The 106,033-nt window shown below is 38.3% G+C and overlaps 2 protein-coding genes across 3 annotated transcripts; both read left to right on the top strand.

Annotated features, from left to right (window-relative positions):
• Nucleotides 1-649: 649 nt before the first annotated feature.
• Nucleotides 650-62,397, top strand: LOC132121482 (outer dynein arm-docking complex subunit 2-like). The gene is made up of 20 exons (XM_059530915.1): nucleotides 650-778; nucleotides 971-1,213; nucleotides 1,387-1,544; nucleotides 4,441-4,567; nucleotides 4,770-4,861; nucleotides 7,475-7,614; nucleotides 9,693-9,809; nucleotides 15,876-16,084; nucleotides 17,643-17,762; nucleotides 19,042-19,186; nucleotides 31,431-31,577; nucleotides 32,432-32,641; nucleotides 33,463-33,696; nucleotides 35,110-35,220; nucleotides 35,398-35,552; nucleotides 47,370-47,612; nucleotides 50,526-50,640; nucleotides 54,159-54,347; nucleotides 54,514-54,735; nucleotides 62,129-62,397. Exons 2-20 carry the CDS (start codon nucleotides 996-998, stop codon nucleotides 62,240-62,242), a joined length of 3,066 nt encoding a protein of 1,021 aa, XP_059386898.1. The 5' UTR covers nucleotides 650-778; nucleotides 971-995; the 3' UTR covers nucleotides 62,243-62,397.
• A 6,149-nt stretch (nucleotides 62,398-68,546) lies between these two features.
• On the top strand, nucleotides 68,547-93,887 carry LOC132121476 (homeobox protein Mohawk-like). Of its 2 annotated transcripts, none has more exons than XM_059530891.1 (7): nucleotides 68,547-68,728; nucleotides 69,304-69,578; nucleotides 72,184-72,343; nucleotides 73,509-73,662; nucleotides 77,976-78,305; nucleotides 93,098-93,131; nucleotides 93,298-93,887. In XM_059530891.1, exons 2-7 carry the CDS (start codon nucleotides 69,403-69,405, stop codon nucleotides 93,485-93,487), a joined length of 1,044 nt encoding a protein of 347 aa, XP_059386874.1. In that variant the 5' UTR covers nucleotides 68,547-68,728; nucleotides 69,304-69,402; the 3' UTR covers nucleotides 93,488-93,887. The 2 variants fall into 2 exon arrangements, with proteins under 2 accessions (XP_059386874.1, XP_059386872.1); XM_059530889.1 differs by having other exon boundaries at nucleotides 68,551-68,728; nucleotides 93,295-93,887.
• The last annotated feature ends 12,146 nt before the right edge of the window (nucleotides 93,888-106,033 follow it).

Here is a 106,033-nt window from a genome sequence, read left to right as displayed (position 1 = left end):
AGTGTGGTTCTGTGGCACACAACCCAAGAGAGAAAACAAACAGCTGACATAATGAAAAAGTCTTCAATTCGGACAGGTCTCGTTTTGGACCTCACGCAAAAACTTCCTAAAGTGAACGACAATGATTCATATAGTAGCCTACTATGGAAGCCAGTTTCCGCACCAGTTGAGAAAAATATGATTCTGATAAGTGATAATAATAAACTCTCTCATAATAATGACTGAACATTTCGAGAAAGTTTTTCATTTTTACGAGATGTTAATTCATTATTATGAGAAAGTTTCTCATTATTACGAGAATCTACAGTAAGTCAATATTACGAGAAATGTTCTCATTATTACTAGAAAGTTTCTCAATATAATGAGATACTAAGTCATTATCACGAGAAGGTTTCTCATTATTATGAGAAACTAGTCAATATTACGAGAAAGTTTCTCAATATAACCACATACTAATTCATTATTGTGAGAAAGTTCCTCATTATTATGACTTACAGAATCATATTTTTTCTCAACTGTGGCGGAAACGGGCTTCCATACAATACAGTGTTTCCTGCAAACACAAAAGAAAAGGAAAAGAGGATCTTATGTAAAGTCAAACGCTTTTCCTACACTACATTTTGAACCCTCTTCGCTCTACGTTGTTTAACCGTTTCCTAGCAACTCTAGTTCGTTTCTGTTTACTTAGTGACTGAAGGGAACGACAACAAAAACAAAACGTATTTGAAGAGAAAAAACTTTTATAAACTTCGTACAGACTTGTTTATTCAGTTTGTTGGTGAGTAATAAACTGCCTTTTAAATCGTCCTTTTTTCTGCGTCTTTAAAGTTCAATAATAATAACCTGTTAGATATGTTTCAAATACCACATATCAGTTCACGCGCTTTAACGCAAGCGTTGATAGTTTTATACTTGCCGTGTTATATAGTGTTAGCTATACTGTTTTAACTCTTGCTTGAATTTTATGAAGGTTATAGACTCATCTGGTGTCCGTCATGGGGGTGACGCTCTCGAGGGCAGTTCAGTGGAGCTCTGGTGGAGTTCAACTAGAGAACAGCCCTCTGAATAATGACATGCTGACTGAAATCCTGCTCTTCACTGAGGACTTCGAAATCAGACACCCAGAGGAGGCCAGGATTCAATTCAGCGAGCCTTTACAATGGAAAACATCTCTAGAGGCAGCTGATTTCACATTAGATATATATGACATCAGGTAATACTAACAACTGGAGATGATGTTATATGTGCATTTTGAGTAAGAATAGCATGACATTTGCTTTAGAGAAAGGAGGAAGATTAACGTTACATCTAGTGTAGATAGCTACTGCAGGTTTTCAGATAACTTATGATTTTTCAGCCCACCCTTTGCTGTTTCTCTTTTTTTAGAGAAGAATCAGCTGTGTCCCTGGAATGTGATGATAAGGGACGTCCTCTTCTTCAGCTGAGTCCACCTGACATCACAGTGCACTCATTTTACCACCTCTCCAACCTTTTGAAACTTAACAAAGATAAAAAGATGAAGGAGGTCAGGGCCTGTTTGGAAGGTGAGCTGCATGCAGCTTTACTTTGAGTACTTTGTCTGAAATGACGTATTCTGTTAATCCTTATTTCTTGTAGCCATTGTCATGTACATAAAAGTACAAATATTGACACTTTTGCAGCCTTCATCATTCCAGGGCCATTATTAATTTATGATGAAATATATGGGATCCCAAAATCTGAGAACACATTGAGAATCTGGAGTTATTTAAACCTGGAACTGAAAACATAAAATCTGTACGATTTAAGATTTTGCACTATTTATAGAACCCCAAACAAATAAAATGTCATCGGTCATGTGTCCTCTGTTAAACAGTCGGTCAGATGTTCTTCCACTGATGATCATTCCTAGATCAGATAGGAAAGGCATGAGCATCAGGACAAACTTGTGTATTTATGTGCCTCTTGAATGCAGCTGTCATTAAAGAAAGAAGACGAATAAGCATACTTAAATCTGAAATGCGTTATTTTTTTTCAATTCAATTTTAATTGATATAACATAATAAAATAAATAACAATTTGAAAAAGAAACATTTTCACTAGTGGTCTTTGGCTCTTAGACTGCAATTTTTAGAGCAAATTTTTCATCTAAAGATTAATTTCAGACATGCTTCCTGCTAGGGCTGGATGATTAATCGAAAAGTAATCAAAACCGAAATTCAGAACCTCTAACCGACTTAATTTTCCCATGTCGGTTATTTCGTTTTTTTTTTATCCTGTCAATACTTCCCCCTTAAAGGGTTAGTTCACCCAGATAGCAAAATTATGTAATTAATAACTTACCCTCATGTTGTTCAAAACCCGTAAGACCTCCGTTTATCTTTGGAACACAGTTTAAGATATTTAAGATTTATTTTGAGAGCTCTCAGTCCCTCCATTGAAACTGTGTGTACGGTATACTGTCCATGTCCAGAAAGGTAAGACAAACATCATCAAAGTAGTCCATGTGACATCAGAGGGTCAGTTAGAATTTTTTGAAGCATCGAAAATACATTTTGGTCCAAAAATAGCAAAAACGACGACTTTATTCAGCATCGTCTTCTCTTCCGTGTCTGTTGTGTGAGAGAGTTCAAAACAAAGCAGTCTGGATTCATTCGCGAACCGGATATCCAGACTGCTTTGTTTTGAACTCTCTCAAGTTATTAATTACATAATTTTGCTATCTGGGTGAACTAACCCTTTAAAAGCATACTAACGCGTGTGTGTACGTGTGTGCCACATGACTCTGCCCCGTCCAGTCGGTGCAAAACACGGAGCTGAACGCCGGTTCAACACATACTGATGGCGCGCGAAGTGTGAGCCTTGAGTCTTCACTAAACTTGGTCAGTTGTATTTGTTTTATGGTTTGGACATTCAAGTGATTAGATGATCGGATGTGTATTATTATTTCGAGCTCCCATGTTCGCGCAGCTGCATTGTGGCACGAACACTCATATAAACAGTAGCTGTGAAGATCACGCGCACAGAGGAACACAGAAACTAGTTGTCAGCGCTGTCCTGTGATTTATCACTAAAGTAGCTTAGAATCTCAAAACTTATTAAAGCATATTTTTCTACTTTTGAATTAAATATGCTATTAACAACCCACAGCTTCACAATAATATAGAGACAGTATGACTAATTCACACACGCAATCACTCATACTGGTACTGTGCTAATTTATCTTTATCTGATCTTAATTTATCTCTTACACCGAGAAATAATCTATAAGAAATGTTATGAACATGGATAAAATAGCTGCTGATAGTGAGCTATGATGTCAGATCGCACTTTCAATAGGAAAAAATATCCCACCTTTACTAGTCGATCTCAACCGTCTGGCTGAGGTCAGTCTAAAAAGACGCTCAGGACAGTTGACAGAACGCTGCTGCGTGTCGTCACGAAAGCGTATCATTTTCACATGTTATTAAGCCTTGCCACTTGCCAATTTAACCATTCAAAAAACTTTAAAGCACTCAAACACAAGACGCAGAACAGCTGAACTGAGCAGCTGGTTACTCGCGCTGTGCTCGGTGCGCACGTGAAGAGAGAGCCGCGTCTCACAGACAGTAACACTGAACCGACCTCTCGTTTGCGGAATTGCTAATGCAACCTTTTCACACCACAGACTGAACACAATTAATCATTGCTTGGTACTTGGCCAACAAAGTATTGACTGAAGTTTTGTTTGATTGTAATCCATTACATATCTTTCTATCAAAGTTATCTGATATTATCAAGATTAATTTGTTCTGACTGTTTAACTCTTGAGTTCTTATCATATTTTATTATCATTTTCTAAACTATAGCAAATAAACCGATAATGTGAGAAATGTTGAAGGTGTCTGAATAAATTTTGGTTTGACTGTATGTTTAATTTTTACAGTGCTATTTTACATTTAATTATTCGGTTTCTTTACCTGGACACTTACAAACTTGAAAAAACTTAAACACTGTGTGAATAGCACAAACAAATAAACAGAACGAACATACTATTTAAACACTTTCAAACAGGGCCCACTGATACAATCTGCACTGGGGCCCCGCAAACCCCAACTATGGCCCTGTTTACAGTACAAACCTTGTCTGTGAACTATGAGGGCAAAAAAACAAAACAGAAACAAAATAATCGTTCATTAATCGTAATCGAGGTAAAATGTTCAATTAATCGAGGTTTTGATTTTAGGCCATAATCGTCCAGCCCTACTTCCTGCAGCTTTTGGCTAACATTTAAATGTGTATGCAGTCTCAGTAGGTTTTTGCTAACACTTAGTGTTTGTGGACTCTATACTGACACCTATCTTCCTGGTTCCAAAAGTCTTAAAATGCAACCTGCAATGGGGCATGATGGAAAAACAAAGATGAGTTGATTAGTTTTTGTATGACAAAAAAGTGTAAATAAAATGCGTTAATGGCCAACAGTTAACAGGGAGCCAATAAAGAAGATATTTGGGCCCATCTCTCCAACAATACACGAAGGCAAGCTATTCAATATCCTACATCAGCTGGACGAGAAGTTGTTAAGCATTGCTGTCAGACCAATCGTGAGGTAAACTCTTTCTGTATGCATATACACTGCCTTCAATCAAACCAGTTACTTCAGATACTTCTTAATCTACAGCACTTGACAAGTAAATGTTTTCACTTTAAAGTTTGTGCATGCATGCATTGCTATATTATATTATAGCAATATACTATACTAGTTAATGAGCTGTATTTTTGTTCTGTGTTGTGTGTTTGTTTTTGCCCAGAGAGGGCAGGCTAAGCCCAGCAGCTGTTAATACAGAGGTAGATCTGTTGAAGAGAGAAAACCGGGTGCTGAAGTCACTGCGCTACACATCAGGTTTGCATTATCCTCACTTTCCCTCCTCTCCATCACTTCTGCTCACTTTATCTCTTTCTGTCACTCACTCACTCACTTCCAGACTTATTTTCACCCTCATTCTGATTAATCTTGTTTCTGTCTTACATATTTCTTTCTCAGTCTCTCTTTTTGATGTGGGGAGTGAGTGATTGTAGTTTTCCAGCACTTGAAAAGTATCTTGACAAGCAAAATTATATAAGATTTTAAGCCTTATTTTCATATATGTATTCAAATAAAGTGTGTTTATGTTCAAAAGGTGAAAAAATATCTGCCAAGGGGGTAATAAAACTAAACTTGTTTTCCTTTTAAATACCAAAAAAAAAAAACATTTTTATTGTTCTAATCATACATAAAATAAATAAAATCTCAGAAAGCAAGACTTTTCTGTTATGTCGTTTTCCTTTCTGACTAGAGAGGAATTGCACCAGTATTTGTAATTTTGTCTGTTTTATTAGTTCAGAATAGATGCATTTTTTTGGTGTGTGTTAATTATGAACACATAAGGCAGACCTTCTATAACAAAAATGAGATGTACGCCACTAATGTGGCTGTTAGTGATGATGTGCAGAGCTGTGACAGGAAGAGTGGTGCTGAGTTAAATGTGGCCACTGAACCATCACAGTTTCTGCAGGCCAACGAGAAATCGAATCAAAAGAGGTTGGTGTCCGATAACTCAAAAGATGGATCTGTAGAGACAGCTGAGGTGACTGCCGGCCCCAGTGAAATGCTTACAGTCCTTCAGAGTTGAACCTCATGCAGGTGCGCAGGGCCAACCTCCATGCTGATCTAAAACAAACAGTCTGGCATAACTTAAATCAAAACCAGCTGATATTACTAAACTCAGATATGAGTTCAGTAAACAGTTTTTCTCAAGGCTTTAGAGGATTCAGAAAATGAATTTTAAGACTTTAAGAGTGTTCTAGGTGAAAATCATGTGAGGTACTCAAACAAGTAGGCAAAGCAGACCTTCAGAAGTGGGACTGAACTATATCAAAGACTATAGAATACCCAAGACATGTCACTTGTATAGTTTTGAATGGGGAAAAATGCAATGCTCAATATGGCCGCTCAATCGCAGGAAGCCCCGCCTCCTGAATGAAAGAGCCAATCACTTATCTGTACAGTCATCGCGTTACTGCAGCGTTAGGAGTCCCGGTTGCTAAAGAAACCGTCAGCATTCTGAAACATGCTCTTAGGACTGAGCGTGTGCACTGGCTGACCTAGCCTGGAAAATAAGCTTTTTATAATGCTATTTGAGCAAAATTAACAACATTTGTGACAGTTGTTATCAGATTTCTTTGGTGATTTTAAATATGAAATATAATTGTAAGCTTTGTGAACAGTTTTGGAGAATTTGATATTTCCTCATTCAAAGAGAAAGGAGTTGCACTTGCATGCCCGAGAGGCATTTCAAAGATGGCCACAGAGTGACATGACTTTTCCTAAAAGGACTTTGATTATATTCAGTTAAATGGATGCATTATGACCTTGACAGTACCAGAAGACTATAAGCCTAAAGCTGGTAAAATTTCTGTAAAAATGTCTACATTCAATATCTGTGAAATTGTGTGGCCAATACATTCAATGTGCGTGGGGAATTTTTTTTCCCAAATTATGCAGATTCCTACACAAATAACTTGATTTCAACCAAACTACTAAATTCAGTAAATGTCACCTCACATTCAGAAATCTCAATAGGAATCGGGTATTTGGGAATTTTGCTTGAGGTATAAAGAATTCCCAAAGCTGAATTTTAACGGACTCACCACGTTGACCAACAGAAAGCTGTTTTGTTTAGCATTGCAACGCTGTTGCCTGCAAATTTTTGCTAGTGTGACCACACCTTTAAGATTGAAACATCTTTCTGTGGAAGTTTTCCTAAAAGAAACTCACAAAATGTAGTAGTGTTCCGATCATTTTAATACTTATTGGGATTTGTCAATAAGTCAAAAACATTTTTCTCTTTGCCTCACTCTCACTCTTCAAGCCTTCACTATTAGTGGCAATTCTTTATATCCTTTAAATATAACATGTCTGTATTCAAGTCTCCACAACATGGAAACCATTACATATGTCAGTTTTCAGTTTACAAAGCGGTTCATCACTTCTTCCTTTCTCCCTGAGGAGAACTGGCTGATTTGCTGTGCCATAACAATCAACTCTTTTTGCAAATTTGGAATGATGGATGTGGCTTCTTTTAAAAAATGTGTCCCCATATGTTGAGTAAAATTTGGAAGCTGCAAATAAAGGGTGGAGGGGGGGATACACCATGAGGATGAGCAGGGCAGTTTGGAGCATGTGGAGTATCAGCAGGGGTGTTTGCTGAGAGTGATTTATCTTAGGGTTAGGTCTGTAGCATCTCAGTCCTGAAGAACAATCAGTCATCTTCACTGGCAGGGCTGCTGGGAGAGAGTCCCCATCTGCCCCTGTGGGAGCCAGCACTGTATGAACCTTCCAAAACTGAAGTTTTATAGCAAATATTTACTGTTGATGGGTGACAACAGTGATTTAATTGAGTTAATTTAACATTTGACACATTATTCATGTAACAAAATATATAAGATCTCTAAAGCATAAATCTTGCCTCCACAGATTACGTGTTCTCCAATGGTTGTCGTTCTCCACCGTGGAGACAGATGGATGGAGAGATCTGCTCCCTAATAATTGAGACCTGTGACACAGAGCCCACCTTGTTCATCACTTGCAACACTAGTGGAGTTTTCCTTAATGAGGTGAGAAAACTGGAAAGATGTCAAAGGAAGTCCACTTCCAGAACAAACTTTTCCTGATTATTTACTCACCCTCATGTCATCCAAGATTTTCATGTCTGTCTGTCTTTGGTCGAAAAGAAATGAAGGTTTTTGAGGAAAACATTCCAGGATGTTTCTCCATATAGTGGACTTCAGTGGCAATCAAGGGGTTGAAGGTCCAAATTGCAGTTTCAGTGCAGCTTCAAAGGGCTCTACACGATCCCAGCCAATGAATAAACCATATCATAAAAAAAAAAGCGAAACATTAGCATATTGCCCACCCACTTGTTGGTCTTTTCACGTTGGTCTGAATGAATGCTTGCTTCGGATGGTTTGTTGCAGTGGTAGAAAACAGCACGCATGTTCTTTTTTGCTTGAATGGTAAAAAAAAAATTAATGGGTAAATTGGCAAGACAAAACACATGCAAACGATAAACTTTGACTCTATAATGGTTAAATTTAATTTAATCCACGAATCGCATGTGTCCCGAACCATGGTGTCTGATCCGTTCGGATCACGGATCATCTACGATCTGTTGCACCCCTACTCATTTTCTCCTCCAACTTCAAAATTGTTCAAAATTGTTGTTTTCCTTTTTTTTTTTGTAAATGGCATTTGACTTTCTTTGCATGTTCGCTTTGTAAACAATGGGTCGGGCTAGTGCAAGACGAGCATATGTGGTTAAAAATTATATACATTTTTATCTATTTATTTTAGAATATGACCTATCGTTTCGTTAGACAAGACCCTTTTTCCTCAGCTGAGATCATGTAGAGCTCTTTGAAGCTGCATAGAAACTGCAAATTTGGACCTTCAACCCATTGGTCACCACTGATGTACACTATATGGAGAAAAATCCTGGAATGTTTTCATCAAAAACCTTTATTTCTTTTTGATTGGAGAAAAAGAAAGACATGAACATCTTGGATGAGTAAACTATCAGGAAAATTTTGTTCTGGAAGTGGAATCCTTTAATAAAAGTAATTTAGTTTGTCAGTTTTAGATTGCTCTTGGAGCCAAGTTCTCTCATATCTCAAAGGAAAACACAGTTATGCTACATTGGTGTCAAAAATGATGGAACTACATTACATAACGTATCATCTGCCTTGAAAAATCAGTTTCAGAAGTATGGACATTCTCAGTGTTGACAGTTAATAAATTATATTTTTATCATGAAACCAGTTAAAGAGGAGGTTGATAATCTAAACAGGGCATATCCCAACAAGCCTGACCTGAGCACCTAGAAGATGGAAATTAATGCATCCCGTCGGAATGCCAAAGGATGCAATATGAGTCTGCTGAATCCGAAATGTGTCAGGCAGTCAAGAGAGCAAATAGTAGACAGTTTGAATGTACACAATGTGCACTTAATGTGTTTGAAAGGTACGGTATACACTACAGACACTTTTCCAAAACATGAGGTAAGTGAAACTGAAGAGTTTAGACATGACAGTCATATGATTCTGTTCCAGATCTGCTTCTGTGTTTTGAGCCGCCCCATAGAACTAAATGTGTGTGCAATTAATCAAAAGCAACATTTCACACACCACAATATTTTTCATTTAGAATGCCACTTAATCAAGCTGATATCTGCCTGTTTTTATCTTTGTATTTCTTTCTTCAGTCTGATTTCTCTCCCTCTCCACCTCTCTCCTTAAATATTGGTTGTTTTTGGAGTCTCTTGTCCTTGTCTGTGTTCTGTTCAATGCTTTCTGACACTCATCTGTTCATTGTGCATTAGAGGTCAGTTTGAATCTACTGCAAATGACAGTAATGCTTATTGTATAGATTAGACATTTAATCAGAACAATTCACCTCTAAACCTCAGAGATTAAGAGTTCAAAATACAGTTATGCCTGTGCATATGTGTAAAGCTGATGGATTTTTTAGGTGTGTGTGTTTACCTTTTCTCTTGCACTTTTACTTGTCTTTTTCAAATATGACTTTATGTTTGAGATATCTATTGTAACCCGGCTTAAATCCCAGCCAAAAATACTGATACACCATTGGGAATGTTTTCTAGCTCTGTTTAAACTTGCATTATGATTTGATTTTTCAGAGAATCAACGGAGAAGGAGGTGAAAACTCCTATATGACAGAAAGTGAAGTCTGCAAAGACATTGTCACACTGCTGAAAAACACGTCTCCCCATTTTGCTGCAGCTGCTGATGAACAGGTATTGCTTAACACCACAAAAATACAACAGTTTGGTCTCTTTGAACATATTAGTCATGCCTTGTGTCCTTATATGTCGATTTAATACCAGCGCTTGGCATTGTTGGGTTTCCATTTCTCTGATCGTTTTAGTTATCCTCTACTCTTCCACTGCATTTGGTCTTAAAATGCTCCAGATGGCAATTTCTAAACACATGACAGTGATTTCATTTTAGTGTCTGCTGCACACCACAGGGCTTTGCATATCCTAACCATGCTCTGGGCAATCCTAACATGTAAATGACATAATTCATAGTTATGCACTAGTCAAACAAAATTTGACAACACAATTGTGACAAACTTGTATAATCCATCTCCTGATGTTAAAAAAAAGACATAAGTGCTCATTAATTGCACATCTCAGATACTAGATGGGTTTCTTCGTCTGCCTCAAAGTATTTGAAGGCTGGTGAATTTTTTGAATTTTGAAAAAGCTTGGAGCTCAATAGCGGTTGTCTGGAGAGCCTGACATTTCAGACATCAGAGACAGATGACATCATCATGCGAACATGCTGTATTCTTGATAGACTTGTGCAGCCTAGTAGAAGTCTGCTGTTAGTGAAATGGAGTTGATGTTATTGATCGTACCTTGGCCCGAGTAGAATATTGTGTTAAACTGTTATGTGCGAATTGGCCATCCTTGATGAGATCATTTTCTTTTTCATGATGTGGATGTGGACTGCAAGTGCCCAAATAGCTTTGTTTTGATATAGTTATTGTCATAAGGTACACTACCTTTCAGAGGTTTGACGTCAGTAACAAACGATTTCAGTTTCAAATAAATGTTAAACTCTCTATTCATCAAAGAATCATTACAGCACATTTCAACAGCACAGCTGTTTTCTACATTGATAATAATAAATGATTTTTGACCTTCAAATCAGCATATTAAAATGATTTTTGGAAGATCATGTGACACCAAAGAGAAGAGTAAGATAGAGCAGGAATAAATCAAAATTTCAAGTCAATTTTATTTGTATAGCGCTTTTCACAATATTACATTACATTAATATCATGATTTTCTGTAAAGATGCTTTGAAACAACAAAGCATCTTTACAGAAAATCATGATATTAATGTTTATAATATCTGAAAATATTTTATGTCTTGATAACATTTAATAGATCAGAGCTGGGCACTAATGTAGTTTACATTTCGCAAAACAATATATACAATCATATTTGCTATATAGTATGTATCGCTTTAGCTAAATAGACTTTATGTATGCAGGTAAAGTTGTATATATTTATTTTCAAGATATTACTGTTTTTACTGTGTTTTTAATCAAATAAATGCAGCCTTGGTGAGCATAAGAGACATCAAAAAATTAGAAAATTTTATCAAGTGTATATGCATCTCTTTAATGTTTTAATATTTATTTTTAATGTCTGAAAAAATTTACCACGGACATGTGAGCAGTGCTGTGATGTGTTGAGAACCTCTCCTCAAGTCTGAGCCTGATCTCGTCTATCCTGTCTTTCCTACATTTGTACTAATTTGTCTAATAAAGGCAAAATGGTAAATAATAATCATTGAAAAAAGGAAAACATATTAAACCCGTAGACTACTGATTCAGTTATTCATTCTGAATTCCAAATATTTGCAAACAGACTCAAGGAAAGAGGCCAAGACTTCAAACATAGACACACAAACAGCAGAGCTGTGCTTCAACTGGCAGCAATGTACTCCTGCTCGCCCCTCAGCCTGTGGTGTGAGGTATGCAGTCGACGATTAATCACAGCTGAGGAGAAGAGTGCAAAGGGAAAGAGGGTACAACCTAATGTCTGCACTTCTCTCTTTACATCTGCTTGTCACAATAACCAGGAGAAAGACTGAGCAAGAGAGAGTGGGAGTTCTCTTCTCTGTCACTTTGCTATTTTCACATCACTACAGTGTGAAAGAATGTGAGAACAGGGCAGTTAGCCAGAGCCTTGTGAATTGAGTAAAAAATAAATTAACAAATTGGGTCTCTGATAATGGCCTCAAGATGTGGTAAAAAGGGTGTTTATTGTTTGAGAAATGAATATCCTGTTTTTCCACAATGATAGAGTGTATTTGTTTGGGGAAAAATGGGTTTTACAGTACCAAATATTTAGTCCTTTCTACACGAGATTTTAAAAACAAAACTTATTTTTATTTCTTTTTAAATATACAACATCTTTAAGAAATTACCATTTTCTTTTCCTTTTATGTGTGTGTGTGTGTGTGTGCGTGCGCATGCATGTGTATTTTCTTTTGACTGACTCAGTGTTGTCCAGATCTGTCTTCAGCTTCATCAGTAGCAGAGCTCAGTAAATGCCTTTTTGTTGATGCAGACAAAAGATTTCCTCTTACTTGTGCATTTCTTTTCTTAAAGCAAAGTCCTTAGATCCACACTAATGTTTTATGCCGACCATTGGCAGTTTTATAACCAACATAATTCTGTCCTTGAGCAATATAAAAGGAAACTCCATCATCGAGACGGATTTCTCTTTATGCTCGTTGTTTAATGATGGTGATGTTATCTCTCGCCAATATAGTTTGCAGATGGAAAGTGAAGGCAGACAGAAAGATTACTGCTGTACCATATAGTAATGGTTATTGTCTAGCACTGCTCTGCTGGTGTAAAAACTTTTGTCTGGTGCTCCCGTCAATTCCCTTGAGGACAAAAAATATCAAATGTTCTTTTCATCTATTAATTCTGCATTCAGAGCCAGTTTTCAGACACAAACTAAGCCTGCTGCAGAATTTTACCTTTACTCTCAGCAGAGATGTCCAAGTTAAACTCTGTCAGGTCCAGGGCAGGCTTCATCTTCCTCAGTTGAGGAACAGTTCCCATGAGTCTGTGCTCAGTAGCTCTGCTCACCTTCCATAACTCTTGCCTCTGATGAATGTTCGGTCTAAGAGTTCTATCATTCTAAAAATCTGTGAGAAAAATACTGGAGAAGCTGAAGCAGAGCAATATGCCTTAGGTGTTTATTTGATATAATGTCATTTGCACATGGCTCTGGATCGACATACTTTATAGGTCCTAGAACAACATCCTCAGCAACCAATCAAGGCCCTAAACACTCTAAAATCATAAGGCAATGATTGAATAATCGGAATGTTGTTTCAGGAGCAGCAAAGGATGTTGATACAGGAACATTTCCTACTTGTGTAAATCACATCAGGCTGTTTATTTGGTACATAACAGTCACAACCATACTTGCAATTGCTGAAAGGTGTCTGAATATTGTTGCCAACATTCTTTTTGATATTAGACAGGAAATGCCACTTCAAATTTAAGACCTGATTCAAAGTGCCCACGGTTAACCTACTGAACATATATTGCACTACTGGTGTGATTTTTTTGGACTCATTTTTTCCTTGCCATGTTACCTTTGGCTTGCTCACTGTGGTATTAAGACACAATTTTCTGCAAAGCTGCTTTGAAACAATATGTATTGCGAGGGGAATAAAGTCTGATTATTGGTGGCGGTGAGGAGAAAGACTTTATTATTCTTTGAAACAATGATGCCAGCCAGGCGGTTCAGCGTGTGAGCATTAGTGTATGTAAAAATGCCCACCAGACTTTCATGTTTTATTATGCCAGCGGGCGGGAGCTCAGCCATGACGGGTGATGGACAAGAGGCTGTAAAGAGAGAGCCATAAAAGTAGTCTGCTTAGACACAAATCAAACCCCTCTTTGTTCTCCATATTTTGCATTGGTTCCTTGTTTTCTAAATTTCATGAGTTTGCTTTTCTATGTCTTTCTTTACATGCCTTTATAAGGTCTTCCAAACATATTTCTGCATAGTTCTCCTTTTTGCTCAAGGCTTTCATCGCCTTCTACAAATATAGGTTTATCCACCTGAAATGAACCCGTTACGTTAGGGTGTATGTTGATGAGACTGCAGATAATGCTTTTAGGTGCACTGTGGGACTCAGAGAATAGGCTCTGGATTGCAGCCTGAGTTTGTTGTAATAAGTCTCAGACATGCTCTGGTCCTTCAGCCATCAGTCAAGCACCGGACCGTGATTACTGAGCCCAGACACGCTCAGAGCCGACCATCTCTCAGCCAAAGACAACAGGCTATATCTTCTGAAATATCAGCTGTGTGAGGAACCGATGCGTTTTTGAACTTTTATCAGATCAGACACTTTTAATCTAACATGCACAGCCAGGACTGAGCAGAAGGTGACGTTCATCAGGGAAAAAATATCATACTCTAATGCTTTGTCAGACTGGGACAGGAAGACTGTCGCTCTGTTTCAAAACCCTGTAAGCTTCCTCCGAAGAAGGCAGCTTTTCAATGCATCATAGATCCACTCAGAACGTGAAAGCTGATTCAAAAGGTGACTTATGAATGCTGCCTAAAGAAACCTAGTTTTTGCTCATTTTCGTGCAGAATTCTTTGTATCATTTGAAAAGCAATAACAGAATGCACTGCAATGAGAAACATCCGATATAACAAATTCAGTGAGAAAAATATCTAGGAATACCTTTAAATCATTAGATAGTGAAGAACGTTGATATGATAAACTTTCGTTCAAAAGTTTGGGCTTTTTTACATTGATGAAGTGACAGTAAAGACATTTATAACGTCAAATAAATCAAATAATCAAATAAACTTTTTTTCATCAAAGAGTCCTGGAAAGATGCGTCAGTGTCAACTGTTTTCAACATTCATCATAAGAAATGTTTCGTGAGCACCAAATCAGCATGTTAGATAGATTTCTGAAGAAGCATGTGACAATGCTGACTGGAGTAAGGGCTGCTAAAAAATAAATAAACTTTACATCACAGGAATAAATTACATTTTAAACATTTTACATTTGTATTAAATAAGATAATATGTTCAAAAACATTTAATTTCTTACAGACCCCTTACGTTTTATAATCTTTCATTACACCTTACATTTTAGACACACACACATATAGAAAGAGAGTATAATCGAATCATTTTAAAAATAAAAGTTCACTAGGTTTTGGAACATTCTTTTGTCTTCTTTCTTCATAGTTGGCTGTTGCAGTAGTTGGAGGTTTACTATACTGAGTACTGTACTAAGTACTGAGTACCTTTTGAGGTTTTCTTTTTCTTTATATTCAGGCTTCTGTTTGGGATGCTGTACTGGAGAGTTCATTCTCCCTAATTGTTCTTGGACAGGGTTTTTGCAGGTTTATTACTTCAATTATAATATTGAAGGTGGGTGGAGTGGAAATGGATATAACTTTGGCGGTTCTTAACTTTAGCCTTCTTTAGGCCAGAAATGCTCAATGAAGGCACTATGTTTGCTTAGCTCAGCTGGATCCACACCATGGTTCCTTGTGCCATATTAAAAGCTTTTTCCCTTTTCTGAACTCGTCCTCTCTCGTACTATTCTCTTTTTTTCTTGCACTTTCTTTTACACACACTCTCTCTCTAAAAAGATGGAACCAATGAAGAACTGATGTCAGGGCATAGCAGGTGCCTGTGACTAAAATCTTTCCTGCCTCTTAACCATTCATATGTCTACTGTTGAGCTTCTCACAGAATGAATTATTTTAAATCATTGTTGCATTACTTTGCCACAAAAACTCCACTGACTGTGTGCCAAACTGCCAGCTTGCAGTTCAAGAATGCACAGAAACATTAAACCTCTCATACTGTATAGGCAATTAACAGAAGAAATTTTGGAAATGTGTTTTTTTTTTCTAATTTATTCTAATAGCTCAAAGACAGGCTTGTTTTTCTGGCAGTGGACTGTGGAGAAAGGCTGTATTATATAAATGTTCAGGGATACAAATTCATAAGTGGGACTTCATTTTTATACGTCTCTTTCTTAGAATGAAAAGTCTGAGCTTGCTCGAATATGAGTGTGTGATTTCCCTCCCCAGTAAAGAGACAATATGTCAGATGCAAAATGAAAAATATGTTGCTATGAGTGCATTCGTGTAAAACTTTGTTAAATGAAAAATGCTTTAAAGGAAGAACTCTTAACTACCCAAGTCTTTGTTTTTGGTACAAATTTAGACACGTCCTTTTCCTGACTATCTTGTTTCTTTTTTATTCACTTTCATTCGACAGGACTTTGCCATTCAAGATGTGCCATCGGCTAAAAAGATCTTACATGTGGAAACGGTTGATGTGGAGGAAACAGGCCGAACCCTGAAGTCTTACGACCATGAGGATAAGAATGTGCCTGAAAAGCTTGCGCGGAACAAGCCGGGCAGTAGGGATAAGAAATTAGAACCATCTTTGAAATGGAAGAAACTTGGCCTCACATCGTCTTATGAGTGAGTGATAATTCCAAATCCCAGTGGACTCTCAAAAAAGCATCACAGCATGAACATCAGAGGCCACTGACACTGATGTTTACACTCTACATACTGTTTGTCTACATACTGTATAGATACACAGTTCAATAGACAGCCACACTTGGTTATATGGCTTATATAGCAGTGGCTGTTCTCTAGTGAGTGTCAGTTGCTAAAGTCAAGGCATAGCTATCCATAGAAATGGTCAGCTGATAAAGGCAGAGTTGAACACTCAGACATGTGTTCTCCTCATTGGATTGATCTAGCAGACAAATCACCCCTTTGGCCATTTCAACACTTGTTACTGGTAAACCTTCTCTGACCAGTCATCTAGGATTTCCAAAACAAGAATCCTTTGTTTTGGAGAAATAAGAATTTACCAGATGTGAAAACTTACACTGTTGTGCCAAAAACAAACTTGCATTCAAATGATGTAAGGGTTTTCTGTAAGGTGTCACAGAACTAGACACACTCTAGAGAGCTACAGAAGGCTGAAACTAACATATAACCTGATGGGAGGGAGAAAAAAACAACAATTGAACAAAAAATTGAAGGGAAATTCAGGGAAATTCAACAAAGGCACCAGTTAAACTGAAAATTGAAGTGGCTTTTTAAAACATTGTATATAGAACATCCACAAATAGAAGTCATAGGTGATCCTTAGGTGGTACAAATAAAATATCAGACTAGACACACAAAGCATACAAGACATTATGTAATATCATAACTGGTGAATTTAAAATTGGAAAAAATTACCGGTCCTTTTTTGTACCCCAAAAACAATTTCAAACAACAAAAAGTCATTAAGGGGGAAAAAAGAAGATTTGAAACTAAAGTCGACTTGAAATTGAGATTTGTCTTTTTTTCGTATACAAGTGAAATAACTTCTCGAACAAGAAAAAACAAGTAGGCTGTATTGTTTTGTAATTGATTGGTTTGTTTTTATTTGCTAATTGCTGCAATCATTTTATGTAAATGACAGGTTCAACAATTATGACTGTTTTTTTTTTTGTTGTTTTGTAAAAAAAAATTAAAGATGTGCACTGATAAATCAGTAATAATACATGAGGTGACCATACGTGCTATTTTTCCTGGGCACTTATTGGCCAGAATTTCTGTATTGCCTAAAATATCCAGGTTTTGGCTTTTTGATACTTGCTGAATGTAGTGATCAAAAATTTGTTTGACGAATAACATGCAGGCATTGTACAGAATCAGCCAGTCGTGGTATGTGAGAAGGTGGGATCTATAGAGAATAAAGCGATACAAATACGGGTACATAATAGGTGTGTTTGACTTGAAGCGGCGCTGCACAGACTGATCATTATATGACATCAAAGTACTGTGAGAGTGATGCGAAAGTGTACACTGATCATTCTGTGCAGCGCAAACAAAGCCAAAACTCTTTCAGAAAAAGGACATATATGGTCACCCTAATTAACAACAAGCAGTATTTCATTAAAATAAGTTAATTGTTGATTTTGATTTCATGGTGACTTTTTAAAAATGTGTAAATGTGTTAAATATTTTTTTCCAGTGAGGTAGAGGAGAAGACCAGAAGGAGCAGAGAAAGTAAGAAGTCACCCAAAGCCGAGAACCAAAAAAAAGCTACTTTTTCTGAATCGTCTCTACCAGGCTGCCAGTCCTCTGAAAAAACGTATGCCACCATAATCTTAATCCACAGAAATGGCTTTTTCAATGTGCATATGGTATTTTCTCTGAGGTAAAAACCTAACAATTGAAACAGGATCTGAAAAACCCTCTCCCAGGATCACGCATAATTGAATAACCCTTTATTCTCCCGGCCAAACATAAAAAAACAATCACTGAATTGGAAATAATGATTCACTTTCAGGGCAAATTATTTCAGCTGTGGATAAGTATTCATTTTATAGCCTTTAATAAGACACGTATGACTCAGCCGTTCAGGTTGGTCTGCTCATGGAACAGTCCTCTGGTGCTGCTAGGAGTAGCGGTCTGTAATAACTGGCCTATGCCTTCGCTGCTGATAACTCTGTGCCATCTCCTGACTCCTCTCTGTCTGTTTGGTGAGGAAAACCCCTGCTGTCCCCATAAAATTGACTGGCAGGGTACACAGTCCTGCCTGTAAGGAGCTCCGGGTGTAGCCCAAGTCTTACTGCTAAGCATTTTAAATCAGTGATGCACACGAAAGCCAATGTAGTTTATACACAACAACATCAGTAATGTAATGGATAATTCATTAAGCCAGCACACTTACAGTCATTCGCATTGCAGCAGTAAGTGACTAGCACTGATTTTGCTGTTTATCATTGTGTGAATTTTCCCCTGGAAAAAATATCTGAGTCCCTCTGGCCTCTTCTCCGTGTGTACCGGGTTTCATGACTCGTTTGATGATACATTCATTTTAGTAGCCTGATCTGCTTTAACAGCCATCTGCATTTGTGCGTGCGTGTTTAAGCTTGCGATGAAAGAGTTCAGAAGCCCACTGATGACCACTCCAGCCTTCCTCTCTCTCTCTCTGTTGCTCTTTCTCTGTTCTCTCCATCCCCTGCAGTTTAATTCGATGCCATGGTTTAAGATGACGCTTCAAATACACCCCTGAGTTTGATGGCCGTTGTGTCCAAGGGTTTGAGCATGAAGGCCTTTCAGAGAGCAATAATTCATTCCACATTGGTTTCAGAGAGATTTTACCAGAGCTTTTAGAGAATGTGCCGTGTGGTTTAACTTGCACCTGCTCCAAATCTCCTCTAATTTGATGTATTAAGCTCTATTTATTGTAGAAAGGTCTTTTTCTATAATGTCCTGTTATGTATGGATAGTTCTCATTTCTACCCTGAGAAAATTCTGTGGGAGAGTACTTCTCCCAGTGTGTGTCTGAGAGACCTAAAATTGTGGGCCAGCTTGAATATTAATATGTCTAATAGGTGCATATATATGTGTGTGTGTATGCGCAGTAAAAGCCCAGGAGGAGCTGACGACTTCAGTGAGAGTTCATCAGAGGATGATGAAGATGAGGAACAGCCTGAAAGACGTGCCGAGATCCCCACCGACCTGCCCTCTGAATACTGGCAGATCCAAAAACTAGTCAAATACTTAAAGGTAAAAAACACATTGGCTTTTATATGCACACACCAACATGCGCCAATTCTAGGGCTGTCATAATACCAGGTTTTCAGTACACAATTATTGTGGCCAAAATAATTTACTAGAATGATATTATTACAATATATATAAAAATATATAGTCAATTTCCTCAACATCCATAAACAAAATGATGCTGTCAGTTAAAATTAATAGCAACTGAAATAGCAACTGAAGAAAATATTTTGGAAATCCAACATATTTTGAATGTTTGGAAATCCTGCACCTGTCAACTGTGATTGGATGGTGGGGAAATTAGGTAGACTTTTGGCTGAAAAATTTTCTGGGACATGCCCAGACTGGGGTGTCTAATAATCCAGTCTTTTTCCCAAAACACGTCCACTCTGGCAAGCTAACTTTTTTCTTTTGTTGAGTGCAGGCACAGTGTCTCACTTTCATCCTTTATCTTCTCTTACATGATTTTGTGCAGAAGTACTAGCTACACAGCTTACTCAGTCATGGTTATCATCAATACTGGTATTTTGCAACTATCCCTAGTCAACAGATTAAAAAGGTGTTTACAAAGAACTAAATTTGCAAAACCGGTCCCTCGCATTATCATGTGAGAATAAAATAAGGTGAATGAAAGGCATATCACCTCCTTATAATATAGTAAATAGTATCATAGAAGGCATAGGCCTTACTCTAGATAAAAAGGGTACTGATATTAAACACAGCGCGTACACATTTTTTAAAAGCATCTTCTTTAGTTTAGTGAGCAATAAATCATGTAAAGAAAAACATCCAAGCAAAGTTCAGCCACGGGTAGATATTTTTAGCCTATTAAAACACAAGATAACGAATGTGATTTTCCCAAAGGGAGGTGATCATTCTCTACCAAACGCCAGAGAAAAAAAAAAATCCTGTTTGATTCTCACCAACTGATCATTTGGTGAGCGGATTTGAAAGTTTGTATTTTTTTGTGATTTGTGTGAGGTGTTTGGGGATGCGTTTGTTACAGTGCTGTGTTCAACTCTAGACAGGATGTGTTTGTAACGTGCCCTTCCCAGCATTCTATCTGTCTGGAAACCACAGTTTTTATTTATGAGGGTTTGTTCAGTAGCGCTCTTATAATGTCATTACCATCAGAAGCTGAACCACAGTCTGTGCCAAACTAAATATCTGTTTTATTTTTGGAGTGAAGGTTCAGTTTTTCTCCTCCCCTCTGTCTTTTCTTCTGCTCTTTTCCAGGGTATAGACATGCGTTTGTATTTCTGGGAGATTACGTTTCTATAAGGTGATGCATGAATGATCGGACTTGTGCTTTAAAGACTGTTTATCTAGGGATATTTTTGCAGTGTACATTACCTGAACTTTACATTTACATGTCTTAATGTTTGCTTTTCTGTACATATGTGCGGATTGCAGTTTGTGCTAGTGACTATATCCTTTCATGATGTTCACGGCAGTATTAGTGTTATATTAAGAAATCGGGCATGTCTTCAGACCGCAAAACATATTACACACACCAAATCCATTCAGTCGTTGCCTGGATGTGTCAAAGAACAAGCTTTGAGTATAATTGCACGTTCACACATTCACAGACGCACTTTGTAACTGCGTCCGTGTGTAGAGGAGGTGGCTCAACAGATTCAGCACAACTGCCTCATTAGCTTGAATTAGAGAAACATGGCAGCCAAATAAAGTTACATAGAAACATTTTCTCATACACTCCCAATTACCCCGTTTTGCTTCTCGTTAATCGCTTTTACAGGTATGTATGTGAATTGCTAGTGCCGTAATGCTCTTATATGCTGAAAAAGTGTTTGCAATTTTCGCAAATGTGATTAGCTACATTTTTTATTACTGACTCAATTTGACTGAAAGGTTGCAGAGTGTCTCTGTCTGCTCAGGAAATGTCTAAATCTGGATCTCTCTCACTGCAGTAGCTCATGCCTCACTTACTCCTCTGCCACTATGCGGATGGAAAAGTGTAGCAGTTTTAAACCATCTAAAGTTTTTTATTTGTGCACAATTTTTTTTGTTTTGTAGTCTGCGAGAAACAGTGAACACTATTTCTCGCAGACTACAAAACAAAAAAAATTGTGCACAAATAAAAAACTTTAGATGGTTTAAAACTGCTACACTTTTCCATCCGCGTAGTGGCAGAGGTTGAAATTCTTGTCAGAACAGAAAGTTGTTATTTGTAACCAGAGTAATGTCCACATCTTATCTCACATGGCCGTTATGATGTCTTGCTCCCTCTAATGGACAAAGTGAGTAATAGAATAAACTTGTCAGACCAAGCTGCTGGTGCATCACAACTCAGTCCTGTGTGATGCTGTGGAGTCAAACATATTGCTATTCTTCATTTTAAAAGGCTTTACCTCTATATAAATGAATATTGTTTTATTTTTGTATGTTTTTTTGAAGATTTAAAAAGTTGCAATCTTACAGTATTATCTACAGAAGTACACCCATTCCATCCTTTTTCACACAAATGGTTTGAGTGTGTGTGTGTACACGTGCAAGTGAAGGTGCTCGTAAATGCACTGTGGATGTGCTGTTTTGCATCATGTTAATACTGTCCATTAAATCTGATACCTCTCTGCTTTAAATCTAGAGGAGACGGCTCTGCTCTGTGGCTCTATTTCTCCTTTATGTGTAAATCATTTATACAGCTGTCTTTATCTTGCTCTAGAGAGCTTGCTGCTTAATTGAGGATAAATGATAATGACCAGACCTCAGTCAGCTTCTCTATAAATTAACTCTAATGTGTGTATCAAGCACAACACTCGTGCCAGAATGAACATTCACATTTTCTTTTCCTAATACCTCCTTGTTCTCCTGATCACTCTGCCATTTTTTTTTCTTTCGGTCATCTAAGTTTTCTCCAGAGCATCAGCATCAGCCTTTTCTTCTTCTTAAGTTGTATTTATATATCCATTCTTTCTGTTTGTCTTTTCCTACTTTCCTTTTTGCCCCCCCCCCCCCTTTTTTAAATTCAATTTAATTTTTTTGCTCTTCAGGAGAATTTGTTCATTTTGTGAGCTCTGCCTGCAATGGACAGGTTTTATGAATGCTAAGATATTTCTATAAAATAAATTGCTAAATATTTCAAGTATTCTTTCCTCATGATAGATTTTTTTATGGTGACACAGCTTGTGCTGTCACTGGGACCTGCTTCTCTGCTCTCAAACAGAACGCCTCTACACTGCTGCCAACAGGAACAGTATCTGAAGCACGTGTGAAACAACTCCAATCCTATTGGCCTAATAAGACCTATAAGAGGGCGTCTGCCCAACACAATCACCAACTTGGGGGTGAAGACTCAAGAAGTGTTAGAATCAGACCGTGGTTTAGAACTGGAACACTTCTCATCCAACACCTTCCTGAGATCTGCTCTCTTCCTCTCAGCGCTCACATCTGCACCCAATTCCTAGAGGGAGGAGGGGCACGATTGCACATTAGTCTTCTGATCCTGCCAATCTATGATCCAAATATTGAGACGGACCAGCATCCTCAGAACTTTTAGAGGAAGACTTGGGATGGCAGGGGAATGAGCTTCCTGAAAGCAGTGGTCTGCACCTTCGTCGCCCTGAACTTCTCGACCATCACCTTAGAGGAGGTGCCGAAAAGCCCAGGCAGCGACAGTGGAGCATCAAGAAGAAAGGCAGATATTTGTGATATTTAACCACAAATGCCTCTCTGTAGTCACCGTTGCTGCCATCACACACCCAATGGCAGCAGCAGTCTGCTTAGAGGTGTAAAGAGCCAAGTCTGTGATGCGGTGCAGTAACACAGCCATTGTGTGCAAGGCTCCGCCAGCTTGGCCTGCTGCCTCACAAGGTGGTCTGGATGGCAGCGAAGGGGTCCTTAAAGAAGATGACTCACCCTGGGAGAGAAAGCTTGTGAGAGTCTACTCTACAGGGGGCATCTTTGCATATCCATTATTAGCCACACCCTCAACATTAGTGTAATCTGTATGCTGAAAAAGCAGTCGAGCCGAATATGGACTGTCCCATGATCTCACTTACTCCATTTGGAGATCGGGGAGAAAGTGGAGACTCCTGGGGGAGAGGAGGACACATAATGCGTAGACCGAGCGTGTCCTCAGGTGACAGAAACCTAGGGCATGGAGGCACACACTTTCTAAAACACTCACTTGCCATGGTTTCTTCATAACACGTTTACATACACTGTCAAGCAAACAGCTACAGAAGACTACAAAAGTTTGTGACGTGTTTACCAGGTGCCCATTTATACTTCTGGGACATCAAGGACTATGTGTGTCAATTGGATTGGGATTGTTTCACACATGCTTCACTGCTGGCATCAGTTCACATAGTGTCCACTAGAAACACAGAAACAATCTATCACAGCATGCGAGTACTGCAATGAGATCCCTTTCGTGCCGTCTTGTGCTCGAATGGCTTAAAATCACTTTAATGTTTGATCTGATAAGACTTAAAATGTGGAAAAATAATGAACTATCTTAGGGAAGCGGCACTTGCACGATCATTCAGCTACATTTGGAGGGCTGAAACGACCGGTAGGGGGGCTAAAGCCCATCTAAAAAGCCCACCCCTGGTATAGCGTGCATAATTATACTGAAACATAAATATATAACCAGCTTTCCTGATTCAGTGTGATGGCTGACCCTTTTTCTGAGAGCACAACATGCCAGTCCAGTGATTGGATTACCGACACATCTAACTGTAAACACACCTGTCAACCTTCCTGTTTTTCCTGGGATTCTTTCATGTTTTGCCATTTTATCCCGATATCATCCTCATTTAAATATTTTCCCATATTTCTCCAGCATTTTTAAACTTTCTATATAAAAAAATCCAACTGGGCGTATTTTATATGTTTGCTACATTAGTTTTCGGTAAAACTCCTGTAATTTGAATGGGCCAAACTTCATTACATGAATAATCAATACAACAAATTCCGAGGTTGAACAGTTGCCAGATCTTGTATGAAATGCATCTTTCTCACACGAACGACCCATACAAATTTCAACCCATTTGTCCCCACAACTTGGCAACCTACAGCCCAGTGATGCTGGTATCTGTGCAGCGAAAACCGTGGGAAGGAAACAAGGATCGCTGGTAGAAATGGGAGGAACATACTCAGGTGGTGCTCCAGTGAAAAAACCGGCCACTTTATTAGGTACACCTGTTCAATTTCTTGGTAGCACAAATTGCTAATCAGCCAATCACATGGCAGCAACTCAATGCATTTAGGCATCTAGATGTGGTGAAGTTCAAACCGAGAATGGGGAAGAAAAGGGATTTAAGAGATTTTGAACGTGGAATGGTTGTTGGTGCCAGATGGGCTGGTCTGAGTATTTCAAAAACTGCTGATCTTCATGAACAATCATCTCTAGGGTTTACGGAGAATGGTCCGAAAAAGAGAAAATATCCAGTGAGTGGAAGTTGTGTGGAAAAAATGCCTTGATGTCAGAGGAGAATGGGCAGACTGGTTAGAGATGATAGAAAGACAACAGTAACTCAAATAACCACTCGTTACAACCAAGGTATGGAACACATCAAACCCTGAAGATGGGCTACAGCAGCAGAAGACCACAACGGGTGCTGCTCCTGTCACCTAAGAACAGGATACGTAGGCTACAATTCGCACAAGCTCACCAAAATTGGACAATAAAAGATTGGAAAAACGTTGCCTGGTCTGATGAGTCTCGATTTCTGCTGCAACATTTAGATGGTAGTGTCAGAATTTGGCGTAAGGAACATGAAAGCATGGATCCATCCTGCCTTGTCTCAATGGTTCAGGCTGGGGGTGGTGATGTAATGGTGTGGGCATATTTTCTTGGCACACTTTGGGCCCCTTAGTACCAGTTGAGCATTGTTAAATGTCACAGCCTACCTAAATATTGTTGTTGACGTTGTCCATCCTTTTATGACTACAGTGTACCCATCTCCTGATAGCTACTTCCAGCAGGATAAAGCAACATGTCACAAAGCTCAAATCATCTCAGACTGGTTTCTTTAACATGTCAACGAGTTCATTTGGCCTCCACACTCAAATGGCCTCCACAGTCACCAGTAGGGCTGGGCGATATATCTAACAATATGATCATGCACTTGTAGTCAGTAAATCTGGTTCCGTGATTACCGCTAAATCGCCATCACCTGCTTTTAAATGGAGCAGCATTTAATAGACAGAGCCGTAGATCGCTGACAAGCTACGCAATATCGCATTCATTATCGAAGGCGATTCATCTGGGATAATGAATGCGATATTGCGTAGCTTGTCAGCGATCTACGGGTCTGGCTATTAAATGCAACTCCATTTATAAGCAGGTGATGGTGATTTAGCGATAATCATGGAAGCAGCTTTACTGATTAGATGCGCATGATCATATCGTTAGATATATCGCCCAGCCCTAGTCACCAGATCTCAATAAAATAGAGCAGCTTTGGGATGTGTTGGAACAGGAGATTTGCATCATGGATGTGCAGCCGACAAATCTGCAGCAACTGTGTGGTGCTATCATGTCAATATGGACCAAAATCTCTGAGGAATGTTTCCAGCACCTTGTTGAATCTATGCCACAAAGAATTAAGGCAGTTCTGAAGGCAACCCAGTTCTGAAGTCCAACCCAGTACTAGCAAGGTGTACCTAATAAAGTGGCCAGTGACTGTATATTTACATTTATAATGAGATATAGCTTGCACTTTAAAAGGCTATTTAATTTATAAAAAAATGAGCGCTGCAAGTTTCAAAGTCATGTGCTGCACTGCTTTTTTTATTGTGGTTATGAAGGACACTGCTAAATTCCTGCCAAAAAGATCCACCTGCTGGCAGAGATTGAATTTGCATTTTTCAGTAAGCCCTTCTGTTTTTTTTTCTTTTTAGACCAAAGCCAAAAATGACCCTTATTTTTATGCAAAAAAAAAAAATGCAGTTGTAAATGTGAACTGGTGGATCGACAAGAAAATACTGAATTATAAAACTCTAAAGATATAGCTTACAAATAGATATGTGTTACTAAATGAATATGATTGTTCGATAATAATTGTTTAAATTAAAATAAAAATAATATAATATAATTAATATAATATAAAAATGGTTAAATTTGTCTCTGCCCCCCCCCCCATTTTTCATATTTTGGTACCCAAATGTTGACAAGTATGACCGTAAATCATCTTCCATTGTCAATAAGTGTGAGCAATAGCCCTGCTCAATATCAGAACTTGATCTAGCCAACTCTGCTCTGTTGACTGGTTAGCAGTGGGTCTAATCAGATTGCCCCCTAGTGGAATGGTAAAGATTTGCGAGCTTGTATTCATAATTACTTGTGTATGCCTCTGAATGAACAGGTTCTTGTGCCTATAGATGATAGTATCGTGTATCAACGATATTCAGAGATATTGACATAAGTAAATGTCTCTGTCAATAGTCAAGACGATATTAGGCTCATTCTCCTATTAATGTATTAAATAATAATAATAATAATTATTATTATTATTTTTATTTTTATTAGAGAGCCTATTATAATTCGGCTATCAAACTGCCCAGCTATTTCACTTCAGCACCGCATTTCACACGCACATACATTGTCTGCAGATATAAGGTATTTCATTGCATTTTAACAAGTAATCTGAACGGCCTATATATGTGCACTATTTTAAACGAGCCCTCACTAACTGAGTTTAATGGCACAGTTATGTTAGAATGCATCTCATTTTTTTTTTCTGTGGCGGTGCGTCGGGCTCGTCATGGGGCGCATGGTCCGGAGCGCTGTATGACTGATGCATCAGTTCAATTGAACTTTTCTACAAACCTGATTCCAAAAAAGTTGGGACTGTACAAATTGTGAATAAAAACAATGCAATGATGTGGAAGTTTCAAATTTCAATATTCTATTCAGAATACAACATAGATGACATATCAAATGTTTAAACTGAGGAAATGTATAATTTTAAGGGAAAAATAAGATGATTTTTTATTTCATGGCATCAACACATCTCAAAAAAGTTGGGACAAGTCCATGTTTACCAATGTCTGGCATCCCCTCTTCTTTTTGTAACAGTCTGTAAATGTCTGGGGACTGAGGAGACAAGTTGCTCAAGTTTAGGAATAGGAATGTTGTTCCATTCTTGTCTAATACAGGCTTCTAGTTGCTCAACTGTCTTAGGTCTTCTTTGTCGCATCTTCCGCTTTATGATGCGCCAAATGTTTTCTATGGGTGAAAGATCTGAACTGCAGGCTGGCCATTTCAGTACCCGGATCCTTCTTCTACACAGCCATGATGTTGTAATTCAGGGGTTCCAAAACTTTTCCATTCCACGACCCACCTAGACAAGTGTAATCTATTTCACGACCCACCAAAATATTTGAGAAAAAAAAAAACGGTTGACATTACTTTAAGCCTAATCTTACTTAAAAGTTTGATGACAGAAATTAAGTATTTAAGAAAAATAACCATTTTATTTTAGAGTACAACTGAAAAATTTCACTACTGATATTTAAGTTTAAATTTTTGTTTACTGACGTTAAAATATGTAGTGTCCATAAAAACGTGAAACAGGCTCACTCCAGTGAACTGTAATCTGCGCTGCTCTGTTTTGTTGCAGTAAATGCATTCATGATCCTTCTGTGTGTGTCAGCGAGAATGGAGCACAATCCAACACTTTTTTTAGAAGCAAAACAGAGCAATCTTAAACAGTTTGGAGATTAAAATAATTGTGAAATAGGTAAAAAATTATAATAAACAGATGTGTCTCGTTTAAAAAAAAAACAAAAATAAAACTGGATGACATTTAGTTCAGGCAGAAATGTATTTTTGCAATGGTTAAATGTTCAGCAATATCTTCAAAAGATTTCTGAACTTTGGCAATTTTTTCTCTAAACAGAGATGTCAATGAAATATTGCTCTGAGACCTTCACTGTTATTACAACTCGTGCGCGCCCGCGCTTCAAAACACGCAACGCACGCGGACTTAATTGGAATTCAAAAATCACACTAAGAATATTGCAGTTCGTAATTAATGTTGGTAGGCTATATCGTTGAGACAAGTGGGGCGGGGCCGAGAGCCGTGGGAACGGTGGAGTGACTTGACTTGAGCGGTCTCAAGTCCCACGGAGGAGATTGGAAGGATACAAAAGAGGAGCGATGACAGAAGACCAGGCCTGGGATTTATTTTCTGTTTGGTTTTTGTTTGTGCGCGGCAGTCGTCCGTGAGGGGCTGTCACGCTGTTTTGTGTTTATTTGGTTATTAAAACTTCGTTTGATTGTCCGCCGGTTCCCGCCTCACTTTCAACATTTGATATATCATCTATATTCTATTGTGAATAAAATATAAGTTTATGAGATTTGTAAATTATTCCATTCCTTTTTTACTCACAATTTGTACAGTGTCCCAACTTTTTTGGAATTGGGTTTGTATATGAACTTACTGTTCATATACAAACTGTTGTATATGAACTGTTTTGAATACTTTATATTTAACGTCTTCATTTATGTCCAATATTAGTGTTAAACTGTTGGACTATAAATGAAATCTACTATCGTTTTCCATCATTGACTAATTTTGCAGAACATTTAGACTGATAACTTCCGTGTGCAGATGCAGCAATTTTGTCACAGGACGTGCGTCCAGGTGCGTCCGATCATATATGAACTAGCTCTTTTAAATACAGTATGTTTATATTTATCGTTAGTTTGTTCGAAAGCTTTTTTTTAGATTATTGGTGATTCCATAGGCTCTCTCTCATACACCTGCGCTGTTTAAAACACCAAATAGTTATGCTATGACAAGAACAAAGAGTTTCTCTCTTGCTCCACCCATGCATGATGATATCGTGTATTGTCGATCTCAAGGGCTGACGATATGACAATTTGATAAATGACCATATGGCCCAACACTAATCTCGAAGTAAGTTTGCAAACGCCTTCAGTCACATGTGAGAGGTGAGATGGCACATACTGTAACATTAATGTGATTAAAGGTGTACAGTGATTTCAAATGATAATCCTGTCAGTCATCCATGTTTACAGCTTTTATCTGTATGTGCATCTGTCCTGAACGTGTCTTCACACCACAGACTGAGAGTCTGTTAGATTCGAGACAGAGACATTATAAAAGACCTTCAGATGTTTTCTGATTTGTAAAGAATGTCTACAGCCATTGAGACCAAAGCTGCTAGAAAATGAAAGCATATGAATGTTGGATCTCTTTTTCCCTGTTATCTATACTAAATATAGTTTCATGTTTTTACAAGGTTCAGTGCTAACCCATCAGATGCTTTGGAGACTGAGAGAATGGCTAGACAAAGAGTGCAGTGGATTCACTATCTAGCTAGTCTGGACAACACATGTGCCTTTTTCTCTCACTTTCGCTTCTTCTTCTGTGTCTTTCTGTCTCTGCCTCTCTATGCCTATTTTTCTCACTTCTTATCACTTTGTCTCCTTCATCGCTTTTATTAGTCTCTTCATATTTCCCCACCCCTTTCTTTCAGCTCTACCCTTCATTCTTCTATTCCTATCATGTGCTTCCTCTCTTTGATCTGAAGTTCTCCTCTTCTCACATCCACATTCCTTGTTTTGTCTTCTTTAAGAACATGTTCAACCAAGTGCTACTGTTTATTTTGGAGATGTGCAATACATATTCACCATATCTGTTATCAATTATCAATATACATAATTTAGATTTACCTTTGCTATCATCTAAAACTTAAATTTATTCTAAGAAAACACTAATAATTCAATAACACTGATCAATGTAACCTTTAGCAAATCTCAAATTGTTGTTTTGATGCCTAAATTCACTTAGCATTCATATAGCATTTAAGATGATTGATTTTATGCGTTTTATTTATTTATTTACATTTATTTAGATAAAATTGTATATATTTTAATATTAGCCATTTATTACTTATTGGCCATCATTATGAAAACAATTGCTTGTCTTTTTTTCTGTCCTCTTAGCCATTCTTTAATTCCATTCTGTTTTGCGTCATTCTTTAATTGCAAATAACTTGCAATTTTTCTGCACGAAATCTTTACATTTAGTTCCCACTTAAGTATATTATTTCCTTTATGCTAAAGTGTACTACTTTTTAAGGGACCACTTGCTCTGCTTATACTACGAAAAAAAAAAAAAAGAATAAAAGAATTAAAAAAAAGAATAAAATGGGTGCAAACTGGAATGTACCATGTGTCTAATAAAAAAAGCGTGTTTATTCAATTTTGGACTTGAGTGTCAAATTTCAAAGGTCTGCTGCACGAGCAGCATTACAGCAGCTTACATGCTTCTTTGGGACCTAATGCATTGAGCACAATGCCAGCCTTGGAGAAAAGAGCCTGTCTTTGTTCACATTCAGCTGCTCCATTAAAAAAAAAAAGGAGAATACAAGGCATCACATTAAAAACACAAGTGGAAGTTGAGTTTCTTGTGTTTTCTCTGGGGAAAGCTGATCTTAGATCTGTGGTTTTGACCTAAACAAACAGCAATCACTAAAGAAGCCATCATTTCTTCATTAAAGATTATTAATAGTGTAGTATTTTTGCTGGATCCTATGCTTATTTATCTGTTCACCCTTCTGTTATTTCATTCCAGCGATAAAGGACATGCTGTGAATGATATCAAAACCGCAGTTGTCTGCGATACATATCTGTTAAGGAGCTTGGCCCAAATGCCACATGTTTGGTTTGTTGTAATCATGGTGTAGGCAACTTCTGAGGAACGACCAGCCTAAAACAGTGTGTATATAGCAACTGTCAAAACAGAGCTTTTTCCAAGGCCAATCCATTATCATCTCCAACATTTCAGAGCTTGTTTTCTTTTAATTGCTAACTTAGGTCATTGTCTATGGTTTCACGCCGCTTCACAGCAGTAGTCTGTATCAAAGGATCTCTCCCCACCCCTGTTTATAGTCACAATACCAAACACTTATACACAACATGTGGACAACAAAATAAGACTTGAAGTAAAGATGATTTTGGGGTGTGGGTCAAATGGGTCGGAAAAAAGGGGTTCATGGAGAAATTAAGCCATTGATGAAAAAAAAGAGAATTTTATGGTTCAAATGTGGCTGCGTACATCAGCCTTCACACCCATGCCTTCACACTGTATAAAATAACAAGGGCATTTTGTAATGTCAGTGTGTCATTTCACATGCTTTAGGTGAATGAAGTGTATAAAGCAACAGCTGTTTTTGTTCATCATTCTGTGGCTTGTGATGGAGCAGCTAATGCAACTGCTGTATGTGTGTTTGTGTGTGTGAACAGGGGGCTAATCAGACAGCCACAGTGATTGTGTTGTGCGCTTTGAGAGACTTTAACCTGGTCCAGGAGACGTGTCAGCTAGCAATCAGAGACGTGGGGGGGCTGGAGGTTCTCATCAACCTGCTTGACACAGATGACATCAGATGTAAAGTAAGTGCATCCAGACTCAATTATTTGGGTCAGAGGTCAACATTTGAGTCTGAGGAATGTTTACATTTCTTTTTGAAAGTTTCTTATGCTCACAATGGTTGCATTTATTTGATAATAAAATAAAGTAAATTCAGCAGTATTGTGAAATGTTTCTAGCATATTCCTGTAATGGCAGCACTGAATTTTCAGTCTTCAGTGTCACATGATCCTTCAGAAGTCCTTGATACATGCTGATTTGCTGCTCGAAACATTTCTTATGAAAACAGTGCTGCTTAATGTTTTTGTGGAAAGGCTTTTTTGATGAACAGAACGTTTAAAAGAACAGCTTTTTTATATGAATTTGTAATTTTATTAAAAACTTTGCTGACACTTTTTAGCAATTTAATGCATCCTTGCTGTAAATAACTATTCAGCAATAATATAATTTTAAAAAAAATGTTGTTTTGCTTTTATATTTTAGTATCTACATTAGTCACAAATTAATAGCTTTTATCTGCTATTTATGCACACATGATAATACAATATACTAAGACACTGTGTTGATTTCTACATTTATATTGTGTTAAAATATAAATTTTTACAAGTGACAAATTCTTTAAGAAAATAGTGTTACTTGAAATGTGCACCAAGTAAAATATACAATTATAAAGGCATATCAAACTGAAATGTGTTGAGACCACTGCCAATTTTGCTCTTTTTACATGACAACAGTCAGGCAAAGAGAAGAATAAAATTCCAACAAGTTCATAAATGTATACAATAAAAACACATTTCAGTCAATTCACCATGAAACAGCATTCGATATGTGAAGTAGTTATTTTAAAATTGGATACTTTACTCTCCCTTGCTGTTAGATTGGTTCTCTGAAGATCTTGAGGGAGATCAGTTGTAACTCTCTGATTCGACAAACCATCGCTGATCTGGGTGGTTTACAGACCATGGTGTCCATTCTGCACGCTCCTGTCAAAGAGCTGAAATGCCTGGCTGCAGAGACCATCGCCAATGTGGCCAAATTCAGACGGGCCCGCAGGACGGTCCGACAGTATGGTGGCATCAAGAGACTGGTAAGAAATGTGAAGTCTGTGCTTGTGTGTGTTTGTCAAAACAGGTGACCATAATTAAAAACTTGCATATGTTGAAGGAACATACGTATACAGTACCACAGTCTATGTCTCCCCTCTCTCGCTTTCTCTCTCTCTCAAGACTGTTTCTCCCAATCATTTTTTTATGCCAGCATCAAAGGGAGCACATTGCAGGTAAAAACAGATTGGATGTCGTGCTCCCCCCTCATCCTGGCATGCGTGTTTATTGACAGAGTAACGCTTGGTATGATTAGGGCTTGCGTGTTACTCTGCTCTGTATATTTACTCGGGGGCAGACTCGGACGTTCTCAATGTAGCTACCATAGATTAGTTACATTTAAAACCCAGACCACCTCTGAACAGCATGCGCAAGTAATGCTGTGTTAGAGCGGCCTTCTGGTTTGACGGCAGGGGAAACATGAAATGTACTCTTTGAAGGATGTGGTCATTTGTAGGTTTTGATGTGAAATTGTCTGAATTTTAAGCCCTCTTAAGTAACAGCCAATCGTTGGCTGATGATGAATGTTTAGATGAATGTTGGCAGCTTAAGGGCAGCAGATTGTGAAGTGCACTGAAGATGTCATAAAGTACACCATGACCCTATTAATAAAACATGAATGTGTGTTTTCACGACACGACTCTCCTACCTTAATGCGGAGCGAAATGAAAACAAAAAAAGCACAATAATGAATAGTAACGTAATAATAATAATATCATGTGAAGCAGAGTGACAAATCTATTGCAGTATTTCAAAATTCAAGCGCAGGAAATTGTGTTTGAAAAGCTGAAGTTGTTTCTGGCAGGTGGAGTTGTTGGACTGCGTGCCTGACAGTGTGTCTCTGAGTGCGGAGCAGGAGAGGGATGCGGATGTGGCGCGCTGTGGGGCTCTGGCTCTTTGGAGCTGTAGCAAGAGCACCAGGAACAAGGAATCCATCCGTCAGGCCGGGGGAATCCCCCTGCTCGCCCGGTTGCTCAAGTCATCACAGAAGAACATGCTCATCCCTGTGGTGGGAACCTTGCAGGAGTGCGCTTCTGAGGTTTGCTTCATCTATTAGATTGAGCCACTTTTAGAATATGAATGTAGACCCCAATTGTAAGTAGCTTTGGATAAAAGCAACTGCAAAATGACCACATGTAAATGTGGACCTTTTTTAAATACCCTTTCACAAACAAATAGTACTACTTTATGTACTGAACCAAAAGCAGATGCTTAAAATATTTATTTGAAATTTCGTTCGTAGCTACACTGAAAATGTTTAGTGTAGAATTTACTTTGAAGCAATTTTTTCCTCATAAATTTCCATAAATCCAACCCGATCTCATGAAGGTGAGTATCAATAGCACGAGTTTATGTTTTGATTTGATGTAATATTTATACACTTATGCACGCCAACAAATTGCGTATCATTTGCACGCAAAAACTGCGTATATTATATGCACGTCAAATATGTGAGAATTATAAGTATGCCAAAGTCAATTTCTGTGCATCAATAGCATGAATTTATTTTTGTATTTAGCATACTATTTATATGCGTTTTCATTAGACCGTGTTCATAATTTTTATAAATAATTACAAATAAAAGGCAAGAAACACAGTGAATTAAATATGAAATTTTGAAGTCGAAGGTCTAAGGTACTGTGTTTCACTGTAAAACGTAGAAAGAAATTAAGCAACAGTAGAGATTTATAATGTTAAAAATGTTTCAAATAAATTCTGTTCTTTTGAACTTTCTATTCATCAAAGAATCCCAGAACAATTTCATGATTTCCCCACAAAGCTATTAAGCAGCACAAACTGTTAGAAATAATAAAAAAATATAATTATAAAAATAAAATAAGAAATGTTTCTTGAGCGCAAAAACAAGCATATTCAATTTGTTTTTGGAGGTTCATGGAAGTTCTTCAGCTGAAAATTCAGCTTTGCCATCAAAAGAATAAATGACTTAAAATCGAAATGTTATTTTAAATTGAAATAATATTTTTCAATATTTCTGTTTTTGATCAAATAATTCTTAGTGTGGTTAAAGTAAAAAATCTCACAGACCTCTAACTTTTGAATGGTATGTTTAATTTTAATTCTAAATTTATTGTTATAACAATTATCTATATGGCATGGCATTATAAATAGCATTAAATACTATAAAGTATATTTACATGTACAAGTATTGTGAAGCGCAATGCAAGCTGCAAATGCTACATGTAAAGCCACTCCATACCAGGACACTTGACTGAAAATAGCACGCTGTTCAAGAAACCTTACTTATGACTGGCAGATTGTTTCTATTAAAGGACCAGTTTGAAGATGTGAATGACTGTATGAAGCCAGAAGCAAGATTCCCAAGGATGAAATGAGCACTATGCCTCTGCAACCAATGTTGTTTGGCAAGGCAGAGTGGTTTTTACAGTAGGTGTTCAGCGTAGAGACTCATTCTGCATGTTTGTGTTGGCAGAAGAGCTACAGAATTGCTATACAGACTGAGGGCATGATTGAGGATCTGGTGAAGAACCTCAGCTGTGACAACCAGGAGCTCCAAATGCACTGTGCCAGCGCTATCTTTAAGGTAAGGCCATACACACTCAAATACACTTTTCTTTGGCACTGTATAAAAGGTGTGAGGTTGAGGTAAAAATGAAATGAAAATACTAATATAGTCCTGGCTCTGATCATCAGTGCGGTGCACATCTCAATGCGGTCTAAATCTGTGTACTGTATGTGTGTGGCTTCATTCCTTTCTTAGTGTGCAGAAGATAAACATACCCGTGATTTGGTGCGGCAGTACGACGGACTGAAGCCACTGGTCATGTTGCTCAACAAAGCTGAAAACAAGCAGTTACTAGCTGCCACGACTGGAGCCATCTGGAAATGTTCCATCAGCTTGGAAAATGTAGCTAAGTATGTGCATGTAACTACAGAGCTTCTGCACAAACATTTCTTTAATTTTTCAGAAAAATTATGACAGTTTTCCTCTCAGAACAAGCATAATTACTCATATGTCGAAGAAATATTTTAAACAGTATATTAATTCACATAATTGATCACAGATAGAAATAAATTAGAAGTTTGACATTTCTGTCATTAGTTTCATTAGGTTTATGGGTTTTATCTAGCAGAATACAGGTTTACCGGTAGTTTATCTTAATTACATTCCTAAAAATCTAAATTTCATTGTGTAGTCAATAGAACTCTTGATCTCAGTGTGGCATATTTAGACTAGGAGGAGTCAAATCAATGTGAGATGCATAATTGGCTCCAGATTTGCTCAAATTGTCCACTGCTCGTAAGAACGGGTCTGGTAAGGTGAAGGACAGAGGATGTGCAATCAAACGCAGCCTTCGTTTTTATGAGATGTCTCATTTGTTCACTTCTAACACTCAGATTTTCCATGGCTTAAAGCTGTCAACCATTGTCCATCCGAGTCTGAACTGAGTGCAGCTACAGAAGTGATCATTTGAAGAGAGCGCAAAAGTTTTTATAAACTGTGTGAATGAGCTCTGATCTTTTATGATGACTTTTTGCTAGAGGAATGCAAATTGTTCTTTCACCCATACCACTAACAAAAGATGAAGTAAAGTGTTGATTTTATAGACACCCGTGATGTGTTAGTCCAGGCCGTTGCTCCATTAGTGGCAAGTGGGATGTGGGACATGTGGAATGCTTCTCTGAAACAGTCGTGCTGTAATAATCAGGAGTGTAAGTTGAAATACTCTTATACCATTTGTCATGTAAAGCACGCTTGTCTTTATTCCAATTTCATTTAGATGATGACCATCCTGGAAGCTTTCCTGGTGTAATTTTTCTGGCGGCTGATGTCTTTTAAGCCAGTAATTTTCCCCCATAAATACAAAAAAAAAGCTTGGAATCATCATCTGGCTTGCCCATTATGTCACACAAGCACTCTCATACAAAAGTGATTTACACATATTACTTTGCAGTGTGCGTTTGGGGACATGTACTCTTAAAGGGCTCAAAAAAGCATTCTTTAATTCTTCCATTACCTGTCTAAAAATTATCAGGTGTTATTTTCACAGCTTTAAAGCCAAGGAGCTGATAAATCTACATCTTTAGTTTATGATAAGAACATTTTTTATTTTATTTTATGGGATTGTTTTAGAGTAGGCTGTGTAGAAGGGTCTACTGTCTGGCCCCACACCAGCCGCAAATAGAATAGAATTGAAAGAGGAATTAAGAGGGAGGCTTCTGTCTGAAATGGCCCAGTAGCAGCATGTCCACTATCTCTCCACCTCATAAGTCAAAACTGACAAATACTCATCCTGAACATTACTGAAGTATAATCTCCTGTTCACACCGAAAAAATTAATTCTAGAGAATAGTGTACTCCACATCACAACTATATATATATATATATATATATATATATATATATATATATATATATATATATATATATATATAAACAGCACAGAGGAACAATATTGTTTTCAGATCACGACCGAACTAAAATATCCAGATAGAAATGTGTTACCCATTCTCAATGGAAAAGTGCCCAAGCAACATTGCTCAAAAAAGTTTCCCTGTAAAATTGCTCAAATTGCCCCTTGTATCATCAGCCTTCGTGTGGTTTTGAAGCATTAACTTTGAGGGTCCCATCAACTTGCATTTTATGGACTTTATGGAGAGGTGTAATTTTTCCCTAAAAATCTATTTTGATTATTGCAAAGGTGTGCCTTAGACTGGACACTATATAAGGCAACTCTAAAATGTGCAGTTTCACTGTATTGGGTGGTCCGGTATCTGGTCAGTATCTGGTGTGACCACCATTTGCCTCACGCAGTGCAACATATCTCCTTCGCATAGAGTTGTTGAGGTTGTTGATTGTGGCCTGTGGAATGTTGGTCCACTCCTCTTCATTGGCTGTCCGAAGTTGCTGGATATTGGCAGGAACTGGAACGCGCTGTCGTATGCACCGATCCAGAGCATCCCAAACATGCTCAGTGGGTGAAATGTCTGGTGAGTATGCTGGCCATGTCAGAACTGGGATGTTTTCAGCTTCCAGGAATTGTGTACAGATCCTTGCAACAAGGGGCCATGCATTATCATGCTGCAACATGAGGTGATGGTCGTGGATGTATGGCACAACAATGGGCCTCAGGATGTCATCACAGTGTCTCTGTGCATTCAAAATGCCATCAATAAAATGCACGTGTGTTAGTTGTCCATAACATATGCCTGCCCATATCATAACCCCACTGCCACCATGGGCCACTCGATTCACAATGTTGACATCAGCAAACTGCTCACCCACACGACGCCATACACGCTGTCTGCCATCTGCCCTGTACAGTGAAAACCGGGATTCATCCATAAAGAAAACACCTCACCAAAGTTTCAGACGCCATAGAATGTGAGCATTTGCCCACTCAAGTCGGTTATGACAACAAACTGCTGTCAGGTCGAGACCCCGATGAGGACAACGAGTATGTAGATGAGCTTCCCTGAGATGGTTTCTGACAGTTCGTGCAGAAATTCTTTGCTTATGCAAACCGATTGCTGCAGCAGCTGTCCGGCTGGCTGGTCTCAGATGATCTTGGAGGTGAAGATGCTGGATGTGTAGGTCCTGGGCTGGTGTGGTTACACATGGTCGATGTTGTGAGGCCGGTTGGTTGTACTGCCAAATTCTCTGAAACACCTTTGGAAACGACTTATGGTAGAGAAATAAACATTCACTTCAGCTCTGGTGGACATTCCTGCAGTCAGCATGCCAATTGCAGACTCCCTCAAAACTTGCAACATCTGTGGCATTGTGCTGTGTGATAAAATTGCACATTTTAGAGTGGTCTTTTTTTGTGGCCAGCCTAAGGCACACCCATGCAATAATCATGCTGTCTAATCATTATTTTGATATGCCACACCTGTGAGGTGGATGGATTATCTCTGCAAAGGAGAAGTGCTCACTACAACAGATTTAGACAGATTTGTGAACAATATTTGAGAGAAATAGGCCTTTTGTGTACATAGAAAAAGTCTTAGATCTTTGAGTTCAGCTCATGAAAAATGGGGGTAAAAACAAAAAGTTTTAGAATTTTGGTCAGTGTAAATGTTGCATATTCACAAAATGGGCATAGTGAAAGTGAAGTGACGTGTACCATACTCGGAATTTGTGCTCTGCATTTAACCCATCCAAGTGCACCCACACAGTAGTGAACACACACACCGTGAAAACACACCCGGTGCAGTGGGCAGCCATATTGCTTCAGCGCCCTGGGAGCAGTTGGGGGTTCGGTGCCTTGCTCAAGGGTCTCCCCTCAGTTGTGGTATTGAAGGTGGAAGAGAACGCTGGTTATTCATTCCCACAACCGATAATTCCTGCTGGACCTGAGCATCGAACCTGCAACTTTCAGGTTACAAGTCCGACTCTCTAACCATAAGGCCACGAATGAATGCCCCCAAAGAAATGTACGTACTGTATGCAATTTTCCATGCACATATCAGGATTTATAAAAAGTAAACTAGGCGTAAATATGTGGGCACCCTACAGACATCCATTAAGACTGCAATATTTAATCGAAATGTGTATTTCAAACAGGAAACAGAGTTTAAAATCATTCTGTTTACTTCATCACTTCGCTAACTCCCGTAAAATAGTTCACATGCAAGGTCTAGAGCAGGGATCCTCAAACCCTGGACCTTGAGATCCACTTTCCTGGAATGTTTAGCTCCAACCCTAATCAAACACACCTGAACAAGCTATTCAAGGTCTTTGGGATTGCTACAAAGTTTAGGTAGATAGGTATGTTTAACCCAGGTTGGAGCTAATCTCTGCAGGAAAGTATATTTCATGGTCCAGAGTTGAGGAACCTTCTCTAGACCTTGCCTCTGAACAATTTTACTGGAGTGAACGAAGTGATGAAGTAAACAGAATGATTTTAAACTCTGTTTTCTGTTTGATACACACATTTAGATTAAATATTGCCATCTTAATGGAGTTAAGTGCTTAAATTACATTTCAAATTACATACAAAAATTAATATACAGAAGTTAAACAAAAATTATATCAATTTAGATTTGTATTGGATGTATCACTTTTGAACACTTTACTGTGGCATGCTATGTCTTAATGTTTTAACTACAACGAGGATTGCTTGGCACATGGTAATTCAACTATAATTTGTTCTAAATAGCAGAACTCGTGTTCTGAGAAAATATTTTTGTGCGAATAATGATCATTGAGGCGCACTTGACATAGTTTAAGCAGATGGCTTAGCAACATAAGTGGTATAATGACAGACACTGAAAGACTCGCTTCGTGACCGAACAATCCATTGGCTGATTTGAATAGGTCCGATGACACAGCCTCTGCTGCACGCAGGTGTCATGTACAGGCATACAATACCCTAATGACAACCCCTTTGATTGTCTTTTCAGTATTTTGAAAAAATAATAATCGTATTTGAAATATAGAATTTGAAGGAAACTGTATAATACGCATGTTTTATTTTTTTTATGTATATTTTTCAGTGAAATTTTATTGACTACACAATGAAATTTAGTTTTTGAGGAATGTAAGATAAACAGAATCATTGTAATACAGTTTTTTAAATCTGTATTCTGCCAGATAAAACCCATCAAACCTAAAGAGATGCACAAACAAACAAAAAATATATTTTCTTTTTGTCTTTTATATTGTTAAACATGGTATTGCATGGATTGGGATATGCATATGGAAATGTTATGCAGATTATATTATGCATAGTAAAACTACTTTTATAAAGACACACACTTGTGTGTATAAATGAGGCCTCAGGTCTTTTAATCAGTGTATTAGTTCTCATCAACACTTTATCTTTATCCAGAACATAATAAAGATTAATTTTGTGCTAGAAGTGCCAAACTATATAGAGCTACATTATTCTCCCTTCACTTGCACAGGTGGCTGGTTTAAAGTTTGAGATGTCAATTGTACAGAAAACCACTGTGTTACTGGCAGAATATTTAATGCATTCTTGGACATGAAAAAATAACTGGTTTTACTACATTTTTTTTTTGTACAACATATAAAGCAACAAGGTCAAACACAGCATTTGGAATAAAACAACCAACCATTTATGTCAAATGAAATCTGCCAAGGGAGGGGAGTGCTAGGTCAGTGATCATTTACCAGGGAATGTTTTCCCGATCCATCTGGTCTCAGTGTAAGTGCAGTGTGCCATTTCAGAAACATTCCTGGCCTGGCATTGTAAGGCAAAAATCATTTCAGAATGTATTTTACAGTGGTCATAATTTTGAGGTGCTTTTCCTCCTTATTATTCTCCGCTGAAAGCGCACATGCTGAGAGTTCTGGTGTTGCCAGCAGCAGACAGCATGTCTTTGTGTGGATGATGAGAGGGCTGGTCACTTGAGTCCAGTAAAAAGAGGGGTTCAGGGCTGGGTCGAGGGGCTTTTAGAAGGTGGTGGTGACAGGATGTGAGACCTCCACAAATGTGCTGGGAAAGGCATATGTTAACCATTTACCTGATTAATGATGCATAAAATTCAAATTGTTATATTATAACTAGAAAAATATTGTAATGATTATGCTCATAACCTTAATTTAATGATACACAAAGGGTGATATTCACTGGAGTATTTAGTTGTATAGGGCTTTTAATTCAATATCACAGTTATCTAGGATCTTTCAGCTAAGAATTCACTAAAGGCTTAATTACGTACTAATTTCTAATGATGAATATTCTAAATAGGGCAAAGTAGTTTTGGTGGGCTGAAATCACTGACCGAAACAGTGACTTTTAATTAATGCTATCCAGTGAGGTGTTTTGACCATCTATCTATCTATCTATCTATCTATCTATCTATCTATCTATCTATCTATCTATCTATCTATCTATCTATCTATCTATCTATCTATCTATCTATCTATCTATCTATCTATCTATCTATCTATCTACTTATCTACCTATCTATGTAAAACAAACTTTGTTTTAGTGTTAAATAAATAATTTTGGTGCATCCCTTCTAAATTCCCCTCTCTTCCCACGGTAGTGCCATCCAAATTATCCATAATTCATTTTGAAATGACTTACCTTTGTTGTATATCCCATAGAAATAAATGAAGATTTATCTAATGTTTTCTTCAAAGAAACTGCTAAATTAAATAAGACTGAAAACTAAAAAGAATGGTGGCAAACAATTCTCGACGTACACTAAAAAGAGAAAACTATCATTTTAACTGTTTCAGGACTGAAAACGTTAGTTTAGAATTGCATTTAAAACGTACTCGGTTACTAACGTAACCTCGGTTCTCTCTAGAAGAGGGAATGAGTACTGCGTCTTAGCTAAGACGCTACGGGAAAAGGGGGGGGGACCCTTCGTCCCATATCTAGCAGCGCCCGTAGACGCGGCAATATGACATCACACAGTCAAGGCAAGGCCTGACCAATGCAGTAATGCGGGTCTTACGCAATACTGCCCATATAACAGTCGGCAGCGCATAACGCTCGCGATCTCAGAGCTCCAATCAGGGCCCTGATTCGACTATACCGACAGCAACCTTGCCTGCAAGGCAGGAACCTCCAGGTTCTAAAACCTGATAAATGTAGACGGCGAGGCCCAACCTGCCGCCATACATATATCCTGCAAGGAGATCCCAGTAGACCACGCCCACAACGAGGCGACGCCTCTTGTGGAGTGTGCTCTGAAGACCCCTGGAAGCATAAGCTAACGCTATGGCGTCAACTATCCATCTGGATAGGCTCTGTCTCGAAACAGCCATTCCTTTGGAACGTCCACTGAACGAGACAAACAGCTGCTCAGTCCGTCTAAAGACAGCGGAGCGAGACACATAAGCTCTTAAAGCCCTAACAGGGCAAAGAAGACTCGAGTCTCCATCCTCTCCTGACACCGACAGAGCAGACAGGGCAATAACCTGAGCCCGAAACGGCGTGTTGAGGGATTTCGGCACATAACCGTGCCTAGGTTTGAGTATGACCCTTGAGTCATTAGGCCCAAACTCCAAGCACGACGGGCTCACCGAGAGCGCGTGCAGGTCACCCACACGCTTCACTGAAGCGAGAGCCAACAAGAACACTGTCTTGAACGACAGATGCTTGAACGACAGATCGTTAGGATAGGCTCGAAAGGGGAACCTTTCATGGCCTCCAAAACCGTTGCGAGGTCCCATACAGGGACTGACGGAGGCCTGGGAGGATTCAGCCTCCTAGCTCCTCTAAGGAAGCGGATGACCAAATCGTTCCTTCCTATTGACTGAACGAGCGCTGTCTCAGAAAACGCTGCGATAGTCGCCACGTACACGTTGAGCGTGGAGGGGGCTCTGCCCTTATCCAACAGCTCCTGTAGGAAGGAGAGAACCTCCGTCACCTCACAACTAAGGGGTGAACATCCCCGAGCTGTGCAATGGCTGGAGAACACCGACCACTTCGAGGCATACAGCCGTCGTGTCGACGGAGCTCTAGCCTGAGTGATGGTATTTAGCACTCCCACTGACAGATCAGCGGGTAACCGTTGAGCGCCCACACATGGAGGGACCACAACTCCGGTTGAGGGTGCCAAATCGAGCCCCGGCCTGCGAGAGGAGATCCCTCCTCAACGGCACTGGCCCCGGGGGAGCGTCTGCTAACTGCATCAAATCTGGAAACCATGGTTGGTTCTTCCAAAATGGTGCTACAAGCAGTATTGAGCATCTCGTTTCCCTCACCCGTTCTATCACCTGCGGAAGGAGGGAGACGGGGGGAAAAGCATAAAGCGGGCAGCACGGCCATCTCTGTGACAGCGCGCTTTCGTTCTTGGAAAAGAACGCGGGGCAGTGAGCGTTTTCGTGGGACGCGAAGAGGTCCACTTCCGCCCTGCCAAATCTCTTCCACAACAGCTGGACTGTTTGCGGGTGTAGAGACCATTCGCCCGTGGGAATGTTGTTTCTGAACAGCCTGTCTGGACCCAGATTCTGTAGCCCAGGCACATGAACTGCCCTCAGCGAGCGCAAGTTGCGATGAGCCCAAACCAGGAGGCGCTCCGCCAACCTGTACAGGTTTCAGGACCCGAGACCGCCCTGGCGATGTATATAGGACACCACAGACATGTTGTCTGAACGGACTAAGACGTGGTGGCCTTTGATTCGGGGACAAAAACGCGTCAGCGCGTTCTCCACTGCCAGCATTTCCAGACAGTTGATATGTTGGAGCTTTTCCCGTTCTGACCACAGGCCAAAGGACGGTCTGCCCTCGAGCAGCGCTCCCCATCCCGAAGTGGAGGCGTCCGTCGACACCATCTTCACTTTCGAGGAAGTCCCCAGGCTTACACCTGATTGGTACCAGTCGTTCGCTGTCCAGGGTTCCAGGGCCGTAACGCAGCTCTGATTGACCCTGAGACGCAGCCGACCAGATATCCACGCTCCGCGCGGTACTCGCGCTCTCAGCCAGAACTGCAGGGGGTGCATGCGGAGCAGGCCCAACCGAAGAACTGGAGATGCTGAGGCCATGAGACCCAGCATCTTCTGAAAACCTCTGAGCGAGAAGGTCGCGCCGCAGCGGACAGAGCTCGCTGCGCGCTGAATGCCCAACGCGCTGTGGTGACAGCCGCGCCGTCATGGAACGTGAGTCCAGAGCTATACCCAAGAACAGTATCGTCTGACTGGGGATCAGCGAACTCTTCGTCCAATTGACACTGAGACCGAGTTTCTCAAGGTGATCGAGTAAAATGGACCCGTGTTCCACGAGCTCTGATCGTGATTGAGCCAGAATCAGCCAGTCGTCCAAATAGTTCAGCACTCGCATGCCTCTGAGTCTGAGAGGAGTGAGCGCTGCGTCCATGCACCTCGTAAACGTACGAGGAGCCACGGACAAGCCGATCGGCAGGACTGTAAACTGGTATGTCTGGCCCTCGAAGGCGAATCTCAAGTATCGCCTGTGACGTGACGCTATCTGTATTTTAAAATACGCGTCCTTCAGATCTATTGACATGAACCAGTCTCCTCTGCGAATATGCGTGAGGAGCTTCGTGGTTGTAAGCATTCTGAAACTGTGTTTCACCAATGCCTTGTTCAGCTGTCTTAGATCTGGGTAGCCGTGATAACGGCTTTTGTGTGCAGGCAAGCGGGCAACTGTGCCGGTTTGCGCACTGCAGAAAACGCTGAGACAGTCACAATTCCTGGAACTGCAACAGCGGCGCGCTTGGGTGAGAGCTCGGCCACAGCGGAACTCGTACACCGGCGCTTTCCTAGAAGTACTAGGTTGACTTCGGGGCTTCCGGCTTCACCGTAATCCTCTGCCGTGACTCCCGCAGCACGGGGCGACGGCTGGTAGAGCGAGAACGGGGTCCCGAGCTGTGTTGTTGACGCTGTCGCGATGCATCAGCTGGAGGCGGGGGGCGTGACTGAGAGTTTTGCGGGGCCGGTCTAGCGCGACTCGCTGCAGAACCAGAGCGCTTCGGTAGGAAGTGCTTAAAGGCCTGTGATGCTTTCTGGTCCTCGACGAATCTCTCGACAAACTCGTTGACAGACGATCCGAAGAGGCCAGCAGGAGTCAGCGGGGCGTCGAGGAACGCAGCGCGCTCAGAATCCGCCATGTCCGAAAGCGTTAGCCACAAATGTCTCTCAGCCACCGTAGCGGAAGCCATAACACGTCCCATGGCCTGTGCAGTGGACTTAGTAGCGCGGAGGGAAAGATCCGAAGCACTCCTCAGATCCGCGAGGCAGATAGCTTCAGGCCCCATCTCATCCAGCTTGCGGAGGAGATCGCCATGGAAAATCTGCAGCGTGGCCATGGTGTGTAGTGCAGACGCAGCCTGCCCAGCAGCAGAAAAGATCCGTGCGAGCAGTGATGACGCCATGTGGCAGGCTTTCGATGGCAACGCCGCTTTCGTCCGCCGTCCAGCAGAGGGCGGGCAAAGGTGCGATGCTATAGCCTGTTCCACCGGCAGAAGTAAGGATAATAAAGGATATAGGCGCCGGAGAGCGCAGCAGGAACGGCAGTGGAAGGCGGCAAAGGCCAGCGGCTTCAGAAGTGGCTCGTCCCGCTGAGATGCTTATCAGACGGCGCTTGCTTCCTTCGTGATCCAACGATGCGTGAGCTTCGCTGAAGAGATGAAATATCAGGTGTGTCAGCCTTTTCGAGCTCCTTTTATAGGGTTGGGCCACACCCGTTTCGGCGGGAAGTGGCAAGAAGGGCGCGAAGCGTCCTTATTGGTCTGATGTTGCATCAGCCTACGCTCGATAGGCTTGTGCAGTTGCCGCAGAGCAGCCAATTAGCGAGCGAGCCGTCTCGCCTTTGGCTGTGTGCTGCTGCAAATGCGCTTTACAACAATTCAAAATTAAGGATAATTTTTTGCTTCAGTATTTCGTGAAAAGAGACTTTTCCCGTAGCGTCTAAGCTAAGACGCAGTACGAGAGAACTCTCGTAAGAGAACTATATCTCCAATAACCTACATTAGAAAAGTATAAAAGCTTGTATGAGAAAATGAGAGAAGGCAACAGTTTGTTTTGAAGGCAAAAGTCAGGAATGTTTTAACTGCGGATCTTAGCAAAAGGGTCAAATGTTTTGGTGAATCAGTGAATTTTTATTTACAACTATAACAATGTTCTTCAATAATCTTAATCAAAGAGTCAATGGGAGCATTTAGGATGCTGTTATGAGCTCTAAAATGGTGCATGCTTACTCTTTAAACTTATTTTTGTGGAAGCAACTGATCTGTGCTGTTTTTATGTTGTTTCTCTTGGCATGATTATTTGGCAGGTTGGTGGTTGGCTTTACAAAAATTGACAACACCCACAGTCCGTTTATCCACAACTTTAATGTAGCATACTGATAACACTTTGTTGATGGAATCTCTGTTTTACTCTGTTGTGTAGGCCTGGCCTTTTTTCCAACTTTTTATGCTGAGCTAATTTTGGCAGATTACACCTCTCCTTTTCATTTCTGTTTTATTTGCACGAAAATGTTTGGTTGACTTTGACCAGAGCCAAGTGGACACTCAATGGTCTTCAGGGCTGCTTAGCCAGAAACCGTAACTGTGAATAAAAACAGCCATATAGCTTAACCATACATCAGAGATTTGTTGAGGCTCTGCGACCACATTATATGCCTTTTAAATGTTTATTGTAGTTTAGCACTACTTGGAAAACAAAGCCAGAATCGCACCAAAAGCTCTTGTTGTCTTGCTCCAAACCAAAAATGTGGTCATTGAGCATAAATGCATATTGAGCACAGCGTGGGAAATGTTGCGGTAATAAAGGATCACCAGATTTATTCTCCTCCTAGATATCCACAACCCTTATGAATACTTCCTGTTGCTATTTAGGGTTTTGAGTCTTAATGTTCTTACAATCTGTTAAATGATGAAAAAAAAATGTTTTATCTAATTATAAACAAACCATTTCATGTTTTTGTATCCATTGACGAAAGGTCCTTCAGAGCAATATTGACACAACTTGCTCTCTTTCATTGAATTCCCATGGATTTCCAGTTATCCCATCAGATACCACATTTTGAACCCAAACTTTTAAACATACAGGGGAAAAACTCACTATTACAAAACTTTATACAGCATTCAGTGGCTGTGTTTTTATTTATTTTTTATTACAAGCAAGAGGGAGTTTTACAGAGGAAATGTGCCCAAGAAAAAAAAAAGTGCACCATAAATGCTTGTGTGAAAGCAGATAAAAAATTGATTCCTAGTATTTTTTTCATTGACTTGCATATGAGTAATAATTTCTTGCTCTGTCTCTTTCATTCTCTCTGACAGGTTTCAGGAGTATAGGGCACTAGAAATTCTGGTAGGTCTGCTCAAAGACCAACCTGAAGAAGTGCTTGTTAATGTAGTGGGAGCTTTGGGAGAATGTGCCCAAATATCGGAGAATCTTGCCACCATCCGCAAGAGCGGTGGTATTCAGCCTTTGGTCCACTTACTCAGCGGCACAAACCAGGCCCTTCTGGTAAACGTCACAAGGGCCGTGGGAGCCTGTGCCACTGATCCTGAGAACATGCCGTAAGTCTTCCCTGAGTTTTATTGAAATTTTACAGCAAATTTGTCTTTTGCAAGCCAAATAATAACACTCTGTACTGTATTAGTATTAGTAAAACATTTTCTCTGTGCTCATAAAAGACTGTTTTTACTGATTTTGTATTACCTAAGTAACCTGGATCCAAAACAGTTGTCCAGAAACAATCCAGCAGCTGACAATGCTCACAGTGTCCAACCTTGGCCCTGTAATCCCTCTCACTGTTGCCATTGGCTTAGTTTAGGATGACAAGGCACTGTTTTTGTTTTCTGTAAAATATTCCATGTTCACCGCTTCTGTGGCGGATCCAACGGGGCCTGGGATCTGCAGCTTGACCAGTCTCCATGCTCCACACATGCAGGACAAGAGCCCTCAGCCCTGGTACTGTAATTACAGGGCTCAGAGACCTGTGTTTACTCTACCTGCTGTGAGACTCATAGTTGCGGCCAGGGTGGAGGCCTTTTATTGTCTCATTGCGGTCAGTTTGAATAAACTGCAAAGCACTTCAGACAACTGCCATTTGGACTTGCTAAAGAGAAAAAGGCAGGCGAACATAAGCACAGATGTGTTCACGGAATGTCTTTTTCAGCTTTTCACCTCATTTACTTTACTGTACTGTACCAGATTATAGTCTGTATTGAGTGTCACAGGCTGTGTGCAAAAACAAATGAACAACACAACCAGTGTAGTCTAATTTATTAACAAATAACTAATAATTTGAATAATTTGTGGTGAATAAAAAACATACATTGTGACCAGTGTAGTCTGATTACTGAAACAAATGACTCTCATGAGTTAGTTCTTTTAATGAATAGTTCAAAAAGACGAGTTACTAGAATTAATCAGTCTGAAACACGGCCCTTTATAATTTACGACATAACCAGAGGGAGAATTTCTTTCATATGTAAGCAAAATGGACTTTATAACTGAAATGACCCAAATCAATCTGTCAAATCGGAATTTAATCTTGTTTAATCGACTCAAACATAATTGAATAAAATTGGATGAAAATCAAAAACAAAGAGCTTGTGAATAGGAACAGAGTCAGGAAATCTGTATCAAACCCAGCCCTAGTGGGGACATAAACAGAAAAACAAGTACCATTGTCTTTAATATATGCAGAGCACAAAACTGTCATGTAATTCGCACATTCATAGGGTTTTGACTATAATTTTTTCTGTATATTTAACACATCTGACTCTCATTGCTTTTATAAAGACTGTTATAGACTATAGTCCTTCTTAATTAATGCTGGACACAAATGAAGAGCATTTTGTTCCCTTCTCTTCAGCACCCAAGCTCACACAGCCTTTGTCTGAAAGATTAATACGTTCAGGGATGTGAGCAACCACAGTGGTTTAGTAAAAGTCCATAAAGCTTGTTTTTGAAGAAATAAGGTCAGTCATTTCATTTGACTCATTGAGTGACCAAGAATTTCAATCCTGTAGTTCTATGTAACAGCTCTTTAACATGTTTTTCTTGTTTTCTCAGGGAATCTATATTTAGTACCTGTATTTTTGTTCCCAGTTCCTTATAACAGGGTGTATTTTTTATGCTTTTTCATTCCTTTTCGTTCTGTTGATGGTTTATTTTGAGAATTAAACCGTAGTCTATACAAACAAATTAGCATAGCTCATATTTGATGATTGTTTTCTTACATAGAACAGCCTGTTCAGGCCTGTTTCTGAAATTAAAAGTAGTAAAAGGAAGTCATGACGGTCTGCCCTCCACACAGTAAAAAAAATATCTGGAACTCAAAAATACTGGTCAATTTGAAAACATTCTAATTACCTTTTCAAAATGATTTATTGAAATAGATCTTTATACATCTAATAGCTATTAAACAATTGCAACTAAATTTTCCATTGCTGTTGTCGAACACACAAACTTCCACAGTTAAACCAGTACAGAGATTGATTTCTAGACACATCCTACAACTAGTGCTGAGTGCATCTTACCTGTTCAAGTACAGGATTATGCTCCTGAAGGATTTAGTGGCCTCTTGGGGTAGCATGAGTCTCTCCCTGTTATCATGCTTCTCAAACTGATTTATTATCAGGATGGGGTTGGGGGGTACGCTTGGCGTTAAGATGACTCTGATCAGTGCTCGGCCCGGCCTCCATTCACTGGTTCCCCCCTTTGCAGCATGGTTTAGCAATGAAGACAGCATTGAGTGTCGGCCTTGTCGCTTGATCCACACATGGGAAACAGTTTACATGTTATTTATAATGTACTTGACAAACGGACTGCACTGAAGAGTCATTTTCCTGGACTTCCCAGAGCCTGACTACATCATATAGAATCATATCCACACCATGAAATACAGCCTGTTCTTAAGTAAACCTCACTCAGAAGCAGTGAAATATAGAAAGACTTGTCTCTGAGAATGTTTGACTTGGAAAATGTACTTTCTCTGGGTTTTTTCCTCCTCCGACTCGCCGACAGGAACTGAGTTAAACGGTGTGCTTTGTGCAAGTGTGTGTGAATGTAAGTGTTTGTCCACGGTCTGCTATAAATATCTGCATGGATCTCCAAAAAGGATTGTATGGGTCAGGCCTCGGACAGACTGATGCGAACATGTTTTAATGGAGTTGTTGGAAGATGAGTAGGGGGTAATGGCGAAAGGAACTGAGCAGGTGGGATCAGATGGGAAAGCCATGCTGAGCAACTGCCTGATCTGCTACTGGAATGTTTTCATCATCACACCATGAGGGATAGTCTGCTGCAAAAGCCAAACTGAATCCTGGGAAAAACAGACATATAAACATGTTTGAAAAACAAGTAATGAGTTTACAATGTACATTGCATTGTATACTATGTAATGGGGGGGTGATAAATCAGGTTGATGTAACATCTCACTCAGTATCCAGAGGTTACAAGTTGTTAATCTTCTCTCTCAGGATAATCGATCGTCTTGATGGTGTACGTCTTCTTTGGTCTTTGCTGAAGAACCCCAATCCAGATGTTCAGGCCAGTGCTGCTTGGGCCATCTGCCCCTGCATTGAAAATGCAAAGGTATGTTTAATTATGCCCAGTTTCAAAACAGGTCCATCTGTATCTCGCCATGTTAAAAATGACGTGACCCATGGTGTTTCAATAAACAAAGCAGTGAATGAATATTGACTGCTGCCGTTGCAGATATGCAGAGATGCCCAAGTAGGCCAATTCTAATGCCATTGTGGAATCAGTATTTTAAAAAAACATGAAGAACAGAAATGCTAACACTAACAAAAGAACTACTAAATGCATTTTTAAGAGTGCTGCCCTCTAAATCGTCCACAAAGTAAACCGAAATCACGTGTTCAGAATTACAGTATCCATAATATGGACAAAGCAGTTGGTCTCATCTATATATAGGATATAAATCTCATAGCTGGCACAGAGCAAGTCTGTTTTCCTGAGCCTCTTGTGTAACACATTAAAACAATTACATGATTGTTCCTGTAGATTATCAGCACAGTTACAAATAAAAGAACATTGTTGTATAAAGTATCTTTATTTTTTTTGTCTAAACCAACAATTTTCTGCTTCTCTCAGGGGAACATTTTCTTATCTTTTGTTTCTCTGTGTACTCCCATGGCTATGATGTTTGGCTAAAATAAAGCAGGTTCACTTCATGGACTGCAATGGGTCAGCAGCCCTTAGCATGCGCATTCTTAGAGAGGAGAGTGAGGGTTGGTGGCAAGGGCTATGTGAAATTACATACCTATCCAGACCAAGAACCTGATCGGCCCATGTGGATTGAGTTAGCAGCTCCAGGGACAGATTTATGAGAATCATGCTTGAGGTACTGCATCTGGGGACTTTAAAATCCCTACCAGCGCACAAACACACACTCACAGCTGGTACTTATGAATTTTCTAGTGATTATTAGCTACTGTGAGGTCATGCAATGCATCCAACGTTATCTGAGGACCATTCTTAATTAGTCCAGTTAGTCCAAAGAATCTAGGTGTTGTACATTAGTGATTTTCTACTAATTTTTATTTGCAAAAAAAGGCACAATAGTGTAATGAAATCACTTTCAAACCAAACACTTTTTTGCTGGTTAACATGGTGAATCTACTTGAGCCCACTGTGAAATCTGTATGGGGAAATCTTTTGCCCTCCACATAATTCCTGATCCCGTGTATTCCTACTGAAATTACTGTATTTGGTCTGTGAAAATTTTTCGAACAATGGTAAATGTGGCCGCATTTTCTCAATGCACAATTTATTATATTTTCTTTTGTTTGTGGTGCATATCGAGAATTTGGAAATGTTTTTCATGTACTGATCAATTGTACATTTTAATAATGATCAACTGTACATTTTAATAATTTAATAATGCAGTGTAAGGGCTTCACTTCGTTCTTCATTTAGGTATAGAAAGAAAGTCAAAACAGCTGAGCAGCAAACATATAGCTGTGGATGACATTTTTGGACCAATGGTAGTAAGTAGTTGTTAACAACTAGTACAAAGACTTTCTGAAAGTTGCCACTGCTGGACTGCATTGAATCAAAAACTCTTAAAACACCTTTTTGGGCAGATTTTCTCATTCTTTCCTTGTTTTGCAGTAGAAATACATTGGCTTCTTAAAAAGAATGGCATGCTGAGCTGTCCGTCCTCCCGCAGCAGTGAAACTAGTCGAGCATCATTGGCAAAGCCTGTTGGTGAAAGAAATCACCCTGATTTGCTGTTCAGCTTAGCGAACCAATGCACAAAAAAATGGAAGTGATGAAAAGCATGTAAAAGATGAAGCTAAGAGGGCACATAAATAACTAATCAGACATATTCAAAGAAGATATGTCGCGAATCTGTCTGTGGTGAGCAAGATATTAAGGCAAGCACTGCTTTGTTAACAGTTTGTATATTCACAGTCCTGGGTATTCTGGTGTCTCTTTTTGAATTATGAATACAGGCTACTGCCACCTGCTGGTATGGAGAGTTATTTCCTCTCATGCAGGTACAGAATGTGCATGCTAGTTGGTCGTGGATGTAGTATTTGCGGTGTGTTCAAGCACAACCAGACGCAGGTGATGTGAGGTGACACAACAGTCTGCTTTCGTTGACGCTGGTTAGTTTATGTGCACGTTAAGTTAAAACATCTTCAAGAAGCATTTATGTAAATGTTATACCTCACACTCAATTCCCTTAATGCTATAATGTTTTTTGAGTGCAGTTTCCTCATTTCATTCCTTGTCTTTCATATTCCCACTCTCAGCAGCTTGTTCTTTCCTTTTTATCCCTCGGGCATTTTCCTATCCTTCTTTCAGCTTGGCTTACATTGGTTTTTGTACACTGTTTGTGTTTCATCCGTTCTCCCTCACTCTTCCTCGCTCTCTGCACATCTCACTTCGTGCTGTGTTTGCTGATGTGGAACTTAGTTGGGGATGTTTTTGTGGGCCCTGGGTTGAAAGGGTTCCTCAGTGACCCTCCGCAGCTGGTGGCTTTGCCATACTTCCTCTTCTGCTCCCGCTTTTCTCTCTCACTCTCTCTTTCCCAGTGTTCATCAGTATTCCTGTACTGCCATTTCCTGTGTGAGACACGCTGCAAAGTCCTCCCCTCTCCTCCCTAATCGCTGCCCAGAGACACTAAACACAGAGCTCATCCTTTGGCTTCACTTTAGAGGCTCACCCTGCTCTGCACGCTTGACCTGCTCTGGCTTTCCTCTTCTCTTTTTGGGTCTGCAGGGTGGTAGGCAGACTTTTACTGTGCTGTGTACAAGGGTTTATTAGGGTTAAGCTGTGTTGTGAAATACAGGGTTATAGAAGGACAGACTTTATTATTATCAGGAGAACCCCAGAGGACTGCACTTACAAGAGGGTCAGGGACTTTAGACTTTCTGTAGACTTTCTTTGTAGACAGAAGGAAACTCAAAGACGTAGTTGTGTCTTTATTCAGTAAAAATAGCAGGTGGGAATACAAGAATGGTTTATTAACTGAATGTTCAGCTTCACTTGATTCCAAAACCATAATCATATGCCTCTGTACAATCAATAAAGATATAACTGTATTATTTTATAATCGTTCTGAACAGCCTTGTGCCATGCTGACATTCCACATACCCTCTGGCACAACTGGACTGGACTGAATACAAAAGAGTGACTAAAGTTGCCATTTCTGGGCAATATGTGTGGCCATGTGTGTTTTTGAGTTTTGAGAAAAAACGTCCTCCAGCATGGTGGCACCAAGACTATACCCAGCTCTGCTTTATACACACAGCACACACACACACACACACAAAGACAAAGGGAAAAATAACAAAACGCTATTTTTTCAGCCAGATTTCCTCTGTGAGGTGAGTATATTCTCTAGGTAGTGTGGACTGATTGAGTTTGACATGTACAGGTTTCATAGTGACAAAATGAGTACAGACTTGCTGAATCTCACAGTCTTTGTCTCATCCCAAAGCACGCTGGAGTGTGTCTCCAAGTATCATAAGAGAAATTTGGCTATTCTCAGTAGTTCAGTGAATGATTTTACACATGATAAAACACAAAAATTTATATTTTCACATTTCATGATATTTTCTTGTTTTCCCTGTGTTTAGGATGCTGGGGAAATGGTGCGTTCCTTTGTGGGTGGTTTGGAGCTCATTATTAACTTGCTAAAATCACAGAATAAAGATGTGCTGGCCAGTGTTTGTGCAGTCATCGCCAAAATTGCCAAAGATGTGGAGAACCTGGCAGTTATTACAGACCATGGTGTGGTTCCCATGCTGGCCAATCTCACCAACACCGTGAGTGCTGATCTAGCCATGTTTCATATCGACAAATTCACTTTTCTGAGATTGTCCTTTTATTAATTTCACAGTAGGCATCTTAGTAACCATACTAAAATGTGTAACCATCAGTACTCTTTTCAATAAGGTTTTCTCTGTCCCCTCTCTCTGTGTGATTGTACAGGGGGATGATAAGTTGCGGCGGTACTTGGCAGAAGCCATTGCCTGCAGCTGTATGTGGGGGAGTAATTGTGCATCATTTGGGGAAGCTGGAGCTGTAGCCCCACTGGTGCACTATCTTCGCTCAAAAGACCCTTTGGTGCACCAAGCGACAGCCCGGGCTCTGTTTGAGCTGTCTAAAGACCCTAACAACTGCATCACAATGCACGAAAACGGAGTGGTCAAGGTACTGATCGGACTGCATGTTAGTTTTATATATTTTCATACCAGTCATCTGCTTATATCTTATCATATATATATATATATATATATATATATATATATATATATATATATATATAAATATATATATATAAATATATATATATATACTTTTTTTTTTTTTTCTTTGCATTGCTAGCTGATTGTTGGCACACCACAGCTTGCAGCATGTGAAAACATCGCTAATAACCTTTGAATTTATGTATTTCAAACTATTTTTGAGAAATGAGTGCAGTAAAACAAGGCATGCTTTCTTTGTTTTTTTTTTTGCTTTTTGCTTTTTTTAAAGAGGTGAGGGGTTGGTAGTTTGGGGGACGGAAGTTCGAGCATTTTCTTATTGTCATGGGAATTCAGTAGAGCAAACAGCAGTGTATACTGAGCTTCACTCCGCCACCCCCCAGTTATCCCCTGTCCCATAGCATGCCAGGGCTGCTGAGCATTGAAAGGCTGTTGCGCAGGGAACAGTTGCTCAGCAAGCTGCTGGGAAGAAGGAGCAGAATGTGACTGTGGCATGACTTTGGTCTGGGGTGACGGAATACTGCTGGGATACTTTCTGAGAAGCAGGTTCTGGAATCCACTCAATATGCTGCTCAAATCAAAATGTTAGACAACATGGTCTTTAAAACTTTCCGTAATAATGGCTCAATTTATAAGTAACTAAACAGATTTACATGTAAGGTGTGATGTAGGTTTTTATTGTAGCTCTTGCAGGGTTATTTAAGGAAAACTGCTCTCCGCTAATGCCAAAAATCAAGTATTTCAAGATGTGGCTGTTAAGAGTGACAGGTCTAGACTACAGAAGCTCAAAAGAAACCTAATGCATTTTATTATTGAACTCTATAATGTCACCAAGTAATTAGCATAACCCTTAAACTAAAATACTATTCCATTCTCAGAAAAATGAAAAATAAAGAGACATATTTTACCTTATTTTCAATTAAAGATTCTTAGTAGTAACTTAAGGGTATTTATAACTACTCTAAGGTACAAATGTGCACCTTTTAGGGGTGCATAAGGTCAAAAGTTGTCTTTTTAAAGGTATTGCCCCAGTGACAAGGTGTTGCAACTATAAATGTGCTATTTTTGGACACTGAAAGTCTAAGAAGTTTTTCATAGACTAAACCAGCATCCTACATTTACTAAGACTGCGCTAAATATAGACTCAGGATACTCTACCTGATGACTGTTCTTGCAGGTAACACTATGAACTATGTATTGTTCAAAAAACATTTATGACATTTTATTTCTGCCATGTACACTTTAATTCCATTTGGGAAGAAGAAAAACTTGTTTTGCCAGTATTCAAATTTAACCACATTTTACTTTCCCAATGAGATTTTCACATGAGAAAACAGTTTGAGAGCTTGTACATACAGTTAAAAAGCTTCCCCCACACCCCCAATAACAACTGGATATAAATTATGAGAGTGGTTGTCGTGTTGAAGCCAAATATTTTTTCCCATGTTCCTTTAATGGTGTGCTGTAGTATGATGTGCTGGTGCAGTGAATGTGGTTCAACTCAGCCCATAATTGGTGGCTGGACTGAACTTTTGGTGTTCCAAAAGAGTCATGTCCGATTTGCAAAAGTCGTTAAGGCAAATGTTTTTTCTTTTCTTTTGGCCTGGTTTAAGCAATGATAAAAAACTGGACAGATGTGTGTTGTGTCTGTGTGAATGCTTGTTGCGCTGTCCAGCCTTCTACTGCACCCTCATTGCATCTGCAACTTGTTTTCACGGACAAATTTGTTGCATCCACCTGAAAAACCACAAGTACAACTGTCATTTAAAATGATATATTGGCTATTGTGACAGTAGATGTGTTAAACCAATATTTTATTTCCTACCATTGTAAATGGGTTTCGATAGACCTTTATCAGGGAACGATATCTGCGCTGCAGTCTAATTTATGAAGGGGTGTAAAACTCAAGTCTGCCTCTTGCTATTATTGTAATCGTATTTCAGAGTCAGAAGCTCTTTTACACCCAACAGCTTAGAGCTGTAATGATTTCCTCCACTCTCTCACCCTTTCCCGCTTTGCATGCTGTGTCCTCTCAGACTTATGTTCTGTCTGTAACTGCAGCTCGATGTTCTTAATGGTGTAGGACTCAGTCCCCCAAGCTCTAGCAGAGGAAATTAAGCATTAGAAGAAAAGTGAGAAGAAGAGAAGAAAGTATTTTACACTGGAAAATACATTAAAGATCGTCTCTTCACCCTAGACTCTACAAATTCTGCCTTTTTAAACAATTTATTTAAACTCATAAAACAACTTTTAGCATTCCATTTGAATATTTCATATTGCATTTTAAATTGGTTCTGAAACAAAAGCCTTTTATGATTTTACAAGTGTGCTACACGAGACATATGAAAGTTCAGCCCACTTGGGAACTACTATGGCTGGGTTGCTGATCTCTGAAATACACAGACACCGTTGTCTATGAAAACCATTCAACATGCTGTCCATATGAGCGTCCTGTAGCCTGAGGTAATTAAACACACACTCCGTTTGGTTTGACATGTACGCTCAGTATCTTACAGCTTTCATTCGGATGTGCCTCGTTGTGTCTGATGCTCAGAAATCTCCTTTCATCCAGTCTCTCTTTCCCTCCAGCAAACCGCCACAGCTTTGCAGATTGTTTGTTGAAACCATAAATCCTTGCAGACAGCTTTAGCCAGATTTTTCTATTAAAGAACTCCTTTCATAGTCAAAAATACCTTTGCCAGACAAATTACAAAATACGAACTGTAATTATCAGCCATTTCCATCTGAGAGGATTCCAGCTGGTGCGAGTTGCCAGATCCTGGTATGTTTTGTGCAGCTTACACTGTATTTTTTTTTTGGACTGTGGGTCTGCGCTTGTCATGTGTGAAAGTCCTCTGATGTTGCTTCTGTTTTCCCTCCTGTCCTGTTTATTTGTTCAAAACAAACCAGCATGCGTTCAGATGTACTTATATAAGCAAAATATGAAGGAGAGATGAAGAAAGAGCATGATTTAGCCTTGACCTGTAGAAGTATTCCATACGTTTCATTTTAGTCATGGTCTGTGTGTAGCAGGTTGAAGCTGCTTGTGGATATGGCAAGCAGATGACGTCCTTATACACCCAGGCTATTCAGTCTTCCTCCAGTCTCTCTTTCTCTCTCTTTCGCTGAGCTCTCTGATCTGGCTACTGTAGCATGTGTCTGAAGTTTGGAGTGTTTTATGTCTTGAAACAGCATGTTTCATCTAAGGTGAGGAATGCAGGGTATCTCAGGTGTGAGAGTAGAAAAAGGTTTGATAGATGTGTGTGGATTACATATAATCTCTCTCTTTTGTTTTTTCTTAGCATGTTTATTGAGGCATAAGAATGAAAAAACAGGAGGCAGAGCCTGAAAAAGAATAAAACAAAGATTAAGCGAATAGACTTATAGAATAATTTTAACCCAAAACTCATAAAACAGCTATACTAAAAAACTAACAATAAATAAAACAAAAACACTGAACATAATTACTATTGCACTAATAAACTAATATAACAATAAATACAGTGAAATAAATTGAATTCAAAATATTAAATATAATATAATAGTATACTATAATAGTATATAAATGATACTAGTTTAACACTTTTTCAGACTGATTCAAACAGGTAGCTTGTCTTTTAGAAATGTAAAAGAAACTGCTGATTAGAGAAGTAAGACTAAACTGGACACTTTTTAATTTAAAAAAAACAAGAGACATTTTTTCAGGACTGTATGTTTTTGATCCACTAAAAATCACCAGTTCATACAAAGTAATTTGCCGTGAATCTGACAAATAAACAGTGTTAATAGGCCATTTAGAATCAGAATCAGAAACAAAATTAGCTTTATTGCCAGGTATATTTACACATACACGAGGAATTTGTTTTAGTGACAGAAGCTCCACAGTGCAACAGAATGACAGTGACAAGACAGGATGCAGATTATAAAAAGAATAATATAAAAATAGACAAAATAGACAATGTACAAAATAGCAAAACTACAATATATAATCTAGACAATTTGTACAGGTATGATATGTGCAAATTTGAAATGTAAATAAGTATGCATGGTAAATAATGTATAATAGTGTTGCGTGTTCCACGTTTACTGTCAAATGTTCATGAGATGGATTGCCTTAGGGAAGAAACTTCCTAAGTCTGGCCATTCTGGTACACAGTGCTCTGTAGTGTCGACCAGATGGCAACAGTTCAAAGAGGGAGTGAGCTGAGTGTGAGGGGTCCAGAGGGATTTTGCCAGCCATTTTGCTCACTCTGGATGAGTATAGTTCTTGAAGTGTAGGGAGGGTTGTATCAGTGATTCGCTCAGCAGTCCGGACTATCCTCTGTAGTCTTCTGAGGTCAGATTTGGTAGCTGAGCTGAACCAGACCGTTATAGAAGTGCAGAGAACAGATTCAATGATGGCGGAATAGAACTGTTTCAGCAGCTCCTATGGCTTGAACTTCCTCAGCTGGTGAAAGAAAATACAATCTCTGCTGGGCCTTTTTAACAATGGACTCAATGTGATTGTCCCACTTCACGTCCTGAGAGATTGTGGTGGCCAGGAACCTGATTGACTCCACTGTCGTTACAGTGCTGTCCATGATCGTGAATGGGGGGAGAGCAGGGGGTTTCTCCTGAAGTCCAGTGACCTGTTGAAGATCTGTGTGAAGATGGGGGCAAGCTGGTCAGCACAGGTTTTCAGTCAAGCTGGTGTCACACCGTCTGGACCTGGTGCCTTTCTAGTAGATCAATGAATGGAGATGGAAACTGGTGTATGTAGTAAAGAGGTAAAGAAAAGTGAGGTTTGGAGGATGAGAACAAGGTGAGGTGCGTGGATGGGGGCTTTTACTGAGATTTAAACCCACTCCTCAGGAAACGGCAGCTTACCACTGCTGCACTTAACACCACAACACCTACATGCGTGACATGGCATGTGTGCGTACATGTGTGAGAATTTATGTACATGTGCTTGTGCTGAAAGAGAAGCCTGGGAAAACATGTTTTCACTCTACTTTCCGCGGAGGTCAAGATCCTCCCGCTGTTGCGGTGTATAAGACAGAAGAAAGTCTTAGTGGCTCTCATTCATTTTCCAAACATAAGGCAAGTTATCATGTTACTGAGGTTTGGGAGTATTTAACAAGTGGGCTATTATAGTCTGTTCAGGAACCAGCTGGGAGAGTTGAGAGAGGCAGGGGTAGACAGAGAGCAATGCTTATCTGAGGCTTCGCTCCAGGCCCTAGGAGCCCCTGTTTGGCCACGGCTGAATAACACTCTATGAGCTCTGGCAAACGGAGGCTGACCCTTTCGCAGGCATCCTCTGACTGCTCACAAAAGCAGCTTGTCTGATCGTGCTGGCATGTTGCTGCAGCCTCGTGTTTGCATCCGTTCACCTCTTCAAGGTGTTTTGGGATCTATTTAAAAAAAATGGCAAATCCAGCTGAATTTGATAACGGATTCATTCATGAGCTGGAGATAGACTGCTAAAATCATGTGAAAAACTTGAAAGCAGTTTTAACAAATAAAGACTCTAGAAGAGGAGATTTGCTATTGAAGCTGTTGATTTCTCAATTTTTGTGCATGTCAGTTCAGTTCAGGAATCCGGTGGAGCTTAGAGTGAGGACATTAGTCTTTCCATCTGTTTATTCTTATTATTTAACTTTTAGCAGGGAATTTGGGGAATGTCTTGCCTCTCTGTACCTTGGCTTAATGATGTCTACAAACTTGGTGCATGTGTGTATAACATGAAAAGAGTTCAAACTTCTCCTTACAGTAACACACTTTATACTTAGTTACATTTTAGCCATGAATAGATCTCAAATCCGCAAGCACTGACACAGTTTTAAACAGGATTTTTTAAGGTTGTACATTATATTGGTACAATGCATTACCAGCCAATATTAGAGATATGATTTTTTAATTTGTTAACATTGGGTTATTTTCATCTAATGCTCTCCCAATGAAAATTCTTTACTCACCCCCATGTCATTCCAAACACTGATCTTCAGAAAACAAAGAAATATATTTTCTCATCATTTTTGTCCATCCATTAAAAGTCTGTGCAACCAAAATGTCTTTTAAAAGTACAAAAAGACATTATGGATTAGACATAATCTAAATAAATCAAGCAGTTTAATCCGAGACACATTCACCTTGTATGAATAACCGATTTAATTTAGTATTTTATTCACATAAACATTTACCACATATAGAGCATATCAAATATGGTGAACATTTTGAGTTGATTTTTTAATGTAGTTATAAATGTGAGTATATTTGTGACAATATACTCCTATCCTGCCTTTAAGCATTCAGAGTCAAAAAGATCCATGGTTCTTGAGAGTTTGACCATGGCCTTCATGGTAAAGTAAAACTTCTAGCTTAAATGTGCTGGCATAAACTGGATGAAGCTCAATGAATGAACTCCGATTGGTACTGCAATGAGGGACACACACTGTCCAAACAGATTTCGACTGCCCATTGTGTCGTCTGCTCATTGTGTGTTTGCCAGCGGTTTATTTAGATTTAAGAACACAACTCACCACTAATCTTTCTGTCTATCTGTCTTTCTCTCCCTCCCTCAACAGAAAGATAACTGTATTATACTATGTTGTATAACTTAACCAAAGTGTGGCATTGGCACAAACTCTACCCCTTAGGTTCACTTTGTGTGACACTATAATAAGTAACTCTCATTGTACAAAGTTTTTAATATATAGTCAGAATGTTTCAGAAAGTGGTCTTTTTTAGAGTCAGAGAGCCTGTTGTTGAGAGAATGGATCAAAAGAAGCGGGATACACAAAGCTGAAGTGGAGGGATCTGATATGACCTTTGATCTGATGGAGGGCGCTGCCAAATTGTGGTTTAGTACATTGCCAAATGTTCAGGGCTCTACAGCAGTCAGTGCTTTATGGACAAGAGGAGAATTTAGAAACAATTACTCAATCTGTTTATTACAGTAACAAACATAATTCCGCTAATATACCTACTCACACACACAAACTTTATGCCATATTCTCACGTTCTACCTCTTATCTTGCTCTCTCAATGCAACTAAACACACTGATATGTGAGTTAATGTGCCGACGCAGTGCTGCTGCCATCCAGTAGGCATTGGGCCTTGGCAGCCCCAGGAGCTGTAAACTCCTCTGGCAAAGATCTGCAGTGTGCAGATGCATTTATGGCTTAATAACCGATTAGATGTCTCCTTCAAGCCCCGGGAAAGAAATGCTGTAAGAGCCCTTCGTGAATGACTGTTATTGTAGCTGTGTGTTTATTGTTCTACCTTATGAAAGGCAAATGTTGGCCAGCGTTATCATTTCATGTTGTGATGGCTGTTTCTGACATGTTCCTCCCCTTTGCAGCTCCTGCTCATCATGGTCGGATCCACAGATGAGATTCTACAGGAGGCGGCAGCCAGCTGTGTGGCCAACATTCGATGCTTGGCGCTGGCCAATGACAAAGCTAAGAATGTTTAAAAGTGACCACATCTTCCTTTCAGTCTCACCCGCAGCGGGCAACAAATGAGATACTTTACCCACTCAATGAGTATAAGTGGATCAGCTGTAATGACTGATGTGTGTTTATTTAATAAAAGGAAGCATTTAGCCAAAGCTAAACTTGTCATTAATTAATTTGTTGGAGTCTACAGTCCTGGCTCACGCTTGTCTCAGCTTTTTCCCTCAATTTGCAGCATCTAATTTAGCAATAACAATAAACGCTTTCTTCTCCTATGTGTGTACACGCCAAATGTTCCACAGTTTGCATTATCTGAAGTTGTTTAGAGCATGAATACAATACATTCATGAATGCAACAGGTACTGTCGTCCATACGTCTGAGTAACAGGCACATCTGGTGATGTGACTTTTGTTGAAAAAGTTCATGCAACCCTGTAATTGAAGAATGCGTACTGATTAAAACAGAAGCACTCACCATAATTTCTTTTTTTTTTTTCAGATGGCCTCACATGCACATGGACACAATAGTTATACAGACATTGTGAAGAGCACATACACAAACATTTAAAGAAAACACACTCTCACACATGGTTTCAACCAGACAAAGACAGTCCCATAAATGTGAAAATATTGCTCGTTAATGTCAATGGTAATGTTGAATGCTTGGAGAACTTGGGACAATGCAGTAGCAGGTCCCTTCTGCGCTACGAAGAAATATGATGTTCCCTTTGAACAGCTCCCTGTTAAGATGGAGTATTTTTCATTATTATTTGTTTTTGAAAAAATATGGTGATGGCTCCTCTCAATTTCCTAATTAATTTTGCCTGTTAAAAGTAAGAGTGTGTATAAGGAAAATTAGACCACCTCAACAATACAGCAGCAGCGTGCCTTTTGCTCAGACAGCCCCATAAAATTCAATCGTTAAAAATCATAATATTTTATATTATCGGCATCAATCCAATGTCCAGTACTTTCACTACCAGATACAATGAATGCAAAACAATAAAATAAGCAAAAATATAATTACGCAAACTTGTGGAACAAACAGTGGAAATTTGTCATTATAGTGACTCAAATGTCAATGCTGCAGTGTGAAATGTGAAAATATGCAGTTATTATCTTAAGGAGATTATTAATTTTAATAAATTCCCTAATATTTTAATTATTAGAGAACTATAGAGAAGAGCGACTGGTGCGCAAACTGTCAAACACAGAGAAATGGTGCCGTTTTAGCCTTCTGATGTCCAGTGCTTATGTTAAAAATTAATTTGTTTCTATGAGCTACAGAAAATGTGGAAATAATTTCAAATATGTTTTAAATTCATGTAATTGGATCTGAAGGCACTGAAGTAATTATTACATTGAAAGCTTAAGTGGGGTTTTATTATACCCGCCTAAGACATTTGTGATGATAACCAACTACCCAGTGCAATATCTCTGCTCACACCAAGAAAGAAATCACATTTGCAGTTTTCTACATTATTTAAATATGCGAAGTAGGAGACAAATACTTGAATGTTGAATCAATATCGCACTTGATTACAGCTGATTTCCTGTGGCTCCACATTTGTCATACTTGATTCTCCTGTGTTGAGTCTATCATGTATGGCTAAGTGCAATTTACTTCAACAGACTATAAACCAAGAGACTCTAAATCAGAATCATTGTCTAAGGAGTATGCGACTCTGATCAGCAAAAATAAATAAGGCCTTTCTAAACCCAAGCAGTGCAGATGTTACAACCGCTTCCCTTCTTTTTTACTTCCCCTCTTCATCCATCTTTGTCTCTCTCTCTCTCTGAGGTTGATGACTAGTAGGACATGCCTAACTAACATCATTAAACAAATGTTGCATGTTTGACTGAAGGACAGGAATTTATGGGATGGTGAGTTGAGGACAGAAGACATGTTTAAGTCATTGGGATGAGAATTAGTGCTCTAGCGTCTGTCTTCCTGCCCTGTCAGCTCAAAAGTGCAGACCGTTCTCAACCGCACCACCTCAGCCTGTTTAAACCTCAGTTCACTTCTTATCCAGCCATACTTTTGTTTTTAAAATGATTATAGCTACCTGAGATCTTAAATGAGAGCTGTTGTTTCTTCACTTAAGCAAACGTCTTGTGGATCTGTTATTTGATTTTTCAAAGCTAATGAGGGGTTTTGTCACCACACACACACACACACACACACACACACACACACACATATCAGCTGAGCTCTTAATACCTGGAGGTAAGTGGGGAGGGAAATACGCTGAGAAATGTTGTGATCATGCTTCACCTTAACCTCCATCATGCCCTCACCGAGAAATCTGACCTCATCACAACAACCATGAACCATTTCCTTATTAGATTGTGATTGAATTACATTGAATGCGGTCTCATTTCTATAAAATCATAATTCAGTGTGTTTACTTAAGGTCGTGGTGGGATGGAGAGATGTAATGCAAGTGGGTGCACTTGCTGTTTTTGTGAAAATGAAACACGTCTGTTTGAAGTGGAAGGTTCCCGCAGCTCCCTAGGCAGTGGGTTATAATATTTCATAAAGAAACTAATGACTGGTAAAATTTTCTTCCAAATATCAGAAGTGGCTTTGCCTTCCTTTAAGAGGGAAAGAGGGGTATGCTTTAATATAAAGTGAAATCAGAAGCAGAGCATCATGGCAGTTAGAATACTCGGGAAGTGCATGCTTACTTGATGCACAGACCAAAGTTCTCCAATGTCAATTCACTAGTTTGTTTTTTTAAATATTTTTTTTTACACATACTAGTTTGCTTAGTAATTCGCTAGGTTTCCATTCTTTTGTGGTCACAAACCCTCAATATGTAATACGCTCTCAAAGGTTAAATATGTCTTGTAATGCCTTTGCATAACTAGATGGTTTTGGTTTGCTCACTCACTCACTTCCCTCCATCTGTCTTTTTTTTTTCTTCTTAAATGGTTTAACTGCCTCAAATGAATTCTGATGTACCCATCCATAAAGTGTAAATAACTAGCTGGCCTAACAATAAATAAACAGAGAAATGAGTGTTCAAATACCACAGTGTCTGAGTCGGCTTTCAGACCTGTCCCCTATAAAGAGCTCAGCGACTTAAAGACTGCATTGGTGCTGACACGCTATGACTAAGACTTACAGTAATATACTTTATGGAGAACACAGATTGATTATAAAAGGAAAACTCACCTGTAGTATGCTATCAACCAGCAGCATAGGAACTTCATTATTATTCAAGCATTTTAATGAACTTTAACAATTAGAACTACAGTAAAAAGTGTGGTTGCGCACAAAAATGAGACTTATTTTTGTTGTCTTATCTCAGCTCATTTGCATATTGTCAATTGCTTGTCTTGCCTTGCTAATGCCAGGAGGCTGTTGGGATTATGAATATCACTCACCTGTATTTGCTCAAACTGAATGATTCAGTTACTCATAAAGACAGTGTCTGCATCTGAATGAATGAATGATTCTGATAAGACAATATGATCGCAACCTGATATATATACTAGGTATACCTTACCTACCTCCCACACACACATCAAACACAGACATACTGTATATAAGGTCTAGAGAAGCACAGACGTTTGCCTTCCTCGGTTCTTAACCTGCCTGGGAAGCTTTTGGCTTTGGACCAAGAATGATATTATCCTTAACTTTTCATCAGGATGTGTTCATCAAGCTCTCGGCACCCATCATGGGTGAGAGAAAGAGAGAAGAGGTTGAGACCGAGAGGGAAGATACAGACAGAGGGAGTACAGTATCAGGCCAACTGCTGATGATTATCAGATTGTTTTTTTCCTGCTCATATGTGTTCGAGACTGTGTAATGGGAGCTTTTTGCTTTGGATTTTTACACAGCAGGAGAAGGTGGTGGTAACTGGTCGGACCAGATATATCAGACTGCTGCCAATCATCCTTATGTGCCACAATCTTTTATGGTTTGTATGCATTTGATATATTGCTGCTAGTTGCTTATAATGCTATCTGTAAATCACATAATGGCAGCATGTCTAAATGTGCTCCATGTAATGTTATATTGAAGATTCTTTGTTCTCCTGAAATCTAAAATAAACCCTGCGCTGTCAGCATGCACAAAAAGATTCTTAATATGAGGTCACGAATGGTCCAACCTCAATACACCAACCGCACGAATAAGCAGCCACTTCAAAAAAGGAACCGTATTACCTCTGAAAACAATGCAAACTGAAAAGATAACAGCGTGCCAAAACACAGAGCCAGGCGACCCAGTAGATTACTAAACAAAACACGGCAGGCATACTTCACCGGCATTGATGTATTTTAGGAAACCGTCTTTAACAGAAAAATGCTGCTTGAGATAGAAAGGCGAGGTGGGAAAAAAATTAACCAGCAGCTCACCACACAATTATTCTTCAAGACATTGTGTTTGCCAGCTTGAAAGACACTAGTGCCATTCAGACTGGACACCATAATGGCCTTAAGTATGTGTGGAAAAGCTGCTGAGAGTACTGTGGCTGGTGCTTTAAAGGTAATTTGAAAAACACTGATTGAATCACTTTTAACAATCTCTAATGGGTGTAATTGTTCTACAGTTTATATTTTCCACAAGGCCCAATGATTTTAACAAATCTTGTCGGTGGCTTTTTTTAAGTGGCCCCAACCTTCAGTGGCTACTCAACTGCTATTTAAGGCTCATGGCTGGTGTGAAAATGCTGGTTTAAATGAGGGACAGACTGTATTAATGATACCACAAAAGTGATCTGAGATGTTAATGAGAATACATGTTGACACCGAGGTAATGTCAGGAAATTACAACGACGGCAAAAGAACTACCTGCGTTTAATTTAGAGCATTTCCATTACTCTTCGGTTCGCCATGTTGGAAAATGTGAGAAACATGGTTGGATTTCGTCTAGCCCTAACACATCCTGAAAGCTCCAGCGGTGTGGTATTAAGTTGAATCAAACATCTTGGTTTGCCATCAGACGTGTCTATGCTGCAAGTGTGGTTGGGTTTGTTCTTCATAAACACTTAATTGTTGTTTTATGCAGATGCTGTTGCGGCAACTCTGCGGATAAAACACAAATATGTTGCTCCAGCAGAAAAGGAAATAAAATAGTAATGAAGAACACTTGGGTTTATTGCTCACAGGTTTAGTGAAAGTTTTTCTGTCAGATTTTCTCTTTGCAAGCCAACCTGCCACATTAACTTTAAAATGAAGGTTCCAAAAAAGGGTTTTGCATTGATTCCAGAATAGAGCAATTTTGGCTTCTGCTAAGAACTGTACAATGAAGCACCATTTAGTGTGAACAACGTTTTAATCCAGAACTTATTTTCTATAAATAGAATGTTTTGTGCAAAGGAAAGATTCCATGGATGTTAAAGGATGGGTGTTCAAAGAATCATTAAAGCTAATAAAGAACCTTCATTTTTAAGAGTGTACTGTCAGAGTATACTGTAGGTAGTTAGAGATACCATCAGAAAGTCTTTTCCAAGGACAAACACACAAGCTCTTCGGTTCTCTCCCGAGTTTTTCCTTGCCCACTGATGACCCACGGAGCTCCCTTGCAACAACTTGGTAACAAAATAAACCTGACTAGATCTTAAATAAGGCACTTGGTCTGGCAGACAGCCAAAGCACCAGGGCAGTTTACTGGTGAAGTGCATTTAAGGGTCATTACACTTTCAGCAAGGCATCAGTTTAGTCACTTCACCTCCAAACACTACCCTGGATAAACCCGAAAGACAGTCAATGGCATTTAATGCAACTCGATAAGTCGTGTAATTTTGGAAAATGAGAGGGTACTAGATGGGGTAGGCTATATGATGTAACAGGATGTTACTTGACATTAATTTACCTATTTTATGTAGTGGATATAGCCTATAAAGTATTTTGTAGACTAGCAGGCTATGGAACCAGTATAATATAGCCTATGTTTCAAAATAATACTGAGTTACAGAAAAAAAAATAATAAATCCGTTACAACACTTCTATGCTTATTTTATGGCATTGTGCTTCTGAACATAGCCTACAAGTATCTTCTCCCACGCCTAAATCTAAATTACTTATTTCACCACTTGACTGCAATTTATCCATTCATTTGTCTCAAGTCAAAATTGTTCACATCAGACTCTGTGAATCTGCTTCTGATAAACTGCGTCCAGTGACAAGAATTCTGGCTAATTTGAGTAACTGTACGCCTCTCGTGCAGTCGGGTGATGGACGCGTTCCAGACGTGCACCCACACAAGGGAATAAATACACTGTTGCACTGGATGTGTCCGGTAGCCTCCCCCTGCAGGCCGACGGAACCGGCATAAAACAATCACTGTATGTTCGTCGTCTGAGCCGCTTAGCTGGGAAACACGAGACGAGTCGTGTATTCATGTTCCCGGGCGCGTCTGAATAAAGCGGAGAGGCGAAAGCGGCTCGTGTGGTTTGCGCACAGGATCTTACAGCGGAGAACATGTGAGAGGGAATGGGAAACTGGAAACTGGATTACACTTTACAGAAAGACGCAAAAGGGGTTACGTTCAGGTGCGTTCATTCAGCCTACATTTTACAACTATTTTCAGTTATGACTTTTAAATATTTTCCCTCAGTCGTGTCGCGTCACTTTCATTGAACTATATGACAGGGATGTCATACAGTTTTTGGTTCATTTCCTCCTCCCCCCATAAATCTTTATTTCTCTCTCCATTAGAATGTGGGCAATAAAATAATAGGTTACGTAAAACTCGATAACTAGCCTATACGGTTATTAAAAGTGTCACCTAAAATGAAATAAAGGATAACAGTTTTTTTCTACAAGTAAAATCTGTACACGCTTTATTTGTGTGTTACTGTCCGGGGTTATAGACCTCCCTCAAGCATCATTCATTCTGAATACTTGATGTTTTTCAAGTTTGCATGAATAGCTAACCTGTAGAAGTTTCAAACAAACCAGAGATCATCAGTTCCGTCAAATATTCTGACTCACGCGCTTAATGAGTTCCCAGGGCTTTGTTTTGACGGAAATGAACGAATTTTTACACTGACATTAAAACAGTCTTTACCTACTGAAAATGAAGGTTTTGTGAAATGTATGCCTATCATCTATTTATTTTTCACAGGATTTTGACAAAGCGCAGAGGCTCGGTCGAGTAGGACATCCCCACGGCGGTCAAAGCGCTTTACGCGGACACGGGAAAATAAGGACTAATATACCAAAGATGAACACAATTGTGTTTAATAAGTTAAGCAGCCAGGTTTTATTCGAGGAGAAGGCGAATGAAGTGGAAAGAAGTAGTCGAAATTATTTAGAGGTGATAGATGGACAGCATCCGGACCTGCTCGCCAGCAGCCCAATCATCAAAGACAGCTCCGCTATCCGACACAGGAGACCCGGGTATGTCCGACACTTCAGGGGCTTTTGTAAAATGTACTGCAGGTTCATGGACATGTTTCTTACATACATTTTTTTAAAATGCAAAAATAAAGCAGATGCACTGTAAAATATGTTCAACATATTTCGAGTGAAATATTTGTTTCCATCAATTTAACTCTATTTTCTTAATCCGTAATCTCTAAAAATAGAACGTATTTATCACTGCAGGTTGCCACATTTTTAAGTTTTAAAGGTTGCATTTTTTTCACAGTTGATGACAACCGCTTTGCAAATAATTTATTTTTCATGACGGAATAATTATTCTGATTAGATACATTGCAGAACAAAACCGAATCCGCATATATAATGACAGCCTGTTTAAATCACCTGTGTTCATTTTAACGCTGTAAATGCTTTCACCTTATTTAAGATAAACATCAAGTTGTTCAGTTTCAGAGCCAACGCTGAAAAGCAGTGGCACGTCCAACTGTTTGACTTTTTTAGTCTTTGTGTTTTCTTTCCATATATTTGCGCTCAGTTGTGGTTAGAGAGCATATGGTTTGAATTTACAGCCTGTTCGCCTTCTTATCTGGGAGACGTTGAGGTTTCAAAAAGAGAATTGCAGGAAATTAATATTCACAATTCAATTAAGTCGCTGTCGATGGTGCTGAATTAGCGGTGGCATGTCGTTCGGGTGCACGAGTTCATTCGTGTTCGGTAGCAAAGTTAAAACACGTCCAGGTCTGTTTCGAACAAATAAACATTTCCTTCAAGTGTATGTGTGGTCCAGTCAATCACGAATATTTTTGTAGTGAGGGCGCAAGAAGAAACCATGTCATCCCTTGTTTGCCCTCCGAACCCAGCGCGTTCAGTCTCGCCGCCCCAAGCTGTTTACCCCAACCTGTTTTTTATTTGCAGACAACACAGAGCTTCATTATATGACTGCGATACACAGCATCACCGAACCTAAAAGTGATGTCTTGTGAAAAACCTGTGCAAACATCCTCCGCTGCGGGTGCGTCTGGCTCGCGCTTACTGAAGGTCCGTTTGCGCGTGTAAGCGGAGCCATTAGGATAACAATACAGCCGCGCAGCTCGCCTCAAGGGGAATATCACTGCTAATGAAATTTATTAATATAAATTCAGAGGTGTGTGTCGCCGACATCGAGAACAGGGAGAAAAAAAAAACTTATTTAGGTTGTTAATAGAGTTCTGGGTTACAAGGAAAATATTTGCTGAACATGAATCTTGGAGCGTTGGGGAAAATATGTTAAATGTGCAGTCAGGTTTTTGGAAGATAACAGCGCCATACTGACATCTACAGGTTTAAATAACCAGCTTCTGTCCTCTCTTGAAAATAAAGGTTCTAATTAGAAGAAAGGTTGACTTGCGGAATGATGCTAATGCTATAAAGGAGAAATTTTTTTATACTTTAGTTCTTTGGAGAACCACCTGCTGAAACCCATACGCTGATCTGAATAACCTAACTATATTTAAACAGAGGTCTTGATAAAACAGGAACCATTGAATAACCTTTCTTTTTAAGTGTGATAGCCTACTTAACATGAATTGAGAATAAAAATTTCTACACAATTTGTTGTGCAAACCATCTTTACTCTCTGTACCTATAAAGTCTAGATATTTATCTTTTTCAATCTTTTCAGTGGACATAGCATATAGCACATGTGTCATTGTGCAGATGTTGGATCGCATGCAATTATTTCAGTCTTGCAACTGGACTGTGAACTTTTGAATGAAAAAACCCTCAGTGGGAGAGTTAATAAAAGCATGATGCTGGTTTTCTCATGTAAGAATATTTAACCCTTACAGTATCTCTTAAAGTTAAACATGACACTTTTACGTGTTTTTCTCTAAATGTCACTTGTATTTTCAGTTTCAGTTTTCAATGTGTAAAAGTTGTAAACATTTACCTCAAGGTCACTGGTCTGCTCATTGCATGTCACTTTCAGATAAAGGTGGTTGTTTTATATTGATGATGATGATAACACTACTAATTTAACAATTTTAATTTATTCAGTTATTTTTTCTGTTACTAATTTACATTGCTATTTACTGTAGATTATTTGGTAACACTTAAGAATAATGGTCCATTAGTTAATGTTAAGTAATTCAATAATTACCACATGAACAAACAATGAACAATACGTTTATTACTGTATTTATTCATCTTTGTTAATGTTAGTTAATGAAAATACAGTCATTCATTGTTAGTTCGTGCTAATTCACAGGTGAATTAACTAATGTTAACACGCACAACTTTTGATTTGAATAATGCATTAGTAAATGATGAAATTAACATCAACTAAGATAAATAAATGCTGTAGAAGGATTGTTCTTGCTTAGATCATGTTAACTAAAGTAGTTAACTAACATTAACTAATGTACCATTATTCTAAAGTGTTACCGATCATTTTCCTGACATTTACTAGCAGTAAAACAGAAGGCAACAAGAATAAACCCTAAAAGAATTAAAAATACTTTTCTCTCTGTGGAAAATATGTAATAAATCAATGCTATGGAATTTCTCAACATGAATGCCCATTCATAAGTCTTGTGTACTTGTCATGAGATTTATGTGGCTTGTGTCGGCTTGTTTTTCTCCACAGGTCTCGTCAGAACCCAGGAAAGATACGGCATAAACGGCAAGCTCTGCAAGACATGGCCCGGCCTTTGAAACAGTGGCTCTACAAACATCGGGACAATCCGTACCCCACTAAAACAGAGAAAATCCTTCTTGCGCTTGGCTCACAAATGACACTTGTGCAGGTACAGTGCGTTCATTTTCCACAACTTTTCCATACACGTCTTACCAAGAGCTCCTAGTAGCTCCCTGTTCATTCCAAACACAAGTTGCGACCAACTCACATTTGCTCTAGTGAACGTTTTCTTTTTTTAATGTTTAGCCAATATATCTAAAAATTCAGAGACATTCTAGCCTGTGTTTAACTTTTCACATATGTGCTTTCCAGTCCGTGCTGAGCGTTGGTTTGTGTGTACACATCTGTCTCAGTCTGTGTCTCTGTATATAAATGAAGCATAAACATGTTCTCTAAATTTGTTAAGAATTGGCCCAACCTGAAGATGCTATTCTGGATGACCCTACACATTTAATCTGGATCTAATATTCATGAAAAAGACCCATTTGTGAGCAGAGAGTACTGCAATATGGGGAAAAAAGACTTGAAAGACATGAAACCTATGCTCAATTTCAGGGGATAAATAATTTTAGGTGACTGAACAAATCTTGAACATCCCCAAACTTTAGTACCTGAGATAGATACACCTGGATTTTTCTAATTGCTGGAGTACTTTGCTACCACGTGCTATTCTACTCAATGCTTCCTTCACAAACTGGCCTCCGTTGACCTGTTTAAAGTGAAAAATATGGCTTTTGCTCTTTGATAACTTTATATAAAGCAGAGTTCAGGAAACTCAGGGCTAGAATAACATTTTTAAAGCACAATGCCTGACATATGTGGCTTGAAGAGTATCAGGCACAAAAAGTTTTCCTAGTATAACATCTAATGGTCTCTGGTCTCTGTGAAATGGAGAAGGCTGGGTTATATAGTGTTTTTATTGCAAAAAGACAGACATCAGGCGGAGGAAAAGAAATATTATTAGGTGCGAGTGGCAGAGGCCAGAATAAGCACCCAGGTCATCATCGTCTCAGTTGAAGAAGACTTAATGTAATGTTACGTTCACACAGTGTTCCTGGGATATCTGTGTGTGGCATTAATAGTTTTCATAGTGTTCTGATAAATAAAGCAGTCTATGGGTCTGTTAGTCCAAAAACACATCTAGGAATGGAAGCCAATAGGAGAGGAAAAACTGAATCAATAAAAGGTACAGGTTAAACCGATCTTTTGTGTCTTTTTTAAGCTAATTCCTTGGTCAGATTCTAACCATTCCAACACACTCCCTCTTTTCTCAGGTGTCTAACTGGTTTGCAAATGCTCGACGGCGGCTGAAGAACACAGTTAGGCAGCCTGATTTGAGTTGGGCCCTTAGGATCAAACTCTACAACAAATACGTCCAGGGCAATGCGGAAAGACTGAGCGTCAGCAGCCATGACTCTTGCTCTGATGGTACGACACTCTCTCATGCTCGCACACAATCACACATGTAAAAACAACTGAGCTTTATTATACATACAGTCCTTATGGAGACTTACCCAAAACACATTCACAGAAGTGCCGAGGCTGAATGTGACACTGAAACCAAGGATATTTAATATTGAACAGTGTTTGGGCCCAAATATAAAGTTTAACAATCTGTCATTGAAAAAACTCATGTTGATTAACTACTAATGAGAAACTTGGAGGAAACATGTCACCTCCAGTGTTTGTGATGATTATAAGTGAGCGTGATTTCACCAAGTACAACATGTTCCTGGATCAACATCCTTGTTGATCCTGGAACAACATTCCAATCAACCAATCAGGACTAAGGGATAACTTTTCAGGGAATATCTGTTTTAGGCTTACGATCAGGGTTAGGTGCTTCTACACCCTTGTTAATCAGCTCTCATTTCCCACTGATTTTAGGAATAAATGGGGAGGTTTAGGTTTAGGGGTAGGGATTGGGTTTAGTCTATATTTTTGGACAGTAATGTTAGTCCAAGAACATGTCTTACTTGGTAAAATCACAACATTAGGGTGATTATAGTCCTAGATGAGACGCAAACATTAAAGGGATAGTTCACCCAAAAATAAAAATCCTGTCATGATTTACACACTGTCATTTCATTCCAACCTGTTATGATTTTGTTCCTTCTATCAAACACCAAAGAGGATCTCTTAAAAATGTCTCTAAAAATGTTTGTTTGCTTTTTGTCTGTACAATAAAAGGCAGTGGGGTCTAATGTTGGTTTGGACTCCACTTTCTTTTAGTGGATGGACAAAAACAGTTGCAACATTCTTCAAAATATCTTATTTTTTGTTCATCAGAAGAAAGTGGGTGAAAGTGGGTTAATCACCATTGAGGGTGATTAAATTATGAAATGATTTTATTTTTTTGGGGTGAACTATTTCACCAATATAAAGTTTAACAGTTGGTCGTTCAACAAAATGCTTGTTGATCAAGCACTGAAGAAATTTGGGGCAAAGATTATCATGCCCAATGTTTGTTGTTGTTATGATCCAGAATGAAACACACACACACACACCTAAACCTAAACCTAAAGGAATAGTTCTCCCAAAAATTAGAAACCTGTCATGATTTACTTACCTCTATGACTTTATTTCATCTGTCAAAACACAAAAAAACATCTTGTGGGTTTTTGGTCAATACAATAAGAATTAATGGGGTCAAATATTGTTCTGGACCCATCTGTCTTTCATTGTATGGACAAAAAACATTAAACAATTCTTCAAAGTATCTTCTTTCTCAAGTCAGTTTCTGATTCAGTAGCACTTGAGAGTTTCAGTTGACGATTATCTAGGTTTTACTGAAGACATACAGTACAAGACAAAAGGTGCCCTGCTGAAAACAAGGACAATCAAGAAATAAATACCAGTAATGATAAAAAAATTTATTATTTTTTTATTCTGCCTTTTTGTAATAAAAGGAAGGTGCATATGTGCATACCTTTAAGAAGGTGCATATGTAGTAACACATGTACAACGTGTTGGACAAATATTGCAATAAACACTTTTCATCACTGTTTAAGTATACATACACCGTGCAAGTAATATGGCTCTTTAAAATAAGGTGTTTTGGTATTTATAAGAAACTGGGGTTTAATTCAGCATGTAGCTGAAACAGACCAGACAAGACACTTAAATGCGAATGTTTTATTACAATGCAGTCAGTGCAACACTCATTCCAAACATTTTTATAGCGTCGTATAGCAGCCGAGCCATAAATCAGATTTAGGTATGTTGAGTGCAGCACCAGTGTGTGCGTCCTCCTCTGTGTTTAAGTTAAATGGACAGATGCATAGGCTTCCAGACAGTCATGCAGGCTGTGATTAACACGCCACAATGGGGCGTCAGGACTCAACCACAAACACTCACACACAATCCTGCGCTTACATGCACAAACACAAAAACATCCTAGGTAACTATCTGAAGTTCTCTCTTTGCCTTCTCTCTTTCTCTCTCTAATTCACATGATAAGGTGTTACAACTGAAGGGATGTTGCTGGCTGTCTGTAGACTGCATGTTTGTTGGCCACATCGCTCAGCATAAGTATCCATACACATCCCTCTGTGCTTCACAGTGACCTCCAAACACACACACTGTATACAGTGCCTTGATTAGATGTCTTGGATGAGGACACACACTCTGTGGTTAAAAGAGGAATGTCCAGTCTGTGCCTCTCAAATCTGTCTCATCCTACAAATAACTTCCTTCTTTTCTTACACTGAAAATGTATCTACATTTCTGTATTAGCTCTTAATCAGAGCACACATAGAGAAAAGCATAGAAAGATTATATTGTCATAGTTGAGTAGGTAATTCACATAAAACAAATTGCAATATTGTGTAATTTAAATGACAATTAAGCTCATTGACCCCCAACATTGTACTGCTCTATTTCTATATAAAGAAATGAGTGGAGAACTGTTTAGATGTAAAAAAAAATGATTTCTTCTGATGTTGGGGTTGATTTTGTGACGTGTATTCTGTGAGATTCAACAACAACAACAACAAAAAAGTAGAACATCATATAACATCATACAAGATGTTTACTATGCATATGAAATGTCTAGCTGTTTAGAGGGAACATATTGTACAGATGTTTCATCAGGTCTGTCGTTCCCGTGTCTGAGCTTCAGAAGATCTGAGCTTCAGACACACTCTTCACACATTTGAGTCAAGATCGAGCCTTGCAGTGAAATCCTAGCTCACTTAGGAGGCATTCACTCACGCAATCCTAACCCCGTATCCTAGGAAATATTGCATTTGTCTGAACTCCAGTGTTTACCTTTGTTTCCTACATTATGGAATGGTTGTCAAGGTAGTATACAATGCAGGTGCTTTTAAAACAATCTTTTTGTTTTTCTTGTTTAAATGTTGACTTTTAGTGAGCAATGTGTCTTTGCTACACTGAAAAAAAAGTAATTTGGGCCATTGACCTTCAGTAAATCCAAATAAACAAGGAATCCACACACCTAGTTAAAAATGAAATTGGTGATTAAAAGGAACATGAGAATTTAAGTCAGTGATTATATAGAGTTGATTTAAGACATACATGTGGGAATATGTGTGCTGAAGACCACAAGGACAAGTCAAGAGATAAATAACAATGGTGCAACTGCAAATTTTAATTGTTCTAATTTTATTCTGCAACAAAAGTATTAACTTCCTTGGAATTGTGACGTTAGTTGCAAAGTCAACAGGGAGGATATAGACCATCCCTTCTGTTGTATTACAAACAACATTAATGCCCCTGATAGTTTTCTTTCAAAAATGAACAAAGTCTCATGAATCATCCAGTAATAAAACATGTTTATTTATGTTTTTTTAATGAATCACTGATGGGACAACAGGTGGCTGAGCAAATAATAAGAAATTAATGATTGGTTGTTTTTTAAAGAATGATCAACTGAACACACTTTCTGTAAGGCTTTGATATGACATTGGAATGTCCGAAGTTTTTTTTGTTGTTGTTGTTGTTGTTGTTTTTTAGAAAATTAATAATTTTACTGGTTTTGTTACCAAAGAGCAGAATGAAATCAGACGATTTATCACTTGAAGTTCTACAAAAGTTATTTATCTCTTGACTTTTCCTTGTAGTTTGTAGTATTTTGGCAAAAATAACCATTTACTGTTAAATAAACTTTTATTATTACTTATTCTTTTACTGTTGAAATCAGCTGCTTATTAATATTTTTTAAACCCTCATATTTTTTTTTCATAACATAGAACATAGAAATCTATTTGATCTGAATAAAAGTATTAATTTCTTTAGAAATTCCCCAAACCACCAAACTTTTGAATAGCAGTATAGGTGTCATTCTTGTCCACCTGTTGTTGTTATTTATTTGCTTGCTTGCTTGTTTGATTTGCTTAGATTTTTTTTTTTTTGTCTCATTTTTTTTAATACTTTCTCAAATGATGCCATACTGGGCTCAAAGATTCAGATCTTCTTTGCTAACCCTCGGTAGCAGTAATCAGTCTCTCAGTACCAAATTTGATCTGACACATTCGCTTGCAGTTGGGAGGCTCGTGTTTTCAAGGACTGTTATCCAGTCGAGAGTTTTCAATGTGCTGGAGGCGTCATGCAGAAGAGAAGGGTGATTAAATGAAAATGTGACCTTGTCTCTCCCTGCTGAGATGGTGTAAAGGGCAGGAGATGAAAATATTGACTTTTTGTAGTTCAGTTCCTTTTCTTGTGCATACGTCTTCTCAAATAAGTGTATTAACATATTTGTATGTATTCTGCATCTCATCCAGATATTGACCCAGCAGCACGGGCCCAGGTCGGGGAGTTCAGTAAGCCAATGTACCAGAGCGTCATCAAGAAGGAAGGTGGTGCTGTGGGTGCTGGTCTTCGAGCCGCAGCAGACGCCTCATTGTCTGATGACTATGTGTCACCGCCCAAATACAAGAGCAGCCTGTTGCACCGTTACCTTAACGACTCACTCCATCATGTGATGGTTGCCAACGGTGTAATGGATGCAAGGAGGAGGAACCACTCAGGCTCTTTCAGCTCTAACGAGTATGATGAAGACCTGCTGTCACCATCTTCTTCTGAAGCAGAGGCCAACTTTATCTACAGACATGGTGAGCTGCTGCCAGTCTTACATTCTTTCCTTGTTTGTGTCTCTCTCTCTCTCTCTTTGTGAGGAGGAAGGACATCTTGAAGCGGTTTCTTCAGCCCAGTATCAGCTGTGTTTTGGTCTTTGGCTTCTTGTTCTACAACAAGGAGAGTCACAGAGGGGTCATATGTTTTCTCAATTCTCTATTCTACAGATACACATAGTTCTATAAATCATTTTATTTCGACCTGACATTTGTAAAACTTTTTATTAGTATGAAGATACTAGTAAGTTAAAAATATTGCAGTTCAATAGTTCAAAGAATGTGTGCTTTTTATATTAAGCTTTGTACATTTGATGAACCGTTTAAGGTCATGCAAGTTCAGATTTGAAGTTGCAATGAAACAGTACATTCTGTACTGTAAACATAGTTCATCCTGAGTCTTCAGCCCATTAAATATAAGTATTTCTTTAGTCGATCAGGCAATTATTTTATCTTTTCAATCTTCATTGTCTCATCTTCTTATGTTTTTCGATATTACACACTTTTTCTCTCTACACTTTTGAGTTCATGTCCAACAACCACAACTAAGAAACAAGAAGATTTTAATCAAAAGAGAGTTCATCAGGGAAAGAGATGTTTGTGTGTTATTGCAAGTAACATATGTCACTACAGAAAGTCCAAATGTCTCTTTAGGGCTTTCAGCTTTTAAATTATTCAGAAGTTCTTAAAACAACTTACGACACATTAATGTGTATATATATGCTTTTGAACTTTCTTTCTTCAAGAAAGAATCCTGAAAAAAATCAAATAAAATATCATATAAAAATCAGTTTCCACAAAAATATTAAGCAGCACAACTATTTTCGACATTGATAATAAAAATATTTTCTAGAGCACCAAATCAGTATATTAGAATGATTTCTGAAGGATCATATGACACTGAACACTGAAGTAATGGCTGCTGAAAATTCAGCTTTCCATCACAGGAGGAAATGACATTTTACAGAATTTAACAGTAGTTTTGATCAAATAAATGCAGCCTTGGTGAGGATTAAAAAACATTACACAATCTTCCTGACCCCAAACGTTTGAACTGTGGTGTACTTGTATTATTTGGAAAATAAACAGCTTTAGTTTAATAAGTAAGTAAAGAACCATTTTTGGCCATTTTCTCCCAATTTCTTCACTGCAGCTGCTTGAAAATGACTTTATCCACTTCCCAGAGCTTCCACCTAACCCAGGATTTCTCATCAACACCAAAAAAAGGCAAGCTCTTCCAAAGTTTAGGCCTCTCTAACTCTGTTTAAGGTCAGCGTTGGTTCGGGGTCTCTCAGTAGTGAGCGTTTGCAGTCCTCACAGTGAGCTGTGTTTGCTTCCATGTGCTGTTTAAGTCCTCCAGGTGTTTGTGATGTTATCGCAAAACCTTTAGACGTTCCAAAATGACAAATATGTTTCAGGAGAGTTCTAGCAATTATTTAAGCCCAGTTCATCATCATCTGGAAGAGTGTCAGCCTCTATTAATCATTCGTAGCAATTCATGTGAGATACTGTGTCTGCGACCAAGGCCTTCGAGCGCTTGTGTTTGCTCTCTCTTCTCTTCAAGAAAGAGTTTCTTCAGGTCAGATCAATATGTCTTTGTCCTGACAGAATTCAAGACTGATAACACTGTTTGCTATTCACTTCTTCGCTTATTTCAAGCCTTGGGGATCTCACCATGCAGTCTCTGTTTCACTTTGTTTCTCATTTTATTTTGCCATTTCTTACTGACAAACATGGTTTGCATTACCTCTGGGCTGAGGAACAGAACGCTGGAATTCTCTTCAAACCCAAATGCTGCTTCTAACTATTTTCTGGACCGGTGTTTAAACTCCCTGTGCTCTATATGACGCAAGGCTGCTTATGTAGACACCTGCTGAGATAGACAGAGGGAAAGAGTTTTGGTGTATTTTGTTGCTTATTTCAGCTTGAATCAGTTATTCCAAAACACTGTTATACACTTAAAGAATATTTATGAGTTAAGCGGTTTTCCTAGTCTTTCATGGTAAATACCATTTCTCGGCTAAGGATTCTCATGGCTTTATCAGGTAGATGAAGTTTCTTGTTGTCAGTTTGCAGATAATAATTTGCCAGATGAAAAGTTTAACACATGATCACACACAGCAACATTTGCGCAACAACAAATAAGGGATCAATCCGAACAAAATACAACAAACTCTGAATTAAACTGATATTGAATGTGTCATTCAGTCCTGTTGCTGGTTAAAATGGGTTTGTACCGTTTCCTTCTAAGATTTCACTTTCTCTTTTTTTTCCTCCTTGTTTAAAAAAACAGCATATGTTAGTTAGGTAAAGCAACCAGCTCAGGACCAGCTTATAACCAGCTCAGGACCAGCTTAAACCAGCTTATGACCAACTAAGGACCAGCTCAAATCAGCTGCCATGCTTTAAAAATTACCTAAAAAGCATATGCTGTTTTTATCAACAGGGCTGCTATTCTCTTTCCTTCCATTTTCTTTCTTTCTACATTCCAGAAAATTTTCATACAAATATTGCTCAAGTTTCAGACTAATACTGTGTGAGGTTGAAATTTTAGATCTGTGGACTCTGTTTTCTTTTTTAAAGCAGCTGTCTGTCTGTCTCTGCACTGTGTTAGCCAAAAACGCTAATGTTTTAGCTCAGAAATCTTTAAACCAAAGTGGCATCTCAGAATCCACTGGTTAAATGTAGCTTAACGGAACAAATTGGATCTAAAGGAGCTCTCTCCTCCTTTATATCAATCCTCACTTGAAGTTTCACAGATCAGACGTGGCAAAGGAGCCGTCAGGATTGGAAAACTAAAGAGCCTATTGTGTAAGAAAAATACGAAATAAAATGCAATGGGAACCGTGATAGGAGTTTCACTGAAAACATTAAGTGAGAGAATTCCAGGGTACATGCCAGGGATTGTATGTCAAATTGCACTTTAATGGCAGGAATCTCACTCAGTGTGTTCCCTGCATGCGTGATACTGGGTTTAGGGCTGTCCTGTATGATATAGATCACTATGTCGCATTGTCGGAGTGGATGAGCTTGCAGTAAAGTGAGAGCATGCAGGAAAATATTTCTCAAAACTTTGTCTAACACTTTAGATATATTTTCACAGGTTGGATCAGGGCCTGGTTAAAAGTGAAAGGGCATCACATTGGACATAAACTGGCTGCTGCACCATTTATTCTAGATCGACATGTTATTTGTCCTCATATTGCTTTCAGCAGGATCCTTGTGATCCAGTTATTATGTGTCATTTGAAGAGTTTATGAATATATTATGATATTATGCTTCAGTGAATGAGATAAAAGTGATATATATCTCAATACTGGTGCCAATTGCATCCGTTCAAAACGTTTCAGGTTTAGTAAGAATTTTTTTAATCTTTATTTAATTAATTTTGAAAGAAATTAACACATTTATTCAAATGAATGCATCAAAATTAACAGTGAAGACTTTAAATTTTAAAAAGTTTTACATTTCAGTTCTCCGTTATTAAGAATTCTTCTTCATTGCTCAGAAATACAGTATAGAATATAAAGAAGATTTCTTTATATGTTTGCGATCAGTAATGTAAGTAAAAAAAATGACAGAGGAAAAAAAAAAAAGTTTGGTAAGGTTTTCTTTTTCCAATCAATCTTTTTGCTGTGTTTTAGTATGTTAGCTGTGCACTGTGGTACATATTTCTTTACAGAGCCAAGAATGTCACCTCGGTTTTACAACATGAAAAGACCTTATTTTTCAAGGTCAGTGGACATTAAATATATTAAATGAAAACAGAAAGGCTTGACAAGGCCACTGGGGCTCATAGGTGCCAGTGCCTCATAAGAGTCCTGCAAACTTATTGGACTGAAGCCACCAAAAGAAAATGCTTTAAAAGTCGTTGTCCAAGAAAAGTACAATCTCTTCAACTCAGAAACATTAGAGCAGATTTCAGGCCAGCCTCACCACAATCAAAGGCAGGTGGGCCATTCATTCAAGCCTAAACATGCAACAGATTGGGAGCACGTAAATTCAGGCATTATTAATGTGCAGGGCCTGCTGTTCATCAGATGACTGACAGCCCTCTGTGTGTACAGCTGGAAATACACAGCACACTTTTATCGCTGTTTGTGCACAGTCGTACTACACATCCAACCACATACAGTACATAAAAACAGTGAGAGAAAGAGAGACTTTCAAGCTTTTTAATGGCATCAGACTCTCGAAGCAGAACAGACTTTGGCTAACATATTTTAGCGTTGTTTGACAGTGACATACAGTGCAGGGGAAGGATGTGTAATTAAGAAAAACAGCCTGGCAAGGATATGGCATTTAAAGAGTACATGCTGAACTGCCTGATTTATGGTATTTGGATGCTTACTGACCACAGAGCCACAGGACAATGACTGATCCAGCTCTACTATGCACATCTCAAATGGCAGAAAATGTTTATGAAAACATCTCTATTTAACTTCGATCTTCAAAACTGTAATATTAAGCTTCACCATTAGATTTTATGTGGTTTTAGTACATTTTCAGAAAAAAGGTACAACAGCTGTTACTTTAAAGGTACCCTTTAAAAAAAATGGTACTAATGTGAAACTACAGTTTTTCTTAATTGCTAAAAAACTAAACCTCAATCTCTTTACCATATTCTCACTAGCTTAACCTATTTGTTGAATAAAGCTCTCTTTCTGCAAAACCTTTAAACTTGTTCAGGGAGTTAGGCTCTATATGCAAATCTCATGCACTCTTTTTGCAAAACTCTAAACACATTCTCATTCACTTAAACACTTATTAAACCGTGATGCATTTGCGCAGCAAAATTTTAAACACAGGCCACAAAAGTTAAACACAACTAAAGCACTGTTGTCATCGTTTACACACAACGATTCACAATTGTTCACACTTGTTTCTAATGATGTGATCAAACCTACTGTACAAAATATGAGCCATCAGTTCAGAGTGCTCAAGTGACACAGGTGACTGAATGATGATACGAACAATAGATGGAAAAGAGGAGGAAGAGAAGTGGAGGATGAGGAGAGAAAGCGCTATGTTTAGATAGAGTTATCAAGGCTGGATCTGTCAGACCAGAGGGGTTTTTCTCTTTGTCTAGAAAAAAAGACATTACTTGTGATGTGGACTCAAGCACAAAGACATGATGCTGAGACAGAATGAATCTCTCATTGACCCTGGTTTTACAATTGTACAGCTTACAGCATTTGAGTGTACTGCAACATGCTATTCATTTAGAGTTTTATTTGACTTTTTTGGCCTTTGCAGTTGGACTGCAGTATTTTTGCAAAATCCAAATGCTGAATATACACAAACATTCAGTACTATTCAATATTCAGCACTATTCTTCCACTACATACAGTAGGCCTTTACAATATATTCACCTTAGCTGCAATTACTATACTTTTTTACAGAATTGCTAAATTGTTTTCTCAATACAATATACTTTTTTGCAATGTTCTGGATGCTGTGTTCTCTTTTTCCCTGTAGTGTCTAATGAATGCTCTGTAGTGTTTATTTTATTGACTCACTTGTGTGTGAGCTGAGAGGACAGTTTGAGTGCAAGTGAAATGGTTTTGCAGTGACTGCTTGATTTTGATGGAAGAGTCAGAGGTTTCTTGAATTTATTTCGAGTATTTGGATTTGTGTTTAAGGTTCAGTGTAAATGATTGATGGTTTTAAGAAATGTGTTTTAGCAAGTTAGAAAAACTGTAATATTCACTCTTTATGCGCAAAGATTTAGCTTTTGAAAGGATATTGGCCCAGTGACAGCTTTTTTACCTTTATTTTATTTTATTTTATTTTAGAGTGTAGTAAATATTCTCTGTGTAGTTGAGGTAGAAAATGCACAAGGCCTTTTTAATCAACACTAAAACCATTTGTTAAAATATAAATTAATTTATAATGTACATTTTATATTTTAGGTCCTGTATAATATAATATAATATAATATAATATAATATAATATAATATAATATAATATAATATAATATAATATAATATAATATAATATAATATAATATAATATAAAAGATAATTAGCAAAATGTTATTTAAACAGTTTTACATAGACTATAATATGTCACATCACAGGACTAGTCAACTTCCCAAAAGTATTTCATGTCAGATACCCATATGCACTCACAGAAACACCAAGATTTCCTTCTCTTGAAGAAGTTTTCTCCATTCTCCCACTCCATCCCTCACAAAACAGGGAGGGACGTCTGAACAATCCTTAAGAAAGAGGAGGCTGTGGCTAAGATTTACTTCAGACTCTAGGTTACAGTTGTAAGGATGGAGTCTCCTTGGAATCATCCATCACCGGAGGGAGAGAGGAGAGAATGTTGAGAGAAGTGAAAGGTGGAGAAAAGAGAGAAGAAGGAAGGGAGTAGGAAAGGAAGAAAGGGGAGATGAGAGATGAGCTGAAAATTGGAAGATGAAAGCTGAAGTATCATGAAAGAGACTTAAAATAGTGAATAATGCACAATTAAACCCACATAAAAACTGAGATGAGAAAATATGAACTTCTCTTTTTATAATGAGAGATACAAACAAATACAGAGACCTAGACAAGCATCTACTTGTGACTGTACTCATTATACCAAGGCATTGTACTCATAATACTAATTTTTGGTAACAATTAACAATAGTATTTTCATGGCTTTTATACATTATAACATTTTTACAGTGTAATACATAATTATAATAAATAATCATTATAAAAGTGTTTTCATTTTTAATTAGAATTTTTCTTAGAAATTCTTAGTATTCTCAATAGGTTTATAATAGGATATTGGAGAGCAAGTAAGCATTTTCTTAGTAGCATGAATAAATGTCTTGCTTTATTACAGCATTCTCTATGTACCCAGACACTGTTTGATAAGTTTTCATCCATCTTTTATAATTTAGTTTTTGGAGCCATTTGTAACTTGAAAAAGATTCATTTCAAAACTCGTTCCAAAAACTGAGTTCTTAGTCTCTCGGCACAGTTCTGTGTATAAACTGTCCTGAAGCTCAAGAGCAATATATCGTGATGAATTGCAAATAGTCCGAGGCACACTTGAAATGTGAATGTGTGTGGATTGTGGTGATTTGTGTGGAGGAGAGGTGTAAACAGAAACACACTGCTCTGGCTGCTTACATGTGAGAATAGATAGCAGACAGGAGGAAAGAAACAGTAAATGAATGGGAGGCTATTAGACAAGTGTGGAGAACCTAATGGCTTTAAACTGAGAGACTCTGACAGTTGGAGCATCAGAAATAGCACAGCAGGGCCTATGCATATTTGTCTAACTTGGAAAGTAAAGTTTTTGTGGCAGGGGGAAAATAAAAAGAGGCATTTTCACAAGAATAGATTAACAAATGAAAATAAAAATCAAAGAGTTTATGGTAAAAAGAAAGAATGTGCGTGTGAGCGAACCTTGAGGAACATCATTTTACTGTGTATTTTTGAATCAAGTCTGCAATCATTATTTAGTTCAGAAAACACTTTCAAACATTGTTATATTATATTCAATCATTGTTTTTTTCCGAGGTTGCGGTTCGAAAACAATTCTGTTTTCATCTCTGGGCAGAATTAACTTGCAAAGAAACATACAAACTTGTAATATGAGATCAAAACAAGCTTTTCCATTCTGCAAAACCATTTGCAATGATTCCAAAGTTTTTTGCTTTTAATTGTTTTTTTTCCATTTTGGAATGACACTAAAGCTGAAGCAAAATTGAATTTTATTGGAGCTGAAAAAGGTTTGTGATGAGTTCTAGATGGAGACTTATCTACGTCTGATAGCACTTTAGGCAAATGCTTTCAGCATGAGCCTCTCTCCTTCTCTTTGTCCTTCATTCTCTTTTCCTGAGATACGTCAGAGTGTAGATACTGTCTTGTAATACCTCAGTGGTGTGCTATGTCCTCTAGCTAGCGTGTTTGAAGTCTGTTTGTGGGACTTTCATTGGTACTGATAGGGTAAGAGATCAGAATCATTTGTCCAGCCATTAGCGAATAGCAAATCCACTTTTCCGTGTCCAGAACAGGAAGCCAATGGATGACCTCTAAGCGTAAATGGTCAAGACTAGTGAAAAAATATATATGTTAACACTAAATTCTTTTGCCCAGAGAATTTCCTTGATCATGAACAGACCAGTCAAAAAACTTAACCTTAACCCATGTAGTTACCTTATACCACCATTGTGTACATACACACATACATTGTGAGTACACATAAGCACACATACTGTAAAACAAAGTGCAACCAAATAAAGAAAGTCATGTAGGTATGGAGAATAGAATTTTCATATCTCTTTAAGAGTTTTAATATTTGCACCCCATAATTACTGCTAACTATTCAAAATCACACAGCATTTCATCCATTTATGTTAAATACTAAAATGAACCAATCATCGATGTGAACAATTACACCTGTTAATTGTGAAATCTATTTACTATGAAAATAGCTGTAAAACAATACATATATATCATATCATTACACCATAAACACTGCATTAAATAACTGTCATGTTCCTATGATAGATTAAATACAGCTCTGTACTGTCTACTGTCAGAGTACTGATGTGATTTTCTTTATATTCTGTATTTTAAAAGCTTTTAATAAAAAAAAAAAACACCTAAAAATAGCTACACACGCAGCAATGTTATGTTTAAGACACTGAACATGAAAACAATCAGTGTCTGTGAAAAAAAACTCAACCTACAGTATAATCCATCACTACAGCTTAAAATAGCATATTATTAAATATAATGTTTGTTACATAACACAATAAAACAAAAAATTATTTTACTAAAGGAGCAAATTTACACCCCATTTAAAACATCTGGGACATCTGTGTCGCCCCATATAGACTCATGAGAGAAAAAATAAAACACAACACAACTGTAGCTGTATAACTTTACAACAGAAACACTGTTTTAACAAAAAAGCAAAACAGCAAGATTTATTTGATATCAAAACTAAAATTTCAGTAATGCTCTCGAATCGCTATCGCCGTACTTTGATGTGATACACAGAATGGTCTGTGCAATGATGCTTCATGTCAAATACCTATTGTGTTTTGTTAAGAGATGAACAACAGCTCTTCTTTGACTTTATAGGTATAGGTAATATTTTAGTTTAAACAACATTGCAAAATCAGACAATATTTGTGTCCACAGTAATAACTAATTATTATTTAAATGTTGTAAATAAATATCACAACCTTGACAGAAATGTAGTGGAGTGAAAAGCACGATATTTATCTTCCAAATGTAGTTAAGTTAAAGTCATACGTATCTGGAAAAATTAAGGGACAGATACTCAATAAGTGTACTTAAGTACAGTAATCAAGTATTGTGCTTTGTAACTGTCCACCTCTGACTCTGACCGGTAAATACAAAATGACGGGAAGATGTTGAGGCAGTAAGTGTCATTGGTGGGGGCTGCTTTATTTTGGCCATGATCGGATTGTCATTATTTATCATAAGCTGTACAGGTACACAGAAATCCTAAAAATATTAAAGAAAATCTGTCTAAGATGAATCTTACTGTTAATGAGTGGCCATGTGTCCATGAGGCTAAAATGTGATTTTCAGTTGGTCTCTCTCTTGCTTAGCCTGTTTACCCCAATACAGTATTGCCACTGTTTGGTTGTTTCCTTCAGCTCGCCAGTCAAATCCACAGCCCAGAATATGTCAGCACCCTCGACGCAGTTTGATCCATCACAGATTAATGTCCTGTGATTCAAAGGCCGAGGAAAGGAAGTCCAACAGTGTCCAGACTGATGTGTTTTTCACCACAGAGAGTTTTAAAATAATACGAGAAAATGTCATGTGCAAAGAATCACTACCATTCTTCATTCCTCTGTTGGGCCTCATGCCTCTTCCAGCCACCCTGACCCCGAAACAGAGGATATCATGGATATTTATAGTGCAGCGATTACTGATAAACGTAAATGGAATGGAGAGAATGGAAGAACGGAGTCAGTAATAGGGCTGTTGTTTAAAGATGGCCATTACAGTGAATGAAACCTCAACCAAAAGTATGAACTGGGAAGGCAATGGGAAAACAAGCACCATGGCATTAGGTTTAAAAAAAAACGTTGAACGTCAGAGACGAGTTGAAGAGATTAACAGAACAGAAACGATCACAGGAAACAGTCAGAAAAATGGAAACCAAAGGACAAACTCAGACGGTTTATCTAGAGAGTGACCAGAAGAGACAGAAAGAGAGCGAGACGAGAGATAGAGTGGATGTTGAACTGGGGAGGAGGCTGCTATCCTGGACAGCTAGTGAGGGTAGAGCTGGCAGAGCAGAGACGACACATGTGCCAGCTTCATTTTAACATCATTCACAGGCCTTCAGTGACATTATTAAAGAACAACGTTCATTTTTCTCAAGCACACATTGGACTCCCAGAATAAAAATCAGACACCAAGAACTGATGATGTCTGTCTGCTTTGGGCAGAACCAATTTTCCTACCCTTTATTTGAAAGCTGTGAAAGTGTGACTGATATTTTATAACCCAGTAAAGGCAGGCAGAGATTATGGTTTGAGAAAATAGTGCAGACTTCTCTAATTTCTTTGGTTAATGCATTATAAATGTGACAAATTCATTGTCTGTTATGTTCACTAATTTTAGCAGGTTATCTTGTTGTACTTTAACCACTTCTCCTTGTTCTACATGCTGGGATGTTTCTTGACAACTAGAACCAATACGTGCCACTCGCAGCCACCACAGATTGACATTGACATTTTTTTCCATTCTCGTCAACCTGTAGAGTTTTTATTTTATATTCACATGTACGAGTCATTAGCTACCCTTGAATTCAAGTTTTGTTCTTCTAGCAAACTTCTGCAATCCAGAAACAGAAAGATCAACTTGTTCTCTGTGTTATTCAATGAGAATTTGTTTTCTCTCAAATTTTCTTGTTTTCACAAACAAGCAAAGCAAAAAAAAAAAAAAAAACTTTTTTAAGAATGTCTACTTTTGTGTTCATGGAGGAAACAAAGTCATATACAGTATGTTTAAAATGACATGAGGGTAAGTAAATGATGAGAATTCTTTGGTAAATCATTCCTTTAAACAGACACATCCACACACATAAAACACCGGATGATTAAAATCCACTAATACATACAACTCCAAGCAATAATCTCAAACCCTGCTCGTCTTTTAAGCAGAAATGATACTAGACCTTGCAGCCAACTTATTAAAGTGTTATCAGGCCAGTCCTCTCACCAAACTGGCTTTCATTATTTGAATAAAAACAATAGAAACATTCTTCAAAATATCTGCATTATTAATAAGAAAGAAGGTCATACAGGTGTAAATGAAATGAAGAGATCAAAAAATATATTGTTTAGCCATGAAACTCTAGCAGAGATAGATAGATGCAGGCTGATAGGTTCTTTACTGGACATTTAGTCTGCTAGCAATCACATAACTTACTACAAAGCACAAGCTGACTGGTTTCTGCTGAAGCAAACAAGCCAATGAGCTTCAGTCTTCACTGCAAGACTGTGAGAAACTCTCCACCTCCCCCAGCTCCACCTGTCTAGACCAGCTATACCTATTCATGCAGCAGCAGCATATCTTACATTGTCATAGCAGCCACAGCGTACAACGCAGATCAAGTTTGCTAAGACCAAATAAATTAAAATGATCTTATCCATTAACACTCAATTATTTGTCCGAGTAATTGAAAGCAGTTGATTTGTGCAGCAGTATGTAGTGTACAGTAACCATGCATCTGCTGCAGGTGTTTGCTGGTCTGACATCTCCCAGTACCCGGCAGAGAAATAGATGTTTTTAGCACTTCTTTCTCTTCCCATTTTCTCTTTAACAGCATTTTTATGGAGTATCACACAAGTCCCCCAACTCACAGCTAACAGAGCCATTTCAAAACAGAGCCGTTCAGTTGCAAAGAACGCTGCAAAAATGGAAAAAAAAACACCAGGAAAATAGTAACATCTACCACATTTTGATTTATAGAGGAATTCTAATTTCGTTGGCACAACCATTGTTTTCAAAAATCTTAGTTTTAGATGTTTTAGGCAGCAGCATTTGGAAATTGTAGTGGGTCTGCATCCAGTTTTCAGCAAGAGTTTCCCTGGGGGAGAGAGCGGAGTCACAGTCTGCTTAAAGACACAATATGTAGGATTGTTTTTATTAAAATATCCCAAAAACACTAGAAAGGTGTTATTTATTTTGCTGACTTGTGTACTTACATTATCCCAAGTGTTTCGAAGAATGTTTAAATCCAGAGAAATAAGCAATTTTAACTAGTGACACAGACCGTGTCCATAGTGTTATTGTGTCGCCTGCCAATAACATCATAACCCCTCAATTTTTGTTTGGCAGAAAACATATAGAAACACCAAAGATGCTTTAATATGTTGTGTGTTTTAATAGATCGGTGATGACCGCGAAGAATAGCATTATAACAGAACTTTCAAACATATCTACTATGATAAAACAGAGCTTCTTTTTTGTAGCATAATAAAAGCTCTGCTGCTTTCGAGATGTAGTGTATGTAGTTTATGAGAATGCTGTTACCTTTATTTGTTATGCTAGTGGCTGTCAGTAGAAACCAGTCGTACAACTGCCAAGAGAGTACTGCCAACTGAGCTACTGTCACTGCAGTAATAATGTCAGACAAAAGCAGCAGTGCTATCACACATCTCAATGGCGTCCAAATCAAATTCATTTACAGTCCTGGAACTGGCATTTTTAGGAATCCATAACTGGATTTTCACAGTAGCAGTTTCAGTGCCGTCTATGTTGTTTGTATTTATCATCATACCGTTGATAACTGAACTTATCCAAGACAGAACAGACAGTTACGAGACTGCTGAATACTGGAGGGGAAAACAGTGTAATAATTTCAGTGTTTAATGGCATGTGCAGCAAAAGGACTGAATACCTGCGTTTGACAAAAAACTCTAGATGTGTTGTTTGTATCAAGTGCAAATCAAAAAGCCCTCTGAGAGCAAGAGCTTATTTACAATAGAGAACATACAACCACCACAACCAAATCCTGTGAATACAAAGAGAAGAGAGAAGTGATACATCAGCACAGCGAACCCGACACAAACACAGTCAAAGAAAAGAAAAGATATTACATATTGTGACAGAAACATTAATGGGTCTTTCGAAATCAAACTCAGACTGGATAAATTAAGGTGAGATTTCCCAGCTGAGAATCTCTAATCGTTACATCTTCACATGTTACATCTTCCGGTTTGGTCAATTGAACCCCAAACACATCTGTGAGTTTATTCTGACTAACACACTCATTCTCAGCCGTGTAAAACTATTACTGAGCACAGCAGGATATTTCCCAAAAAGCCTCACAGCAGACTCGGGCAGTAATGGCCGCTGCTGGCCTTTCCTCAACACAGTTGCCATTCAACGCACATGTGAACGGTTTTTTAAGAAAAAACAAGTTTAACACCGGAGCCGTCGGGGATGATTAGGTGCTGTTTGGCCCTGGCAGGTGTTCGAGCAGAGATCCAATGTCCGTTCCGGATCCAAGGGGTGTGTGTGAGCACAAGGTTTGGGATGGGATGAGGTGAACGCATGCGAACGCTGCCTCAAGAGAGAGAACCGAGACATCCGGAATAAAGGCGTGGGGTTTAACTCACCGAACAAACGCTAGCCTGGATCTGGATTTAGAGAATGATTCAGTGCCTGTAAATGTCATCCTAGATGAAAGTGTGAGGCCTGTTAAACCACAACTGTCATGTTTAGTAAGAGATCAGCCTGGCGTAATATCATATACAAGATTGCAGGGTTATGCATGCACAGTAAGAGGAAAAACAAGACTTGCTTATAATTTGGGGCAGATTGTACTTGCAATTTAAGACTAGCAGCCTCATGATTTACTATCGATTTAACACTGAATGCTGAAATCACTTGGGTGCATCAGCCTGGGGATGTGCCTTGTTAAGTAGATGAAAGAGTTGGGTCTCGTTGATGAAACTGAAATGAAATATTCCTTTTATGAATGTAATGTTATTTTTTGTGCATTAATATGAATATGAAATGGAATGTGCCACAACATTTCTTGAACTAAATATGCATTTGTGATACAGACATTTTTGTCACATATTAGGTGCCCCTTAAAAGACATAAACTCGTAATTCTAATATTAACTCAAAATTGTGAGATATAAACCTGAGATTGCAAAAAATAGTCAGAATTGTGTTATAAACCTGGAATTCTAAGAAAGAAAGTAATTGGAAGATATAAAGTGGAATAGCAAGAAATGAAGTCAGATTTGTGAAATAAAATTAGAATTTTTTTTTTTGATTATTATTATTCTGTTGTAGAGACATCAACACAAAGGTGAGCCAATCGAGGGTCTATGGAAACATATGCTTTTAAAAACATATAATTTAAAAATAAATCTTAGATGTGTTTTTGGTTATATATAGAAAAAAAGGTTGTGTAAAAAAGTGTGAGTGTGTGCGTGTGTGGTAGAGGAACCGGTGATTATCATTAAGTAATTAGCCTCAAGTGTGTCTCTGACCTCTGCATTTAACAAATAACACATTATCATTGTGCCAAGCATCTGGATAAGGAACATTCCACCATTCACAGAGTAAATGGAAACAAGTCTCAGTTACTGAAGCATCTCTCTCCATTCACACAAGTAGCACAGACCTACACATAAACAAGTCCTCCGAATGTTTACTTACAATCTAACCTGACTTTTCCTGCCTGTCACATCTGCCAGCATTAAGATACAGTGTTTTGTTATTGACACTGGGTTTGTCCTGTGCTTTTATTTACAGAGACGGTGGAGCATGGATCAAATAAATCAGACAGGTGCGTATGACTGGAACTGGCATGCACAAAAAAAATTGCTATTCATGTTATTTTAGATAGGTGTGTATACATTTTTGGTTTAAGCTGTAAAATATAGCATAAGAATGACATCGAATACAGCTAGTGAGCATCTTTCAATAACAGGCCTTTTGTATGTTAACAGAAGCATGAAGAAGGAGAAGGGACAGAGGAAAGACGAGACATACTGGAGGGAGATCAATGCGGCCATGGCCCTCACTAACCTGGCTCAGCCCAAGGACACAGCCACCGCCGCCACCACCAGCTGCATCATCCAGAAATCCTCACACATAGCTGAAATCAAGACTGTTAAAGTGCCCATCCTGCACAAATACTAATGCACACAAACATACGCAGAAGATCCCGCTCTTCTACTTTTGGAATTCAGTTGTTTTGAAAATTGTTTATTACTTTGAGGTACTGATAAATAATACATTTTCTTGGTTCGTTTTTATTGTTATTATGAGTACGATGAAGTGCCCTGAAATGCAGCGATTGTATCGTTCACCGATTTGTGCATTTCTCCTTTGGGTCGTACAAGCTTTTTTGATAAGTGTTGATGAATTGTCAGTAACGACAGTATTTCTGAACGAGACACTTTTGCAATGTTAACTTATTTTGATATTAATCAGAAATTTGTATTGTATCGCACCAAAGTGCCTTCATGCATCTCAAAAGAGAGTTTAGTGAGAATGTACAGTTCATGTCCTCTCTGAATGAAATAAATGGTTGAAACGACAGGAGGAGTGTGTAATGCACTCTTCTCACAGCCTACAGGAGCTGATGACCTTAAAATGAAATCAGCACAAGTCACAAATGAACCTAAGGCCATTTCTGCATGTTTTGTCTTAAAATCTCAATCTGGCTGTGACTATGACATTATTTTGTCTCTAAAATGGAAAACTTCAACTGTCACCTGCCAACAATAGTAGTGTAGCTGAGAGATAAGTTCAGTCAGCCTACATCAAACTCCAGCTCTTCCTTACCAGATAACAAGCACAGCTCTCCAAACTAAGTTTTCTTAAAGTTATGACCAAATGTCCTTCCAGTAATGTTAATAGCGCCTTTGTTTAGTTATCTGGTCTTTAATAATAATCTCAAAACAGTAGCTTAAAAATATTATTTATACATTGTTCACGGAACGTTTTTATTTATATATCATTTAATATTTTTATTTTATTTCTGAAACGTTTTAGTTGGATGTTCAAATGTTACTTCCTGCATAATGTTCCGATAACATTCCCATCATTTTTGCAAAAGTATAAAAATTCTGATTTCCCTCAATTAAAAAATAAATAAATAAACACAAATTACAACATTTCTAAAACTGGATGTTTTTAATGTTCAAAGAACATGCAGAAATAACCTTAATGACAATGTTAGCAAAATGTTCTTGGAACATATTTTCGTTAGCTGGGTTAGTCTCTGCTTTCTCTTAAACACTCTAAGTTGTGCACATTTCGTAGACAGCCAATGAGTAAGAGAGAGACAGACTTCAAGGTTTGGTCCGTGTCAGTTTGAGACGAGGACTGTGACTCAAAGGGATATTTATGAATCCATTATCAGTGCTGCCCTGAATGTGTTGCCTCACGTTTCTGCTCAGAACAAGGTACTTCAGTTGAAGCAGTAAATAACTTGGCCAGTTGTGTTCTACCCCTTTTTCTCTCTCAGCTGGTTAGAATTACTCTCAAATTGCTGTTTATAAGAAGTACGAGACACTTCCATGTTTAAAAAAAAACACACAAACCATAGCAGTATTACCACATATCTGATTCAGTGAATGTTCAAACTTTTGTTTGTCCTGAGGTTTTTGCTCTTTTAGTTAGTGTTGTTGCCTTTGGTTCAACCAAGTTGTGTTAGTCTTGTATTGAATGAATGGAAAGAAATTATGTTTGAAGCAAATGTTATTTACATTAGAGTTATGGACGCCAAGTATGCAATTTAGAGAATTAAAAGCCACTTTTAAAGTGAGCGAGGTAACACTATCTTATGTTGCAATATTTTTATTGTATTTTTTTTTAGATAAGTCTCCACCTGCTTGTGGTGGGAAAGGCCAAAGAGACTTGTTCAAAAAGTTGCATACACTTATCTGACTATGCTCTCCTCCCTTTTTTTTCAGTATTAAAAATAATACTCACAAACACCCCCTGAGACTATAAATCATATTATGTCCCTGTTTTCCTGCTCAGCAGAGTAGTGTAGCTCATTTTTAGAACATTTCCTAAAAAAACTGGGAAATGTATGATCTGATCAGTTCTTGAAATCAAATTTTCCTTTCTTTTTTTTTCCCTCTCTCTCTAATCCATTCAAATCACATGTGAATCTCTTTTGGCCTTTGCAGAGAATAAAGAGATGAGAAAGCATCAATCTGAAGGATCTTCAGATTGATCGCAAACAGTTATTAAGCAAACAGTTATTTTGTGCACACTTTAGAAAATTTCAATTGATTAAAGACTGTAAAAATGAACTTGTAATAATAGTCTTATTTTTTATTGTTAAGTTATATCCTTTTTTTTTTTGGAGACTGGATGTTTGTCCAATGAAGGAATGCATTGCATAATATCTCATTTATTCTCTGATTTTCTTTTAATGTTCAGTTTACGCCAGAAACCTTGTTTACTTCAACGGAACATTAAATAAAAAAGTTTTTTTGATGATAAGATGTTGCTCGGCATTTCATCATTAACGTTAGCTTTTCTGCACAATCCTGTGATATTTTTCTTCATATAAAACCTTGTCAGAGATATAACTGGTAACATTTAAACATAAGGGGATCCATTTGAGTTTAAACTTCAGTATATTTATGAATAATCACAAGTTTAAAATGAATAAATTCCAAACAGAAATGTTTTAGGGCCAACTTAAGATGAATAAATCACACTGCATTGAGGTGCACAAATGAAACTTCACTCATTTGTCTCTGCAGTTTGACCTGAGTTCAGATGACAAGCTTCTCTTTTCTTTTTTAGCCTCTGCATCTTTTTGAAAGCGGTCTTGTTATCTTTGCCAGAGGCAGAGACCTTGTTTGCCTTCATGCTGGTTTCAGCTCAGTAAATACAAAACACTGCACATCACAAACAGAGCTGCAAATGGATGATCTTGTCTTTCCTTAATACTGAACAAATGCTGGGAATGGACGCATAGTGCTTGCTGTGACATGAAGCTGTGCTCTTCATTTAGCTAAACAAGTCATCAGTTAAGGCCTCTGCCGTATTCATCTAAGACAACAAAGTGAAGCATTAATGTGCATTTCATTTACAGTACATAGCTATTCTTGAGCTTGACCCTGACAACAGACCTCCATCAGAAAGGGCACTAGCACAAACCAAGTCTCCTTGTCTCTCTTTAGCTCTCTCTGTCCTACTATCCTCTCTCCTCTCTTCCTCTGTTTCTCTCTAAGCAGGCTGGCAAAGACCAGCGCTCTGAGCAGAACTTTCCATCGAGGCCATTTTCTGAAATGTTTGAGCAGGTTTTGTGGATCTCACCCATTATCTAGCTGAATAGGTTGGGATTCTGGGCCGGCCAGCCATGTGACACACTCCAGACGTCTCTCCACCCTTCTCATCAGACACTGGGCCCAAGTTGCTGTCAGAAACTACACACACACACACACACACACACATAACCGAAAATCCAAAAATCATCAGAACAGGGGAAAAGTGTTTCAGTCAGATGAAGAAATCTGACCTGTGTCCCACATTGGAATAATTAGTTACCTTGCCTCGATGGTCTGTTGGTTCATTAATTATCAATTGCCTGTAAGAGACATATGCTGAATAAAGAGTGCAGAACCAGAGCACTGATTAGACACTGGGTCAGATACTATTCCAACCCTATACTGATAAATATAAATGTTAACATTTTATGTGACTACATTTATTACATATTTTGTCCAACATATTATGCACAACAATGAAAATAATCAATAAATAATATAGATATCTTATGTAACCTGCACAGATGGCAGGAGAATCTCCAATTGCATGTATTTAATCAATAATTAGTGAACAAATCAACTTGTTGTTAAATATGATAAAACAGTTATGCCAGAATGCATAACTCCTGTTCATAAATTTCGTTTCTGCATTTCTTTCCTGTATTACTCCCTTTGTTAAATAAGCACTAATATACACTACCATTCAAAAGTTTTTAAACAGTCATAATGGTTTAAAATATTACTGTTCTTCTGATTAAGCATAAAAGCAAGAGACTTCTTTTTAAAAAACACTTGAAAATGATGAGGATTTCCAAAAACAGGGTCATTTTTCAAAGCCAGAAGAGAACATTTTTCCTTAACCAGAGCTTGATTGGCCTTAGATATGTAATATGTTTGAAGGTTTTCTTTAGTATCTTTTATGTGCATAAATGCCAAAAAACCTACAATAGTCTGAGTCACAGATAATAAGTTTGAGCCATTGCATTATGTTTCCTAATGGATTATTTCCTTTAGATCATTTTTGTTTTCATTTCGGAGCAGAAGGTGGTAGTTGGCATTGTTTTCTGTAGCTCTTATTATTCTTCCAGATTCACAGATGTTTCAAGGAATCTCACTCCCTCCTTTATTCTGGCTAAGACCTCTGTCTTCAGAGCAGCACGCGGAGGCAAGCGTGTTTCTGTAGCTGTACTTCAGCACGCTAACCTGAGGTGCTCAAAACATTTCCTGTCTTTAATTCATACTGTGAACCTCCAAGTAAGCACCAGAAATGTTAAAAGAGAAAATCAGTGGTTTCAAAGGCGTTATTAAAACACAAATGCACAATATGATGCTTTGTGTAGCGCTCTGTGAAGACATATAACAGAAATGCTTTCCGGAAAAGGGATTCATCCGAGACATCGCTGGAATTTCCACTCGCACTGAATGTGTTGTGGCCTAAAAAGAAGAAAAGTATGACTGAGCCTACATCATGAGAAGAGACTTTGTTAAAACAATAACAATAAGTTCTTTTTACAATATATTTATATATTGGTTGATTGTTTGATTCATTCAGTGCATCCTGGGGATATAAATGAGCCCAATTTCTGAGGGAAACAGAATTTAGAAACATTAACCGTTGCAAATATTCAGTTCAAGTGACTTCAGGTTAAGGTATCAAAGGACATTTTTCATATCTTCTTCATTTTATTTACACGGGAGATAAAAACTGTAAGATACAAAACAAAAGCAATATATTGTTTAATATATTTAAATGGAAGATCTGAGGGCTAAATGTTGGAAAATAACAAAAAATGTTCTATTTTATCCAGTTTACATAGTTAAAGCAACTTTTTTTTATGTTATCCATTATAAATAGTTAAAGGAATTTTTGTTTATTTCTTGTTTGTTTTTGGCTCAGAGATTAGATACAGGGTTGTGGTTTGGGAAGCTATTTTACACTATTAGATAATTACTCTCATTTTGACTTAATAATGTAAGTTAATATTCTGTTCTCCAGACTTTATATCCTGTTCTTCTGTTTGATATGAAACAGGACAAAGAGAAACAATCTGACTTGATTCTTTCTGTCTAAACTTCTCTTATCTTAAGTGGAGTGTATTCACTGCTATACTCCTGTGTTTTGTTTAGAATAACTGGCTTTCATGCCGGAACCGGATCAGTCGTTGGTCAGAAGTGCTATGCCACGAGTGGTTATGACAGGAGAAATATAGTACAAATCAGGGGCCTGAACCACACAGCACATAACGACAAGATCAAACATAAAAGACACAGAGAGGAGGGGGCGAAACCTCATGGCCCATGTTTCTCTGTCTAATATTTCTAAACCGAAAGTTAAATAAATTCTTCAGTACAGTGAAGTGGAACCCCGTCGGTAGAACAGATGGAAGGGATGGCATCTGCAGCTGGAATGCGGTTTGGCTGACAGAGACAGCAAGAGAAAGAAAGCAATGTCCACACACGCTTCAGCCGTTCTGATACACTGTTGATGAAGTGTTCTTCATTTGTGTGTGTGGCATAGAATCAAAAGAAAGCACTTCAAAAATTCAAAGGTAACTGCAACGACTCCACTTTAAATAAAACTACTGTTGTCAATAAACAAACTGTCTAGACTCCAACTCAAAATATTGGTCTCTCTAGGCACATTTTGTGATGTATTCTAGACTATACAATGATAATATACACAGAAATCATGTAAGATGCCAATGTCCGCTTGCCAAACATTTTCAGGCAGACATTATTTACAACTAAACTGACAGTAACACATATTAGCGCATCATAACAATAAAAAAAATTTTTTATCCACCTAGAATCACAGCGCTTTAAAAGTGACCTCTGAATGGGGCTTATGATTTACAAATGACCATCTGTAACACAACCTCAATTCACTTTGCTCTCTGTGTCTTCCTATTTTTAGTTTATTTTTCTTTCCTGGGCTGCTGTTAGTTCAACCATCTCTGTGTCTGTAATATATCAGTCATGAATGTTTTACTATAAGTTCCTCTCACACCAGATCTTACATCCAGTAGATGTTGACGAGTCATTGAATCATTTATTCAACCGATTCGTTCAAAACACTGTTTCAGTCAGAAACAATACATACCATTGTCATTGAATCATTTACTTGACTGTTTTTTATTTTTATTTTTAAAAACAAATCTGCATACTTCCCTAAAATATACAGTAGGCAACACACAGATGACTTACTACTTTTGGCAAGATTTTTTAGTGGACATCCAATTGACATTTGACTATTCCATTAGACCATGATGAATGTACACCCAGATTACATTCATAATATATAGAACATACTTTTTAATGGTCACAAGAATACTTAATCAAAATAAGTACTGTAACTACTTAGAAAGTATGCTATTTTAGATGCAGCTTTAGAGCTTTTATGAGTCATTGAATCATTCACTTAAATAATTAGTTCAAAAACACTAATTCAGGAACAATAATTATAATAATAAGTCTATTGCTCAAGACACATTAATTCTGTTTTGGCTGCTTTTGGAAAATAAAAATGTAGCTTTTTTGTGTCTAAAATGTAAGTGACTCAACTTTCATTTATTGTGTTTTGTATAAAAGCAATACACTTGCAATGATGCTGCTGGTCTGAATATCAGCATATGGCTTTGATAACTTGAGGCCTCGTGCCTATGGCCAAATGACAGGTTTAATAATTGTTGTACTCACACTCACACACACACTCTCTCTTACCCTTAATGTGACATATTTTCTCTTAGGGAATCCACAGTTACACATGTAAACTTGGCAGGCAATGTGGCATCACTTTGCCAGTGGGTATTTTGGGGCAGCACTCATACACGAGTACTATGATGGCATCATAAATCCAAACGCTGACAGACACTTTCCACAGGCAGGCCCCGGGCCCTTCATACACTGATTTGCTCTGTAACTCACTCATTTCTAAACATGTCTTTATATGTTTGTATTTTTGATATAACCCTGATGTCTGGATTTAAACTCCACGGCAGGAGACTTGTGGTTAGCAGGAGTCGCTGTACAACACATTAAGAGTGCTAAGTGCTCTTTAAGTGAAGAGAAATTGAACACACAGGGTGCCAGCAGCATAGCAAATCCACAGACAAAAACTAGATTTGATAGAGGCCGTATCTCTAAATAAGTCTTCTGAGAGCAATAAAAAAATTTCAATTATGCAATAAGACATAAGAAAAAAAAAAGTTTGGGTCAGACTGCAACTTTTCTGATTTTTTTTGTTTTGTTTTGCTCCTGGAAAATGATTGATGGGCAAACATAATTGAATCAAGATTGCATCTTTGTTCACAAGCACATCACATTTAAAATAGGGCTATTGCTCTTGGTCGTCTATCCAAAGCAATAAAAAGACAATAAAACAGAGAGATGTGTCTGGGAATCGCTCTATAATGGTAATATATGTTTCTCTAGATCCTCTGATGTCCACCGTAGTTCACTCCACGAAACATTCACTCGAAACACTCCACTTTCCGGTCAAACAATTGCTAACCATCAACGGTCCTATGAGGTCTCCACCATAACAGACAGCTCCATATTCAGGGGCTCTTTTACTGATATTCTAGAGGATTTGCTTTTGACATTTGAGACTGTAGAATCTCAAAGGTGCAGGCTTTAATTCAAGTATTGGGCTGATATAAAACAGGGTATAAGAAATTAAATAATAAATAATAATATTCAATGAAAATCAAGTACATTTTGATAGCTATAGTGCAGTGACTTATTTAATTTTACTTTTTATGTTTAATCAAAATGCAGCATTACACTTATAAGGCTACATACGTAATGCATGTAGTGAGAGACCTTCTTCTCACATCAGTCACTTGAAATGCTAATATCAGGTGTAGAAAGGGCTATTGAGTAACTTGGAGGGATCTGAATGAGGGATATGATGGCCCATCTGGTCTGTTATGTGCTGTAGACTTATAATAATGCTGCTGGTGGCAGGACGCATGATCTCACTCTCGTGTAGGCGCTACTGTCTGGAGCTTGATTGGCCAAATGTAAACATTTTAGCACTAAACTTTGCCAAAGGTGAAATCAGACTTGAGACCTCCAGCAGTGCAGTTGAAAGCACCTCAAAGCAGGGCTACTTTTGCACTCTTAAAGCCAGAAGTGTAAGAAAGAATTACTGGCGTTCACAACACGCACAGAAAAGCATTAATCATTAGATGTACTTTTGTACCATACAAGGTTAAAAATGAAAATGAGCCAACAAATCATAGTTTATGCAGTAACAAGTGCACTAAAGTGAATCAGACTGACTTGTTAGGAGCAGTAAGTAAAACCAGACAAGTTATCCACAACCTGGAACAGACAAATAAAAACACAGTAGTGATTTACTGCTACTTTTAAGCCCAGCAGTATTACACAATATGATGGGTTCTGTATTATATTCCAACAGAGTTTGGCTATTGAAACTTTCAACCAGGAATCTTCAGGCAATTTTGTACGTTCAACTCACCGGCATGTCACCGAGAGCACAAGATCAGACAGTCAAAGATAAATAAATACTACAATTACTTCACAAGTTAAGATTATTTACACAAAATAAAGACTCTTTTACCGCGTGTGCCAATCATATGACCCATAGGAACACCAGACTGTTTTCATTCTCTTTCCTTTCATTCCTCAGGAACACAGAAAAGGGACTGTCTCAGTGAAACATGCGGTTTTTCCATTGCACTGCCTCTTCTGCTTGAGGAAAGCTTACACCCTCTGTGTGTTGATACAATGTGATTAGTTTATTATAGAAGCCTGTGGCTACAGCGCTCTGTACTGTAGTAGTCAATCTGGTAGTCTTTATGTGTGCATGTACTGTATGTGTGGAGTAAATGACAGAATGCTACAGGAATCCCAGTGAGCAGACCTCGGCCAACGGGATGTCACACGGGAGCGCACTGAAAGCCACAGATCTGCTAAAGATGAATGAAGCCACTAATTCATACTCTGGCATCCCATGTGCCGACTTAGCTTTGTGCTAAAAACTGACTTTGAGAGCAAAGGACCTTTTTTACCTTTTGGTGTAGGGTCTTTTATTTTCCATCACCGCTAAATCAATACTTGAGGGGCAGAAGACGGATGGTCACGGTCACGTCAGAATTCATGTGGTAGACCTTGCTTTATGGAATTTAGACAGTGTCAATAATTTCCTTTTATTGATGAGGAAAGCGCTGCTGCACATCCAATGTCTGGAAAGCAAAAGGTGAGGAAAGTAGGGATGTGCACGGATAGTCGAACATTCGAATATTCGTTCTGCTCTAATTGTTCGATAAATAAAAATGATATTCGAATTTCGCAAAAAAAAAAAAAAAAAAGTTCACAAAATCTAATTTGGTCACTTTCGGTGATTCTCCACGGCATATTTGAAGGTGTATGCAAGCAAAAAATAATTAATAATGATTAAGGGGCCATTCACATATCGCGCCTAATAAGGCGTGGAAAAGGCTATGCGCTCCGCTTTCTCCTTCTTTCCAAAGCGCTCGGGCAGAAGCGCTCCTGAGGCAACGCGTTCTCTCCATGAAGACTCGGAAATTTCAGCAAAGGATAAATGGATTTGCAGCAGTGGCGAGGTCAGAAATTTTAAACTGAGTGGACCTTGGTGGAATAGGGTGGACCTGAATGACTACTCTCAAATTACACAAATTTTACAATATAGGATAAAATCACTATACAGTTCAGATAAGTTAAATGTGATTGATTGTTAGCCAACAAATTCATGAATATACAACAAAATACATTTACAAGCAGCTACAAGGAAGACAAATATAGATATTGTACTGCTATATGACCACTGTAGCAAGACATCAGTGTTCAGTAATTGTGTTCATTTTAACCTGGTTCACTAACTTACTGTGCCAAGGCCAAATTTCTGACAGCATTATACTTTGAGAGCGATCAGATGTTGCTTACATTCAGGGGCGTAACCATCTTTTCAAACGTGAGGGGGACAGAAATTACATATATATATATAAAACATTACAATATAACATTTCTGTAATCTATATTGCCTACCAGTAAAAAGTTTTTGAAGAGTAAGATTTTTAATGTTTTTATAGCAGTCTCATCTGCTCACCAAGCCTGCATTTATTTGATCCAAAGTACATCTAAAAAAAAGGTAATATTGTGAAATATTTTTACTATTTAAAATAACTTTTCTATTCGAATATATTTTACCATTTTTCCTGTGATCAAAGGTGAATTTTCAGCATCATTACTCCAGTTTTCTGTGTCACATCCTTCAGAAATCAAATCATTCTAATATGCTGATTACCAATATTTAAAAAAGTTTGAGTACATTTTATTCAGTGTACTTTGATGAATAGAAGGATCCAAAGATCAGCATTTATGTGAAATAAAAAGACTTTGCAACATTATACAGTGTATCATTCAAAATCTTAGAGTCAGCATAATTTATATTTTATGGAAAAGAAATTATAGAAATGAATACTTTTATTTAGGAAGGATTCTTTAAATTGATCAAATGTGATGATAAAGACATCATTTTACAAAATTATTATATTTCAGATAAATGCCGTTCTTCTGAACTTTCTATTCATCAAAGAAACCTGAAAAAAAAATCTACCCAGCTGTTTTCAACATTATCATTATTATTATTTTATTTTTTTGAGTAGCAAATCAGAATATCAGAATTATTTCTGAAGGATCGTGTGACTGGAGTAATGATGGTAAAATAAATCAGCTTTGAAATCTCAATAAATTACATTTTGAAATATATTCAAATAGAAAACAGTTTTTTTAAATAGTCTAGTAAAAATATTTCACAATTTTACTGTTTAGCTGTACTTTTGATCAAATAAATACAGGCTTGGTGAACAGAAGAGACTTGACAGGTAGTGGATATGCGCATTGATAATTGGCTTAGAAATCTATAACTACTGGACAATAACAAATAATAATGATTTTTTTATATACTACAAACACTTTTTTCACATAAGTTATAATAGTTTCTATACTGTAATAAATGCTATGTCAATTAGCACTGCATTGTTCATATACTTTATCACCTGCTGGAGATGAGTTGAAAAACCATATATTGTTGCAGTCGTATGTTAAATGTCTTCGTGTTTCCAAAAGTGTCTGTTTTTCTGTGAAAACAACTGTTTTCATACAGCGATAGCTGGACGCTGTTGTCCATATTAGGAGTTTCCTGTTATGACTTTCAGCGCGAGAGCGCGCTCCAGCTTCGAGTATGAATGAAACACACATTGCAGGAGAGCTTAGCTCTCCGTAATGTTCATATCGCCTTCTGAAAATGTGCGGGGGACGAATTTCCATGATATTAAAAGTGTGGGGGACACGTCAAAACTTTGTGTACCACTTAGCAGCAAAAGACTAGACTTGCAGTTTATTTTTCGCGAAAACTGGCGTAAATGCAATATTACTCCGTAAATAGGGCAGAGCAGGTGGTTCATAAAGTGTGGATAAATCATCTGGTATGTTTCTTTTCTCGACGATTAGCCCGGGTTGATGTTGATGTTTCAGGTTATGTTCTTGTTTTTTTTTATATATATATATTTAATTAAAGATGTCTGTTTCGAGATGCTCGTCTTGTGTCATGCGTGTTAAAAGTTTACTTCACTAGCAGACGTTAGAGTTGTGACGTTCGCGAACGAACCGATTCTTTTGAACGGCTCATAAACATGAACGATGGGAGCCGAGTCGCGGCTGGAGGGGAGCCGTTCTTTCTGTCGTTCTTTTTTCCTATGCGTGTTTCACACAGATGCACACAAATGAGCTCCCCCGCGAGACAGAACAGTTATAGGGGGAGGGGCGCACCCAGCGCAGGCCAACCCTTTATAGCGTTATGTTATTAGTTATTAGTTGTGCATGTTCATTGCAGCCCACTTTGTTATTGTTCATTGACTTGAAGGGGCTGATGTCCTATTTGCAAAGTTTACAGTAGTAATAGTATGTAGACATTTCCATTTTATTTATTCTAATTTTATCTACTTTAAATATTTTTTGTTTTCTATCAAAATGTTCTTGTGTGATAACAATGTTCTTGTGTGAAAGTGTTTGTAGTAAAAGCTGTTTTGCACAGAAATTCATTGCAGCCGGCTTTGTTTTTGATGTTTATTTGAGTAGGTATTGTATGAATAACATAAGTCAACGTAGCTTTACACACACACACAGGGGCGGATTTAGACATTTTGGGGCCCAAGGCAAACACAGACATGGGGCCCTCTACATCTCTTGTTTCCTTCCTTTTGTCAATCCTTATTTAAAAAAAAAGCCCTACTTGTTACTTCTCTTCAGCAGTCTTCACACAGCAATGATGTATAGACATCTGGAGTTGTATCTTTAAGAAAAAAAGAAGAAAAATAAAAAACACAGAACAACATTCTGTTTAACAGATGTATCCTCTGTAAAATTGTATTTACATAAAATTTTCTCTGTACAATAATAT

Source organism: Carassius carassius, chromosome 39 (genome assembly GCF_963082965.1).
Source record: "Carassius carassius chromosome 39, fCarCar2.1, whole genome shotgun sequence".
NCBI lineage: Eukaryota > Metazoa > Chordata > Actinopteri > Cypriniformes > Cyprinidae > Carassius > Carassius carassius.
Note: the sequence above shows the minus strand (reverse complement) of the source record. Positions and strands in the feature narration are given on the sequence as shown.

What these genes read in the sequence shown, in the direction of transcription:
- LOC132121482 (XM_059530915.1), top strand. Translation starts at nt 996, where the DNA reads ATGGGGGTGACGCTCTCGAGGGCAGTTCAGTGGAGCTCTGGTGGAGTT. An exon ending in GTCACTGCGCTACACATCAG is followed by an intron (nt 4,862 to 7,474) that starts GTTTGCATTATC and finishes TTGCCTCCACAG; the next exon opens with ATTACGTGTTCTCCAATGGT. An exon ending in AGCTTGGAAAATGTAGCTAA is followed by an intron (nt 35,553 to 47,369) that starts GTATGTGCATGT and finishes TCTCTCTGACAG; the next exon opens with GTTTCAGGAGTATAGGGCAC.
- LOC132121476 (XM_059530889.1), top strand. Translation starts at nt 69,403, where the DNA reads ATGAACACAATTGTGTTTAATAAGTTAAGCAGCCAGGTTTTATTCGAG. An exon ending in ATCCGACACAGGAGACCCGG is followed by an intron (nt 69,579 to 72,183) that starts GTATGTCCGACA and finishes TTTTCTCCACAG; the next exon opens with GTCTCGTCAGAACCCAGGAA. An exon ending in GGATCAAATAAATCAGACAG is followed by an intron (nt 93,132 to 93,294) that starts GTGCGTATGACT and finishes GTATGTTAACAG; the next exon opens with AAGCATGAAGAAGGAGAAGG.